The 119,120-nt window shown below is 39.4% G+C and overlaps 1 protein-coding gene across 8 annotated transcripts; it reads right to left on the bottom strand.

Annotated features, from left to right (window-relative positions):
• Positions 1-3,127: 3,127 nt before the first annotated feature.
• On the bottom strand, positions 3,128-114,423 carry ARMC8 (armadillo repeat containing 8). 8 transcript variants are annotated; one of them, XM_024244091.3, is made up of 23 exons: positions 113,449-114,423; positions 112,528-112,603; positions 91,229-91,305; positions 79,108-79,179; positions 77,574-77,716; positions 77,372-77,469; positions 72,091-72,183; positions 66,096-66,176; positions 63,818-63,893; positions 63,630-63,720; positions 61,671-61,731; positions 59,202-59,402; positions 56,007-56,102; positions 37,359-37,441; positions 36,968-37,049; positions 32,179-32,265; positions 29,275-29,367; positions 26,539-26,688; positions 25,116-25,211; positions 15,147-15,242; positions 10,569-10,641; positions 9,051-9,144; positions 3,163-3,819 (listed from the first exon to the last, which is right to left on the bottom strand). In XM_024244091.3, exons 2-23 carry the CDS (start codon positions 112,528-112,530, stop codon positions 3,786-3,788), a joined length of 1,980 nt encoding a protein of 659 aa, XP_024099859.1. In that variant the 5' UTR covers positions 112,531-112,603; positions 113,449-114,423; the 3' UTR covers positions 3,163-3,785.
• Positions 114,424-119,120: the final 4,697 nt, after the last annotated feature.

Below are 119,120 nucleotides of genomic sequence, written 5' to 3'. Positions count from 1 at the left end.
GGGAGGAATGGTGACATGCCCCTTCCTCCCATTACTGGTGACTCAGGGATGCTGTGGGTTCAGCATTGCAGGACATCTCTAAGAGTCCACAAGTTTCATGGCATAAGAACAGGGGAATGGGGTGTAAGGGGGTCCCCGAGAGTGGCTCAAATATCAGCCCACTCCCAGAGGATGGAACTCACTGGCGGAGACCCTAGGCCTGGTTTCCCACAACACAAGCAAATACGCAAGTAAAGGATGGGTGCTGTTTTTGGCTTTAAGACCCCTCGGCTCCTGGGTGTGAGTGCCTGACAAGGAGGAGGGCAAGCTGGGCTCCATGAAGTCAAGGAGGGTGGTTTTATTTGAGGACTGGCTCTGGACCTCCACTCAGCCTGAGGGGAGGTTGCTTGCCAAAGCCAGGAGCCAGGGGCTGCAGAGATAGAGAAAAGGTGGCTTAGTAGTCCACTCAGTGGCCTTTGGGGGGGTTCCCTCAGCCTTCCCTAAAGCCAGATCCTGGACCTTCTCTCATGCTGGAAATAAACATGTGCCTCTCTGCCCAGTAAACAGGGAAGGGGCAGGATGGGGACAGCACCAGTCCCCTATCCCAGGTGGCAAGAAATTGGAACCGTTCTGTCAGCCCTCCGTCAAGAACTGGGGTGGGAGTCCCCCTTCCCTCCTTTCTTAGGCCTCACTTCCAAGTTTTCCCTGTGGCAGTTATGGGAAACAGGGGCCTGCTTGGCCCTGCTCCTACTCTCTTCGCCTTACCTTGGGTCCTCTCAGAGGTTCCCACCACGATTATTCCCTCTCTTGCTAGCCACCTCATCATCCTCCCGCCACACTCTGGCGCAGGTGTCCTTGGCTTTGTTTCCAGTGAGGCCTTGAGATAGGAGGTGTGCCTACAATTCAGAGATGGGAAAAGGTGGCAGTGCATAGTAGACGAAGAGCACCTGTGTGTCTTTGCAGAGGGATAGAAAGCTCTTGCATACTGTGCAGCTGGTGGCAGTGGAGATGGGGCACACCCAAAGAGAAGAGGATGGAGGGGGTGGACATGACATTCAGGACGGGATATCTTGTGGCTGGGAGTCGCCACCTGTGAAGGGTCTGCTGGCCTTCAGAAGGAGGCCAAAAGAGAGGGGTCCCCACACTGCTGCAGATGCCTCTGGGAGCCACACTTACCTTAAGGCACTGGGTCCCACTCTGAAATGCAAAGCCACTTCCCAGCCCTTCATTTACCAAGAATCACAGGTTCCAAAAGCATGTACACATTATCTTCTGATGTTTCCTAATGTTCTAGACATTTGGAAAACAGACTCCTTTTTAGAAATTGCCATGATTTTTCTTGGCTTTTATTAGCATGTGTTAAAATCATATTATCCAAACACTACCAGAAGAACATGTATTGTTCTGAATAAAGTGCTTAAAGAAAAAAAAATGCAACTTATTAAATTGGACATTCTTTTCTAGTTCATAAATTTTGGATTACAATCAGGGCACAAAAGGGGAAACAGAATGCAGTATTAGAGCGAGAGGCTTAGTTAAGAACTTGGGTGTAGACACAAGACCATGTCCACTCTTCCCACTTCCTTGCTGACTGAACACTGCACCTGCATAAAGCAGCAAACAGCTTTGTTTCAATAAATACATTTCCCTTCATTCAAATCAGAAAAGTTAATTATAGTAAAGCATTTTTAATTTGACCATCTGTTTATACCCACAGGCAAAATTTATCCACAGAGTTTTAAGTGTGAAAGTGTTATTTCATTGGGCCTTCAGCTTTCTAATGCTATTTGGGTTCAAGATTGTCTCAGCAATTCATTATTGGTTTCTTTATATTTACCTGGTACTATTTAATACCAACACTATAGTGTTTTGTGTTAAAAATGCCAACCAAGGATATTTTCACAGTTCTAGAAACGAGTGGGCCTAAGGCTTTCTTCCCAATAAACTAAGTTTTCTTTTAACTGGGTTTCTCACATTAGCACTCTGGTATCTGCACAAAACCAAGTCCTGTTGTGATAGATTTTAAAATCAGTGATGTTCTGAAAAAATAATAACTTGGAAGTCTCTGTGTTTGAATCTTGGGTGGTCATGTTGAGAGCAGGAAAAATTGCATTAAATACATTTTTAAAACATTCATTTGCAACCAAATATTTAAATCTTCCAAGGAACGTGCAGGGTGGTGACAGGGCAGCTGCAGTGTGAGCAACCCCATCAGGAGTGGCTGGTGGGTGGGCTTGGGGCTCCATCAGTGGCACACACTCACCGCAAGCTTCTGGACCGCAGACCTTGCGTCCTGGTTGCGAAGCCTTTGACCTTCTTTTAGCAAAGAGAAAAGGCAGGCTGCTTCTACCTTCAGTCAAGAGCAACTTCTGTTGAGTTCACCTTGCTGCTGACCCAGAAGTTGGAGCAGGGGCCAAGCTAAGGGGTGCAGAAAGGCTAACAGTACTTGCTGTAAAAAGAAGTCATCTTCAGTCATCCTGGGGAGATTCCCTTACCCCTCTCAACTTGAGTGCTTTTAGCTTCATGCAGGAAAACATTTTAGTTGCATCTTTTATTAAATTTCAATCTCGTTTTACAAAAGCATACCAACTAGCAATCCTGAGCAACTAGTATGAAATTTGCTGAATACAGCTAAGAGAAAGCTTTCTAAAGTATCCTGTTCTTTGTTTCTTTCTACAGGGGTGTCTGTAGAACATTCTTTATTTCACAGTGATATATGCTGTTTCAGGAAGCACAAGGTGTTCTGTTTCTGGGAAGTGATGACCTACTTTTAGTTTGAGCACAAGTTTCCATGACTGGTTCTCAATCTGGCCAGATATTGCTAATACCAATGACAGGAATTAGGGCAATTGGGGGGCTCTTGGTCCCCAGTTCCTGTCAAGGGTAAGGCCATCTGGGTCATGGCTGGGCTTTCACTATCAGTAGTTATATTTCCCTTTGATGCTTCAAAAAGCCTATGGTGAATCTGTTGCCTCACTTTACTCCTCCATTTGACTTGGAAGCCTGAGAACTTACTGAATTAGGATGAAAAAAGGCTCTGTACCTGCTAATATTGACGGCAGTAAGATGCTAGCTTACTATTTTGCACAGCACCATGTATAGTGCCTGTTAATCAGGCCAACTATAGCCAACTTTTTCTTTTTTTTTCTTTTTTTTTTTTTATATAAAGAAAATCTATGTAAGTTGAGGTTCAGAAATGCATATATTTTTTACTTACAAATATTCATCTGACCAAAATTCAACATAACCTTTATGGAACACTTAACAATTGTTTTGTTTTTAAAATAACATTTCATTCAAACTGTATATAATTCAGTAAAGTTTTTTATACAGCAAGCAATGCTTAAACCCTGGAAAATCTGTAGAAAAGAGATTTTCACACAAAATAAGAAAAGAAAAATCTGAGGTATCCCTCACACACACACATCCATTCATTCTGGCCCATGTACGTGCACATACACACGCATGCCTGTGTGTTCACACAGACATATTCATTCTCACTCACAAAGTGGCTGCAGCATAGGCAAAAAATTGTAGGTCCAAAGGAAAATGATTGATTGTTCTAATAAAGAGTCCGAGTAGCTCAGGAAAAAAAACCAAAACACAAGAGTCTTCTGAGGAAATTACTACCTCAAAAAAATGTTCTCAAGATGAATTTGAGATCTAAGCCTACTAAACTGCTTTTGCAAAACAGCTCCCTGCAGTCCAAGGTGACTTGTGCAAATAGAAGGAATCAAATGAGGCTGGTTCCTTTACTTCCTTAAACAAGGAGGTGGGATGCTCGCAGGTGCCCAGGGGCACTCCCATCATGCCAGGTACTGCTGCAGTGCCATCTTTGCCCTGAAATCACAAAATTCCTGTTAGCCATCATCTCAGAATTGTAATTGGGGTAAAAAACCCTATGGCTCAATGATGATAGCTGGGGAAGTCTAAGAAAGTAAATGTCCAGAGGGAATTGGGGTGAGCCCAAGTGGGCACCTACCTTAAGGGGAAGAGATCTGCAGTGGGCAGACACCAGAAATCTACTCTGGCTATATTCTTCTTCCTGTGGTTCTCTCAGAGGGCTGTTCCTGCACTTAAACCTGCTGCAGCTCAGTGACATTCCACAGTCCCTGGTATGTGCTGACATTCTATGTTTTCTTTTGTCACTGGCATATAGTTGTGATAGGTCTTAAATTCTTTACTTTTTCTTACTGCCATGTAGGTTTTATGCAGTGAGGCACTAGGGGAGAACACTTAGGGTTCTGGGAAGCAAATAAGAAAACTGACCAAGGAAATGGTGTTGAGGTGATTAGAAGGTGCATGGAAGGGGCCAAGAGCCCATGGGATGAGGCTGTCTTATGTTTCACATGCCTCAGAACTGTGGAAGAAGACTACAATTTCATCTTGTTCTTCTCATCACACCATAACTGATCAATGTGAGATGTGTGTTGTTATGGTGATGGGGGAAGAAGGTGGCCAGGGGGAAAGGAAAAGGTAGAATGTAGGCTGGGTGCTGTGACTCACGCCTGTAATTCCAGCACTTTAGGGGGCTGAGGAGGGCAGATCACCTGAGGTCAAGAATTCAAGACCAGCCTGGCCAACATGGTGAAACCCTGTTTCTACCAAAAATACAAAAATTAGCCGAGTGTGGTAGCGGGCACCTGTAATCCCAACCACTTCGGAGGCTGAGCCAGGAGAATGGCCTGAACCTGGGGGGTGGAAGCTGCAGTGAGCTGAGATCGTGCCATTGCACTCCAGCCTGTGCGACAAGAGTGAAACTCCATCTCAAAAAAAAAAAAAAAAAAAAAAGAACAAAAAACAAACAAACAAAAAAACCCAAAAACAAACCAAAAAATAATGTGAACAGTGACAATCTATCCTGATCCTTGCAAAAGTGGCCTCCTTTGAGGTGGGCCCAAGGAGGCGTCCTTTACTATTCCTATCACAAACATGGTAAAGTTTCTAAAGAGGCTGCAATTGTGGGAGTTAGGAAGTCAGGTTTCAGCAATGGTCTCTTCTAAGCTATGGAAAGAAAGTCTACAATGTTCAGGTACAATAGCTGATCAAACTAATACCAAGTAGACTATGCATACAATAAGCTGGATTCAAGTGCAGTTTCTGCAGTAATGGACACAACAGTTTTTTAAGTGGTATACTAAGGTGTATTCTTGCAATTATGTAAGACTCTAAAGATGATATTGTGAATAGTCCAATCCATCAGAACAGAAAGCTCTAGAAAGATTATCTCCAAGTTATGAGCAAGTTGGGTTCTACAAGGACATTTTCAGAAACAAGTTTATGAATGATGCCACAGACCATCCACCTGACTCCCCAAATACTTAAAGAGGCTGAGAAGAGCAGTTCTGATGGAGGCGGGAGCTCTGGGACCCTACAAACCTGAAGCCCTCCAAGCCTGGATGGAGAGGGCTGGTTAGCAATAGCTTCTCATCTGTAAGCATCTGAAAGTCAAAGGATCAAAGTCTTAACAACAAAAGGAACCTGAGAGATATATTCTTCAGGTGATAGACTTTACTGTACCATGATGCGAATACCACATGAGGGTCTTGATCGAAATTTTGTATTGCTCTTTAAATCTGCCAAATTCAAACTCCTTCTGGATCTTATTCAGAGGTTGGCTAGGTTTTATTATTTTGGGTCTCAGACACTGTACCTTTATTGTCTTTCTACTGTCATTATCTAAGGAGTCTTTTTAGAAGAATGGTTTTGGAGGCAAGATCACCCTTTCTTAGATGGACTCAGGTTGGGTAGCTCAGACCTTGATTCTATTATTTTATGGTTTAAGTTTAAGAAGAGCTAAAAACTTATGTGAAAACAGCACCAGAGTGGTCTAAGCAAGCAGGCTAAACCTATCCCACTTGATGCCGGTAAGGCCTGTCTTACCATCCTATGTCATCCCTGAGATGATTTTAAGTAAAATCTGTTTTTACTTCTGAATAAATATGAGATAAAACCCCCAGTGAACAACCTGGCTCTCAGGCAGAAAAGATGGGCTGACAGAGCCCACCGTTTATGCCAGCAGCTGTGGAGGTGGAGGTTCCAGTCCTCAAGGTACAAGCTCAAATCCAGCCTTCAGCATGTGGATGGACTTGACTTTGATGGTACACTCATCTGACCAGCAGCCTTGGGCTGCAGTTATTTAGTTGTTCTTCTTCCTCTTTTTTTTTTGAGACAGTCTTGCTCTGTTGCCCAGGCTGGAGTGCACTGGTGCAATCTCGGCTGACCACAACCTCCACCTCCTGGGTTCAAGTGATCCTCCTGCCTCAGCCTCCCGAGTAGCTGGGACTACATGCATGCACTACCATGCCCTGCTAATTTTTGGAGTTTAGTAGAGACGGGGTTTCACTATGTTGGCCAGGCTGGTCTTGAACTCCTGACCTCATAATCCACTTGCCTCGGCCTCCCAACGTGCTGGGATTACAGGCGTGAGCCACTGCACCCAGCCTAGTTATTCTTCTTTAGCCTACAGGATGGTAAGCTTCGGGGAAGCAGAGGACCGGCCTGTCCCGTGTGCTTCACAATCTGGAAGAGCTATTTACTTCAGAGGAGTTAGTTAAGTTCCTCTCCCCTTCAGTGGAGCAGACAACCTGACAGCCAAGACACAGTGTGATGTGTTCTACAGATGCTACGGGAGCACAAAAGGCATCCCTGGCAAAGCCTGGAGGGGAGGGTGGAGAGTGGGTCAGGCAAGGCTTTTTGGAGGACATGGCAACCTGATATGAGTTTTGAAGGATAAACGGCCACCGTCCAGGCATCTTTTTCCTTTGTTTTCTGGACACCTTATGCGCCTGAGTCTCTGCCTGCCTTACTAGCTGTTCCTTCTGCTCCTTTGCTGCATCTTTCTTGTCACTGCCTAAATGCTGGGGGGACTCTAGATCTCGGTCCTTAGTTCTCCTTTCTCTCTTTTTTACTTGCTCTAGGAGACTTCATCCAGCTCCATGGCTTTAAATACCATTCAGATTTACAGCCCTGCTCTTCCAAGTCCCTTGGATATCTAATATGCATCCTAACGTTGGCATACCCAAACAAGAACTATTGATGTTCCCTACTACAACCCACTTCTATATTCCTCACCATCTTGGTATATGGCAACACCCTCTGTCCAGTTGCTCAGGCTAAAACCCTAGACATTTTCCTTTCCTCTCTTTAACATCCTATACTGAATCTGTGAGTAAGTCCCATTGGTGCTTATCTTCAGATTAAATCCTGAATCCAACCACTTCTCAATACCTCCAATACTAATCTCCCCCTCCCTTACTGACATTATTACAATAGCCTTTAACTGGTCTCTGTGCCTCCATTCTTGCCCTCCTACAGATGGTTCTCTGTACAGTCACCAGAGTGATCTTTTAAAAATTGAAATCAGGGCCCAGTGTGGTGGCTCACGCCTGTAATCCCAGCACTTTGGGAAGCCGAGGTGGGTGGATGATCTGAGGTCTGGAGTTTGAGACCAGCCTGGCCAACATGGTAAAACCCTGTCTCTACTAAAAATACAAAAAAATTAGCTGGGCGTGGTGGCAGGCGCCTGTAATCCCAGCTACCTGGGAGGCTGAGGCAGGAGAATCACTTGAACTCAGGAGGCAGAGGTTTCAGTGAGCCAAGATCATGCCATTGCACTCCAGCCTGGGCAACAAGAGTGAAACTCCATCTCGAAAGAAAAGAAAAGAAAGAAAAAGAAAAATGAAAAGGAAAAGGAAAAAAGGAATAATTCAAATCAGATAATGTCTCCTCTCCTTAACAGTCTCCAATGATTTCCTATTAAACTCTGAATAAAAGCCAAAGTCCTTACCTTACCTACAAGGCTCTTCATGGTCTGGCTTCTTCCACCTATTAGCATTCTCCCTCTCATTATTTTTCATTAGCCCTCTGTTCTTCTTGCTGTTCCTTGAACATACCAAGTTCACTCCTGCTTCAGGGCCGTTGAACCCACTATCACCCCTGTCTGTAATACTCTTCCTCTAAGCATTTGCCCAGATGAAATCTTCCTTATTTCATTCAGGTCTCTGATCATGTTATCCTCAGAGAGATCTTTACTGGCTAACCTAAAATAAATTTTCTTGATTCTCCATTCCTTCACCTTGCTTTATTTTTCTTCATGGTACCTCTCATCACCTGATACTGTGTTACGTATTCATTTGCTTATCATCTATCTTCTATACTAGAATGTAAGTTACATGAGGGCAAAGACTTCATCAATTTTATTCACCATTATATCTCCAGTGCCTAAAACAATGCCTGGCAGAAGGCAGGTATTCAAAAGAGATATCTGATGAATGAATGGGGACTCAGAGGAGAGGAGACTGGGATAGCAAAGTAGATGGAACAGAATGTGTAAATGCATGAAGGTGTGCTACTGTAAGCGGACAGGTATGGCTGCAGTATGGGGTGTACATGGTGGGTGCAGGGAAGATGAGAAAGGCAGAGCCAGACCATTAAGGGCTGAAGGGCTTCTAAGCCATGCTCAAGAGTCTAGAGACTCAGAGTACTGATGTTCCCTGATTTGTTATTATACAAAGGTGAAATGGAAAGTGAAGGCTGTTACAAGGGAGAACACACAGCTAGGAAGAGCATTTATGGCTATTTTGAGGTTAGCTGAGTATCTGATTATAACTCTTGACTCTACCAGGAAATGATGAGCTCTTTGAGGACAGTGATTCCTTAGTGGTCGCTTTTGTATCCCCAGCAGCTGGGCCAGCCTGGCACAAAACGGGTGTTCAGTGAGGTTTTGAGCTAATGAATGTTTGCATTACTGGTTTTTCTGCTTTCCAAAATGCAACATGCATGTCTATTCTAATGATCAGGCGAATGTACGCAAATGGCCTCTGGATCCGATCCACTAAGATGGCCCAGACTCATGTTAATTCACAATAAGATAAGAGTCTTTAATAATTTGGTAATCATTAGTTTACAGCTCACTCAAATGTCGTACAGTGCCTCATAGAAAACTATAAAGAAAATCTAAGAATCTAAAAGTTTTAAAAAGTATGGCCATTAATTACCAAGCAATTCAAACCCTTTCATGAAAGAATTCAACACAGCCCAAAGCAAGGCCTTTTCACATTCATACTCACTTGTCACAAAGGTTTGAATCTGGTGACTGACTCAGTTTGTGTAGAATATCTACGATGCCCATGTCTCGTAATTTATCCTGGCGTTCTTGTGAACCTAAATGATTAAAGCCAGGTTATTGGGAACATGACCCAGGCAAATGCTCTCTTTGATGTACAATTAACAATCTAGAGCCTTACCAGTGTCCTTCATTCCCTACTCCTCCTGCAACCCCTGTCCTCTACCCTCTCCCAATGTAGTTGGACCCGCTCATGCTTGGACTCTCTGACAGTCTTCTAACTCGTCTCTCTGCCTCTTGACCATCCTGCCTACAGTCTATCCTGGGTTCTGCAGTTGGACTGATTTCTCCATGGACTACAGGGTCCAGGTGAGATTCTTCAGCCTGGTACAAGGCCCTCTGCCACTGACTCCCAGCTTCATCACTTCTTTCAGGACATACCCATGGCGCTGGCCAGACCAGGCCAGGCTCTTACTACTCTAAACTGGTCTTATCTTCCCCTTTCTATTGTCTTCTACCCTCCTCTGTCCTCCCAGCACTTTTTGTTGCCTCTCAGCACAACTGGCACTTCCAATTTCATATCACTCTGTTCTATCTTCCAACTAGACTAACATCTCCTTGAGGGTGGCTTTGTCTCCTCAGTACACAAGTGGTACTTGGTATCTAGGTCTGTGGGTGGAATCCAGTTTCCCTTCTTGCACTTTGTTTTGGGCGCTGCTGCTGAGTAATCCCCTGGAGTCTTTCCCACTGAAGAGCCCACAGTGACCACTCATACACTGGCTCTCTCTAGACTCAGTGAATCAGAATTTCTAGGGATGGGGCCCAGAAATATGCACTTAAAAAAGTTTCCCAGGTGATTCTAATGCAGCCAACCCAGCCTTGAGACCCACTGCTCTCCTGTATTTGCTACCTTGGCTATATATTGGAATCATCTGGGGAGCTTTAAGAACCACTTATGCCTGGAGCCCACCCCGAGAGATTCTGATTTAATTGGCCTGGTGTAAAAATTCCCAGGTGATTCTAATATGCAGCCAAAGTAAAGAACCTCTGATCTATACAGGCCTCCTTACAGACTAGCTGCTTCACTGGTCACATTGCACTTCTCATTTCTCACAAATGCACCTTCTTCTCCATCATGCTTATCTGCCTGTAGTCCTCAATGTGCTTCCTCTGCTCATAACGAAAGGCTCATCCTCCCACCCACTCTTTCCTCTCACCTTCTTCAAGTGCATCTCACCATCCTCCTCATCAGCTCTCTCATGGTGGGGACTATCACTTACTTCTCACTCTCCCTCCTTGAATCTGGTATAGAGTTGGCTCCAACGGGGCACTCAGTGTTGACTGTCCAGCTGACTTGGGCTAGTTCCACTGATTCTCATACTAGGGCAACTCTGGAGGGTGCTTGGGCCAGATGGTCCAAGAACAGAGCCTCTGCCCAGGATCTCAGGGGCACCTGCTAGCTTCCCTGCGCAAGACACTCTTCCCATAACTTTTTTCAAAACAAATCTCACCAATCTCTTACCTTCCTCTTCATTCCATATGAGGTTTGATATACAAAACATGGCTGCAAGCTGCAGTTTAACATGTGAATGGCCCTATTAATACAGAAAAAGAAAAAAAATCAAAATGGTGGTAATCTCATTTTAGATCTTTTTTTGGGGGGACCTACCATAGGCAATTCCTATAACCTAAAAGTCTGAAGTAGGGCCAGGTGAGGTGGCTCATGCCTGTAATCCCAGCACTTTGGGAGACCAAGGCGGGTGGATCACGAGGTCAGGTGTTCGAGACCAGGATGATTAACACAGTGAAACCCCGTGTCTACTAAAAATACAAAAATTTGCCGGGTGTAGTGGAAGGCGCCTGTAATCTCAGCTACTAGGGAGGCTGAGGCAGGAGAATCGCTTGAACCTGGGAGGCGGAGGTTGCAGTAAGCCAAGATCGTGCCATTGCACTCAGCCTGGGTGACAGAGCGAGACCCCGTCTCAAAAAAAAAAAAAAAAAAAAAAAAAAAATCTGAAGAAGAGGCCTCAAACTCAAATGTCTTGAGGGGCCATGAAGTTAACACTAATGAGTAAAAGGGTTGGGCTAAAGATAACAAGGGACAGTGGACAATCTGGCAAATTGAGGAGTACAAGCCTTGCCAAAAGACATTCAAATTCAAATTTAAAAAACCATCTGGCCGGACAAACAAAACACCTCTAGGGCTATGGGTACAGTTTGCAATTTATGATTCAATCCATGCACGAGGAAACACTGTCATATGACAATTCTATGCTTTCAACTTAGGCTATGTTTCCAGGTCACCAACAGCCAACATACGCTGGGTGGATGTGCATCTGGTATTTATCTCTTAAGCTACTGGTTATCTTATTCAAATGGCCCAATAATTCCTTTGGGGAAGAAAGTGAATATATGGTCAGGAAGTTCTATAACACCTAGACTTTCACACACACACAATCTATAAACGGTTTACTCCTCTGACACAACTTGCTGAAAACAAGAAGCATTATATAATACATTCAGCTTCTGGAATAATTAAATTACTCCTATTTCTATAGGAATATCCACCAAAACTTGATGAAATCTCTAGTTGATTTCTCAAATGTCTTTACTATCACTAATGAGCCTCCTATTTCTCTAAATACAATTCTTATTTATTTTGCTTTATGTACTGAAAGTACAAGCATTTCTGGTTGCTTTGGATTGGGTGCTTTCGCCTGAATGAAAAAGGACCCAATAATAAAATAAACTTTATAGATGATTGTCCTATTGGTCAATAAAAAAAATTTCTAGTATGTTTAAATAATTTATGCACATCTGAGGGAGTATCAATGGCAAAATATGCTCAATGGTTTTTTCAAGGCTAAGACAGACTTATCTTCTCATGTAGGACTATATTTCAACTAAGCAGAGACAAAGAAATGGATGTGGCTTCCTCCAGTAGAATTCTATGGCTAGTGATTCTTTCTTCTTCTAACTGCCAACACTTTTAAGGAGATGTCCAGTTTGGGCTCCCTTAAGACAAAACAGAATAAAACTTATCTGCTCCCAGCCTCAGACAATCAATCAATATTTGTTGAATAAATGAGCTTGTATATACTATAACAAATATGCATTTACTATGCATAAGTTTATTCATCATTCATTCAATTTTTTTGAGGACACAAATTACTATGAGGATAGAGAAAATTGGAGGGTGGAGGGGTGGGAACTTAATTTAGGTAGAATGCACAAAACAGATCTCTTTGAAGGAGGCAATACTTAAACAGAGACTTGAAGAATAGGAAGGTGCCAGATGTGCAAAGAGCAAGGGGCTTGAAATTCCTAGCAGGAGAAAAAGTTCCTGAAAAGGTCTGAAGTAAGAAGGAGCTGTCTGTTCAGAGAAGTAGGTGTAGCCAAATTGTGCGAAACTGTAGGCCACAGTAAGGACTCTGGATTTCATTCTGTGTTGAGAGGAAGCCCCTGAAAGATTTAAACAGTGGAGGGACAAGATCTGATTTACATTTTTAGAAGACCACTTGGGTTGAAGGGATTGGAGTGACAGTGAGGAAGTGTCAAGGAGGATACTGTTATTATAGTTAATCAGGCATAAGGTGCTGTGACTTGGACTGACTAGGGTGGGGGCAGTGGTGATGAAAAGGAGTAATTGGATTCAAGATCAGTTTTGGAAGAAGGGCAGATAGGACTTGTTGATAAACTGAGTGAATGAGGGGAAAGAGCTGGAGAAATCAAGATAGACTCCAAGATGCTATCAGACAGCCACATGGAGATGCTGAAAGGGCAGGAGGATATATAAGTCCAGAGTTTGGAAGAGAGGTCTAGGCTGGGAAACACATTTGGAAATTACAGTGTATTGTCAGCACAGTGATGACAGTACAAGCTATGGGGGTGGATGAGATTCTCCTAAGGCAATGGTTCTCAACTCTGTAAGTAAGAACCACCCAGTAATCTTAAAAAAAAAAATCCTGATGCCCAGGCTATAACCCTAGACCTATTAAATAAGAATCTTGGGAGGGAGGAGGCAAAGCAGTAATCTTTGAAAGCTCCCTATGAGGTCCTATTGTACAATGAAGGTTGTGATCTGCTGATCTCAGGAGAGCATGTGTAGGAGAGAAGAGAAAAGGGTCCAGAGATAAGTAGGGAGGTATGGTGTCACACAAGCCAAGAAAAAAGGATATTTCCAGGAGGAGGAAATAGTCAGCTGGGTTGAAGTCTGCTCTAAGTGGGGTAAGATGAAAAGAGAAAAGGATACTTTGGATTTGGCATCATGGAAGTCATGGGTGACCCTAAGTTTCAGTTGAATGAGGGGGTAGAGGTGAAATAGAGCAGGTTAAAGAATGACTTTAGAGGTAAAGAAGGAGGCAGTATGTGCAGAAAAGATGCTTTTAAGAAGTTTGGCTTTGAAGGCTGGGCACAGTGGCTCATGCCTGTAATCCCAGCACTTTGGGAGGCCGAGGCAGGTGGATCCCTTGAGGTCAGGAGTTTGAGACCAGCCTGGCCAACATGGTGAAACCCCATCTCTTCTAAAAATACAAAAATTAGCCGGGCAATAGTGCCGTGCCTGTAATCCCAGCTACTCAGGAGGCTGAGGCAGGAAAATCGCTTGAACCTAGGAGGGGGAAGTTGTAGTGAGCCAAGATCGCGTCACTGCACTCCAGTCTGGGTGACAGAGTGAGACCCTGTCTCAAAATAAAAAGAAGTTTGGCTTTGTCTTTGAATAACAGAGAAATGGGTATGTCTCGATGGGTATGAGAAGTTAAGGAAAACTTTTTAAGTGATTATGGATACAGTGTGGATTAGTATTGGAAAGATAAGGGTTGAAGTGGTAAGGTTTTCATTCAATAAATATTTACCAAGCATATGCTAAGGGCCAGATACCATGGTGGATATACAATTGTGCACAAAGCCGACATGGTCCCTGCCCTCATGGAACTTACACTGTGGTAGAGACACCCAGTAGGCACACAAACATATCACTAAAACTGAGCTAAGTGCTCTGAAGGAAGTGAACAAAATGCAGTAATGAGGAATAATCTATAAGGGCAAGAGTCCAGTAAGAAAGTGTAAGTTCAGCTGAGATTTGAAGGGTGAAACAAAGAGAAGAAAAGTGTTCCAGGCAGAGAAGCCAGTATGTGTGAAGGTCCCAAGGAAGGAAAGAACGTGGCCTTTTTGAGAAACTTCAAGTGGCCAGTGTAATGAACAAAGGAAGAGAGGAATGAGATAAGCTGGGGATATAAATGGGTTAGGTCACGTAGGACTTGACAGGCCATCATAAGGGCATATGAACTTTATTCAAGGTATAACAAGGAGCCACTGAAGGATTTTAGTTTCTCTTAATAAGAACAAAAAGCTGAGGTCATCACTAACTGTAATGGGGGAGGGAAGAGGTGAGGTCTAAAGAATGAGGGGCAGGTAAGAATCTATTCTCATGGAGAATGAGGGTGCCAGCTTCCTAGAGAATCACTGAAGGACACCAGGAGGAGCTATGCCCATGTGGGGTTCTATGCCTTTCTCTGCAGTTAACTCTGACATGGCAGGGATAGAGAAGACAGATTCATGTGACAACGGGAGGCTTCCTCCATGATTAGAATTTTGTCAGATGTTGACAGAATGAGAAGTGGAGGGCCTTTTGATACCCACATTTTGGCAATGAGCAGTCTCTGGTGATGATCAGATGCAGGGTATGGCCATGGCAGTAGGTAGCAGATTGTTTAGAAGCAAACAGGTAAAGGAACTATGGTGCCAGGGGGCTAGAGGGTTCATCCACCATGGGACTGAAGCCTTGAGAGGGAAGACAGGGACTGGAGGCCACTGAGAGAAAGCCAAGAGCCCGGGTCTTCACTCAGTAAGAGGGAGGCAACCAGTAGATGACAAGGGCAGGGAGTGGACTGGCAGGTAATAATAATACCAAGTGGTACAAGCTTCAAGGAGTTGGTGTTTTTTCTTTTTCTTCAGGATGGAAGAGAGTTCTTTGAATCTGAGGAGTCACAGAGTAATCTATTCTTTTCCTCTTTTTAAAATCTCTGCACAATTTATTTTGAGTTAAAAATGCAACAGTCCCTGCATTCTAATCCTACGGTGAAAAGGGACAAGGGCTCACCATGTAATACTTGATTTTCTGTAGGATATCATCATTGGTCATAATAAGATCTTTTGCTGTTGTCCCATCCGCTATGTTGGCTAAGATGCACAGTGTCTGGAAAAGAACAAAGGGCCAACAGTCAGGAAAGCTCTGAAGTCCCAGAGTCAAGCTGTCTCAAGAGCTTGGGCAATTTTTCACTTGAAGGTACATGGATTCTCACAGGTTCCACTCTCAATGCCCTGATTTCTCATCTGCTGACATCATTACTAGTAACAGTAACCACACCCAAACAAAATCTACCTTAGGGAAAAGAGAACCCCAACACTTTGGTGGTTTCTTCCTGGGCTATGGGAAGCCATAGCTGGGTAAAGGCAGCTATATTGTATAGGTCATACTATCAAATCAAAGAGAAAATGTAACTTATTATTTTTCTTGAAAATCTTATTTCTAAGAGAAGCTCTTGTGACAAACCACAGTGTTCCTTCAACAATGTAGTCTCTTTGGTGGAAGCTCTGTAGGTGTTGCAACTCCCCTCCCAGGGAAGCCTCCCTTTCCTAGGCCTCCACCTGCTGCTTGCTCCTAAGCTCATGACCTTCTGGGTGAAGGCCTAGACCCTGTTCACCAGCTACACCAGCCATGTGCACTTGGGACCTTTTAACTTTTTTGAACCCTGTTAGGGGAAGAGAAAAGGAAGTAAAATGTATGAAGGAACTTAGTCCAGGCTGGCCTAATGTGAAGACTGGAGGAAGCCTGTGCCAGCTGGCAGGACAGTACACCTTGAGGACAACCACTGCACTGGTGACTGCAGTCTTCTCAAAGGAAAAACTGTTCTTGTCAGCTGTTCCATTCTCGAAGCCAGACCAGCAGGAGGCAAAAATTAAGATAATGGTGAAAGGACTATGATAGGGATACCAACAGTGCCAAGCTTAGCAATTCAACAAACCATTTACTAAGTAACTATCATGGGTACGCCCTCTGCAGGGCATCAGGATGAGGCAGGAAAAAAAAACACACTCCCTGACTTTGAAGCTATCACACAAACAATTACATTTCACTGTGATTGAAGTAAACAGAGAACACAGAAGGCATGAAGAAAGAGCATTTGTTGGATACTGCAAGGGTTAGGGAAAACTTCCCGGAGGAAGTGACACAGTCCTGGAACTCAGTCAGGAATAACTCAAAGGAATGAGAGGTGAGGCTGGGATACAGATTCACATAATTTTCTCCAATTTTAAACTTTTTCTTTGCAAGACAAGCTAATTAAGCTAATTGAGGAGACTGTTTTCTTGTAGTGGCCCAAGCCCCAAAATATCCTAAAGGGTGCGTGGTTTTATTTCTCCTAGATTAACACACTGCTGTAACTAGATTATTAGGGAGTAAGTCCTGAGGTGTGAAACCAGAAAAGGCTGCCTCTGAGACACAGTAGACATGAAACATAAATTGTATAGTCCAATAGCTAAGCAAACACTGGGGAACTATTTATTCCAGGGCAGTTAGATCATGTTGAGGAGGCCTTTATGTGCCCAAGAAGTGGGACAGACGTGATCTGATCTGGAGAAGGTGTCAGATTTCTGGTGATCTGGTATATAAGCACTGGTACATGGTGAACCTGTCTTAAATTTCTTGGTAGGAACAATACCCTAAGGAAATCAATAATAATGAATCTGCACTCTTTTTGGTTAGTTGCTTGTGGAGAAGATCTTATGAAGGGGCAGACATGAGCATGCCCAGTGTAATTAACAGGAGTGATTAGTTTGGGGAAGAATTGACAGTCAATGTTTTAGGAGTCCAAGTTCAAGACGACATCAGAACCAAGTGAATTATAGTTGCTTTCCCCACATTCTAGCCCCACCTGAGCCTATAGGATAGCATAAGGTAATTAAATACAATGAGTGTTCTTTTTTTTTTTTTTTTTTTTTTTTTTTGAGATGGAGTCTCACTCTGTCACCAGGCTAGAGTGCATCTGGGCTTACTGCAACCTCTGCCTCCTGGGTTCACGCAATTCTCCCTGCCTTAGTCTCCCAAGTAGCTGGGATTACAGGTGTGTGCCACACGCCCAGCTAATTTTTGTATTTTTAGTAGAGACGGGGTTTCACCATGTTGGCCAGGCTGGTCTCGAACTCCTGATCTCATGATCCACCCGCCCTGGCCTCCCAAAGTGCTGGGATTACAGGCATGAGCCACCGTGCCCAGCCTACAAGTATTCTTTCTCTCTCCCTCTCCATCACTTGTCTTGACATGCAATCCAAATGTGGCAACACCAGACTCATAATACCACATTCCTTCTAGTTCTGCTCGAATTCCTTAAAGTGATTACAGAAAGCCTTAGCAAGCTTTACAATAACCCCACCTTCCAAGAGCAAGCCAGCAAAATGATATTCATCAGTGGTAGTGATCCAATCCTCACCAACCAGCCTCTGCCAGGCTTTACTAAGACAAAATCAAAATGCAGAGGGTGAAGCCAATCTAGGGAACACAGGTAAAACCTGGCTGAGAAGTAGGACGGGGGGCAGCACATGGAAGAATCATAGCTTATTACCCTCTTGTTCTCCATCTCCCCACCATTTCTCACCAAGAAGACTCAATCCTATGGGTTGGCCAGAGCAGCTTAAGAGAAAATAATGGAAATGATCCTTATTATGAATAAGAATTTTAATAAGGCTTCATAACCAAGGTATCCATGGAGAGAAGAGAAATGGTAAACACCTTTAGACTCTCCTAGAAAAGAGCTATCCCCTCTTACCCACTAAAACAGAATATAAAGGGGAATTCCAGGGAAGATCCCTCAGAATAGACCAGGTCAGCAAGACAGGTAAGTAATTCCCCTTTGTGTAGTGTTAGAATACGCCCATGCATCCCCAACCTTGAACAGCATGAAAGAGTGAGGTACAGTTCTGTTTTGAAGCTCATAAAACCCCTCTGTAAATATTCCTATGGAGACAAGCAATCAAATCTTAAAGAAATCAATTAGGCCGAGGGCGGTGGCTCACGCCTGTAACCCCAGCACTCTGGGAGACCAAAGCGGGTGGATTACGAGGTCAAGAGATTGAGAACATCCTGGACAATATGGTGAAACCCCATCTCTACTAAAAGTACAAAAATTAGCTGGGTGTGGTGGCGCATGCCTGTAGTCCCAGCTACTCAGGAGGCTGAGGCAGGAGAATCTATTGAACCTGGGAGCCAAAGGTTGCAGTGAGCTGATATCGTGTCACTGCACTCCAGCCTGGCAACAGAGTGAGACTCTGTATCAAAAAAAAAAAAAAAAAAGAAATCAATTATTGGGCCAACTCATTGAATATGTGAGCTAAGGAACAGATAAAAAAAAAACTACACACACACACACACCATTAATGTATGCATATTAGTGTATATACTAATATGAACAATTGGAAATCAAGGAAATAGAGCAGAGACTGGTAAATTATGGTTTGGGCCAAATCCAGCCTGCTGTCTCTTTTGGTAATTTTTATTGGAAGACAGCCATATCTACTTGCTTATGTATTGTCTATAGCTGCTTCCAGGCTAGAACAGCATAGAGGAGTAGTTGCTAGAGACCAGAGCCTGCAAAAATTAAAATATACACCTTGCCTCTTACAGAAACAGTTGGCTAAACTCTGAATAGAGAACAGGCTGAGTGCAGTGGCTGATGCCTGTAATCCCAGCACTTTGGGAGGCCGAGGCAGGTGGATCCCTTGAGATCAGGAGTTTGAGGTCAACCTGGCCAACATGGCGAAACCCTATCTCTATTAAAAATACAAAAAGTTGGCCAGGCATGGTGGCTCATGCCTGTAATCCCAGCACTGTGGGAGGCCGAGGTGGGTGGATGACTAGGTTCGGAGTTCAAGACCAGCCTGGCCAACATGGTGAAACCCCGTCTCTACTAAAAATACAAAAATTAGCCCGGCATGGTGGCAGGCGCCTATAATCCCAGCTACTCGGGAGGCTGAGGCAGGAGAATGGCATGAACCTGGAAGGCGGAGCTTGCAGTGAGCCGAGATCACGCCACTGCACTCGAGCCTGGGCGACAGAGCGAGACTCCATCTCAAAAAAAAAAAGAAAATAACCGGGTGTGGTGGTGGGCACCTGCAATTCCAGCTACTCAGGAGGCTGAGGCATGAGAATAGCCTGAACCCAGGAGGTAGAGGCTGCAGTGAGCCAAGATCACACCACTGCACTCCAGCCTGGGCAACAGAGTGAGACTCTGTCTTAAAAAATATATATCACAATAATAATAATAAGTGGGAAAAATCAATGAAACCAAAAACTGATTCTTTGCTAAACCTCTAGTCAGACTGAACAGGAAAAAAGGAATTATCAGCCAGGCACAGTGGCTCGTGTCTGTAATCCCAGCACTTTGGGAGGCCGAGGTGGGCAGATCAGCTGATGTCAGGAGTTTGAGCCCAGCCTGGCCAACATGGTGAAACCCCATACCTACTAAAAATACAAAAATTAGCTGGGTGTGGCGACATGTGCCTGTAATCCCAGCTACTTGGGAGGTGGAGGCAGGAGAAAGGCTTGAACTCGGGAGGCAGAGGTTGCAGTGAGCTGAGATCGGCCACTGCACTCCAGCCTGGGTGACAGAGCGAGACTCTGTCTCCAAGAAAAAAAAAAAAAAAAAAGAATTACCAATATAAAGAACAAGGGAGGGGATACTGCAAAGGATACTACAGACTTGAAAAAGGAATAAGAAATTATGAACCATTTTATGTTAATAAATTTGAAAACTTAGATGAAATGAGCAAATTCCTTGAAAGACACATAATACCAAAGCTCACACAAGAAACAGATAACCTGAGTAGTCCTATTTCTATTAAAAAATCTGAATTTGTAGTTAAACACCTTTCCACAAAACAGTCATCGTATCCAGATGATTCCAACTGGTAGCATTCCATCAAAATTGAAGAAAAAAATAATTAATTCTTCACAAATTTTTGCAGAAAATTGAAGAAGGAATACCTCCACCTCATTCCCCAAGGCCAGCATTATCCCAATACCAAAACCAGAAAAAGACATTATAAAAAAACTATTCATCAATACCCCTCATGAATATAGATGTGAAACACTCCTTACCAAATTTCAGTAAATTGAATCTAACAATATATCTAAAGGATAATACATAATGACTAAATTAGGTTTACCTCAAATATATTAGTTTAACATTTGAAACTGAATCAAATGAATTCACCATATAAATCAGAGTTTAAAAAAAAACGATTTCAACAGATGCAAAAAAAGTAATTGATTGAAAAAAAAATCTATGGCTCATGTTTGGCGTTTAAAAATAAAAAAGTAAAAATAATCCAATATCTATTTATGGTAAAAACTCAACAAACTAGAAGATAATTTCTTTTCCTTTCTTTAATAAAGGGAATCTATGAAAAACCTACACCCTACATATTTAATAGTGAAAGACTGAGTGCTTTCCTCTAATATTGGGAACAAAACAAATATGTTCATCCTCATCTCATTACACTGGAAGTTCTAGCTAGACAATGAAACAAGAAAAACAAAATAGCATATAGATTGGAAAGTAAGAAATAAAGCTATTTTTATTTACAGATGTGATCATTTGTTGAAAATTTTAAGTAATCCACACAAAATAACTTAAAGTGACTTTGGCAAGAATGCAGGATACAAGACTGACATACGAAAATTGTATTACCATATACTAACAACGAACAACTGGAAATCAAAATTTTAAAAATAACATTTACAAAAACATCAAACATATGAAATAGGAATAAATCCGACCAGGAGTGCAAGACCTATATATAAAAAACTACAAAACACTGCTATAAGAAGAATTAAAGAGGACCTAAATAATTGGGAAGATATATTCATGAATTGGAAGACTCAATATTGTTAAGATGTCACTTCCTCCCAAATTTATTTATAAATACAATACGATCAAAATCCCAATTGGCATTTCATTTGTAGAAATGAGAACAGAATTATGAAATACAGTAAAATTCACTCTTTTGGTAGTAATTTTATTTACCAAATGTATAGAATCTTTTTTTTTTTTTTTTTTTGAGATGGAGTCTTGCTGTGTCACCCAGGCTGGAGTGCAGTGGTGTGATCTCGGCTTACTGCAACCTCTGCTTCCCAGGCTCAAGCGATTCTCCTGCCTCAGCCTCCCAAGTAGCTGGGACTACAGGTGCGTGACCACACCTGGCTAATTTTTGTATTTTTAGTAAAGACAGGGCTTCACCATGTTGCTAGGCTGGTCCTGAACTCCTGACCTCAAGTGATCCGCCTGCCTCAGCCTCCCAAAGTGCTGGGATCACGGTGTGAGCCACCATGCCTGGCCTACCAAATGTATAGAATCTTAAAACCACCAGTACAATCAGCATTTACAGAGCAGTTCTATCACTGCCTCCCTCCCTAAATTGTCCTGTGCTATCCCTTTATAGTCAAATCCTGCCCCCAACCTTTAAGCCTTGGATACCTTTGATTTGTTCTCTGTCTCTACTGTTTTGTCTTTTACAGATGGTCATATAGATGGGATCATATAGTATCTTGCCTTTTGTATTGTATCTGGCATCTTTCACATAGCATAATGCATTTGAGATCCATCCATGTTGTTACATATAGCAACAGTTTGTCCCTCTTTATTGTGACTGTGATATCCTATTATATTAATGCACCATAGTTTGTTGAGGGATGTTAATTTCTAATTTTTGGTGATACAAATAAAGTTGTTACGAACGTGTGTGAACTTAGGTTTTCATTTTATGTGAGTAAATGGCTAGGAATGGGATTGCTGGGTGGTATAGCAAGTATATGTTCAACTTTGTAAGAAACTGTCAAACCATTTCCAAAATGACTGTATTATTTTGCATTTCCACTAGATGCTCTGCATCCTTGCTAGCAACTGTACTGTTTTAAAAACAGTTTAGCTATTCTAAAAGATGCATAGTGATATTTTATTGTGCAGTGTCTGTTCATATTGTTTGTTCAGTTTTATATTTGGTTGTTTTCTTGTTGTTTTGAGAATTCTTCAAATATTCTGGACACAAGTCATGTGTCAGATATCTGATCCACAAATATTCCTTCCAGTGGATGGCTTGTCGCTTCAGTGTCTTAACAGTGCATTTCACGACGCAGAAGTTTTACAGTTTGATGAAGACCAATTTACCTTCTTTTCTGAATGATGTTTTAAATTTCATAGCTAACAACTCTTCTCCTAATCTAAGATCTCAAAGATTTTCTCCTGCATTTTCTAAGTTTTATACTTTTACCTTTTATGTTATGTCTATCAGTAAATTTTTATCTCAAGTGTGTGGTATAGTTCAAAGTTAATTTTTTTGGCACTTGTACAGCATCTTTTCTTGAAAAGACCATTCTTTCTCCACCGAGTTGCCTTTGTACCTTTGTCAATAATCTACTGGCCATATATGTGTGGGTCTATTTCTGGACTCTCTAATCTGTTCCATTGATCGATAAGTGCTATCTTTTTTTGCTAAAAGCATACTGTCTTCATTACTACTGTACTTTTATAATTAAGTCTTGAAATAAGGTACTGTGAATCCTCCAATTGTTCCTGTTTTTTCTTCCAAACTGTTTTGGCTTTTTAGTTCCTTTGCCTTTTCATACGGATTTTAAAATCTATATGTAAAGGCACAGATTTTAGATATTTACATCTATGGTAATATTTATAAACAAATATGCTGTGATTGTGCTTGGGACTGTGCTTAATCTATAAACCAACTTGGGGAGAACCAACATTTTAGCATGGTATATCTCTCCATTTATTTGGGTCCTGGATTTCTCTCATTATCAGTGTTTTTATAGTTTTCAGTATACAAATCCTTGTGAGATGTATACATAGAATTTCATTTTTTTCTAAGCTACTGCAAATGGTACTGTTTAATATCTCAATATCCAATTGTTCACTGCTAGTATATAAAAATACAACTGACTTTTCTATCTTGTGACCTTGCTTAACTCATTTATTAGTTCTAGATTTTTTGGTGAGTCCATGGCATTTTCTATTATAGGCATTCATACTGTCCTTTCCAATCTGTATACCTCTTATTTCTTTTTCTTGCCTTCTTTTGCTTGGTAGGAATTCCAGCACAGTGTTGAACAGGAGTGGTACAAATGGACATACTTGTCTTGTTCCCAATTTAAGGGCAGTGATACATATGTTTTACTATCTTGTCTGTGGTGACAGTTTCATAGGTGGATGCACGTGTCAAAACTGAAACACTGTATACTTTAAATATGTGCAGCTTATTGTATGTCAATTGTATGTCAGTCAAAAAAATAATTTATCAGGTGCTTTTGAGAAGCATTAAACTTCTAGCTAGTCAGCTGACTGTTTAGCCTCCCATACTCGCCTACTTCCAGATCATTTCCAAAATCTGTATGAGAAAGTTCCTTTGTGTCCTGCAAAAACAATATTATTGTTGGTCTTTCATTTTGCCCTCATTCAAATCTTGCCTCACCTTTCTGTCTTGCTTCACTTTTCAAGTTACTGAAATTCTATCCAGGTAAGTTGTCTTTATAGACAAAATTCATTTCTATCCTCTCAAAGTACAATGGTTTATTTTGAACAATTTATTTTCTTCATTGTTGTGTTTCAGTAATGGATTTCATTTCAGCTAATTTTAGTGATGCTTATGAGATTATACTTTCTCTGTGTTAAATTTTTTTCATCAAAACAGTTTTTTAAAAAATTTTAAGAGACATCACGTAAAATATCTGTCTTAAAATCACTTTATCAAACCTACCATCTTTTTGCTCACAAATTCAATTGCAGCTCCTAAGACCTACAATGCTTACTTCCTGGATTGTTCTTCCAAGGCTGGCTGAATTACTTTAACTCAAGAATACAGAAGATGAGAAGCACAGCCCCTGAAGTTAGACTCTCTGGGTCCAGCTCTCTACTGATGACCTTGGGCGAGTTTCTTTCAGATAGACATACATATATGTCTACAGCTTAATGAATTTTTTTTTTTTTTTGAGACGGAGTCTCGCTCTTCCACCCAGGTCGGAGTGCAGTGGCGCTATCTCGGCTCACTGCAAGCTCCGCCTCCCAGGTTTACGCCATTCTCCTGCCTCAGCTTCCCGAGTAGTTGGGACTACAGGCGCCCGCCACCGCGCCCGGCTAATTTTTTGTATTTTTTTAGTAGAGATGGGGTTTCACCGTGTTAGCCAGGATGGTCTCGATCTCCTGACCTCGTGATCTGCCTGCCTCGGCCTCCCAAAGTGCTGGGATTACAGGCATGAGCCACCGCACCCAGCCAGCTTTATGAATTTTGAAAGGGAACATAACCATGTAGCCAAAACCTATGTCAAAAAACTGAAGATCACCAGTACCTCTGGTCCTGTGTTAAAATCTTAAGTTTGCAGGTGACCTTTGTTTTTAGAGCAAAATAAAATATATACATTAAAACTCCCATGATAAATCCCAGAAAATAAAGAAAAATAATTCCCAACTGTCCTGATAAATAATGCACAGCTTCGTATTTTAATACCTACCCTTTACTTGCCCTCCTGAAACTTAATGGAAGTAGGGTTATGGGATGAGGAATAAGATGCCTAAGAGAAAAGAAATGAAAACTATCTCCAGGATGAGGAATTATTTTATCAGCAAGTTGCAGGAATTTTGAGTTGAGAGCATGGTGGTAGAGAGGGCTAGAAATCACTATTTATTTATCCTGGAAATCACTTGTTTATCCTGGAAAAAGGATTCATTCCAGGATGATGAAAGGTGGCTGCTCCTGTAGAGACAGGGACAGTGTGCACAGTGCATGACACAGAGAGCAAAACTGTAGACGCTGGTCATGTTTTCCTCTATTTCAGGAAGAAGAAGTCTTAAAGAGAGTTTAAGGGATGGTGGAAGATATTTCTTCCTATCTCTAGAACATCTCCCATCTCAGCACTCTGTCTTCTGCAGATTTGAATATTTCAGGAGACTCTTAAGAACTTCCTTTGTGCTCACATTCAGAAAATATTCTCCAAGAAAAAGGAACAACGTACCTGCTCTTTGACCTCAATGTTATGTTCCCCTTCTAGAATAAGAGTGACGGCTTGCATAATTTGCTTTCCATGAGTACTCATTATTTTATCTATATGCTGTAAAACAATGGGAAATCCATAATTATCAAAGAAACAAAGACCACAGGACAAATAGAAGGCTTCTAAAAGTTAAAACAATATGATTCACAACTGCTTCATGCAAAACACTATAGCATATAGAACTAGATGCCAAAGAACAGTGTTTATTATATTTTGAAGCTGCAGTTTGCCTTCAAATATGTCATACACACACACACACACACACACACACACATATGTATATACACATTACACATACATACATACATAAAGTTGACCTGACAGAATATGAAAGCACAATCATTGGGGGTCCTCAAACTCAAATATATTAAAGAAAAAGGAAGCAAAGGCCAGGTGCAGTGGGCTCACACCTGTAATTCCAGCACTTTGGGGGGCCGAGGCGGGCCAATCACCTGAGGTCAGGAGTTCGAGATCAGCCTGGCCAACACGGCAAAACCCCGTCTCTACTAAAAATACAAAAAATAAGCTGGGCATGGTGGTACACGCCTGTAATCCCAGCTACTTGGGAGACTGAGAAAGAAGAATCACTTGAACCCAGGAAGTAGAGGTTGCAATGACCTGAGACTACACCACTGCACTCCAGCCTGGGGGAAAGAGCAAGACTCTGTCTCAAAAAAAAAAAAAGGAAGCACAAAAAATGGACTGGGGTAATGGACAAAGCCAGAGACATGGAAAACACAGTGTAGATTTCCTAATACTATCTTGGAGAATAAATGCATAATGACAACTTGTGGGGCACAGAGAAGGGAACCACTCATATTTCCTCATCTACCTGAAGGCCACTTGCATTGTTTCTTGGGGAGCATTAGAGAACATCGAGAGGGACCCCACCAGCAAGGCTCAGCCTCTCCTACTCTGACACGTATCCACTGCTTTCTACACTGGCATCTTCAGAGGTCAATCCCGTAAATGTGGGTAGGGAGATGGTCTATGGAATGGCTCTGAGAATTCTCTAAAGGGAAAGAAGCAGAGGCCCCAGAGATAAGTGATTTAGGCAGATGAGAAAATCCATCCTGGACAGCATACCAGGTAAGAAAAAAGTAACAAATCAAGGTAGGCACTGGTCATGTTTTCCTCTGTTCCAGGGATTAGAGGGAGACAGGATAAGCAGTGTAGGAGTGGAGAATAGGGGGTGATATGGTGAAGCAGCTCCCAGAACACCTATGAAGGTGACAGGTTTAGACATCAACTCCTTGTTTCTTTGGAAGGGGGCAGCATTTGAATCACACTCATGGGCAGATATTAATGAGAGCATAGAGAGAGCAATGTCTTGCAATGCATATGCAGAGCTAGCTAATTTGGAAGCCTGGGTGATTTTACTTACAGGACGAGTGGAGAGGAGATTTCTAAGAAGTCCCAATGTCTTCATCAGCACATTCAAATCTGAATCTGATAATAACCGGAATAGCTGTTCAGTACTCAAGCTTCGTAAAATATCTGCTTTTATTTTTTGTTCAGCCTGAAATGCCATATTCTGAAAGGATTAAAGAAGTTGCAAGAATCATGTCTACATTTACTTTATTAAATTATATTTTAATAGTAACTCTGGTAATTTTCTTTTTTTTTATTTTTTTGAGACAGAGTCTTGCTCTGTCGCCCAGGCTGGAGTGCAGTGGCACAATACTGGCTCACTGCAACCTCTACCCTCCCGGGTTCAAGCAATTCTGCCTCAGGCTCCTGAGTAGCTGGGAGTACAGGCGTGAGCCACCACGCCCGGCTAATTTTTGTATCTTTAGTAGAGATGGGGTTTCACCATGTTGGCCAGGCTGGTCTTGAACTGACATCGTGATCCACTTGCCTTGGCCTTCCAAAGTGCTGAGATTATAGGTGTGAGCCACCAGGCTTGGCCAACTCTGATAATTTTCAAAGTACAAACAGAATCTGCAGAAAATCTTTAAGGATAAATCAATCTGTTTTCCTGATTCTTGTTAATCACCTATATTTCTGTCTGTCAAGAGAAAGGTAACTGTTACTCTTAGATATACTTCTACATGAGGAATGTGACCACTTTTAGGTACAGACATTTGAATGTCTTAAGACTTCTCAAATAAATACAAAACTCATTTATCACTTTTGAGAATATCTTTATGGTTATCAAGTTGCCTGCTGTACACGAAATGACTATTAATGATTATACTGTGCCATGCCTTTTAAGAATGATTTCAAAGTACTCACAGAAGAAAATAAGCAGTGGGTTTTCTTAACTTTACTGGCATGAAAACATCTATTGTGTTCACAATACTATGGTAGGTGTTGGCATGGCTGGGCTGTATCACACAGGAAGCTCTCCAGAGGGTAGGAGGTGTGTCTGAGCTACCAGTAATCCCAGGTGGCTAGTAGCTATTTTGCTCCTTTTTCTCTAATTTGTATCATGGGTTAGCCCAGCTTAATCCCAAGCTATACATGTCTGAAGAAAACAAAAACCATGGTAAATTCCAAGTAACAACTTACAAATCAACTTTTGATACAAAAATCTCTTGTATAGCCAGGTGTGGTGGCACACACCTGTAATCCCAGCTACTCAGGAGGCTGAGGCACAAGAATCACTTGAATCCAGGAGGCAGAGGTTGCAGTGAGCTGAGATCATGCCACTACACTCCAGCCTGGGCAACTAAGAGAGACTCTGTATCCAAAAAAAAAAAAAAAAAGAAAGAAAAAAAAATCTTGTAAACTAGAGACATAATATGTGGTTGTTGCCCTCCAGGATTCTGAAATGAAGTCCCATATGCCATTTAAGTGATAGATCTGGGAAACAGGTAACAGTTACATCTGGATATGTAGATTTCAAAGTAACCTATTAGGGGAAGTTGAAACCATGTTATGAGATGAAGTCCCTGAAACTGATGTAATGAGAATTGGAAACCAGAAACTGAAATTTGGGGGAATGTTCTCAGAGAAGCAGTTGAAAAGGAAGCTAGGTAGAAAGTGAGTTTAAAAAAAATAAGTCCTGGGAAGGAGTTTCAAGAAAGAGAAGTGCTAAAAGCTGTGCAAAGTTCAGGAGAAAAATATCTGTGAAACTACAGATTTGTTGCTTTCTTAGAAGATAATTATTTCTATCCTAAAGTCTGCATAAAAACACAGCAGATATAGCATGGAACAGGGAGAATACAGGCTTGGAAAAGGTTCTGAACCCATTTCCATTATTAGCTGTGAGGCCTTCACCTTCACAATTCACTTACCCTCCCTGAGTCCTAGTTTCCCATTTGTAAAGTGAATATATACCAATATATCTTAAAATAAGAATTAGGGATAAATATAAAACGCCCAGCTTAGTGTCTGGTACAGAGCAATTAAATTGTAAATAGTATAAATATGTTTTAAAAATCAATTTAGGATTACTCTATTTACAATTTCAAGAAAATTTTAATAATCTTAAGGAGAAATGGTTCTCTAACCTCATAAAGTTTTAGAATATATTACAAATTATTTACTAGAAACTGTTAAAAAATTATTAAGTATTTATGCACCAATTTTATTACCTTCGACAAGTTAATCATTCTGCAAAAAATGGTTAAATATGTGAGGTAATACATGTTAATTAATTAGCTCAAATTAGCCATCCCACAATCTATCTATCTTTCAAAACATCATGTTGTACATTATAAACACACATAATTTTTATTTGCCAATAAAAAAAATAATCATTCTGTGCCTTAGTTTACTTCATCTATAAAGTATGGTAAGAACTCTCTGGCTGGTATCATAAAGTTGTTCTGAAGAGCAAAGGAGATATGAAAGTGCTTTGTAAAGTAGGTGGCGCTACAAAAAATATAATATGTTCATGATAAGGAAAATTTATTTTCCCAGAATTAGCTAAGTTTCAACATCTGTTCACTTTTCTTAATAAGAAATAAGAGAATGGAGGCATAACTTGCTTACAGTTAAATCTGTTAGTTTAATACTAAGCCTTCTAGGTCCTAGTCATTAGAAAACTAGAAAAAAATAGCAAGATTTTTGAAAAAGAAAATTCCAGACATTTCAAATAACACATTATAGTTCTAACTTAGACAATAGCTGTATTCCTTTTGTAAGTTATGATATATATAAAAGTGAAACGTACCATTAAAGCCCAAATTCCATTCACTCGTAAAGCAGGATTTTCACTCTGAGTTAATCCACAAAGTAGCTCTACGGCTCCTGATTCCAAAATTGGCTGCCATTGGACAGGGAAAAAAAAAGAATCACAGCTTTAAAGTCCAGTTTGCAAACTAAACATGCATATACCTTGACACTTTGTCTGTGATTTCTTCCCCACTCTTACTCAATTCCAGGCAACTTTTGCAAAGCATGAGTGATGTAGCCATAAAAATCACCTTGAGAAGGGCAAAGACAATTATTTTCTCATAAATCCAAAAAGCCAAAAAAAAAAAAAAAGAAAAAAGAAAAAAGAAAACAAAACCAAACCACTCTGTCATTTCCTTTTATCCTTGTAGTCCTGGAGGATTCAGGAGACATTCTAGTTATCTGTACATTTCACACAGACCCTTATGACTCCATTACCTAGCTCCCCACTCTCATCTTTTGCTGAGACTGTCACTTTCTGCTTTATGTGTATATCTTGTGCATTGCTTACAAACTCTATGAAGTAATATGGTTGGTAAAGGAAAGAAATATAAAGGAACTTAGACAACCAAATCACCCTCCTTCCAAGCTGTCAGTCTTATTCCAAACATGCTGCAGAATTTATCTTTTAGGATATTTTCAGGACTACTTATCAATTATACAAGCAAAACAGTCCTGTACTTTTACAGTCATGCCACATTTTACACCTAAAATACCATGCTTTAGTCTAACTACTTAAATTTATGATACTTGACTGAACATGAATTTTTGCTAATTTCTAAAAAATATTCAAACCTTAGAGGATTAAGATTTACCATCATCAATGAATGCTTAAAGGTCACTTGTCAAGAGGATTACAGAAACGTCAGAAGCAATCCAGATCTATATACCCAGAAAAAGGGGTATATATTTCTCAACTGTACAAATTATATTTTAAAAACTTATTTTGAAATAAATTCAAACTTATAAAGTAGCAAAAAATACAAGGAACGCTCAGATATTCTTTTCCCAGATCTGCCAGTTTTTAACATTTGCCATTGTTAATTTATCATCTCTCTCGTACTATCTACCTAATCCACATTATCTATCTTTTCGGAACCATGTGAAAGTAGGATGCATACATCATGCCCCTTTTACGCTTAATATTTCAATGTATATTTCCTAAAAACAAAGATATTATCTTAGATAACCATAGTACAGTTACCAAATTCAGGAAAGGTAATAATAAATTAAAATAATACTTTAATCAAATCTATAGCCCATACTCTAATTTTGTCAGTTGGCACAAAAAAATGCTCTTATAGCATTTCCCTCCCCCACTTTGGTTCAGAATCTATTTTTTTTTTTTTTTCATTTTAATTTTTTCAGACAGGGTCTCGCTCTGAAGCCCAGCCTGGAGTGTACTGGCATGATCATAGCTCATTGCAACATCAAATTCCCAGGCTCAAACAATTCTCCTGCCTCGGCCTCTCAAGTAGCTAGAACTACAGGTGTGTGTGTGCCATGCCTGGTTGATTTTTCAATTTTTAGTAGAGACAAGGTCTTGCTATGTTGCCCAAGTTGGGAATTAATTTTTCAATATAAAAAAATCGTTATTAGTGATCCTTTGCCTGAGCTCATCTACCTATTTCCTAACCAGACCCTAAATATCCTGAAGGTAGATCTGGAGCAATATAAGAGCAGTTAAGGATGAATAACGGTGGTACACAAGCTGTGACTGGATTATCATCAGGCCAAGACCCCATCTACAGGGTAGAGAACTGATGGAAGCTCTGGTGTACTGTTCTGCCTTTCTCTTCCATCAGAGTAACTACCAGTTTTGCCCTGTTTGTTCCAAGATTCCTGCTTGTTGAATAACTATTTCTGAACCTCCATCTTGTTTTTTTGTTTTGTTTTATTTTTTCGATGGAGTCTCCCTCTTTCGCCCAGGCTGCAGTGCAGTGGCGCGATCTCAGCTCACTGCAACCTTTGCCTCCCGGGTTCAAGTGATTCTCCTGCCTCAGCCTCCGGAGTAGCTGGGATTACAAGCATGCACCACCACCCCCGGCTAATTTTTGTACTTTTAGCAGAGATGGGGTTTCACCATGTTGGCCAGGCTGGTCTCAAACTCCTGACCTCAAGTGTTCTGCCCGCTTTGGCCTCCCAAAGTGCTGGGTTTACACGCGTGAACCACCGTGCCTGGCCAGAACCTCCATCTTATTAATACTACCTTTCTTAATTATAGTCAACACCTACAAGTGTTATACTGCAGCAAATAAATTCAACACAAATGGGACAACTAAATGCACAATAAACCTGAGTTCATGATTGGGCAGATCAGGGATATTATGACATAATAAAACTAACTTTATAAGGTTTTCCCCTTCTTCATTAAGGTATATTTTAGTTTTTCCTATTAAAAAAAGAATACATACTCAAATATTTTATAAAATGCAGAAGGGAACCCCCATCCAACCCCTCCCCAAACAACTACCATTAACATTAAACATCAAAAGATGATTTTCCAATGACAGCAGTTATCTCCTTGAAATGACTTATAATCCTGGTTTACAAAATTTAGTCTTAATTTATTCTTTAGTAAAGATAGCCTGAGAATAGTTTACTATTTGTAAGAAACATTATCTCTTACATTCACAGCTTCAGGCAGTTTAGATTGACTTTAAGATGTAATATCTTTTAAATAAGCTGAATATGTCAGATAGAATAAAAAGAATAATGGGAAATGATAACCGTATTTTAAAATGAATGATTTATTTGCACACCCCCACCCCTATGCAATCAAACAATTCCGAAGGAGTTTTTAAACCCGACCTACAAATTTCAATGTCAACTACTATAAAAAGTATTTGAGTAAGCTCTAGCTGTATTGGGCAAAGTCTAGGAAAAGAAAATCAATACTAACCTCTTTGCTTGGAGAAAATTCAAGAAGAAGATTACATAGCATGGAAGATGCTACCACTAGGATTTCATCTGGTGCATTTTGTAAAACCTATGGAATTAAAAAAGGATACTATTAATGATTTGGAATGATGAAGATGAGATATAAAATATAAATAAAAACAAGAACAATTATCTTTCAACCTGATTCTTCATATTGGAGAGATAGGAAGAATCCACTTGATACTGTGTCAAACTTTTCCTAGTGCTATAATTATGACTGACTAAGGCCCTCAAATCTGTCTTGCTTGGAGAAGCTGCAGCCTCACTGGGGGCTCTTGCAGGGAGGAGACAGATATGTCAGGGAAAGATACTCTACGTGAAATGCTTGAAGGCCAAGGGACTGCTCTGGGGTAAGTGAGCTCATTCTACTCCATCAGTCAAGCCCCTTATGAGTCTACAGAATGGTCCTACAGCCTGACTTTCTGACGTGTCCTTAGAAGGGCTTGTTTGACCAGGAGCACTGAAGAATCAAGCAAGCTACTACTGCACAGGCAGGACAGTGTGGAAGACTGGTTCTCAGAAATGGAATCACACAGACCTAGTTCCAACTGGACACTTCCACTAACTAGCCTGAGCCTGTATTTCTTCATCTATAAATTGAGGAAAATAAGACCTCCTTGATAGAACTATTTAGGATTAAATGTGATATAGTGAATAATAAGGGAAGTACTGTAGCAGGGAAATGAAAAACATAGACTGCTTGGATACAAATTTGGGCTCAACAACTAAATAGGTACATGAATTCCTCAACTATAAAATGGTATCTGCTTCACAGGATTGTGATGAGAATAAATATATAAAAAGGTTTTAGAAGAGTAAATGGCACATAGTAACGGCTATATAAGTAAGGCTTTGAAAATGGTAATTTAGTACCATAATTGCTGATGCTATCAGGCACATAATAGGTATACAGTAAACTAACTACCATGGACTTTCACTGAACTAGAAGGCAACACAGCATGATGATAAATGTTAGTTGCTATTATTAGAACCTGTTCTTTCTAGATTCTAAGAGACAAGGTCTTCATAAATACCACCATTTATATGCAATAATCACTTCAACTAAATCCTCTGCATCTGGGATCAGATCAGGCTCAGGCTTAGGATCCCAAAAGGAGTATTAGGAGCTCTAGTTATACAAACCAGAAATGGGTAATCACAAAAAATTTCAGACAGTTAAATATATTATCTGCTTTCCTTGGCTAAACAAAATCTGAAGTTCTCAAGTTAAGAATAAGCGTGAATTATAAAGTAGAAGCAGCTCTCCTAAGATATTGTGTTTTAACTCTCCTATGGACTGTTCATTGATAAAGATCAAATCAAATCTCATATACTATGCATGCTGTGCTCTGTGTCTGTCACAACTTCCCTAAGGCCCTATTCACCCTTTCCTTTCCTTGCCCTTCCTATATCTCTCAAGTACACCCCCATCCAAGCTTTAAAGTCATCCCAGCCCTTTCAGTCAGAAGTCATTCTGTCCTCCTCTGCGGTCCCATTGCCATGATTTGTGACCTCTCTTAGGATCCTCATGACCATCAACCTATTCAAATTCTTTGTGCAGTTATGCCAATCTCCCCTTTAATTAATAGAGTTAAGCTTCCTGAAGAAATAATCTATGTATCTATGGTTTACTTTATACTGGCCTGTAGCAACTCAGTAGCACTGCACAAAATGGGTGCTCGATAATTGTTTTTAGATTAAGAGAAATAATCATTTTCCAAAACTATACTACTTAGAAACACTGGTTGAAATAAGTCAATGCCTATCAAGTCTTTAAAAAGTTGCTTTGGTTGACATAATTCATTTTTTAAATGTTTATAGAAATTAATTTGTTTTTATCAAGTTTTATTAGATAACATTAAAATTAGATAACATCTAATGATAAACTAAAGCAGAAGAGATCCTACAAACTTAAAAACCACTTACCTGGCACAGTGTAAGGTATGACATGTGAAATTCAGAAGCTGACATCTAACACTGACCAAACAATTTCACCAAAATAGGAACAAAAAATAGTCACAAATAATTTTTTAAATTAAAACCAAATGTCTACCTTCTTGCAGTTTGTTAACCAACTGTTAAAAACATGGAAAAGCAAATGGGAAAAATCAACAGTTATGCCTCTCGACTAGAGACCAAAAAGTATCGGAAGTAAATCATTTGTTTACCTCCAAGCTTTTAATACTATAGTTTAAACATACAGCAAAATTGTAATTTGAGAGTGATTATATCCACATATACCCAAGTATATAAAACCCTTCTAGAATGCTCACCAGACCTTTTCACAGAAAGAACTAAAGAGAAACCATGTTACTCCATTTCTGATTTGTATGATAAGGGCTACTGAGCTGAGTGAGCAGGGAAAATGGCTCTGGATGAAAAGGGAATTATTTGGGGAAGCAGAAGAGCATTTAAAAATTCCTGAATGGATAATCAATAAATCAAGATCAAGCTGCTATGAAAAAGGTGCAATCTAAGAATAATAAAGAGAGGGAATAGTAAAAGAAAACACCACTTAACTGAGGAGAGCCTTAAAAAATCCAGAAATGTCAAATCTGGCCCCAACAGTTTTGGATAAGGGATGGTGGACCTGAAATAAACTTTTGCTGGTGGGAGCTGGCACACTCCATAAGCAAGTGTGTTCCAAGCGTAGAAAGGCACTGATATTGTAGCTGGAGAGTAGAGTGTAGGTAAATAACCATTCTGAGATTTGGGGCTCTTAATGAGGTTCAGGAAGCAAAAGAATATCAGAGAATGAGGAGTATTCAGAAGAGATGACATATGTCTAATAGGGTGAAAAAGAGTGACACTCAGGAAGATGTGCCAATGGATGAAAATGGGTCAAGTTCAATGTTACATACTGCTTAGGCAGGCCCACTGAAAATAAGTTGTTAAAGAAACATACTGTTCTGATAGGCCTCATAAGACCATATTGTGACACTTTTTTAGACTAGAAAATAGAAAACTCTTGGTGTCCCCCTGACAGCTCCTGAGTAGTGAATCATACACTCAATCTATCATTCCTTCCACTGAAGTAGCTCCAGGGTTCATATGGTCTTTCCTAAGCCACTCCTACTGCTTTATTCCAGGACCTCAACACATAAATCATATACTCTGTCACTAGATGAACCTCCTCAATGGAAGAACCACTCAGCATGTCAATTCCCAAGGCCAGTGGCATTGGTCTAACTCTTCCACTTCGTCCTTACCTGTCCACTGGTATGTCTCATTATATCCCACTGCTCCACTAGAGTCATAAAGGTATGCTTGCTGTTCCCTACATATACCATGCATAATGTTTCTCCTCATGCTATTCTGCTCCCCAGAAAATCCTCCTGTTTTCCTCTTGCTTTCAAAGCCCACTTTATATTCTTCCTGCCTGAATGGTCTCTTGCCTATTTCTGTCACACTGATACCCCTGCCCCCTAAACCTAAAGCTTTAAGCCAAGAGTAAGAGTTCTGTGATAAAATGTTTTTGGTAGCTCACTGTACTTGAAGGCTTTGCTTAGTACACAGCAGGTATGCAAAAACAAAACAAAACTCTAAAAAATTAAGTTGACTAAATGCAAGGTATATGATCACTTAAGAAAAAAAATGATAGACCAAAGACCAAGTTTTGTAATGTATCGGGGGATAACATTATTAGCAGCCACTTGATGCATGCTCTAAGTCTTGATTCAGATTCATTTGCCCTGAACCTTTTTTGAGGGGGACAAAAGGGGCCTGAAGAGAAGACCTAACACCGAAAATGTTATGTTAAAAAATATGCAGGGGCCACGCATGGTGGCTCATACCTGTAATCCTAGCCAACACTTTGGGAGGCCAAGGCAGGATCACTTGAGCTCACGAGTTCAAAACCAGCCTGGGCAACTTAGCAAGACCTTGTCTCAAAAAAAATCAAAAAAATTAGCCGGGCATAGTGGCACATGCCTGTAGTCCCAGTTACTTGGGAGGCCAAGGTGGGAGAATCACTTGGGCCGGGGGGCACAAGGCTGCAGTGAGCCATGATTGAGCCACTGCACTCTAGCCTGTGTGACAGTGAGACCTTGTGTCTATTAAAAAAAAAAAAAAAAATCCAGGGATTGCCGAGACTAAGAACGACACATTATCTCTGTAAATGGCAGATTCCTTTGCTTTTCAGAACCAAAAATTACAAGGATAATTCTGGATATAAGGTTAAGGTGTAATATTAAACAAATAGGGAGATCAGATGAGTAACTAAAGCTTAGTTAATAAAAGAAAATCAGGCCTGGCTGGGCGCAGTGGCTCATGTCTGTAATCCCAGCACTTTGGGAGGCCGAGGCGGGCAGATCACGTGGTCAGGAGTTCAAGACCAGCCTGACCAATATGGTGAAACCCTGTCTCTACTAAAAATACAAAAATTAGCCAGGCGTGGTGGTGCGCACCTGTAGTCCTAGCTACTCGAGAGGCTGAGGCAGAAGAATCGCTTGAACTGGGGAGGTGCAGGTTGCAGTGAGCCAAGATCGTGCCATTGCACTCCAGCCTGGGTGACAGAGCTAGAAGACTACATCTCAAAAAAAAAGAAAAAAAAAAAGAAAATCAGGCCTGTAGTTCCCCCTCACACATGAAGCATTCGCAGATGCTCAGAATATCAGATTTGAGGAGATAAGTGTTCATAATGCTCTACACAAAAATCAGACATACTCCTAGACCAGGGAGTAGTGTTAGCTAGCTCAGCTCACTCTAGGGTCTGTGAGTACGGCTGTTACTGGCTGACCCTTTCTTCTTACCTTCATTAAAGGTTTCCACACAGCATGATCCTGGAAACTGGTTCGAAGCTGCTGCACAGATCTGGATAAACTGTGCAAACATCTACAAAGAATAATCAAAATTAGCTTCACAAGAAACCAAAACTTTTACTTTTCAAACAAACTGGCTGGCATTTTACAATGACTAATGTACACTTCAAGCACATCTACATTGTTAAGTGAACTACATCAGACCACTTCACGGGGTTTGGAGGCCGGGCTCTCTGTTAGACAATGTTACACACTCTATGAATTCACCTGAGCAGATTTTTGAGGAACATTTGTAGTCTGTGTTTACTCAGTGAAGGACCAGAAAGGAAACAGGTTAAATACATGGCAAAAGGTTTTTATTCAGACCATTTAAAGCTCATACCTGACGGCAGCTAACCGCACCTTGACACTAGACTCAGACAAGCCAGTCACAATTCGGTCCATCATATTTTCAGTCTCAATGATCTGGAGAAAAAGGTTAATGCTGCATAAATAACAACATGAAGGTGACAAACTTCACTGCTTGTAAATGCAAGTATGTTAACATCCATTAAAAGTTTAACGTTGTTTTTGGCAAGAGTTTTTACCTCTCAAACAATCATCTTGCGGTGGGGGCAGGCAGCTCATCAGAAAGGTAGGTCTAGCCCACTAAGGACCGGCCAGGCTGAATGACAGGCGTAAGGGGCAGGTTATGTTGTTTATTTTAAAAGACATTTAAAACAAAAATTAAATGGTATAAGTACTGCAGAGGTGTTACATAAAGAATCTGGAGAAAAAGGAAACGAAATAAATGAACTCTCATTGGGCAGGTTCCTTCCAGAGTGAGGTTCTAAAGAAATCACAGTCCATGCTCAGCCCTCATGAAATGAAATCTGGGATTCTGACAGAGCCACCTTGTGGCTATTTCTTACCAACCAACTGAAACTTTTAGAAAAGTAACCCTTGCCATCTTTCACTATAGCACTAAGTGCTGCTACATATAATCACTATAATCATGAAGCTTTATTGTTTCAACTTAAAAATAAGATAACCTGCAATTTTCCGTCATCAAACAATGTCTAGATACAAAATAAATAGTGTGTGAAAGAAACTGAATTTGACTTGTGTGGGCCTACTGAAAAACAGCCTTTTCATATTAGAATAAAGTACTCATAACATCACAACACAAATATTAACAAACACATTTGTTGAGTTCTTCCATGTGCCAAGCACTGTGCTAAGCATGTTATATTACTCAATTTAACCTTCACTCTTCTGTAGGCATTATTCTGGATAATACAGAGCTTTCCTGTAATCACAGAGCTGAGATATGTACCCAGGCATGTGACTCCAGAGTCCATATGCTCAGCCACACTTGTAATATAGCCCTGGTTAAAGTAGTCCTCTTGTACTCACCAGCTAGTTCCCAATATGGGCAACTCATTAATGGGAGTTGTTACTCTCACCTGGGAGAATACCTAGACCAATAGATCTTAACTTTGGTTGGCCTTGCAGAAGAATTACTGGGGAGATTTTTTTTTTTTTAATCCTATGTCCAGGCCATACAGCGGACCAATTAAATTAGATTCTTCAGGGTCAGGGCTAGGCACTTAAATTTTTTTTTTTTTTTTAATCTCCTCAGGTGAGTCCAGTACACAGCCGAGGTTGAAGATCACTGACCTAGACTAAAATGAGAGGATTCAGAAGTCTGACCTTAGAACATGAGAGAGTGGGAAACCTCAGGATGTTTCAGCCAAACAGGAAGAGAAGAAAATATTGTTGAAATTAACAATGATCAGGGAAAACATCATCTATTAAGAATAGGGAACCACATTTTAGCTGTAGGTTAGGAATGGTAATTTTTATCTGGTGTTTTAGTTTCCAAAACATTTACATATTGATCTACTCCTCGCCCTAGACCAAACCTAATTCCATTCTTACTGATATGCACAACCACTCTCTGTCCTCATTGTCACCTCTAGCCCCTAAACTCCTCCCTTTCTCAGTCTACCTACTCTTTGTGACTCTCTTATACCTTTTCCCCCAGCATGGATGTCCTGCTCAGACACTCCACTTAGAAGACAGTTTCCCTTTTTCACTGTCCTCCCACCACTCATTACTCCTCCTCCAGATACCAACTGCTGATGTTGCTCTAGTAAAACCACCAAACATGTCTGTTCTTTCCGTGTAAGCTATCCCACCTCAGCGGCACCCTCACTGCTGGTGACCAGCCTTGTAACCCCCTGGAGATGCCCATATTCCTTATGGTAGCTACCTCTTACCTCAAATTCTTCCTGCCTCCCTCATGCTCGCAGCCACTCTGTGCCCACCTCATCTTCGTAGGGACCTTGTTTTATTTTGGGGACACACATTGCAACTTCCCACTTCTGATGAAAGGTCTCCATGCTTTTGCTGTTTTCTTTACTCTTGTCAAGGTTGGGTACTTCAAGCTCAAAGCCTATCTACCTTGATCCAAAAACTACCTTTCCATAATGTTCTCACATCTTTATTCTGCCCTCTCATTTTCAATCCTGTTTAAAAGACGTTTAAGTGTCCAAACTTTAACCTCTTGAAGCTAGTCCTCTCCCCACTTTCCATCTTTAAATAGGCATATATCCAATAAAGGCTCTGTCCATCTCCATCTCTTATATATAACAATGCTGTGACTTCAAAACCAACTCAGTATGGGAAATTTTCTAAAGTTCTGTCCTAGAGTTCTTTCCTGACCTCTAGCTCCATACATCTGATTGCCTAATAAATATGACATGGATGTTCAGTGGAACTTCTAATCTATTACGTCTCATACTGAATTTGTCCTCCCACCTCCTAGCCTTGGCTAAACCTGCTTGTTCTCTGTGTCTTTCTGTTTTTGCTAACGGTATTTTAACATTCTCCCAGCCACCCAGGCCCTACATTTGTGCTAATTTTGACCCCAACTCTTCCTCCCTTACCACACAAAACCAAAACAATTTACTTAGCACTATACCTTATATTCATTCCTTTTGCATTCCATTAAACTAGTTGGGACCTTATTACTATTTCCTTGGGGGTCATAGTAGTGTGTTTTCCAAATTACTTAATCTTCTGTGCTACAGCAACCATCAAAGACTGGCTGGGTTACTTCAATCATGCACTAGTCACTGTTCTTCAAACAGACAAGGCCAAATCAGTACCTTCAGTATGGGAAGGAAACAAAAGCCTAAGGCAAAAGTTTCAGGCAGTGGAAGACTAGATGCTTATGCCTGAAAGATCCTTCTGGCTTGGGAAATTATTTTTACTTAAGAATGAGAAGTGATAACTTGGGAGAAACAACTGCCTATACTGGATATAGTAACATCATCAGAGAATGTGGTGGTGGTAGAAGTATGGATGGATTGAACACATGGTTACTCTCCAGAAAGAACTGAGAAATACTATTAGCATTGGCTCCAGATGCTTGCCCTCGGTGTGGCCAAGACTTGAAAGAGGTTTCTAGATAAGGTTTCCTGGCTACATTCAACCAAAGATGTAAATCTACCAAAGAACCAGAATGATGTAGCAATCGTAGGCATTTAATAAAGTATATCTCAGTATAGCCATAGGTCACAAATCCCTGAAGTTGCTTAGCACCAAGAAAAAGCCTAATTCCACACAAGAGATGTGACAGAAAATTCTACAAGCTTAGTATGGGCTAAAGTCCAGACTGTAGCCTCTTCCCAAAGTTTGGAAGGCTGATGTGTGGAAAGGGAATAGAGTGATGATCAGAAATAAAATGAGTAGGTAGCCAGCCTAGTGGGTGAAGCAGGGGAAATGGAATGTTATGGAGTGGATTTGCTGTATAATCTTGGGCAATTTACCTCTCTGGGCCTTCAGTAAAATGAGGAGATACAGTAATGATTATTTTATCTCCAATCTTTTGTAATCAGCAGATGAATAAGGATCATGTTAGTCAGTCTGGACAAAACTACCATGTTGTTTAGAAGGAACATGGGAAGAAGGCGGGTGAGGAGAGCCTGGAGAACGGTTCAGGTCTACTTAGAGTGCTAAAGGAGAAGGCAAGGAAAGGCAAATGGCACAACTCCTACTTGCATTTCTATAATTATGTATTCAGCAAATATCTGAGTGCCCAGAGAGTGACAGGCATGGTTTTGAAACTCAAAAACAAAATAGTGAGGAAGAGAAAGCCCTTGCTCCTACCAAACTCACAGTATTGAATAAGCAAGCGCAATTAAGTGTTTCAGTGCTATGGTGCTTGATTTCATGGTAGAAAGAACACCTTGGGAATGACAGGGACCACGGGGCCACACACTGAAACAAGCATCTACAAAGGGAAGGTAGGAAGACATCTTTTCTCAAGAACAGGAATTTTACGATCTTGGACAGTGGAAAAACATTAGGGCTCAATCACTGTAACATTAAGAGTGTAGCTTTGTTGCTTTCTTTTAAAGTTTCTAGGGGTGTATGGTCCCTGATACTTTGGAGACAGAGTATAGCTATAAGGTGGCTGGTAAATGCTTTCCAAGTCAGGTCATAAAACTATCTGGAGGTGTCTTCCCCTCAGGCACAAGTTGACCCTTCTTAGATCATAGTCTATCAGAATGTCTATAGCAGAAGGCCTGAATCTGTAACTGAACTTGTAATGAAGAGAATTCAGTAACCCTGCTAGGGTTCTAGAAAGCATGCTTGAATCTCTGGTCCACCTTCTCCAACAACACATCAGTCTGGGAGTGAGAATGAAAAACAATACAAATTAGAATGTAAACTTTGAATTCCAAAAGGGTATGGACAATATGATCTAACTAGGGTTTTGCAAGCTTGAGGGCATGGAGACCATCTGTGTATGGATACAAAGGGCATTATCGTGAATACACTGACAAAAATGAGGACAAAAATGTGATCACAAGACAGGAAAAGGTTTGGAATCCAGTCCAGAGAAAAAATTTTCAGGTCAGCAGGGAAGGAGCTGGTAGTGGCTGCTGCCACAGCCCTCTGACCCATATGAAGGTTTAACAGTGCACCAGACAGCTTTTCAAACATGGGATTGGAAAGCCAAGAGCAATAAAACATGTCCTCCATGGTGCCTTTTAACAACCCCAGTACCGTGCTCCACAGCCTTGATATGATGGAGGGTGCCAAGTCCTAGCAACCTGCAAAGGCATCTTAGGTCCTTCCAGGATGTAAGAGCAATGCCAAGTAAAGCTGAAAGTTGTTCTCCCTCATGGTTCTTGTTGGAGACTCCTCGGCCATAGCTCAGCAAATATGCCCTGTGGCATAGCTGGTTGGATCTGCTAAAAAAGAAAAAGAGACAGTGCCCTCTGTTACACAGACACTGTGCCCAGCCAGAAGGGGTATTTGTAGTAGATTGAATCCTCAGAGTGGAGGAGGCCATCTTTCTTCCTAGGCTTTTCTAGGGGCCTGGGCTGTAACCCACAGAATAAAGTAACACAAAAAATGTTGTATCCTCAACTGACCGTTTTAGGTCAATGGACCAGGTACTGTATACCTCTCTGCTGGTGTCTTTAGCTTTTACGACATGCTTTTGCAAAACTGTCTCTTGCATTGCTGCTCTTGCAGGAGTAGATAAGGATCTATTAGAACAGGATCTGAGCCCCCTGTAATCGGGACAAGACTTTTATGACCAGTGGGAAAGAGGGGCACTCAGTCCAGAGGATCATGGGGAAAATGCAGAATCCAGATAATACTAAGGTGGTGGTTTATGGTATACACAGGAACTCCAACAACTTGAAAATGGGCCTTTGGCTACAAGGGAACTTCCCAGCTCTCCATGAGCTTTAGTAGATCCAAAATTTAGTTGTGGCCAGGACATAAGCCATCTTCTCCTCTGGGCACATGAAGAACTAACAGTCAGAGATATGGTCTTTGAAAAAACAAGACAAACTATTCTTCCAGCTTTATCCAGGATGAAACATTCTTCAGACACTAGAAAAACTTTAGCTTGGACTTTAGCTTCAACTGTGTTGAAACCAGGTCAAGCAAAATATGTGGAAACTGCAACCAGGTAGATTCTTAGTGGTGTCAGCAAACTTCTCAGACAATTCAAAGTGGGTGGGTTGGGGGGTGTCAAGGCAGTGGGTGGCAAAGTGGGCTCTCTCTTAACATCAGTCACTTATGTGAATGTGCATAATAGCCAGGCAAATATAACTTAATTCCAAATAGCCTTTTGTGAAAGTTTCCAGATAAAGTTTTAATGGATTATGAGTAATAACAAGACAGAACTGGCCAGAAAGAATAAGGACCTGGAATTAAACTCTGAAAATCACAAGCCGCAGCCATTTAAGATCTAAGTGGATAAGGTATCAAATCCAGACTCTAGTTAAAGCAGGACGGATTAAGCAGTCAAGCAGGGTACAGCACAGGGAGGTCAGGGAGAGAGAGTAGGTCTGGCAAGGAAAAAGGATGTATAACAGAGACTGAACCTGCTGGGTGTGGATGGCAATTTAGTCTCTTAAGTGTCAATAAAGACAAGTCCCAGGACACGCACTTGAGTCTTTCCTAGCAGGACCATTTATTTAAGGTCTAGAGTTCCTCACTTACTTTTTTTTTTTTTTTTTTTTTTAGGAAACGAGCACTATAAACCCAAGATCTCATGTCAGCGCCATCAAGACACTAGTTTTGGAAATGGGGTAGAGACTAGGGAGGAAAGAGAAGGGCCATGAGGTAAGAAGGCAGATACTAGAATGAAATAGGCATATACAACCAGCTTATCTGGATAGACTGGGTAGAACCAGCAAGAGTCAGGGGAGAGATCCATTCTCCCAAATGGAAAACCGATCTTTCACTAGGTTTTAGGAAGTGACCATGTGATTTTATAAGATGACCACAGAATACTTAAAGACATCATGCCATATACATCATGGAAATGCTTGAGCACCTAATGTGTATTATTCCTGAGTATATCCTCATACCATTTCTCCTTTATTAAAACAAAGTAAAGCAAAACAAAAACAAACCAAAGACCAAAAAACCCAAATCCAAAATCTCCAACAGTACATGGTCTTCCACGAATCAAGTAAGGGCAGTTGCAGTGCTTGCTCCTAAATCAGTTCAACTGGAAAACCAATTCTCTTACTGCATTCTCTTAATGGAGTGGACTTAACTATCTGACAGAACTAAACACATTTGTGCCTGTTCATTTTTAGGCTGAATAGTGTTAATATCTGAAGAGGTCTTAGAAATAGTCTTATCTGAGGTCTCTGAAGTTCAGAAAGATTAAGTCACTGGTCCAGGTTCTTCAGGCAAACTGCAGCAAAGCAGCCAGAGCACCCTTCCCCATTCCCCAGGTTTTGTTACTTCCAGTATGAGGTCCTTTCTACTCACTCTGTTTTAAGGATGAGATTTTTCACTTAGCCTTAACTAAATTGAGATCTGACTTCGAAAACAAGGAAAGAGGAAAAGAACTATAAAAAATTATCATTGCTGTAGAAACCACAGACTATATATTGATATCTTGGGCCAATAAAGATTAGTATACTATACTTGGCAAGAAGGGGCATCATTAATAAACTGAACAAGAAGAAAAAAAAGCCGGGCGCGGTGGCTCACGCCTGTAATCCCAGCACTTTGGGAGGCCGAGGCGGGCGGATCACGAGGTCGGGAGATCGAGACCATCCTGGCTAACACGGTGAAACCCCGTCTCTACTAACAATACAAAGAATGAGCCAGGCGCCGTGGCGGGCGCCTATAGTCCCAGCTACTCGGGAGGCTGAGGCGGGAGAATGGCGTGAACCCAGGAGGCGGAGCTTGCAGTGAGCTGAGATAGCACCACTGCACTCCGGCCTGGGCGAAAGAGCGAGACTCTGTCTCAAAAAAAAAAAAAAAAAAAAAAAAAGGAAAAAAAGATATACTTTACAGGACCTCCCAGAGAGAAAATGACAAATCAATGATTCAGCTTTGGTTGGGGGTACAAATGGCAAAGGTCAGAGAGGATGCCAGCCAGTGAAAAGATAAGCCAAGAAAAACCGGGAAGAAACCACAGAGTTCCACTGACATTTCAACTCATCTGACCTCCATTTTAGAATCAGGACGTAGCTTTAGCAGATAGTAACCAAATGGAACTAACATTCTACTGTCCTTAGCCACAAGTTCAATTCATCTGTTGCGAATAAAAACTGTAGGGTTTCCCATGCATACGCTGTTATGTAATACCTGTGCCACTGCTCCAATGTAAGATGTTCGGACATTTTCCTCTAGCAAAGAATTTTACAGTAAAAGGCAGTTTTGTTGTTTCTTTCTTCTTCTTCTTCTTCTTTTTTTTTTTTTTTTTTTTTTGAGATGGAGTCTCACTCTGTCGCCCAGGCGAAATCTAGGCTCACTGCAACCTCCGCCTCCCAGGTTCGAGCGATTCTCCCACCTCAGCCTCCTGAGTAGCCGAGATTATAAGCGCATGCCACCAAGCCCAGCTCATTTTTGTATTTTTAGTAGAGATGGGGTTTCACCATGTTGGCCAGGCTGGTCTTGAGCTCCTGACCTCAAGGGATCTATCCACCTCGGCCTCCCAAAGTGCTGGGATTATAGGTGTGAGTCACCGCTCCCGGCCTTTGTTTTTTTCTAAATGAGAAAAAGCTGTTCAGCTTCTCTTAGAACAGATCACTGATGAATATATTATATTCTGGGGTCTCAGTAAACACTTGACAAAATATTTCTTCCCTCTTCTCACTCTTTCACTGCTATCCACTCCCACATTCATACCAAATTCTTCTAACTCCATGATCTTGAGTCAACAGAAAAACGTTGGCCCGGCGCGGTGGCTCATGCTTGTAATCCCAGCACTTTGGGAGGCCAAGGCGGGCGGATCACGAGGTCAGGACATTGAGACTGTCCTGGCTAACACAGTGAAACCCCATCTCTACTAAAAATACAAAAAATTAGCTGGGTGTGGTTGCAGGCGCCTGTAGTCCCAGCTACTTGGGAGGCTGAGGCAGGAGAATGGCCTGAACCCGGGAGGTGGAGCTTGCAGTGAGCCGAGATCGCGCCACTGCACTCCAGCCTGGGCAACAGAACGAGACTCCATCTAAAAAAAAAACCAAAAAAACAAAAAAAAACAGAACAATGTTTGGGAGGCATGGGGTGGGAGGAAATAGTCTATCTTCTCTCAGCTGGAGACCTAAAAAACCCACCATCTAAGAGATGGTCTGTAGGGCCTCTTTTTGATCCTTTCTCTTGAAGGTACTGAATTAAATCAGCATCTAGCCTCTCCTGTAGGTCTGTCTGCCTGCCTGCCTGCCTGCCTGGGAGCTGGAGCTGTATCACTTCACTTTAGGGGTAGAAGATAAAGAAGAGGGGTACATATTGTGGGCCCATTCTTAAGTTTCTGTATTTCATTTTTGCTTTTAAGCCTCATGATATTTTGTCATTTACACCTGAGGTCATTTATATCTTTTTATTTTCTTACTAGCTGGGAAAGTCGTTTATGTTAAATGTTTAGAAGAAACATTAGAAGAAAGTTCTAAACTTCTCTACACTTTGTGGAAAAGTGGGAGTTTTCTCTTGAGTCGACTTTTCCTTTCCCCAAAACCAAAGGTATAAACATATTGCATCAGAAATACTTATACTGCAGAAAAACAGATCAATACTTCTATCAAAAAATATTTCTCTATGAGTTCAATTTCATAAAGTTTAATCATTAGCTTAATGGCAGAATACAGCCTTAACAGCCACTGAATTACACTCTTTTAACACATAAATAAAACCATTATAAATTATGATACAAATAACTGAGACTTCCATCTGTCTCCTCCTGTTTGCCATCCTGGGCACATGAACAATTCACTGCCCAGGAATTGCACAGCACAATGCCTGTTCAGCCCCTATTCCTCTATATACACAGTCATGCACCCTCACAGTTTTTATTACCCCACAGGTTAGCTGGCTAAATTTTCAGGTCCAGACATATAAAAATTACTCAATAGATAAAGTATAACACCTACAATATGCTGGGTACTGCTTTTACATAGCTTACATTCCAGTGAACAACCACTGACAAAGAAGTAACCTATTAACAGATTCAAGGATTTCAAAATGTTGCCTGAAGTTTAATTCTATTCCCATAAAGAAGCTTGTCTACAGAATAAAATGCTAAAATAGCACCTTGATACATAATTCTGGATACTTCCTCTCTACAATAAAACAAAATCATATTTAGATAGTGTCCTTAGAAAAACATTTAAAATTAATGCAGAAGGAACCCAGATATGGAGGTCCCTCATTTTCTATGGGTCAAAACTTCTGAAGAAATGATTTTAGTATTTTAGAAGGTGAGAAATCTTCCAAATAAACTTCTTTATAAGAGAGGGACTTTTCCAGACTCATTCATAATAGGTTATTTCAATTACAGTCATATCTTAATCATATCTGGGTGCACTGTTCATGGCAAAAATGGTTTTCAGTGTGGACAGACTTTTTATACACATGAGGCTCTGGAATTACTACATAGCAATTTAGTGTCTCATCTCCCTAACTACATTAAACTGTAAGCATTCACAAAGTACATGCCAGTCTTCTGCTTCATTCTGAGCATACAGGAAGTACATCATCAATGTTACATGATGAGTGGACAGATGGATTAAAGCATCTTATTACCCACTTAGTACCAAAAGCTATGTGAGAGAAACGGCGTTTTCTGAATCTAATGCTTTGTAAACAGCTAGGACAAACTATTAAGCTATATACCAAGTTCTCTCAGTTTGTAGTATTTTCTTTTTTAGGCTAATCGTATACTCTTCTGTAAAATTTCTTGCCATTCTATGCCATAATTTGGATCTATAATGGTATTTAACTTAGCATGTGTAAAGTGATGTTAATAGTTATAAACATAGGCTTTGGAGTCAGAGAGACTGGGATAAGACAGAGACTCTACTACTTACTAGCTGGGGGGCCTTAGTCAAATTGCTGATTTCCTGATCTGCAAAAACTATCTCATAGGGTGGTATGACGATTAAGGGAGAGAATGTGCTAATGCTTAGCACAGGGTCCAGCACATAGTGAGTGCTCAACAAATGGTAGTAGTTATATTTCTGTTGTATATGGTTTCCCAAACAGATTCTGTTGACTTAAGTATATGAGTTATATGATTTCTGCTTGCCCCATACCACCTAACACTTTATATTTAGCAAAGGCTTAATAGATATTTGCTTAATAAAGTGAACTAGATTTTTTTTTCTCTCAAGCATAGTGAAAAATCTTATTCAGACAACTTTGCTAACCAATACACAGAACCCAGTTAAGATTTCCAATCATAACCCAAAGCCATAGTTTTAATCTAATTTTTCTAGGGTCTGTCACATGCCAAAATCATTCAAACAAGGGACTCAGTATGTAGGAAAGTATCCAGTGACAACGTCTACTGGCTTTCTTCAGAATTGATTGATAATTGATAATGCCTTTCTTCAGAAAGTCAGACAACTAGCTTCTCCCTCTTCTGGTCAGGGCCCTGTTTCTTTCTATATGCCAGTACACACAGGCATATGCGAAGTTTGGTATTTCACCAAACTGGTTTATGAGAGTTTCTATTTAGGCCGGTGGGGGGTGGCTCACACCTGTAATCCCAGCACTTTGGGAGGCCCAGGCGGGTGGATCACAAAGTCAGGAGTTCAAGACCTTCCTGGCCAACATAGTGAAAACCCCGTCTCTACTTAAAATACAAAAAATTAGCCGGGCATGGTGGCGGGCACCTGTAATCTCAGCTACTTGGGAGGCTGAGGCAGGAGATTCGCTTGAACCCAGGAGACGGAGGCTGCAGTGAGCCAAGATCGTGCCACAGCACTCCAGCCTGGGCGACAGTGCGAGACCCTGTCTCAAAAAAAAAAAAAAAAAAGTGTTTATAGTTAGCTATGCAGTATTAGCACAGGGTGGGCAAACTTTTTCTGTAAGGGCCAAGCAGTAAATATTTTAGACTTTGTGGGACATACAATTCTGTCACAACTACTCAACTTGCCTTGGTAGTGCAAAACAGTCAAAAGTCAACACATAAACCAACAAGGTCGTACGGCAATATAACTTTACGGACATAAACTTGAATTTAATTTCCTTCTCATATGTCAGAAAATATTCTTCTTTTAATTCCCCCAACCATCAAAAAATGCAAAAAAAATTTTATCTTGCAAGCTACAAAATTATAATGTAGGTAACAGTACCCACAGGTTGTAGTTTACCAACCCCTATGCTAGCACTTTAATCATAGGAAAGAGCACAACAACAATCCCTGATTCTTATTACAATCCTAATCTTTTCAAGTTCTACTATTCCATACATATTTAATTATTCCAAACATTTCATTCATTTCCAGAAAGAATGTTCTTGAAAATCCAACTAAGTCACAACATTTAGATTTACAGATCGAATAAAGATATTTTAGCCCATTTCTTGGTGTATATAACCTCTGTCTTTTAACTAGATAATAAACAATAAACCAACTTCTCCATCATACTTTCAATGGCTTAAGCAAAGGACATACCACAAATAGTATAACACTCAATTTTATATCTCCATTTAATGAAACTATGAAATAAAAATTCGTCATTTTATAAATACCTCTATATATACACAGCATTATCACTCCCAGGTTTGCTTCTTTCAGTATGTTGAAGGCCAAAGGTCTCAATACTGTGGGCAAGTGGCAAAACCTGGTCTTGTCATGGTTATTTCTTTAAAAATACTTACCATTGTGAATGAATGTTGCAAAATTCTTTGGTGGATTTAAGAAGGTAACTAACAACTTAACCACAGTTTGAGGCAAGGAATTATGAATTCCGAATGAATTTGTTGCTATTCAGTAGCAGAGCCAAGTCCTGAAGGGTGCTACTTCTGTGGTACCATGGAAAACCTTCAAAATGTACAAGGTATTTGTTTCAACATGCAGGCTAAGGCTTAGAAATAATCCCTTGCATCTGCCTGATTTCATGGTAGAGAAAAATACAAAATTTTGATGCTGTGCCTTTTAAATGCCCATTTAGAATCATTAAACTTTGCAAAACATTTAACAATATAAATTCACGGTACATTTATACTGTTACCCAGAAGATCAACTAGTAATAAATAAAAATGTTCAAAGTGAATGCATGCTCAGCAATCTTTTTTTTTGTGACAGGGTTTCGCTCTGTCACCTAGGCTGTAGTGCAGTAGTACAGTGGTGTGACAGTGTGATCACGGCTCACTGCAGCCTCGACCTTCTGGGCTCAAGTGAACCTCCCACTTCAGCCTCCCAAATAGCTGGGACCACAGGTGCATGCCACCAGGCCTGGATAATTTTTGTATTTTTTTTTGTAGAGACGGAGTTTCGCTATGTTGCCCAAGCTGGTATCGAACTCCTAAGCTAAAGCAATCCTCCCACCTAAGCCTCCCAAAGTGCTAGAATTACAGGCGTGAGCCACCATGCCCAGCCAGCAATCTTTAGAGATAGCAGAAAGATATTAAGATTGACCTAAATTTACAAATATGCTTTAAAATCTTACAGCATTGAAAATACAGAAAAAATTACATTGGTTCAAAATGTGAACATATATTTTGGGGATATGGTTTTGTATGAATGACTCTGAAGAAATGACATCCATGACAACCATAAGCAGTGATACTTAGGTGATGAAAGTTAGGTAGATTTTGGCCTCCTTACTTTTCTTAAGACATCTATTATCTAAGATTTTAACCAATAATTAATACACTTTGGAGGGCATGCTATGACAATAGTTTTAAAAATTAGTATTTTAAATTTTAGAATAAAATTATAAACAAGACAATTTGTTATCAAGAAATACTCTACAGAAAGAGCCTATGTTTCTAAAACATAACTTCTTTTACTGGAATAAAGTTTTAGAAACTTATAGCATAAAATAACTTTCTTCATTGCAAACCTCTTATTTACACCTTCAATGTTGGTCATCTTTTAATATACTTAAAAATATATATTTTTAATCTCCCAATGAATTACTTAGATATTCTAATAAATGCTTCCATTTATTGAGCACCTATTATATGGCAGACACTGTGCTAAATATTTTAAGTACATTATATCACGTATTTACAATGATCTGCAGTTGTAACTTCCTTTGCTAGGAAAAAGAGGATAGAAGACAAATTCTTGTTCTTTGCTTTCCTTTTTTCTTCTGCCTACACTTCTCAAAAAAATTTTTTTTTTAATCTCATTCTTGGCTTTCTTCACATGTCATATAAAGCCACTGTGATCGGACAACTTTTTTTCCTTCAAGGAACAAAAACTTAAGAGTTCATGTTTTCAATTCTTGAAAATGTAACATGAAAAGCATTTAGAAAGTATTTAAAGTAACCAAAAATTAAGCTATTAAATTCCAAATTGAGTCAAGGATAGCTCCATAGATAAACATGTCCATTTTAATGGGTTCTAAATACTCCTCTGAGACCTCAGCAAATTCTTACTGGTCATTCCTTACTTTTCTCTGACTTATTGAGGTTTTATTATAAATGCTGAGGTTTAAGGCTATGCCTTGTTGATCTTTATCTCCCCTCCCTGCCTCTCCTTCCCTCCACCCAGTGGGCAATATTATACAATGCAGGTAGTTCAATCAGTCTATGCAGAATTGAGTAACTGATCTTAAAAATCAGACACTAATTGGAAAAATACTTTATATCAGTATATATAACCTTGCAAATAGGTTGATTTCCTGAAAGGTTAATTTCTATAAACCAAATCATACTTTTATCCTTAGAAAACTTGGTCCAGATTCACACGTGTGAATGACATAAACTTTTAAAAAGTCATACATTTAGAAAGATAAAAACTCTATATGTTCTAATTAAGAAATAATGGTCAAAATTATTTTGAAATGAAGCAAGTACAATACCATAAAACATGTTTTCTTTGATCTATAGCCAAGGAAGCAGAAGACAAGCCCTCAGGATTGCCTGTCTCTTCAAAAAATGGGAATTTCCTGCATTTTTCTCTATGCTAAGTATAATAGTGAAACCCCTGACTATATGACCAGATGTATATTTTCTCCATTTCAAATTTCCTGTCTTTACACACAAGACAGAATTGCTAGTGAGGTTAGGAAAGTTCCTAATGCAGACAGGAGCATATAAGATAATGGGTGCTTAATAATGCAATATTGCTCATTCATCCATTTGTCTGTGTGTTCATTTTTTTCATTCACTGATCCATCAATTATTTATTAAGTGTCAACTATGCACAGACAGTGTTGTAGATGCTGGGAATACATTAATGAACAAAACACAAATAAATCCCTGCCCTCATGGAGCTTACATTCTAGTTCCTCAAAAGAAATCTCCAGCTAAAATATAAGTATTCAAATTTAAGCAGAAAACTTTCCCCAAGGCTCCATTAGTCAGGTGCCCCAGGGGAATGAAGGTTACAATACGTACTTAACATTTGCAATGTGTTTACTTTCATCAAAAATAAAACCAACATCCTGGTTAGTATACCAATTTCCTTCAATTTAATTTACACTTTACTTCTAACTTCCCTTAATTTTCACTAACATTTCTAACAAGTTCTACTAGTTACTTGAAGAGTAAGAGAGAGATAATCCTTTTTCAACTTCCAACTCAATTGGTGATCGATAGGTCCTAATCAAGTGATGGTCTTCATAACAGCAATTATTTGTCATAGAAGAATCTATCTCAAAATTACAGGATTGTTTGCCACTGCTGCCTCTTGTGACTTAACCATTGACTGGGGATGCCAGTACCTGAAATAGTTTGTTGATCTATTTTGCTTTGTATCTTAACTTCTTCCATTTTTAATATCCCATTAACTGGACTTCTGCTTCCTAATCAGCATTAATATATGGTAAAGGCTATCATTAGAAACTAGATTTTCCCTTTGGCACAGACGAGAGCTAATTTTTACTTGGCATTGCTGTCATTGCAGTTACTGCTAATGTGTTCTGGACCCTTCTTCCACTGAGCTCTCAATTCCTGCCTATGCTCTTACTCTCTCTAACCAAAATCCATTCAGAGTCAGGATCAATTATTACAGGTAACGTGAATTCTTCTAAGTTTAACATGGCCAGGCCACAACTGTTGCCAGGCTCAGTGATCCTCCATCTTTTCTGGGGCTTCTTCTCCCTCTTCATGTCACAGTCAATGGTAGTATTTTTCACTCTCACCTGCACAACTCTTTCCACCGGCACCACCCTCCTTCACTCTAGCTGACAGGACACCACAATAAATTAAGAAATTTTCAAGTATGCCATAGAGTAATAAAGGATGCAACACTCGGAATTAGAATACCAATTTTGCTCCATGCAGGATAAAGGTCCAAACAAATTAAAGAAAAAGTCACTCTGTGTATGATTTCTGCATTTTCATTTCTATATTTATTCAACAAATATTTATTGAGTGCTTATTAAGTTCCAGGGAATGTTATACAGTTGGTTTATTTTAGTGGGAATACACCAACACTGCTTCAAAGCAGGGGTGGTAAATCTCTGATCTACAGGTCACATTCCATCTTCAGCTTAATATTCTCTGGCCCAAAGAGAAGGTATCAAGAAATGAAAACACAGCAGACCTTTAGAAGTCTTTAGAAGCAGTAAAAGAGACACATTTATATGAAGAGAGGCCAGTGTCCTTCTCCTTTACTACTGTATATACCTCTCATTGTCTCTACTTTGCTCTTATTTTTTCTTCTTCACTCTGCCTCCTTCCTTAACTGGCCATAATAGGGCACTAGGATACATATTATTTACCGAATGTATTGAATTATGTTCCCATTTTTAATTTAAATGGCAGACCAACTGAACATTTCACGTTTTTCTCCTGAAACAAACAAACTTTTTGTTGGTTTTTGAGGGGGAGAAGTAGGGATTGGGGGAAGTAGATCTACAGTCCTTTAAATTTCTTTCGGAGATTCTCCACTCATTAACTCAGTCTCTCTACTTATTGACTCAGTTAACTGAAATTCCATCTTGGCAAGCATAAACATTGCATTTAAAAAAAATCAAACAATAAACATTGTACTTTAAGGATCTACACAAAAAATACAGTCAAGTTCGTAAGACATAAGTGTAAACAAGAAATAGATATTTCATGGAGAAAGTAAATAAAACTCTACCCAAATAATTATTTCAACAACAAAAAAGGAAATAATGCACTCAAAAGAAAAGTGCTACTATTTATCATTTTTTATACACTGAAAATAAAATTTTTCCACGCCTATGGCCAGTCTTCAAGTAGATTTTATCACAAAATTACTTTATAGTTTCCATTTTACAATTTATCTCTTTAGTAGTTACTATGAACTGTAAATTATTCAAACACTTAATTTCCCAGAAATTAAATATCTTCCTTAAAATGCTATATAAGCCCCATTACATAATATCACAGTATCTTTGCTTTACCACACAAAAAACTATAATTAATAATTATAACTTTTTATTTGTCATCTTTCTACAGAAACGATCAGGAGTTAGCCTTACCAGGAAATTATACACATTATGAATACAAGTTTTAATAGACTACTGATTAGACTGTCATGTTGCAAGTATTTCTAAAACATGATATCACAAATTAAGCCATTAATTCCAAAACAATAGTTTATTAACAAAAAAGTACAAAGAAGTACAAATGGACATCCTATTTCCCATTGTGGTCCATCTGTCTATCTACCTTTCAGTCCATGAGATGGGTTTTTAGAGCTTTAAGAATGGGTAAAATACTTCTCCTGTTTCTAATGGGCCCTAATAACCATCCCAAACCAAATAATTGTGTATTTAAGTTATACAGTCGAATTTTAAAAAAATGTTCAAATCTATTGTTATAAAAGCCTCTCCCCTTGCAATACACCAACGTACCCAAACTGAACATCGGCGTCAACGTCCATAAATCATATATATATCATATCACTAGTATGTTTGCTTTGAAATAACAGTTTATAAATGAAAACTTAGATGTACCGAAAATGATTTTCATAGGGATACACTAAAAATACTTCAAGTCAAAATATCTTGTTAACTGAAATAAAGTGAGGTACATGGAAACATTCAATTTATTAGTTGTGCTTTTTGCATTGATTTTAAATCAAAGCTACTCACACATCGAATCTTATTGCTATTACTTCAGTTTCTTCAAGAAATGGTTCCTTTTCAAGTTATTTCAACAAATGTAAGGTTGGTCCATACTCCTCTTTCTACAGGTCTGAAGAACTTCTCTGAATCATGGTAAACTCTAATACTTTGTGATTTCTCTCACAGTGCTCCTTAAAATACTAATGCAGATGGGGAGATTTAGTAAATCATCATGTTCAGTAAATAATGACTAATTTGCTCTTTCTGCTATGGCTCCTCAAGACAGAACATGTGGTTTTGCTCTCTGATGGTCTTGAAAGCCTTGTGTAGAATTTATCAGGTTATACATGTTTTTGAGTGGTAAGTTCCAGCTTTTTGGTTTGTGGAAGGAGCCAAGTCAGAGCTTGCTTACCACCATACTCCTCACCTAGAAGTATTCTCATCAAGAACATGAGTTCAGTGTTAGACTAGGCTTTAGTAACATAAGGGTGCTATACCAGTGCATACATTTTCTGGGGAGCTGGAAAATTCAGATGACCACTCACTAAACATAAAATCATCATTCCACAAAGATTTTATTCACATTAAACTTGCACAGTAGCAAAAAAAAAATCAAAACATAAAACTAAGCCACATATCAAAGAACAATATACAATAGAGATTTGAATTTCTCAATAGCATTGGAAGGTATTTCCATAAATAACATTTACAATTCTAATGTTAGGACTTTCAAGGTGCCTGAAGCTTCACAGTGCTAGAATTGATTTTTATCAGAACACATGCAAAAATGTGCAACATAATAATTCATATTAATGACACACAAAAAAAGCACGCCAGTTATTTGTCATTCCAGCACGGCCATGCCACTCTATGTTCTAAAAACAAACAAACAACCCCCCAAATCCGGGTCCCATTCATTCTTCAATTATGCCTTTAGTCACTCTGCTTTATTATATTCAAACAGTCACTGTTAGTGCTCTTCACCACGACTTTCAGGTTGACGTCACTCCCTGCCTGCTGGCTGTCAGGACTGGGGGACGCCCCTCTCCCAGACTCACCTTCTTCCGGATGTCTTCATCATTTGCTCCAAGAGAGGCATAGAGCTTGAATGCAGCCTGGCGGAGTTCGTGAGCATGTTTTAAATCATGATCAAGCTATGGGGGAAAAAAGGATATGTTCCAACTCAGTCCATAAATTAAACTTTCAATAACATTAACTGAGTTGAAGAAAAAAAAAGTTAACAACTTTTAGATTTTAGTGAATTTCCCAGTCATTAACTACATTTCCCAGTTATTTTTGGATTCTGTTCACATAGCACTGAGCCCTTGCAGTGTTCGTATCAATGTGACCTAAAATGCACACAGTATGCTTCTATCTAAAAGTGAACACTACATTTGACACTGATATATGAAAAACCATTGTGAATCTCTGACTCCGAAAAATTCAGTGTTCCTAAATGGTAGCTTTAGTGGCACTAATACTTGCTTGCAGCAGCTCTTTGAAATGTTCTCCTTCAAAAGAAGGCACACCTAAGACTTCTCTAGCCCCAGACTACAGCTGATAACCTGAATGATATCACAACAATGTCTTTAGAAGGGTTCCCTTAATTTTCTGAAACATTAAGAGTAGTGCTGGCCTAATTTTGGCATTTAAAAAGCTTTTAGAGGCCGGGCGCGGTGGCTCACGCCTGTAATCCCAGCACTTTGGGAGGCTGAGGCGGACGGATCACGAGGTCAGGAGATCGAGACCATCCTGGCTAACACGGTAAAACACTGTCTCTACTAAAAATACAAAAAAATGAGCTGGGCGTGGTGGCAGGCGCCTGTAGTCCCAGCTAACTTGGGAGGCTGAAGCGGGAGAATGGTGTGAACCCGGGAGGCAGAGGTTGTAGTGAGTCAAGATCGCGCCACTGCACTCCAGCCTGGGCAACAGAGCGAGACTCTGTCTCAAAAATAAATAAATAAATAAATAAAAATAAGCGTTTAGAAACAGAGAAACCACTGTGAAAATGCTTAACAAACTGTATACTATGGTAACCATTATTATCTATTACAGTTATCTGAGATTTATGTTGGGTATGGGTTTTTTCAAGAACATTATCAAAATTATCAGCATGAAGCAATTAATGGTATCTTTAAACATGCATAACTAATTATCAACTCTTCTATAAACTTGATCACCAAACTACTGTAAAAATAAAACAGAAGCATATTTTTAGGATACTTTCAATGACTGACTACGACCAAGTAACTACACTAAGTCTACCAACAATATAAATAACCTCGTAACTAAAAGCCTTAATGTAATCATCCAAATGAATATCACTTTTCCCAAAGAAGTTACTTTGGAAAGGTTCACTCATCCAATGATGTAGGTGTTGTTCATAACATTCTGAGACCCTCTTTTGAAACTTCCTAAAGAGCTAAGTGGTATTATTAGCTAGAAAACACTGACAGTGGTATAGCTTGATCAATGATGAGAATTTTAGTTGTCACTGACTGTGTGTGAAGATGGAGAAATTCAGTTGGGTAATATAACGTAGGTAACAAAAAATTCCACAGAAAGCAAAAGACAATATATATATTTTACATATATATATATATAATTTGGGGTGGCTCTGAAGGCAATTCTTAATAGTTCCAAAACTTCTGTTCAAAGCAGACACTGATGGATTATAGGAAGAACTTCCCAACAGAGAATACTCACTTTGATAAGTTCTGAAAGTATCTACTCTTAAAGTCTTAACTACGTTCTAGTCATAAATTAAGATATAATACTGACTTGAACTAATATATCATGAAAATCACAAATTTATTAACATGTGAAGATTTCTCTTTATGGGTCTAGTGTCTATACTTTTCGGGTCAGAAACCTTTGGATAATCCATCATCAAAAATAAAGATGACAAAACAAACTATTACTCAAGTTTGGTATTAGGATGTCATTTTTAAGGATTATTGTTGCCACAGTTTTACTCTGATGGAAATGTTAGTTTTAACAGAAGGGATAATCTACATACTAGTTAAATGATTTGCATATGCACAGGCTACATGTTCTTAAAATTGTTTCCTTACTCTCATGGCCATCAAAACATTTTATCTGCCTTCCTGGGGTGGTCAACTCAGGGCGTTCATGAGGCAGTAGCTAAGGGTTGCTCATGTATCTTTGTATTGGTAAGATACAGTGTCAGTGTGAAAAAATGACCAGAAGGAAAACAGACAAGGCAACTGGTTAAATGTATGTAACCCATCACTTCTACTGGAAGAACACCACTACTGAAAGAAGAGCAGACACATAAGTTTAATATCCAGAGGGTAGAGTACATTACTAATACAAATACCAGTGAAGGTTATTTTAGGCCTCTTCTTAAGACAGAGTAAAGATATACCCTTAATAGTTTGCTTTATTTTCAAAGTTAATGCCAAATGAACAACTGCCAGCCAAATGAGGTTTTTTGAAACTCAAAAGCATGAGGGAGAGGTCAAAAGGAGAATAGTTACCATTGGAACCACTGGCATGAAAAATACAGTTACATTCATGAAACAGTACTGGCTACTAATTAAGAGGCAATGTTCTCTCTACCATGACCTCCTTGAATAAACTTTCTCTTACAGAACATTCATCTCCTATGCTTAAAAAAACGGATAGGGCAAACAGGCTGATGCAACAAGTCAAAATAAATACCGATCTATTCTAAGGAACTTAGGTTTTCAGAAAAAGCACAATTTGGCCTTTTTGGTCCCAAATTCGAGATTAAATGATGCTTTAGCCGTCACTAGCAGGCCCAAAGCACAGTATGAAACTGGAAAAAAGAGAAGATAGGGAAAGGTAACAAAATAGAAAGACTGTGGTGGAAAGTAACATGGGACAACTTAGTCTCCTGTAACAAAAAGATTACTCCTGACCTAAAGAATGAGAATATAACAACAGAGATGATTCCATGACCAAGAATAAGATTTTACAGTTACATCAATACCCAGCTTGGAGAATCCACTACTTTTGAGGTTTAGTTGGGGAGTTAGGATGCAATTTTCTTTATTGCTTATTTCCTCAGTAAAAACTTTCTGACAATAAACATTAAATAACTTGGATTCAAAAACTCACAAAGCAATATTATCTGTGTTACCAAAGATAAAAGATCCTTTATTTAAAAGGGCTTTAAGCTGTAGTTATCAATTCATTCAAAACTCTGAACAATAAGAAAAACTTTATAAAAATCTCCCTTGAGCTGCTAAAAAAGGAAAATAACATACCCTTTTAATATCAGTGATGGCACTCACTGAGCTGGGATACTTGAAATAATCAGCAAGCATGGCAATGAGGTGATCAGTTATACTAGCGATTCTCTGTAGCTCAACATCTGGTTCAATCAGATAGGCAAGTGTCTCAGCTCCTTCAACTCTCTCCTCTAGTAATCTCTCCTTACTGCACATTCGAACCAAACAAGGTAATGTCTGAAAGGTAGTGAGATTAATTATTTGCTTTTTGGTAAAGGTAAAAGCTTAAGCATATAGTGACTGAATCAACTCAATAGCTTTTATCAGGAGTAATGTTTATGATCAAATATTTCCTTTACTGACTTCCAGAGAATAAAAGATTTTTTTAAAATGCAAAAACAAGCAAAATTCAGTGCAGATTAATAATTTGTACTGGCACACTAAACTCTATTCATACGTCAAAGTATATTAATACAAATTCTAATTAGGCTTTTGGGACCAATAAGACAAGTTTTATTGTACAACTCTGTAAATGACACTTAAGAATCCCTAACAAATCATGTCTGATGGTTCTGCCCCATCTATCTATTTATTTACCTAAAAGAGACCCAGCAGTTTAATCAGGAATGATTGTGCCTTAGGAAAAGTATGCTATCTCTTCATTAGTGAGTAATATCGTTTATTTTTTGGTTTGGGGAGTCATACCTACAGTTGCCAAAACAAAACACAGCTTTAAAACTGCAGTGATCTTACCATTACTCAGATTCCACCAGTTCTACTATAATGCAAGTGAAATATATCACAGTTGCTAGGTTTTCCCAATAACTTGCTGGAATTAGCAGTGGTATCCACGAGTCCAATTTTACTTCTGAGGTCCCTCAAAAATCTTGGCACTGGTTTGGTAACTTATCTACATTAGGTTCTCAATAAAAATATTACAGACATTTACTATTTCTTTTTCTTTTTTTTTTTTTTTTTTTTTTGGAGACAGAGTCTCGCTCTGTTGCCCAGGCTGGAGTGCAATGGCGCAATCTCGGCTCACTGCAACCTCTGCCTCCTGGATTCAAGCAATTCTCCTGCCTCAGCCTTCTGAGTAGCTGGGATTACAGACGCCCACCACCACTCCTGGCTAATTTTTGTATTTTTAGTAGAGACAGGGATTCACCAGGTTGGCCAGGCTGGTCTTGAATGACATTTACTATTTCTAAGCCTGACGGATCCACTTGAAAGGACAATGTGGAAGTACAAATTGAAATGTTATCATTATAGAAAGTCTTCCTCAAATACTGCAGGCAATTGTGCTTTGCTCTTTTATATATAATAAGTTCCCATTATATCTTTTACCACAGAGCTTGGCACTTCATCGTTCACTACTAATTTCCTATTAGGCCAGTAGAAGCTTTAAAATTCAATCCTAGGTTTCCAAGGGGAAGGCCCTATTCTTTCTTCTCTAACATTACTAGTTACTAATATTTATTGATACCATAAATTCATGAATTATTTAATCTAATGCTCATGACTACTACATGAAGAATATACTACTAACATTTTACCAATGCAGAAGAAGAGGAAGGTTAGAGAAGTAAATAAATCAGATAATTGCTATGGAAGTCCGTGGCACTCTATGCAGAGTTGTTTACTTAGGGAGTGTTCAGATCTCATTAAATTAATTCTCTTCCCCAAAGACTAAAGCAAATATTAGTCTTCTTTGTGCTCTTTTATCCTTGGGATCACCTTTTGAACAATGATAATGTGAGATCTCATATTTATAAAATGATACATCATCAATTTATTTATACTTAATTTTTTATAGCTAATAAGACATTTTAATGTATTTAATATATTGTTATCCTCACAATAACCCTGTGCATAGATGAGCAGGAATTATTGCTTCAATTTTCATAATCTGGAGTCCGAGGCATCAAAAGAATAAAGGATGTACAGTCACAGGTGGGAGTGCTAAAACCAGAATCCAGGTTTTAGGACTTTTAGGGCTGGTCTTTTCTCCAGGTTTTTTTAAATTCAAGTTGTATATGACATATCACAATGACAGTGCTTGTTTTCATGTGTTATCTACTTATTCTCTTTCATTATGCCTTTTGATTATCAGCTATGAGAATGATATAAAGTCTTTTTCTGCAAAAGTGGCAAATCGTCTGCCTCTAAAACTGTAATACAAATTTAATGACAATCAAGAACGAAATATATTTTCTATTTCACCTGAACTGTACACTTTTACAATTTCCACATCCTCCTAATTACCATAAAATGACAGGCTGTGACAATGAAATAATTATTTCACGCTAACTTTCGAAACACATCTAAAATCAATTTTTAAAAACTATATGACATCCACTGAAAAGAAAGCATGGTCTTTCAATATTATTCTACGCTATGCACATACATCATAATGATAAATGTGTAAAATGAAATATGAATATCAATACTGATATTTAACACATAACTGGATAATTTTCACATTTTAAAGATAATTAATTAGCTTACCTTTAATACAATACAGTTATCATCTGTCCGAATTGCTCCAGCTCTACACATGTAAGTTAAACTGGAATAAGACAGCAGAAAGTAAGTTTTTGCTTGGAGTTTAAAGTTTTAAATGAAAAATTATTTGCCTTTAAGATTTTTATTAAAAAATCGAAAACCAAATAATATCACTTATCTTGAGGGTGAAGATATTTTGACAATTCGCTTTTCGGAGGTTCAGTCAATTTAACAGTCAAAGAAAACTAACTGACAAATACAGATGGTAAGCCAGATATTTAAAAAAAACAAAACGAAACAAAAACCTACCAAATAGTTTTAAAAATAAATAACCTAATGATGGACACATTTTAAGGCTAGGTGCTGGGCACATGTTGTATTCTTTATACTTCAGAATTTTCCATAATAAAAAGGGAAAAATGTTCAAAATGAAACATAAGATTAACACATTATCTCAGTTTAAATGAAGTTAAGTTGGAATATTCTAACTCCAAATGCCGTAGAAGTATCACAGAAGAGGCATTTAACTTGTAACACAGCTATCCATCAGAAATGAACTATTCAGAGGTTAACAGCAGTGGCTTTGGGAACGAGTCAATAATTTGGTTCTACTGAAAAACAATTATAAGCTGCCTTTGAATAAGAATATAATTAATTTGTATTCCCTAGGCAGGCGCTGAACATTAAGCGCTTCAGAAATTTAAATTAATGAATTTCCTTTTTGATTACATTCCTTTAGCAAGATGAGGGAAAAAATTAAAACATCTCATGTTGGCTTCTACCGAAACTTATAAACAAATAGGTAAAATTATTTTACTTATATTGTAGATGGCCGAAATATTTGTAGTTGTTATTATCTTGAGGCTTGTTACCATATTGTTTTTCTGAAACCATTTACTTGAGAACATTACCTTACTGACAGGCAAATGCTCAGTTTTAAAGACAAAAAGCAAAAAACAATACAAACAAACGAAAACCAAACAATTCATGATACATGAGTAATTCATTGAAAATGCCAAATTCTCACCAAAATGTTAGAACCACAGCTTAAATACTAAGATTAAACTTAGCACAGAACGCTACACAACAAGTGCTCAACACATCCATTCATGTATTGATAATTACAGAACATGCACTGAATGCTTACATGAGCCAGAAATTGTGCTAATAAAAACTCTGCAGCTGGGCGCGGTAGCTCACGCCTGTAATCCCAGCACTTTGGGAGGCTGAGGCAGGTGGATCACGAGGTCAGGAGTTTGAGACCAGCCTGACCAACATGGTGAAACCCGTCTCTACTAAAAATACAAAAATTAGCCAGGCGTGGTGGCATGTGCCTGTAATGCCAGTTACTCAGGAGGCTGAGTCAGGAGAATTGCTTGAACCTGGGAGGCGGAGGTCGCAGTGAGCCGAGATAGTGCCACTGCACTCCAGCCTGGGTGACAGAGTGAGACTACGTCTCAAAAAAAAAAACCCTTTGCATAAATATCTTCTAAACCATCACAACTTTTGAAGATTTTGTGTTTTTTTTTTTTTTTTCTTTGAAAGATGAGGAAACCACGTTCTCTGAAATCATCCCTTGGTTATCAACTTCAACTAATTCTCATTCCATATCTTTATATTTCCCTGGCTAATACTTAGCATAGTATATGTTGGTTAAATCTAATCTAATTCAGTATTATTTCAACTGAGGTACAAGGACAGTAGTTTGACGATGTAATAAAGTAATTTTCTGAAGACAGTCTCAGATGTTATACGAGAGTTCCTGTTCTGCATATTACTAGTAATAAGCTGAGTATAAAAAACTCACATCCATTTAAGAAAATGTGGGATGGACCCCTGACTTTCAAATTTCAAAATCTCAAAATAAAATGGGGATTGGAAGCAAGTAAATTTGGTTGTCCAAAAATACTCTAAGATATTGATAAAGCACTGTATTTCTTCCCACATTGTCCTGACTTTTACCATTTTGCTGATGTGAGCTGCATCTCAATAGGCTTATCCCTCTGTAACATCTTCACAAAAATCTGTGGTAACAATTCTCCATCAACCAAAACTAGAAATAAAACAAACAACAATGATTAAGGAAATTCTTTAAATCTACCAAGTTCATCAATTAAATCATGTAGGTGCCACTGAAAGCTCCAGCCTACCATTTACCAGGGTCATCGATACCTGGGGGTTTTCAAAAGCTAAAACTGAGAAACATTTCAGTGCTTGCATTCGAACCTGTAAAAATAAATGAACAAACAAAAAATGCATTTATTTTAATTTTGCAAATGCAAATTTTAATGTCTCAGAATCTAAACGCTTCTAAAAAATTATGTAAATCTGCTTAAAATACTAACAGGCCTCAAAGAAATAACAATAACACCTGTACAGCTGAAGAGTACAGTAAGTTAAAATTAACTATAAAAGTTAAAACTAATTTTGAATAGAAAAAAAATGAGGAAGTAGCAATTTAAATTTAACTAGATAAATCCCTAATCAAAGTTAAAAGAACACTATACAAAATACAGTTGGTAAGACAAAGAGAACTTAGTAACAATTAATTACCAAGTGGCTTTCAAGGCAAATAAAAAAATAGAATACTTTTATGTATGGATTGGAGACAGGGAACAGAAGGAGAGGAAAAAATGTTACAATAAAATTTAAGAAGCACTAACTTTTAAAACACCCATGAATTGTGCTACTATTCCTGAAAACTAGGTTACTGGTTTGAGATAATACCAAGGGCCCAATCTCTTAACCATGTATAATATGCTTTACAATTTCCAGAAGCTCCTAAGAGATGTTTTTTTTTTTTTTTAAATTCTTTCCATTCTAATCCAATCTAATCCTCACTTCTAAGTCTGAGTCTACATATGATGTTTTAATGTGGAACCTGAGGTTGACAAGCACTCATAGGATAGGTAGCTGGGGTATGAAGAAGCCCTGCCCCTCACTTGGGCAATGCTCTGCAGCACTAGCATGTGCCCACAGGAGGAACCTAGAATATATTAATGGCACTTTGGTAATACAGCAAACCCTGGCAGAAGAGTAATGTTATCAGACTAGTCCCCTTTCCACAACCTGTAGGTTTTTCAAATCATTATAGTAAATAAGGAAGTCTAGTGCAGAAAAGATACGAGAAATGGAGGAAGAGCTGGGGGAATTAATGAAGCTAGAGGAGATGAAGTAAAGGAACAATAAACAGCCACCCAAACAACTGTTTCTTGATGTGCAAGTGCTGACTGGTTTAGCCTCTGTATGGCACAGGAAAGAGGAGGTACCTCTCAGTATATATTTATTTCCCCTGCCTCTGGCTAGTTTGAAGTTAGTTCCACTCTCCATTCCTATCCTTATGAGCTCTTTACCAAGACTAAACTAGATAGCTGAGGTAGGGAAAACATACACATTAGTAGGCCCTACCTGAAATAAATTTAAAGACTAAAAGGACAGGCCGGACGTGGTGGCTCATGCCTGTAATCCCAGCACTTTGGGAGGCCAAGGCAGGTGGATCACAAGGTCAGGAGATCGAGACCATTCTGGCTAACACGGTGAAACCCTGTCTCTACTAAAATATAGAAAAAATCAGCCAGGTGTGGTGGCAGGTGCCTGTAGTCCCAGCTACTCGGGAGGCTGAGGCATGAGAATGGCGTGAACATGGGAGGCGGAGCTTGCAGTGAGCCAAGATCGTGCAACTGCACTCCAGCCTGGGCAACAGAGTGAGACTCTGTTGCAAAAAAAAAAAAAAAGACTAAAAGGAGAGAATGGAGTCACTGCAAGAGGACAGAAGACAAAAATGACTGCTTCCCTGTTCTGCAAGTAACTCCTGCAATACCCAACTCTAATGTTACACAATTAAAGACTACATGTCAATATTTGCTACAACTTGTAGATGGACAACGATGAACGGCCAAGGTTTTAACTCAACACCTGGTAATATGACACTGCTTGCTTTCATATATAAAAGAAAATTTAATTAGTTAAGTCTGAAAACTCTTTACTTTTCAACTCAAAATACAAAACATAACACATTTTAAATGTTGATGTGTATGCAGGAATATGCTAAGTCTGAGACACTGTGGTTAAATAAAGGTCTCAAATATGAAATTCAATTCTTTCTTGATATAGAAAGCCACTGCTTCTATACTTCAAGGCATCATGGCACTGGTAGCTATCCAAAAGAGATTTTAAATTTAATGGGTGCAAATCAATAAGAACTCATGGTACAACTGCATCCTAAAAAAAACAGAGATACAAGGGCAGCTTTTTTTTTAAAGAGCATTCTATAGCTAAAATGATGCCCTATAACATTTTACTGATAAAATACTACTTTTGATCACAATTAAAAATTTTGATCACAAAGAAACAATAAAAATATGTGGGTCTCTTTCTAGAAATTACAAACAAGGTATACAAATCTGGCCACGATTTTTAACTTCTTACTTTGTAGGACAGTGAGGTTAGTAGGTGAGCAATATTCTGAACTGCACCGTGGTTAAATAAAATTGTTTGATGATCTGGCCCCTGTAAGAAAAGAGAATACAACAATATATTTAGAAGAATAATGACTCATTCCAATAAAAGCACATTTACTTAAATGTAGAAAACCACATTCACTACAGTATAGAATCCTGTTACTCTTTGCTTAAATAAACTCAAACCTCAAAAAGCAGCACAAACACTGTGTTTAGTCCTGCAAAGGGCTACCATATCTTAACTCATTCCAGTTCTAGAAATGCTGCCTCTTTACCTCCTAGAAATATAGAAGTGGGTCCAGAAGCTATATTGCCACAAGTCCTCTGCAATTACTAAATAGAACACCCAAGTCCTCTGCAATTATTAAATAGAACGCCACCACAGCAATAGAGCCACGATGAATTCTGCATTTCATGTGCACATTATTGCCCTATGCCCACAGAAAACAGTGGCAGAGTCATTCTTACAACTTAGAACTGATGAGCTAGTCAGGGGAACTCTAAAAATGAATTGTAAAAGGAATCGGACCACAGACTAACCTACCTTAACACATCAGGGAGGTCTGAATAATGCTATAGTGGGAAACACAACACTCCATAACTGGGAAATGAACAACAATGTGTTTTGGTTTCCATATTTCTATCTCATTTTTCTTTTTAAAAGTATCAGTTCAGCCAGTGGCTCACACCTGTAATCCCAGCACTCTGGGAGGCTGCTGGGGGTGAATCAGGAGGTTGGGAGATCAAGACCATCCTGGTCAACATGGTGAAATCCCGTCTCTAGTGAAAATACAAAAATTAGCTAGGTGTGGTGGCGCACACCTGTAGCCCCAGCTACTCCAGAGGCTGAGGCAGGAGAATTGCTTGAACCTGGGAGGCAGAGGCTGCAGTAAGCCAAGATCGTGCCACCGCACTCTAGCCTGGGCAACAGAGCGAGACTCCGTCTCAAAAAAAAAAAACAAAAACAAAGACAAAAAAGTATTGGTTCTTAAAAGAGTAGGAAGGTAAAGAGATAGGAAAATGAAGGTTTTTTTCCATCAATTCTGTTTTCTACTAATCAATGTACTAAAGAGCTTCAAAGTGACAGAAGCTAAAATTAATGCAAAGTTTCAAATTTGCCATAATTCTTATTCATTCATTTTATGTCCAACCTTACCCAATCAATTAATGAAAAATCAGCTAAAGCCAACACAGGAATGATATTTCATGCTTGTCATCATTCAGAAGAGAAAAATATCACAAAGGTAGGCTATCGGTCTGGGCTCACCAAAAGAAACCAGTCATTGGTCCAGCAAGTGCTCTCAAACCAATTTTTCCAACCCATTATTTAAGCAAGTAACAACTGTCGTGAAGATGCTCGTTCTTTCTTGAGCCAAAACACCCATCATTTGAAGTGGGGAAATTAGCATTCATACTTCTGAACAGCACAATCATCATATTCTACTTTGTAGGTAACAATCCCCAAATATTTTATGTATTATTAAAAGAATCTGTAAAAAACTCAGCAATTTCTCTCTTTTTCCATATGTTTTCTAACTTTGAGTTTCTTATTTTTAATCACAATACAGTATTCCGCAGTTTGCTCATGCAAACCCCCACTGTATATTTTAGGTAGTTTCTAATGTTTTACTGCTATAAGCAGTGTTTTGTTGAACATTATTTGAAGCTGCATCTCAGTACAGATCCAGAGGTTATGAGGATAAATACCCAGAGTAAAATGGTATGATATAGTTATTGTTACATATCCATCCAGAATGGTGCAAACCTATTTTTGTAATAACTGAAAATACTGACATTCTCAGGGCATTGGTTTTAAGTGTGCGCCCTTTCCTCCCACCTCATCCATGCATCGTCTGCAGTTATAAGTATAGGTACTACTTACTGGATACTGGACACCAGTGCCAGGCACTGCTTTAAACACTTCGCATGCATTTGTCTCATTTGCAACAAAGGAGTCCTTGGCTTATAAACACAGTGGTGAAGACTGAAGTAGGGGAGCCAAAGAAAACGGGTCTCGTAAGGATTCGACCCTTTTTTTCTTACCTAGTTACTAAATCATGAAGATAAGCCAAAATTAGCCTCAGCTTATGTCATCACACTAAGGCTTTTTAAGTTCCTTATCAATTTTGACAAGCCAGTTTAGACACTGGCAGAGCTTAGCAAAAGCTAAGTAGGCAGGGTGCTGCCTCAGCCTCTTGCACCTCATTGTTTTTCCACCTCTATCTGCAGCCAATCTGTTCTCCTGCCTTAAGGTGACCTAATACATTATATTTTTCAAGACATTTTATACAGCAAATACGTAAATATATTCTTCCCCCGAATACTATATACACTGCTCTAAACCTTTTCTTCCTTTACAATTTATCACAGAGATCATTCATATCAGTACAAAAAGAGTTTTCTCATTTATCTGTTGGCCTTACTCTATTATATGAATGTTCTAAACTTTAACTAGTACCCTATAGTCAGACACTTAGATTGTCTTCCATCTTTTACTAACATCATTTCAGCATATACCCATGTACTCGTAACTTTTTTCTAAGATCTGAATAATTTATGGCATATCCTTTCTAAGTTATATTTACAATGGATGGGGAAAAGATCAAGCACACTGCAATTCTCTCTATATATAATTGTTTCCTGGTGCTGACAAGACACCTTACTTTTTTCCGTCAAATTCTTTGCCTCAAAGATGACAGCAAATACTTGTTACAAAAGAAGTTCTTCCTCCTCTCTGAGGTTGTAAACACAATTGTGTAAAAGCAGTTGTAAGGGGCCAGACGCAGTGGCTCATGTCTGTAATCCCAGCACTTTGAGAAGCCGGGGCAGGCAGATGGCTTGAGGTCAGGAGTTCGAGACCAGCCTGGCCAACATGGTGAAACCCCGTATCTACTTAAAAAAAAAAAATATGAAAAGAAGCCAGGTATTGTGGTGCACACCTGTAATCCCAGCTACTCGGGAGGCTGTGGCAGGAGAATCGTTTGGACCCAGGAGATGGAGGTTGCAGTGAGCCAAGATCACGCCACTGCACTCTAGCCTGGAAGACAGAGCAAGACTCCATCTCAAAAAAAAAAAAAAAAAAAAAAAGCAATTGCAAGGAAGGAATTAGTGGCTGAACCAACTAGCGAGGAGGATCTGTCATTTGAGACTTATCGGTCTCTCGTTCAGCTTTCTCCAAATCAACCTGCAGGAACCTGGTGGTTAGTGAGGCAGCATGCATTGGGTGGGAAGCATCTAAGTCCCCATGGTCTTTTTTTTTTTTTTTTTCCTCCCCAGAGATGGGGGTCTCACTACGTTGCCCAGGCTGGTCTTGAACTTCTGAGCTCAAGGGATCCTCTCGCTTAGGCCTCCCGAAGTGCTGAGATTATGGGCATGAGCCACCACACCTGGCCTAGCTCTCATGGTCTTAAACTCCAAAAAATAGGCTCAGAAATCTGAGTAAATACTTTAGAAATAGCAACAATTTGGAAGTTAGAATTTCAACAAATACTATTTCTAGTGGGTGTTTTCTGCTCAATAAATCAGAAAATTTCAAAAATATAATTATGATTATATTACAACACTAATGCTTTAGTGATCTCTCCCTTTTTCCCTCCCCCAAAGTATGTAAATTTATTTAATATTGACACCAGTCAAAGCAAATTAGTAATTTTAAGTTTTGTCATTTAATCTTAGCTTAACGTGAGTCCCTACAAATGAGTCTTAAAATTCTATTATAAATCTTATTTTTAGCTTATATGCAAAAAAAGATCAACATGAAAATAAAAGGGTTTTATATTTAATGACAATACATGGACCATTGGATCAGTTGTTCTCAAAGATACATGTTGTCAGTATATTGGTAAAGTTGTTAATATTGTATTTTAGGCTTTTACTATCGTCACTGGATTTATAAATGCTATACTGCTTCTTGAAGCCTAGCTATGTCTCAGAATATTTAAATGTGGTTATTTAATTATAGTGGCAAATGCTAATTTCTCCAATTAAAAGGTGAGTAAAGGTGACTTTCTCTGATAACATCTTCCATTCTGTCAGTGGTATGAGGCTGGCTGTTAAATCATTATCCTCAGTTTAAGTTTCTCTCCAGCAAAAAAATAGTGATTTAATGGTACTCTATAATTTCAGCTAAAACAGCATTGAGAAGTTTCAGATGAGCAATCCCTATGTTGAAGAGTTTCTGATGAGTAATCCCGAAAGCTATTTAGGTAACTTCAGGAATGGAATTATTCAAACTTCTCACAGCTTAAAATAATTTAACATGTAGTTATTCCTCCAGGTCCAATTTTCAGTAGCCTTTTGGGATTACTGTGGTTATGATTAGTAGATGCTGTGCTCTGTTGAACACTCAGTGATAGAATTTTATTTTATTTTATTTTTTGAGACAGGGTCTCGTTCTGTGACTCAGGCTGAAGTGCAGTGGTGCAATGACTGGTTCACTGCAGCCTCAACCACCTGGGCTCAATCGATCCTCCCACCTCAGTCTCTGGGGTAGCTGGGACTACAGGCACATGCCACCATGCCTGGCTAATTCTTTTGTATTTTTTGTAGAGATGAGGTTTCGCCATGTTGCCCAGACTGGTCTCAAACTTCTGGGCTCAAGAGAACCACCTGCCTTGGCCTCTCAAAGTGCTGAGATTACAGGTGTGAGCCACTGCACCCAGCCCCTGAAAAATTTTTAATGAGGCATACAGTTCTGGAGCATCTTCCTCAACTTGCCAGGTTGGCTATAAAGCGTCATTTTGTTGTTGGAAAATTCTAGGCCTTGATGGATTGAGCTCATTTTAAGCAAGTGAGTTGCAACAAAACTGTCATTTTCTTAAAGCCTTTCTTTCCCCACCTCAAGAGATTATAAGGCATTGTTTGATATCTCTGCTCCTATGAGTTGGCCCACACTTTGTCAAAGTAATCCAAGAACAGAAACTTCAAAACTTTTTCACAAAAATCTTAAATAGTACTGAATAGATTGTGATAATCAGCTAGGGTTTGTTTGGAAGGGGGTTTAGATGTCTAAATTACAATGTAGAAACTTTTCCTAGAACCGGGTGATTTAGGTTTCATTTATTTGGAAGGCTGTTCTAAAACAGCAGAGACCTGTGTCTTCCAGGTGTTCTCTTATCCCTTCTTTCCTATAGTTCCCAAAGCTCCTTACTTGCGACTTGTATTATAAATGATAGGATCTATTATAAATGATACAATATCATCAGAAGATAATTATTTGGTTAGAAGGTAGAAAATGTGTAGAAATTAAGAAAGATCTCAAGTAATCACCCATGGTTATCAAAAATGATACATTCAACATATAATCTATAAGGCAAACTAAATGGCACTTCATAGAGAAGAAAGAGAAACTTCACTCAACAATGAGAAGAATCTCTCTCATTTCTCCTTATACGAGATCACTTAAACCAGTTTCCAGTAATAGGGAACAAGGGTGAGGGGAAACAGTCATGATCACACATTGCTGGTAGTATAAAGTGGTATAATCTTTATAAAAAAAAAGTGGTAAAATTATAAATACATATATTCTTTGACCCCAAAATTTTATTTCTTATAAAATGCCTTATACACAAGGTATTTTTTTGCAGCATTGTTTTGTAATAGCATAAGACTGGAAACAAACTAAATGCTCAACAATAGAGGACTGGATAAATAAATCTATACACTAAAATACTATGCACTGTTAAAAAAAAAAAAAAAAAGAATGAGGGAGAGGTCCTTATGTACTGATATGGAATAGCCTTAGAGATATGTCAAGTGAAAAATGTTAAGGTGCAGAACAGTATGTATGGTATGCTGTCATTTGTGTTTAAATATATATGTATTTTATAAATAAATATATATATACACACACACGTCTACTTATATATGTACAGATTACCTCTGGGACGGTACACAAAGAAGGTACATCTCTTAAAGGCATAGTAAGATTTTACATTATAGATAACATTTATTCTGGTTCTTACTTTACAGCAGTGGGAGAAGATCTGACAGATGTACTCCTGGGTATAGCGGGACCTGCTAAGCAGTGCCATGAGATGCGGTATCACTGTGGCATCCTAGGGAAGGAGAACACAGCAACAAGAAACTCAGGCACCATGAGTACATTTGATAAAATATAAAATATTTCCACAAGAAGGTAGTCAAATCTCTTATCTTAATGACAGCAAATCAAGTCTCCTTAAGGCACAGTGCAAAACAAAAGCAATGTGGCCATGAAAACTGTCTAGGCCAACGACAAAGAAAGAGGCTTCAATATTCACCCCTGGTAGCAAAATATGAGAACAGGAAATTCTCAATAACTCTCTCAAAAATTGCCTACATCCTCATGATAAAATCATTTCAATAAGAAGTGACAGAAATCAGTTCTGAAACCAAAATGTGAGGTAACTAGTACGTTATGCACTAGTAAATAGTTTATAAGGAAGAATTATTGTATAAAAATAAAATTTGAAAATTTTGATCTCCGAGATGTTAAGCACCAGTAAATACTAACAACGTCTTATAAAGACTGTAGTTAGCTATTTTCAATCTGTATAAGACGAGACAATTTATATGACTGGCAGCTTCTCAGGTACAGCCCCACTCTCTGCCTACTGCTGACACTGAACAACCTATGTAGTAGCACAGAAAAAGAGAAAATAATCAACCAACTCTGCTGCAAGTCTCTCCAAGAATTTCCTTTTATTTAGAACGCAGGCCAGGAGCGGTGGCTCATGCTTGTAATCCCAGCACTTTGGGAGGCCGAAGCGGGCAGATCTCCTGAGGTCAGGAGTTTGGGACCAGCCTGGCCAACACGGCGAAACCCCGTCTCTACTAAAAATACAAAAATTAGCCGGCCATCATGGCGCATGCCTGTAATCCCAGCTACTTGGGAGACTGAGACACAAGAATCACTTGAACCGGAGAGGCGGAGGTTGCAGTGAGATTACGCCACTGCACTCCAGCCTGGATAACAGACAGAGCAAGACTCTGTCTCAAAAAACAAAAACAAAAACAAACAACAAAAGAAAGCAGAAGGAATTAAAAGTTGAAAGGTATTTGGCTGGAACCACAGATAAAAAAGGAGACTTAGCTCAAGCTTCTCAGTCAATGACATCACAAGAGCTATGCTTCTCAAGAAGGAATGTGCATGCAAATTCCCAGGAGATGTCCTTAATGTACAGACTCTGATACTGTAGGTTTGGGGTAGGATCCTGAGTCAGCTTCCAAATGAGGCTGATGCCACTGGTCCACAGACCATACTTTGAGGATCCTCACCAGAGACAACAGAGGACAAAGAAAAAAACAAGAATACCCTTGTTGGGAGGAACAAGATTTGGGATTTTCCTTGGGAATAAAAAGAATGCCCAAGATATGTAAAAGCCAAGTAGGAAAACAGAAGGCTGCTGATTCCCTACAAGTAGAATCTCTTCCCCCTGTTTGTTAGTATAACCCTCTGTGTTTACACAAGTAGTTTAAAAACAAAATGGAAAACTTAGAAAACTTCAAAGAAAGTCAGATACTAAGTGCACAGAAAGAAAAGGACAATGTCAAGTGGGGGAGGGGGAAGGGGAATTGGGGTTTCACTGACAAAGGATAGTGAAGCAGGTAGCAGCTAAGATAGAAAAGGCAAATAGGTAGATTAAAAAGCCTCTATTGGGCTCCTAAAGCTATTTCCACCTCCTTCCTTTTCTCTAATGTTCTCACATTCTTCACTTTCCCTCAGTTACAACAGCCCCCATCCCATTTCTTCACATCTGCCCCTTTCTGTCAATTGTGTCTATATATCTGCAGTTTACAGATGATTAAGGCAAATAATTATTAAATACAAAATTTGCCCGAAATCACCCATCTGATAAACACGATTTCAAACTAGAAATCCTGCTTTTTACTGGACTACCTACCCCATCTCTATTCTACTGCCTGAGTTGCTCAAACAGCTTTTTAAACAGCTGGCCTCTACACACTCCAACTCATGGAAATCAGTTAATTACACCGAAACACTGTGCTAGTTCTTCCCCAATTCAACTCTTCACAAATTCTCCACTGTCTCTGAGACATAAAATATCTGAGGCATAAAATATCTGAGGCACAAAATTGAAATGTTTCATAATTTAGATACTCTAAATTTAACCTCCAGGGGTCTCAATTTTCTCATGTAAAACAGCTGGCATAGATTAGAATTTTCCAAATGGTGCACCAGGATCCATTAGTAGGTCATGAATCAGTTGAGAGAGTAAGGTGGAAGGAGTTTAAATAGTTGGCCAGGATCAACTTCTCCCCTTATTATGGGATTGAGGGTAGGTGAGAAACTTCCAAGGTAAAAAAGACAGGTGACTGGCTTACTCTCTTTGCAAACATTACAATATGAACTACAGGAAAATAAACTGATATTAACTAAGTCCTCTATGGGATCCTTTGAGCAGGATGTTTATAGTAAACCAGCAGTTCTCAAAGAAAGTACTTTGAGACCAGCAGCATCTGAGTTGCTTGCAAATTTGTTAGAAATGCAAAACCCAAGACTCACTGGATCATAAACTGGAGGTGGGGTCTAGCAAACCCTGTTTAACAAGCCCTCCACGTAATTCTAGTACAACCTCAAGTCTGAGAACGACTGTAGTAAACACTCTATAGATTTATGAGGCATGACTCCCTGAAGAATGTCACAGAAAACCATGAGGTATAAAATAAAGATGTTAGGCTGGGCGCAGTGGCTCACGCCTGTAATCCCAACACTTTGGGAGGCCGAGGCGGGCGGATCACGAGGTCAGGAGTTCGAGACCAGCCTGGCCAATATGGTGAAACCTCGTCTCTACTAAAAATACAAAAACAATTAGCCGGTCATGGTGGTGCACACCTGTAATCCCAGCTACTTGGGAGGCTAAGGCAGGAGAATTGCTTAAACCTGGGAGGTGGAGGTTGCAGTGAGTCAAGATCAAGCCACTGCACTCCAGCCTGGGCAACAGAGCAAGACTCCATCTCAAAAATAAATAAAAGAAAATAAAATGTTTCATAATTTAGGTGCTTCCTACTGTGTGAGGTGACCCATAAATCTCACCTACTGACCACCTTATGTATCATTAAGTGCCAGAGGAGTATGTGTCTGATGTAGGAAGGACAGACTAGGGAGCCATGTGACATGTCTCCTCTCCATGCTTGCTTTGTGTATTCCTCTTGATTACTTATAGTCTTGAAATATTTATAAAGCCTGATTCTGGATAAGATCTCTGACTCCTATGTGTACAATCTGACAATATGATTCGTTGTGTTAGCTCAGATAATCACAACCACCATTTTTTTAAAGAATGAAAAATGATAGCATAGAAACCAGAGGGCATTACATCTGTGGAACTATGTCATGAAACTTGTCTCAGGATTCTTTCACATACACATACATACATACACATATACACATATATACACACACATACACAAATTGACATGTATAGTGAGGCAATGGAAAATATGCTTCTTGCTGTGAACTGTGAATAAGAGTGTTTAAAAATATTGGCCCAATTGTCAGTAAGAAAGCCCCATGTAAAGTGACTATAATTTACAATAATCTATTGTATATTGAAAAATAGCTAGAAGAGGCCGGGCGCGGTGGCTCACACGCCTGTAATCCTAGCACTTTGGGAGGCCGAGGTGGGTGGATCACCTGAGGTCAGGAGTTCAAGACCAGCCTGGACAACATGGTGAAACCCCGTCTCTACTAAAACCACAAAAATTAGCCGGGCATGGTGGCACATGCCTGTAGGCCCAGCTGAGTAGCTCGGGAGGCTGAGGCAGGAGAATTGCTTGAACTCAGGAGGCGGAGGTTGCAGGGCTGAGATTCCTCCACTGCACTCCAGCCTGGGTGAGAGAGACGCTGTCTCCAAAAAAAAAAAAAAAAAGCCAGAAGAAATGAATTTGGGCTGAGCATGGCACCTCATGCCTCCCTCTCCACTTCTCTAAGTCTTATCCATTATTCAAAACCCAGATTAAATTCTAGCTTCTCTGCAAAGCCTACTCTGCTGGATTTCAACCGAAAGTCAGCTGAACTCCCTATCATTCATCTAGCGTAAAATAAACTTCTCTTAAGTTCTACATATAGAGAGATAAAAATGGGTCTTTTTAAAAATAGCTTGTAAATTCCTCAAAGTCTGAGACTATCTTTCACTTTCTTACAAAGCTGAGAGCATCTGATATTTGGAAATAAGCAAGAACTCAAATACTTTTTGAGACTTTATTTATGTACTTACTTAGAGACAGAGTCTGCCCTGTCGCCCAGGCTGGAGTAGGGTGGTGTGATCTCCGATCACTGCAACGTCTCCTCCTGGGTTCAAGTGATTTTCATGGCTCAGCCTCCCCAGTAGCTGGCGTTGCAGGCATGTGCCACCATGCCCAGTTAATTTTTGTAGTTTTAATAGAAATGGGAGTTTCACCATGTTGGCCAGGCTGGTCTTGAACTCCTGGCCCCAGGTGATATATCCACCTTGAACTCCCAAACTGCTAGGATTACAGGCGTGAGCCACTATACCCAGCTGAGACTTTTATCATTTTTTATTTTTAGTGAGAGGATCTCACTCTGTCACCTAGGCTGAAGTGCAGGGGCACCATCATAGCTTACTATAACCTCAAACTCCTAGGCTCAAGCAATCCTTCCACCGCAGTCTCATGAGTAGCTAGGACTATAGGCACGCGCCATTGCACCAGGCTAATTTATTTTTATTTTTTTCTTGTAGAGATGGAGTCTTGTTGCCGGGTGCAGTGGTTCACGCCTGTAATCCCAGCACTTTGGGAGGCCGAGGCGGGTGGATTACGAGGTCAGGAGTTCAAGACCAGCCTGGCCAAGATGGTGAAACTCTGCCTCTACTAAAAATACAAAAAATTAGCCGGGTGTGGTGGCACGCACCTGTAATCCAAGCTACTCCAGAGGCTGAGGCAGAGAAATGCTTAAACCTGGCGGGGTGAAGGTTGCAGTGAGCCGAGATCATGCCACTGCACTCTAGCCTGGGTGACAGAGCAAGACTCCAACTCAAAAAAAAAAAAAAAAAAAAAAGAGATGGAGTCTTGTTATGTCACCCTGATTGATCTTGAACTCCTGGCCTCAAGCAATCCTCCCACCTCAGCCTCCCAAAGCACTGGGATTACAGGTGTTAGCCACCATGACCAACTGAGACTTTTTTACCTAACACAGTTATGATGAGTCTGAAGATGCTAAGCAAATTAGGAGTAGGCTGTTAGTGAAATGTAACTAATGTCTCAAATACATCTAAAACTCACTGTATACAGTAGCTCCTCTGGAGTGACAGGACTGGTGAAGATGGTACGCAGGCATCGGAGGCAAGCTTCAATAAACTTCAGGTCTGGGGACAGTAGTCCTATTAACAGAAACGAGATTTAGGACTAATCCTTTCAACCAGTATTTAAAGCACTGCAAACTGATTCTTAACCTTACTTGAGCAAAAATGGCTTCCCTACCTACCTTGCAATAAGGCAGGGATAATATGGCAGTCCAGTAGAGACTTGACATTGTTTTCAGTACCCATAGCAAGACTTCCCAACACCACTGCACATTCAGTTTTCAGCTCTGTGCTTGAGGTTTCTTGCTGAAGCAAGTACAACAATCTAAAAAGAAGGAACTTAATAAACAAAGAGACTAAAAAATTTAAACAAGACTCAATGTGACCAAAAAAGGCTGTGCAGTACGCATACTAAAAATATGGTTGGTTGAGTTTATATGAATCCAATGGTCATTTGTTTATCTCATCTGCTAATTAAAGAAACATCTGGAAAAAAAATCTAGAAGAGGTTTTGAAAAAAAGAACTATCGTATTCTCAGGGTTTATAAAAAGTGTAAATCAGAGAGTTGTCCACAGGTGGTCTCTGCAGAAACAGCATCATCAGAGTCCACGTCATCTACCACTTCCTCCTGGGTCTCCAAAATATGAAGACTCTCAAATGCCATGTGCTGCCAGATCTTAAATTCAAACTAGAAATGCTACTGCTCTGAATCCAGAGCAGTGGTGCAGTTTGTAGATATCGAGCCTAGAGGGAATATTCAGAGCCCTTGTGCAGCTCCTCAAGCAAGGGTAGTTTCTTCTTTCTCCAGCTCTCTCATTTGGAAAATGAAGAGATCCTCTCATTTCCACTCCAGTCCAGCTTGCCAAACAAATACTCCCCAAATCCTAACTTTCCTCCACTTATAACCATTTACCTTATGTTCTAAGACAGGACCCTCATGCTCCATAAAGCACTATTTATATATACCAAACATAAATCCCCTAAGAAAGGCTGCTGACAGCTTTATAGTTACTAAAGTATACATTTGAGGTTGGTGAGTTAAAATACTTAAACCATTAATTCTGTATCAAAACCAGAAAATAAGGAGAAAAAAACAAAATAATAAATAATTCTGAATGAAAAGCTAATAGCAATTGCACAGAAAACTTAGCTTTGAGGAGCAAAAGTAAAAAGGAAGTTATATAACTGTCATTGCCTGCCTAAAGGAAGCTTATTAGGTCATCAAAAGAAGAAATTAAATTTCCTAAACTTCCTACATTAACTTAAAAAACAGCAAATTGTAAAAATCAGAAGTTAAAATGAAACTGGATTAAAAATCAAGCAGGGTTTTTTTCCTTTAAATTCAAAAAGGTCTTAAGGCTCCTAATAAATTACCCACTCACATAAAAAACTGCCAAGGCTCTAAGGAAATGGAGAAGAAAGTATCAGGCTGTTGTACATTGCTTATGTACCTAACGAACCCTTTTGTCATCAGGTCAAAGGTCTTCCTGAATTTCCAAAATGTATTAACACATTCACTTCTTATCACATTCTCTGTTACTTTATAATTTTTTTTCCTTGAAGATGGTTTAAATACTTACACTTATTTTTAAAAATAGGATTTATTTTAAGCATTAGATAGACAATACAAGAAAAAATGGGTTCTATAATTGAGAGTAAGAAATACATTAGAAACTAGTATGAATGGCAAAAAAGGGGTGAGACAGCAAACATACCTTGGAACAGCTCCTAAAACAATGAGATTGGCTTTCTGCTTGTTGTTTCCAATTACAGCATTTTTCATGTCTCTGAATTAAGGGGAAGAAAAAATAAAGTATGTTGAGACAGCACTGAAGAAAAATCAAAGATCATTCTACTTCATTATGCAATATCTTAGATTTGACAAAGTAAAAGCACTACATTTTTTCACCTAAAGTACTAATGAAGGGATAGAGATAGGTGCAGAGTGAACGTGGGGGCTGTAAAACAGGCAAGCATTGTAGAAAGTGAGAGATATCCTGAGTACTGGTGAAAGACTTCCAGTACAGAATTGAGTTCTTCTAGAAAGGGTACCTACCAATCCTTTGGATATAAAGGAATACGGGCCACCCTCACGCTCAGCTCTGGGAGTAGGGAGTGAGTTAAACAAACAACAACAACAACAACAACAACAACAAAAATAACAGCCCACAGAACATTATCTCCTTGTTTCAATGATCACACTTTGTTCACTTTTTTTTTTTTACTTCTTTACATATTACTTCTTACAATTCCATTTTATCTGCTTTATTGTCTTACTAACTGTACTCCTTTGTTATTTTCCAATGCATCTTTTAATTTATCACAGTCAGTCTTCAAGTGATATTAGCCCACTGCACATGTATTTTAAGAGCCTTGCATATGTATTTCCATTTTCCCATCCATTTTTTGGGCTGCTGTTATACAATATTTTTAAATTGCTTAGAAACAACATAATACATTGTTACTATTTTTGCTTAAGCAGCCAGTTATCTCTTAAGGAGATTTAAAAAATAAAAAAGAATCTTTTACATTTCTCAGATATTCACAGTATTTTTTATTCTGCCTACACAGAGCTCTATACTTCACCAGGAGCAAAACTCTATTCCACAATAAGAGAACCTCTACCACTGATCACTTGGCTCACAAATTTGTGGCTGGTTCAAAAGGAAATGTAGAGAAAAAATAAATAGCTCAAAATAAACCCAGTACTACTAATAAAATGTTTAAAAAATACTTCCCCAGCCGGGCGTGGTGACTCACACCTGTAATCCCAGCTCTTTGGGAGGTCTAGGCAGGCAGATTGCTTGAACTCAGGAGTTCGAGACCAGACTGAACAACATGGCAAAACTCCATCTCTACAAATAATACAAAAATTAGCCAGGTGTGGTGGCACGCACTTGTAGTCCCAGCTACCTGGGGGGGCTAAGGTGGGAGGATCACTTCAGCCGGGGAGGTGGAGGTTGCAGTGAGCAGAGATCGCGCCACTGCACCCCAGTCAGGGCGACAGAGCGAGACTCCATCTCAAAAAAAAAAAAAAAAAATCAACAAATAAATGTTATAGTCAGCATACATTTCTAACACCAATCATATTTACTGGCATTAAAGAACCTGGTAACAATTAACCCTTGTCTTCAATTGCCTTTTTTGATTATTGCAGAAAAATACTGCAACAACTAGTGATGTGCTAAAAGCAGATTTTCCCCACAAGTTTCTGAATGGCATTTTTACAAGTCAAGCCAAATACTGAGAATGCCTGGTCTTTCTTCCATTAGCTCAGTGCCTAAGGGTAGGGCTTTTTTTTCCAGGCCTGACCTATCCCTCTGTAAAGTATCCCTCAGATCTTCTATATGGTTTACAAGAAATAAGTAGCAATTTTTTTGTTGTTGTTTATGGGACTGAACTGAATGAAGTTTACTGAGGTTGTTAGCAAGTTCTGATACATGAATATAAAACTATATGATATCAAAGGATCAATTAGCAAAGTTAAAGTTAGTAAGAGATTTCTAAGCTCCCACATCCTCATGGATGCCTGTTTTCTTTAGAGGCTTTAGTTCCTAATCATCAGCATATGGACCTTAACCTACCAGCTTGTCGTTTACTCTCATTGTCTTCCTTTCTCTTAATGTGTTCTGCCTATACTAATGTAGTACATTCATTTGTCCAGCCCCTACCTACTTAGAGTCTGTGTAGGCTAAGTGCCATTCTGAATGCTTTCTATTCCAGAACTCCCAACCCTAATATTTCCCCAGTTTTTCCTCTCCATTCTTCTTAAGCAGAAATGAGCAGTCCCTAACATTACCAAATGAACCCATTCCAAACATCTGAAACCATGCCATGTTTTTACAGACAAGAGCAAACAAAAACCCGTCCAACACCAATTTTCTAATTCTCTCAATAGTTTACAAAAAGGACATGAAGGAGGTAACTGATGGCAACAGAGGAAATGCCAACTAAAGAGAACACAATACAATGGAACAATGTCTAAAGAAAAAGATTCTCGCTCTGGCTTTAGTAAGTAAATATACCTGTGCTAGATAAGGAAAAAAAGATGTTAATAAATTCTATTCAATTGTTGCTATAAAGGAATGTTAATAGATCACTTCTATGAAGAATTAAAATCAAAAGGATTAATTAACAGGATTAAGGAATCAATTTCAGATGACAACATTCAGCCATCTAGATGAAGCTTCTTTCAGTTCCCAGAGTGTAGTTATTCTTTCTTTGTCATCTCCTTATCCCCTCCCTCACACTTTCCCCTGACTAGCTTTACTCATCCTTCAGGTCTGAATGTTACTTCCTCCAGGAAGCATGCCCTGAAACCCCCAGGTCATCACTTTGTTAGAGTAAAAGTCTATCTCCTCTTGAGAGGCAAGAAAGCCAATCTGACCTGGAAATATCAAAGCAGTTACTGTCAGTAGGTCATTATTTATAGTGATTCTAGATATTATTTTTGTAAAATGCAAACTCACAGCTATCATCCAAGATAGGAACACAACAACACTATTCAAGATTTCTATATTACCTTCAAATTTACAAAGCATTCCATATCCACTACTTAATTTCATCTTCATCATAACCTTGAGTAATATTAACTCCATTTTACAGAGGAGAAAGCTACAACTCAGGATTGGGCTTTTCTCAGAACCGAATATTAAATGACAGAGCCAGTCTCAACCCATGTCTTTTATGCCAACTGTTTTTTCCATTACCACCAGGACATCAGGCATTGACAATGAACCAATGGAAAAGACAGATGAATTCAGTAAATTCATTTTATTTTTCCTTCTGTGTTTTAATGTTACATTTTTATGCAAAATAAAAGTGTTTCTAACTTTTAGTCAGACACCCTTTTCCCAGTAGACCAAAAGAATGTCATCTCATGCCCACTAACTTTTAATGTTGGGAAAAATGCTCTACTTACTTTTACCGAAATTCAACAACTAGTTTTTGAGCTCAGCATTGTGCTAGCCTCTACAAAGTATACGAAAGTATCACACAATGGGATGCCTGGTCTGAGGAGTTCACAATATCCTTGGAGTGGCAAAAATAACACTATCAATGTAACGCAGTACTAAAATAAAAACTGAATGTTTATAAGGTAAAGAAAAGTAGATGCTCAATAAGCTTAAAAGGTTTTGAGGCAATGGTTAAGAACTAAGATAAACCTTAGAAAATAGGACTTGGATAAGCAGATGGGAGGACAAAAGGAGAAATCGTTCATACAAGACCATATTGGAAATGAAAATGGCATGTTCCTGGGGCACTACAAGGAGCCTGAACTGAAAAACAAGTTCACTTTAGGGTGGCATGGAACATAAAGTTAGAAAAGTGATAGGGAGATGAGACAAACTAAAGGGAGATGGATTAAGGAGCAATCACATTTTTGATCACAGAAGGGGCATGAAGGAAGCAGTGACTAAGGAAAATAAACTGAATGTGAAATAGAATGCTTATAATATTAGTTAAGAGGGACAACTAAGTGGCTGATGCCCCCCTTGTGATCTCCAGACCCCTAGGCTTATCTTTAACATAACATTCATTAGGTAAACTATCATGGATGGTCTCTTTAGTTATTTGACTATTAGACTTTTGGACCCTCCAGAGCACTGACTACATTATTCACCCTTACATACCCCCATACTAGCACAATGCTTGGTACTAGGCAGGCACTCAATAAATATTTGTTGAAGGAATTAATCAATCCATCTAGGTATCTGGTTATCCAAAACTGATTAGTAGAGCAGCCAAAGGAATCATTAATACAAAGGTCATTTTGAGGAAGCAGTTAACATGATGATTTAATAGGTACAAAAATGTGATATGTGACATGTCGAGTGACTACTTCATGTCTGGGCACATGGGTGCAGGAAACAACAGAAAGCTTAGAGAGAAGACAAGGATTGATTTTTGACTTTGTACACACTGAATTATCTTTGGGGTGAGATAAGAATAAGTAAGCCTTGGGGATATCCCACTTTTGGGGAGTGGGAGAAAAGTAGTCAATATTAAGATGTTACAAACATGCATTTGTTGAGAAAGATTTTCAGCTAAAATCTGGCTAGAATCTTAAATTTGCATGCTAATAAATGGACTTTATAAGCTCCCACATTTATACAGAGATTAAACTTTCTACTTTACTTTCTTAGCTCTGAAAGAGATTTTTAGTGTGGCAGAGAAAAAGGGCTTGAATATTAAAATGTACAGTGCCTATCACAGCATATGTCTAAATTAGAGCATTATAAGGGTGATGAAAACCAAGAGAAAAAGCACTATATGTTGCTATTAAAATAACAGAAAAAGAAAAAGAAAAAAAGGATCTAGACCTGCTGGAGAAACCATTTCAGTCAATCAAGTATGAATATATTTATTTCTAAACGGTCAAAAATAGCATGCATTTTAACTGAAAGCCTAATATCACCTAAAAACAAAATTATCTTTAAAAGTATTGAAGACTGGAGACCCAAGCTAAAAAATCAATTACAGTCATGCTTTGCTTAACGATGAGGGCACGTTATTTGACGACGGGGATATGTTCTGAGAAATGCATCACTAGGCAACTTTGTCCTTGTGTGAACATCATAGAGTGTACTTACACCAACTAGACGATATAGCCTACTACACACTTAGACTATATGGTATAGTTTATTGCTTGTTGGCTGCAAACATGTACAGCATGTTACTGTACTGAATAATGTAGGCAACTGTAACACAATGGTAGGTAATGTGTATCTAAACATATTTAAATACAAAAACACAGTATTATATTCTTACAGGGTCACTGACTTTAACTGTCTTTAACTAAAACATCATTGCGCAGAGCATGACTATACATCTATTTATTTTGAACCAGGATTTCACGTACCTGAAGCAGCTCTTTTCTGCTTCATATTTGGAATACTGTATATGTATTTCTGGTCTAATTAGTATGAAGTAGCCAAAAACTACACTGGATACTGAAAACTACAATCTGAGTATAAAGTTTGATCTACTTATGAAAACTCACTGTTTATAAAACATTCATTTGTAAAATAAGAAAAAAACACATATCTGTGGGTAACTAGAATAAGGGCAACATGGTAAACAACTTACATTATTTGGACTGTGAGAATCACAAACATACACAATGCTCTGTCCCTGTAATTGTAATTATCATTTTTTGGAGAATGTAATATCCAGACATCCAAGTATGATAACCTTTCTGTTATCATGCATGGTTAAGGAATGAGGTATATTCATATTCCAACTAAAGTTATATGACAATGAATTCCATTGTCATTATTGAATTGCCAATTTTAAGAATTAGCTAATGATGATCTATTATTCAAACTAAAGTTATTTTTAACATAAGGCTTTCATTCAAGAGGCACTTGGAAAACTTACAGCAAAATTCAGCTCAAATCAACTTGGGCATTTACTGAATATCAACTACATGTATAAACTGAAAAAACAATTGACTTTAATTTAGTTCATTCTTATAAACAAATTACTCTGTGATGTAGATTTTTGGAATATATGTAGTTTCAGATACAGTTCTGATTTAAAACCATGAAAAGCAGCACTTTGGAAGGCCAAGGCGGGCGGATCACAAGGTCAGGAGTTCAAGACCAGCCTGGCCAACATAATGAAAGCCCACCTCTACTTAAAAAAAAAAAAAAAAAATTAGCCGGGCATGCTGGCATGCAGTAGCTGGAATTATAGTAGCTGTAATCCCAGCTACTCGGGAGGCTGAGGCAGGAGAATTGCTTGAACCTGGGAGGCGGAGGTTGCTATGAGCCAAGATTGCGTCACTGCACTCCAGCCTGGATGACAGAGCAAGACTCTCTCAAAAAATAAATAAATAAATAAATAAATAAATAAATAAGTAACACCATGAAAAGTTTACTGTAAATATTTAATCTTCTTTCCATAGCATTTTATGGTTCCTTAATGACAAGTGAATACATAATTTTGAAAATTAAATACTGGCTCCGAAATTAGGATATTTAATGTATTTAACTCTGTTTTATCAATGTATGATTACAAATCACCTTACATTCTCTAAAAACGAAGAGTAGAATCTACCAAAATATTTTGGTAGATATTAACACTTTAAATATATTTAATCATTCCAAGGAACATAAAAAATGTGTTAGAACAGTATGGAACAATATGGCAGCATACAGTTAAGTGCTTTATACATTTGAAAAGATATTTATACCGGGCACGGTGGCTTATGCTTGTAATCCCAGCACTTTGGGAGGCCGAGGCAGGTGGATCACAAGATCAGGAGATCAAGACCATCCTGGTTAACATGGTGAAACCCCGTCTCTACTAAAAATACAAAAAATTAGCCGGGCATCATGGCATGTGCCTTCAGTCACAGCTACTTGGGAGGCTGAGGCAGGAGAATCACTTGAACCCGGGAGGCAGAGGTTGCAGTGAGCCCAGACCACGCCATTGCACTCCAGCCTGGGCGACAGAGTGAGACTCCGCCTCAAAAAAAGAAAAAAAGAAAAGAAAAGATATATACACATATGCATGCAAATATATAGTCTTCATGTTCAAAGTTAGTATCACATACACACGTATACAAACAGCTTATCTGTCTGCAAGTAAAGACCATGTCAATTTGATTTAATCATTCCTGGATAATCCTGCCTATCGAATTCTCTGACCAAATTCTCTCAGAATATATAGTTTTAAACAAGTAAGATGCACATCACTCTATCACATTTGGTATTAAGGTCACCTTTGTGTATGTTTACCCACAACCCTCAAAAATAACTGATTAAGACGCGGCACAGTAATCCCAACACTTTGAGAGGCCAAGGTGGGAGGATCACTTGAGATCAGGAGTTTGAGAATAGCCCAGCCTGGCTAACAGGACAAAACCCTGTCTCTACTAAAAATACAAAAATCAGCTATGCATGGTGGCAGGCACCTATAATCCCAGGTACTCAGGAAGCTGAGGCAGAATTGCTTGAACCCAGGAGGCAGAGGTTGCAGTGAGTTAAAATCACGCTGCTGCACTCCAGCCTGGGTGACAGAGCCAGACTCCATCTCAAAACAAAACAAAAAAACTGATTAAATGTATTAGGAGCAGAAATTATTTTAATGATCTTTTTGGAATACTTATTTTCAATTATTCTAAAACTTAACGCTTTGACTTAAAAGTTCTCAAAACCCAAAGGCTTCATTTTATGGGAACTCTTATCTTTAGCTCATGCAAGAAAATGGAACCTGTCTACATTCTACTGAAACCAGAGATACAAAATTTCCTGGAGCTAAGAGAATTAAATAATCATTACCAAAATAAACCCATATCATCAGTACATTAAAATGCTTCAGAAGACACTTTAGAAGTGGATTCTTGGTGGGGGGGAAAAAAAAAATCACATGATTCTGCAGCATCCACAAGTGCCTGACTGAATTCACCAGAGGTCTAGTCAAGCTTTCTAATTCTATTAAACTCTGAAACTACAAAGCTAGCTACGTTGGCTTATATCATCTTTTGCTTTTCAACATAGCAATATCAACAAAGGGCCATGTAGGGATATCTGCTAACCTTTTTTTTTTTTTTTTTTTTTAAACAAAACAAAACAAAAACAACTCTATCACGCAGGCTGGAGTGCAGTGGCATAATCTCGGCTCACTGCAACCTCCACCTCCTGGGCTCAAGCGATCCTTCTACCTCAGCCTCCCAAGTAGTGGGGACTACAGGCATGTACCACCACGCCTGGCTAATTTCTTAATTTTTATTTTTGTAGAGATGGGTTTCACCATGTTGTCCAAGCTGGAACTCCTGGGTTCAAGGGGTCCGCCCACCTTGGTCTCTCCACAGTACTGGGATTACAGGCATGAGTCACCACGCCTGGCCTCTGTTAATCTTTTCATTGAAATTCACTAACATGAAAACCAGATCAAGTGCTCTAATTTTGTTATGTTAAGAAAACAAAACAAAACAGTGTTTAAGCAGCTTTCACTCATGATTTACAAAATCATATGAAGAGTTCTTCTTCAAGTATGAGATTTAACATGGTTAAACCAATACTATAAGAACTTCACCAAAAAAGGTCCTGCAATGTTTTAAGTCACATGCAGATCTCCATATTACAGGAAGCTCAGAATTTGCAATGCAGGGTAGTTTAACTGACATACCTACTTTCTGTTGCAGTTGCGAAGGCTACACTTTATGACCTACACAGTGACTTCCCTCTTCTTTCGGCTCATATCTTACTCCCTACTTAATGATCATCTATTCAGTTATGCACACGAAATTTTGCTCTTTTAGAGAAAAGGACCTGATTTTGTATTCAAACTTTTTACACAACAGGACCATTCAAGTTTATGCTAACTATTGTGCTACTAACAAATTTATCTCTAGATAACTCCGCATTCTTCAACAATTGAAAATTAAGCAGTTCTGATGCTTAATGTTAACAAGGCATACTCACTGACTAGGTAAAATGGTTCACTGTGATGTGAGCTATCTACAAAGTTCCCCATATTTATGGGTAGATCTATAGCTCTAACTCAGCTAGTAGATTAGTTGTAGACTATGATGAAGAATCATTATTCATCTTTAATTTGATTTTGCTTTTCCTGCTAGTATGTTATACATGTTCACAATCTTATTTGTCTTCAAGATAGGGTCTCACTGTGTTGCCCAGGCAGGATTTGAACTCCTAGGCTCCAGCAATCTTCCTGCCTCAGCCTCCCAAGCAACTGTTAACTACACGTGCCTTCCCACCATGCCTCGTATATGTTCACAACATCTACTGAGAAAAATCAAACTTAATAGAGCCAGAAAAATGATAAAACTCTGGGTGGCTTGTAGTCAAAGCTACAATTTTTGTCAATTATTTTATGTCCTTTCAATTAAATATTTTGCATTTAATGCTATTTCAGCCTCTACCTTTTCCTTCCCTAAAATTAATAGGCTACCTTTGGTTGTTTATACTCTGTGGCCATCTTTCTACCTACCTATTTTGATCTAGTAATGGTCTCTTAATGATGACTTAATGGTGACTTAATGATGACTGTGAGGTGTATAAAAATAAAAAAATTGGTCAACTCTCTTTTCCTAAATACTATTTTCATTCCCTTTTTCTATACATATTGTATTAAACAAGATTACTTAGGCCAGGCGTGGTGGCTCACGCCTGTAATCCCAGCACTTTGGGAGGCCGAGGCAGGTGGATCTCCTGAGGTCGGGAGTTTGAGATCAGCCTGACCAACATGGAGAAAGCTCGTCTCTACTAAAAATACAAAATTAGCCAAGCGTGGTGGTGGGCTCCTGTAATCCCTGCTACTCGGGAGGCTGAGGCAGGAGAATCACTTGAACTCGGGAGGTGGAGGTTGCAGTGAGCCGAGATCGCGCCATTGCACTGCAGCCTGGGCAACAAGAGTGAAACTCTGTCTCAAAAAAAAAAAAAAAAAAAAAGATTACTTAAAAACAGATAATGTTGAAAATAATCCACTTTTCATTCTCTTGACCATGTACAATTAATTTTCAGACAGTGACAAAGTTCAAGAAAGAAGTCAGAAAGAATAAATATTTCTATCTGGAGAAAAGGAAGCTTTATCAAATCACACTACACTATCTCCATAAGATCAGTACTACCCTGAGATAAAGAAAAAAAAAATGTTGGGTGATCTGTCCCCTTTAAACTATAAACAGATTTTAGTATTTTAAGTAGCAATCACGTTTACTAGAAGGTTATCACTCACATTCTCTTGTCTGAGTCAGGAATTTTAGTCCCTCTCTCTCTTCTACTTTAGTTTGAACTGTCTCCTCTGTTTTTTTCCCCCTTTCTCTTCTTTGAGGAGAATTATCTTTTTTTTTAAGTTGTTTTAAACTGGGGCTAATAACAACTAACCACTTAAGTGCCAATTGATCCACAATGTATCAGACATTGAATTTTATAATTCTGATTTAATTCTCACATCAACCTGGCAATATGGGCAGTGTTATCTTTACAGATGATGAAATTGAGGCTCAATGAAATTACAAAACTTGTCCAAGCACACCGCTAGAAAGGGACCATAACAGAAAATGTCAGAATCAGGAATTCAACCCACTATTGTCCAACTCCAAAGCCCATGCTCTTTCTACTCTACCATTCCTTCACACAAACATTTCTTTATGTCCAGCTGACAGCTAATTAGGTCTCAAACTGGTAGTTTTTCAAAAGACACTAAGGCTATCAAACTACATTTTAGCTGCTTTGTCATAATTCCATCTTTCCCACTTTTATCGTTTGGTATTTTATCAATTTTTGAGAAACTACAGTGTTCTTTGGTAAGTAAAAAATGTCTCAAAGTGACAACATTCGAATCAGCTACTCGTATCAGATAGAACTCTACAAGCCTATCACACAGAATTCTGATTACTAAACAGCTTTCTCCTAAACATGGTAGCAGTGATATTATCTTTTAATACCATTTATTGAACACTTAATAAGTCTAACATTCTCAACCATTTATTGAGCAATTTTAAGTAATACTTAGAATTATCTATATACAGAGTTATCTGGTTGTATGTGGAGAGTATCCGTCTAAGGAAGAGTGTTAAGTAAAACCTGCCCCCTTGACAAACTTGTGTGTGTAGGTACAACCCAAACTGATTTATTTAACAGATGGATTTAATAAACCATTTTTCCTGGTAATAATTAAACTAGTCTAAAAAGGAGTGATTAAATAATTATAAATTCTCCTACTTAAGGGGACAAAGGCAAAGTTAACATAATGAGAACACCAGAAATACCACCGTTTTTTATAAATTGAGAAGCTGTGAAAGTAAGTGTCAAGTATCTGGGTGGATCCTAACCAGCTTCCCACCTTCCCTTCCAGCTCAATTTGAATAGCCAAGCAGTTTTACAGCACTTTTATTTTACCTCCCTTTATAAATTCACAACTCCAAAGCCTACAATGCCTTTGAGGAGAGAGGCTTTAAGAACTGCGGTCTGAAGAAACTTGTATAAACAAAGCATCCTAGCCTTGCCATGGCTAAGCACAAGTTAAAGGACTATTTGGCTGACAACGCTTATGGGATTAGAGAAAAAGAAAGAGGCCTCCCTCATTGGTGCCCTCATCATTACCCAAATATATCTTGACCCTTTTTTGTGTCTTTCTTCCCATAGACACAGTTCAGGCCTGTGGATCCTTCACATTTCCCAACCCCATGAGCCTTAGTCTAGACCTTCCTGCTTAGAACTAAATGCACTAAGAGTATGATAATCTGAAACTCAAAGGAAAGGGAATAAATCTGAAATCTTATCCTACTTGCTTCTCTTAATTTTTTAAGAGCATAATTACCTCTGGTATGTTGCTTAAAAATGTTTCCTCTCATTAAACATGAAATTTTGGAGAAAAAAAGGCATTATGGTTATTAAGAGTTTAAATTTTCTGACAGCTTTCTAAATTCTAAATTTAAAACATCAACAGGAGACTCAATCTTGGTGACAGTTAATGAGTTAACCAAAAACAAAACAAAACAAAACAAAAAACCCTACTGGTCTATTCTTTCACTGCATTCCAATTATGAAAGACCATCAATCTTATTCTCCTGCTTTTGTGGATATTAAAGAAGCAAAAGCATTCTCCAAAGAAAACATTTTTTTAATGTGAAACAAGTATTCTACAAAAAATGAAGCTAACCATGTCAGTTAACAACTATTCAAAAGACAATTCTTTGTAGTAAAATATTAAACGTCATGAATGTCAAGCAGTCCTTCTAGAAAGAAGCCAAATGAAAGAAAAAAGGTATAACCCTGTATATTCAAAATTAAAATATTGGCAGATTAAAACATGAAAACAAACAACTTTTTGATAGACTCTTAAATACATACTACTTACATGACACCTTGTAGAACTTTCTGGGGATCAGGGTCAAATAGCCTGTCAACATAGTGGCGACTGCTAGCTGTTACTTCCTAGAAAGTGGGGGGAAAAATTATGACATCTGAAGCCATGCAAATCACAAATTCACAGCATCACCCACAATATCAAGTGACTAGATAATTTAATTTAAGGTAGATGCATTAAAATTTATATTAAATACTTAGTTTTGCCTCCTCATGATATGGGATACTTAAGCAGGTGACTTTTCTCTCTCAGGTATCAAAATAATGGGAAACTGTAGTGTTCAGTTCAAGATGTCAAAGATCAATATTTTTCTTCTAAGAATGCCCAATTTCAAAGGTAAGAATGTCCATGGTATACATTTTACTATGTCTTAAAACTAGCAGGAGAGTTTGGAAAATCAACATAATTACAAAGCACACAACTTTGTTCATTCAGAAGAATCATCAGGAAGATATTAAGTATATGTTTGTAAATACTTTATTACATTAGTCTGAAAAAAAGCTCACGACAAAGATAAACAGTAAGACAGAAAAGAAAGAAGACTCCTAGTTCTCACTAAACACATAGCTAGATAGTGGGACCTTTGTGGCGAGCCCTAGAAGTTTGTCAACAGAAGACCTAGGCATATATGTTAGCATATATACTTAGCAGCAAGCTAAGTTTCTTCACTAACTGCTGGGTGTCACGTACATATAATTAATAGACAGGAATATTACTTCTGTAATTTAGTATACACGAAAGGACAAAATCTGGCTCTCAGCCAGGGAAGAGTGAGGACTTCATGAAATAGTCTGTAAGGGGTAGTCTAGGTACAAGAGGAAATCCTTAGACTAATGTAGAGAAGCTTCACTGCTGGAGGCAGAAGTAAAAATAAATAAAGGAGTTGTCACACCTTCTGTGAAGGAAAACAATTAAGAATTAGAGTGATCTGTAGGCCACCCAAGCTGTCTCAACTGAACTGGATAAGGGTGGGTAGAATTAGAAAGAGTACAAAGGGAAGACACTTACCTCCTTTTCATTTGTATTGTGGAGTTTTTCTATTGTGTTACTTCTTGTAATACTTATTTTGGAGGGTAACTCTTTTTTAATATTTAATTTTTGATGCTTAATATTATTTAAAACAAAGAATCCATATTTAAGAACCAGAGAAAAAGTTTTGTCCCCTGCTTGTTTTTTTCTGATGCCTGCTGAAATATCTTTATATACTCCCCCGCTGTTAGCAATAAGTTCTTATAGGGAGGAAGAAATAACTTTTCCAATTTACTCAGAACTCCAAATCAGTAAAAGAGTTAATTACCAAGATACAGTGCCAGCTTAAAACTTTTGAGCCACCAAAAATAACTCTGGAGAACTACACAAACTCTAGTTTTCTGATAATATAGTTAACTAAGTCAGCACATATTTTCTTCCCCCCTCCACTGAGACGAAGTCTTGCTCTGTTGCCCAGGCTAGAGTCTAGCAGCATGATCTTGGCTCACTTGCAACTTCCGCTTCTCAGGTTCAAGCAATTCTCCTGCCTCAGCCTCCTGAGTAGCTGGGATTACAGGCGTGCACCACCACACATGGCTAATTTTTGTATTTTTAGAGATGGGGTTTCACCATGTTGGCCAGGCTGGTCTCGAAGCCCTGACCTCGTGATCTGCCCGCCTTGGCCTCGCAAATGCTGGGATTACAGGCATGAGCCACTGTGCCCAGCCAACACATATTTTCACCTTCTGATTTTGCTACCAAAATATCCTCAAAGGCAACTCAAATACCTGCTTTAAAAAAAAAAAAAAAAAATTCAGAGATGCGGTCTTGCCCAGGCTGATCTCAAACTCCTGGGCTCAAGGAATACTCTCATCTCACTCAGCCTCCCCAGTAACTTAACTACAGGTATGTGCCACTATATCCAGCTCAAATGCTTGCTTTTAGCATGTACTTCATTTATAAAGAACAAACAGTGCAAGCAAAGAGGCAAAAGTGGTGAAAATTCTTGCGCCCACCAGCGTACCATTAAAGCACCTGCTAACAGATGTTTTCCTCAAAATAACAGAATCACAGAGTTAGAAGGACTCTCAACAATAATCTGCCCAATCCTTTGGTTTACAAATGGGGCTTCTCATGATCTTTACCCATTTGTCAGATCATCAAATGTACAGTTAGGACACAAATAACTGTACGAACATATCAAGAAACAATATATGACAACCAAAAGCTACAGAAGAACTGAAAAAAGCACTACTATAATACAAACAGGTAAGTTTTGCCACTCCATTTGAGTACATGTTTTCCTGGTTTTCTGGCATAGTAAGTTCTAAGTACCTCAGACCCTCCTATCCAGAGATTGATTTTGATGTTACTGTTCTCTCTACCTTTACTCTCTATAGCTCCACATCTCTTACCTCTCAATGATGTGTATCTTAACACAAGTTTCCCCCGTTAATAGCAATTCTTTTGCTGCTCTGTGCCTGGTTCATTCAATATAACATGCACTGAGGAAAGCATTAAAAATAAATTTATCTTTAATAAAGAAGATAAGTAAGGCACAGTCCCTGTTCTCAAGAATTCATATTCTCTTGTTACTATGTTTACATGATTATTTCCCTATTAGAATATAAGAATTATAGTATACACAACATAAAGGAGGCACTGAGGAGGACATTTGTAAACCAGGGGAATCAGGGAAGGCTTCTTTCAGGAATTGGCTTTGGAAAATGAGTAAGAGTGTACCAGGATGGACAAGGAAAGAAAGAATCAATGTCACAATCATTGTCATAGGGCATGCAAAGCCAATACAAGTAAACAATCAGCAAGTGTACTAGTTGCTGGCACTGAAAAGAACAGAGGATAGAGAGGCACCGCAGGATGTAAAACACAAAAGGCTAACCAATAGGTAGCCCACAGTTGGAGATTTCACATTGCCTTTTGGTCAAAGTTACATGCTAGATGCCAAAGAAGGTATAAGAGGACATTAAGGCAGAGACTTGCATTTAAGAAGCTTAATATCTGAAAGTGTTGTCATGTATACACAAAAATAATCATATAAGTTGCTCAGAGAGCAAGCAAGCTGAAGGGGTATGATCACTTATTCAACCTTATCTTACTCTACGCTTATGTCTAATGTATTCATTTATCTGTACAGGACAATTCTGATATTTCACTGCTCCTTGTAGATCAGGTTACCTCTCCCCTCCCAGTCCTCTTCTCTCTTCTTTCAGAAGGCAGCCTAGAAATGTAAGAGGTAGGGAGAGAAGGCAATTTGTACAGATATTAAATGGGTTGATAAGAGAAAGAACCTCTAAAAAGGTGACATTTGAGTGAAGTCCTGAAGAAGGTGAAGGAGCAGATTGTGCACCTATCTAGGGGTAGAGCTTTTTTTAGGCAAAAAGAACAGCAAATTCAAACGCCCTAAAATGAGAAGTATCTGCCATAATCAAAGAATAGGAGGCCATTATAGCTGGAGCAGAATGAGCAAATGAGAAAGCAGCAGGAGATGAGGCAGAGAACAGGGGCCAGATGGTAAAGAGCTGCACTGTCCAGTAAGCCAGCCTCTAGCCTCATATGGCATTTGAAATTTGAAATGTGGCTAGGAAGTGAATTTTGTTTATATTTTAAACTTTAATTAAAATTAAGAAACCAATACTGGATTCAGTTATCTTAAAACTTTTAAGAATGATTTGGAACTACTTGGGTATATGAGTTTACATTTTCAACTATAAACTTTATGACACCTAAATATGAATCAAGTTATTTCCAATAAAAATTTAGCATCCAAATTGTATAAACTATACATCAGATATTGAAGACTTGCTATTTTTGAAAGAAATTTCAGTAATAACTTATTACACAGATATATTAATATTTTGCTTGTTTAAATAACATTAAAATCAACTTCACTTGTTTCCTTTTTACTTTAGATAGCATGGCTGCTAGAAAATTTTAAATCACACATGTGGCTTGTCTTTTTCCATTGGATAGCACTGGTATAGAACTTTGTTGGTCATTGTTAGGATTTTTATTTTTATGGTCCAAGTTGGGAAGCCATTAGAGGGTTTAGGGAAATAGACACATGATCTGACTTATGTGTGTACTTATCATATTTTTGTTTGTTTTATTTTTAGTAGAGACAAGGTCTCAACCTCATTGCCCAGGCTGATATCAAATTCCTGACCTCAAGCGATCCTCCCACCTCAGCCTCCCAGAGTGCTGGGATTACAGGCGTGAGCCACAATGCCTGGCCCTGACTTAGGTTTTTAAAGCATCACTCTGCTTGCAATTTAGGAACAGACACATGTGGAGAAAGGAAACGGATACAAGACAAAAGTAGGGAGACTAGGAAGGAGGTTATTTCCATCACCAGAAATGCTATTATTTCATAGATGATGGTAGCACGGACTAGACCAAACACTGTGGAAGACGTATTCAGATTCCAGGTAAGTGCTGAAGTTATAAAATGAATAAGCTGTTAGACTTGATGTAGGGTGTGAGAGAAGAAAGGAGGCAAGAGTAACACTTATTTCCCCAAGCACATAAAAAGACTGAATTGCCGCCGGGCGTGGTGGCTCACGCCTGTAATCCCAGCACTTTAGGAGGCTGAGGCGGGCAGATCACGAAATCAGGAGATCGAGACCAGCCTGGCCAAGATGGTGAAACCCTGTCTCTATCTGGGAATGGTGGCGCGCGCCTTTAGTCCTGGCTACTCAGAAGGCTGAGGCAGGAGAATCACTTGAACCAGGGAGGTGGAGGTTGCAGTGGGCCAAGATCACCTCACTGCACTCCAGCCTGGGTGACAGAGTGAGACTTCACCTCAAAAAAAAAAAAAAGAAAAAAGAAAAAAGACTGAGTTGCTAGTTAATGAGATGAGGAAGACTGTAGGAGGTCTGAATTTGACTGGGAAGATCAAAAGTTCAGTTGTGGACATGTTAGGATTGAGAATCATATTAGACATCCAAGTGAGGATGTCAAGTTGGTAGTGGATATGTAAGCCTAGAGTTTAGGAAAAAGTTGTGGGCTAGATGTGTAAATCAGATGTTGTTGGCATATAATGAAATTAATTAACTAAGGGAGTGATCCTGGATACTGCAAGACCGGAAGACTCTGCTCTGGAGTAGTCAAACAAGCGCCAGTGTAGAGTGAAGAAATCTAGGATGTCAAATCAAGAGGATATTTCAAAAGGGGACTAATCAACTATGTCAAATCCTAGTGCTGTGTAGCTAAGATGATAATTAAGATCTAACCTTTGGATTTAGGAACATGGAGATGTTCCCTGATCTTGACAACAGCAGTAAAGTGGGGCCAAAGCCTGCTTGGAGAGGGTTTAAGAGAGAATGGGAAAAGAAGAACCAGAAGAAGAACCTTGAAAGAAGGCTTTTCACTGTAAAGGGGACTAAAGAAATATAGTAGCTAGAGGGAGAAGTAGACTCAGGAGAGATTCTATTTTTTAAGACAGAATAAATTGGAGCATGCTTATTCATTGATGGAAATGTTTTAATAGAGAAGAAAATTTGATGCTGCATGAGAAGGGGGAGAACTGTAACAATGTTCGTGAATAACTGAGGGAGATTGGGATTTACTAGTCAAGTAGAGCATGTGTAAGTACAATAACAAGAGGGAATTATAGCCAGGTGTAGTGGCAGGTGACTGTAATCCCAGCTACTCAGGAGGCTGAGGCACAAGAATCGCTTGAACCACAGAGGCGGAGGTTGCAATGAGCCAAGATCACTCCACAAGATCCAAGCCACTGCACTCCAGCCTGGGTGGATATGGTGGTGAGACCCTGCGAAAGTTCTCTTCAGATTACTTCTATTTTTGGAAAGTAAAAATAGAGGAAGAAATGTGAGTGGTTTGAAGAAAGAGGAGAAGGAATAAGACACTGAATGGGCCAGGAAAATGTACCAGGACTGCCAGAGAGCAATAAGGGGCTTACTGAGGCTTGTGATTATAAATTTGACATGAAATCCATCAGCATGGCTGTGTTTTTCTCCAGCTACAATTAAATGCACAGAAGCAGCCATGAATAAGAGAGCTGGGGAGAAGTTTGAAGTAAATTTATTCAGGAAAACAAAAACAGCAACAGGTAGTGAGTTGTATTCCACTGTGGAAAAGTATTACGTGGAAGCAGTTTTCCTTTTATTAAGGTGACTATCTGTGATAGGCCCCAATGATCCCCACCTCCTGATATTCATGCCCTCGAGCAATCCCTCACGCAATCCCTCACCTTGAGTGAGGACTGGATCTAGTAAGTAGGTTCTAGCAAATGGAATGCAGCAGAGGTAATAAGATGCCATTTCAGAAACTTCCAAGTTCTCCCCGCCCCCTCCCTTTTTCTCTAACAGAAACTAGTTGTCAGGCTGTGGAGTTGCCCCATGGAGAGGCCCACATGGCATGGAACTAAAACCTGCCAACAACCACATGAGTGAGCTTAGAACTGAATTCTCCCTGAACTGAGCTTTCAGATGACACTGTGACTCCTGCTGACACCCTGACTGCAACCACATAAGAGATCTTGGGCCAGAGGCACCAACTAGGCCACACTTGTATTACTAACCTACGGAAACTGAGATAATAAATGATTTAAGCAGCTAAGTTTTGGGGCAATTTGTTACACAGCAATAGATAACTTACAGGCCTTTGAATTTATCATCCAAATCAGGATAATTTTAAGAGTGAAAGAGGGTATCATTAATAACTGTCACAGAATAATATGCATAAAATAAGATTGTTGGAAATAAGCTGTATAATCAATCCCACCTTTTGTTTGTGTTTAATAGTGCAAAAGAAAAGCGGAAAAACTTATAGATAGCTCAGGAAACTAGTCAGATGTCCTAAAAAGGCAAACTAGAACAGGCTCTGATTGTCCCTCTGATTGAATAAACTACCCATGACTATGGTGAATTTAAACCACTGCCTTTTGAAAAAAATTTATTCAGGTAGGGTTTAAACCCCAGGCTTGTCATGAATAGGATTTAACTCAAAAAGTAGGAAAAATAAGTGTTCAACTCAAGTTTTAGGGTAAAACCATTAGTTTATTAGACAAGAATAAAAATTTGAAGGCTAATAGGAAAATACCAAACTTATTTCAATAAAGTCTTGCTCTGTGTATATTTTATTAAAATATAGTGTTCTTTATTTCTAACATACTCAGACATCATGTAGTAGAAAGAACGAATAATTTGGCATTTGAAGACGTAGGTATGAATTTTAGTTTTACCACTTACTAGCTATGCAACTTCGGAAAAAGGTAAAATTTGAGACTGTTTCTTCAATTATAAAATGGTGATGTTACCACATGTCTCAGAGTGTGCCTCAAATCACACAGAAAATCCCTTGTAAACTGTAAAAGTATCCTGAAATACCGATTTTCAGAGTAATTCTATTTCTGTGCAAAGAGGGTAATTTGCTTTGACAAGTGTACTAATAGTCCTCTTAGTTATTCACATTCATGGTTAAAGCTAAATTATTCAAAAATACCCATCCTCAACTAATAGCAGCTTACTCTCAAACTAAGCTAAATACTCAGCAAAAACCAAATATACTTGTTTAGTATGTTCTAGTTCATTTTCATATCTACTTATTCATTTAATTCATTTGCTCTTTGGAAATTAAAATAGCATTACAATTCCCAATGAGGTATTCTGACCTGAGACGAAATGAATGTTTAAACCAGTGGTTGCTAATCAAAATTTAACATGTCAATTAGTCCACAAACTACTAGGAACTTCAAGATAATCCTGTTCATAATTCAGCATTGTGAGAGAAAATCCTGGTTTGGGGAGAGATAAAAGAAATAAACACAAAAATAGGAAGTTTGAACTCTACAAAAATTCGATTTTAAATGAAATTCAAATTGTATCATTAATTTACCAGGAATTATGCCAGGTTCTGGATGTAAACAGAGTTTCTTACCCTCAGGGTTTCATAGCACAGAAAGGAAACACCATGTAAACAAGCAAGTTACAAGTGTAACCATACTAAAGTGATTTAGTGTAATCATAAAAGTGAACACAATGTAAAAAGAAAATTGAAGATATCATTGAAGTTAGGGACAAGATGGAAAATAATATCTGAGAAGTAAGGATGAGTAATCTGAAAGACTAATATTAATCTGCCAGGTGAAAAAGGGAGGGGTAAGGTTGGGCGCAGTGGCTCATGCCTGTAATCCCAGCACTTTGGGAGACCGAAGCGGGCAGATAGTGAGGTCAGGAGTTTAAGACCAACCTGACCAATGTGGCGAAACACCGTCTCTACTAAAAATACAAAAATTAGCTGGGTGTGGTGGCATGTGCCTGTAATGCTAGCTACTTGGGCGGCTGAGGCAGGAGAATCGCTTGAACCCGGGAGGCGGAGGTTGCTGTGAGCCAAGAGTGCACCACTGCACTCCAGCCTGGCGACGGAGCAAGACTCTGTCTCAGAAAAAAAAAAAGGGAGGGGGAGAAGACAAGGACTCTAGGTAGAGAGCACAACATATGCAAGAGCTCTAAAGCAAAAAGGTGTTTGAGAAAGAAAATGTAATTTAGTATTATGATGATATAGTATACAGTTGAGAACACAAAACAATGCTGGTGTACTTTTTAACTGAGTTGGTCAAAAGATATTTAAACAGCTATGCAGACACTATTCTAGGCAACTAACATTAAAAAAAAAAAAAAAAAAAAAAAAGGCCAGGCATGGCTCACGCCTGTAATCTCAGAACTTTGGGAGGCCAAGGTGGGTGGATTACCTGAGGTCAGGAGTTCAAGACCAGCCTGGCCAAGATGGTGAAACCCAGTCTCTACTAAAAATACAAAATTAGTCGGGCATGGTGGCATGCACCTATAATCCCAGCTACTGGGGAGGCTGAGGGAGGAGAATCGTTTGAACCCAGGAGGCAGAGGCTACAATGAGCCAAGATCACGCCACTGCATTTCAGCCTGGGTAACAGAGGGAGACTCCATCTCAAAAAAAAAAAAAAAAAAAAAGCCCACTGAAGGGTGTACATTTCAACAAAGGGAGAAAGAGAAAAAGCAATAAACATAATAAATAAGTGATATCATATATTAAGGAAAAAATGTTTAATAGCACATTTTGTTTCCAAGTGCTTATACTATACACTGTCACACACTGGAGGGGAGATGGAAATGGAGGTGAGAAGAGGGAAGGGTGTATGCTAAGACACACACATCACTCAGAAAGCCCCATGCTCTCAGCAGTTCTAATCAGGATCCATTTTGTAAGTCTGAAACATGATTTTGGCTGTCACAATGACAGCAAATGCTACTGATATCTAGTGGGCAAGGACTAAAGATGCTAGATGTCCTGGGACAATAGGCACACATCCACCAACTTTCCACTATCCAGTCATGTAGGCAAAAAACCTAGAGTCTAATTCCATTTTACATAGAAACACAAAATATGTTTTGTACCATTTTAATGTACCATCGATTTTCCAAGAATGTAACTCATGTGAATAAAGAAAAGGTGGTATTTTGTCCTGGTAGGAACTTTACCAAAAGTCATTCATTTCAGAAAGTCACATAAAAATATCATTTATTGTATTTAAGTAAACATTACAACATATCTATATCAGTCTGCAGTGTAACTGTCACATTCACAGCAAAACTATGTATATTTACAAATATACCGTTACTTAATTACTTCTGGTATAGCAGGATCTGAGTATTTACAGGTTTAAATGTTATAAATTAGCTTCACGTCTTTCTCCTTTATTACAGCTGGGGCATTATATCAACTTTTTAAAAGTTACATGTGAGGACAGTTAACTTATCTATGAATGCCACTTCAAGATAGCCAAAAAAGTGCCACAAAATATCTATTATAAGCAGAGTGTGTGAGTCTGATAGGGTTGGGAAACCACAAACTGAAACAACTCAACCTTCCAGTCAACTGGGAGCCCCAGAACCTCTTTCTATCCCTAAAACAATGTGAAACCAAAATTTGATTTTCTGATACCTCCAAAACCCTCAGTTCAAAAAATACTTCCTTTTGTCACTGTGACAATTTACTAAAATGCCAAACAAGTACACTGCTCAGATCAATCACAAATTCTCAATTATTCATTTTAAAGCCCAGTGACAATGTATTTGTACTTGTCCCTAGAGAGATTAGGACTACCACAATCCAGAATATCAGACACCAATACTTTAAAAGCAGCATTTTACTAAATTGTGCTTTAATTTCAAATCACTTCTTCCCCTTCGTTCTGGTTGCATTCTCATGAAATCATGAAAGACAAAAAACATTAAATACAACTGCCTAACTGCTGCCTGAAGAGTTCTGGTGATGTGTACTATTTCACTGCCAGAGTTAATTTCACTATTAGACAAAACTAATTGTTAGGCAATTCTTTCCTAATTTTGAGGGAAAAAAATCTGCCTCTACTTGGAACAAAAAAGGATAACACTATCCACAAAGACAGACCTTTTACTTGCAGGCAGCTATCATGTCCTTCTTAGGTATTCCAAAATTCCTACATTCCAATTTTCTCCAAAAGGAGAAAAAAATTAGAAGAAAATTCCCAAATACTATCCAAAACCCAAGATTTTGATGTAGGCTTTTTTGGTTTTATTTTGTTTTGCTCTTTGTATTCTGGTAAACTTCTAGCCCCATTAGGACTTGATGAGATTTAAAACATTTGATTCCTTTCATACCCCTTGTGTACTATTTTTGCAACCAATTTTATCCTTATTCACTTTTTGGTATGTCAAGTTTCACTGCATCCTCCCTCCCAAGATTAATCAAAGCTCTGTACTTCTGTAGCCTCTAGTAACTTCGGAAAGTTTCTAAAATGTTACTTCACAATGCATCTGGGCCTCATCAGTGCAGAATGTAACATACTATGGCAACTGAGATTCCTAGAATGGAATCTACTTTAATTTCACAAACACAATCACAAAAACACTAAAATATATAATTTTTAAATTTAATATACTTGTATAGCATAAGAGGTAAGCCTGACTTCTCAGTAAAGACCAAAAACCAGACTTCACGTTATTAAAAATAAATAGTAAATTAATCAGTGCTTATCAAATTTGAAAATAAAACTCTAAAATATAAGGCTATATGGCCGGGCGCAATGGCTCATGCCTGTAATCCCAGCACTTTGGGAGGCCTGTATCACAAGGTCAGGAGACACAGACCATCCTGGCTAACACAGTGAAACCCCGTCTCTACTAAAAATACAAAAAATTAGCTGTGTGTGGTGGCACGCGCCTGTAGTCCCAGCTACTCAGGAGGCTGAGGCAGGAGAATCACTTGAACCCGGGAGGCGGAGGTTGCAGTGAGCCAAGATGGTGCCACTGCACTCTAGCCTGGGTGACAAGAGTGAGAATCTGTCTCAAAAAAAAAAAAAAATAATAATAATAATAAAGAATATACAATATAAGGCTATACACACAATTTTGTTTTTAAAAAGTGGGAGTCTGGAGATCTGACTCTGAACTTTATATTACAGTGGGCAAGCCAGCCTCTCCAGTTTTCAGTTTTCCTCAATAAAAAATGACAAGAATGAACTAAAGATTATCTGCAGGTTTCTTCCAAGAAAAGATTCCATGATTTTATACTCGAACAAAGAGGGATCTTCTTTTTTCATAAAAGAAAAGCCAGGGCACAGTTAGATTAAAAGGGATATGAAGGGCAGCCTTTACTTTTTCTGGAGTTTTTTTTGTTTGTTTGGCTTTTGCCCCCGAGACAGGGTTTTGCAATGCTGCGTAGGCTGGTCTCAAATCTCAAACTCACAGACTCAAGTGATCCTCCAGCCTCAGCCTCCTGAGGAGCTGGGACTACAAGTGTACGGCACCACATCTGGCTCTGTAGTGAGTTTTTAATGTGATAATGCATTCTTACTGCCCTTGTAAACTATTAAATATTGCCATAAAGTGCTTGGTGGTCACAAGACTGAAAGTAATTTTGCATTCATGCTTCTAATCAAGTACTATGATGTTTTCCCTTTTAAAATATGGTACAAATCATAAAGAGCTATCTGGCTCTAGAAGATCTTTAAGGTTTCTTCTCACTATTAAATTCAATTCCTTTACTCTTCACTGTACATGAGAACGCTTAAACTGAGGGTCAATAAAAGATACTTCTGGATAGAGTAAATGAGATAAGAACCCACGGTGTGAGACAGCATAATCTGAAAGTCCAAGGGAGCAAGAACTATCTCTGGAAAGCACATGCAAAGTTACAAAAATGATCAGGAGTTTTACAAAGACTGAGATATCCTCTGGATTGGCTGAGGTTCATTTATATGCCTCCCAAGGTGATAAGATGACCCAAGAAGTCCACTAGGATGTATTTAAATGCCAACTTCTCAATCCTGACATAACAACAAAGTGAGGCTATTCAGATATGGGTGAGGTGTTGTCCTGGCCCATAAGAATAGTTGAAATTATTATTCAAAATTGCTGTCATGTAATTACTTAGAGATCCTGGGTACCATCTTTCATGGCACACCTTCGAAGCAGTATTGTTCAGACAGGCCAGGTGCCTTCCTGATAAAAAGGGCTTTATTTGCTTCAGATTCTTAGAGGCAGTAATACCCTTGCCTTGGAGCTATCCATGGTGCTTGCCTCAGACTCAGCCCATCACTTGCAGCAGCTGGTGCATTCACTTTCCTATTACAGTACCACTCAAGATCTGTCAGACCTGACCTGTCACCCACATTGTGGCCTGTGTGACAATCACGGCAATATCACAGGCCACTTCGAATCTGTCTATTCCACTTTGCCTGTGTCCAGACCTACAATCACCTTACTTTGTAGTTTGTTTGGATCTCCAGATAACCTAGCTTTGCATCCCAGGCCTGCTACACAAAGCCCTTTCTGTGGACAAAGTACACCTTCTGGGAGATTACTGGCATACTCTAGGTAAAAAATTGTAGCTCTTCAGAAACAATTCTCACACATAATAGCTCACATGATTTTTAATACCTTATTGCTACAATCTTTACCATTCCAAAATGATTTTAAATGACTTAATTTTTTTTTTTTTTTTTTTTGAGACGGAGTTTCACTCTTGTTGCCCAAGCTGGAGTGCAATGGTGCGATCTCAGCTCACTGCAACCTCCGCCTCCCGGGTTCAAGCAATTCTCCTGCCTCAACCTCCCAAGTAGCTGGGATTACAGGTGTGCGCCACCAAACCTGGCTAATTTTTTGTATTTTTAGTAGAAAAGGGGTTTCACCATGTTAGGCTGGTCTCGAACTCCTGACCTCAGGTGATCCACCTGCCTCAGTCTCCCAAAGTGCTGGGATTACAGGCGTGAATCACCGTGCCTGGCTTTTGCTACATTTTCTTGACTCACACTGGGACAAGTAAAGAAGTTAATTCTGGAGTGACTTCTGGGTTTCAGGGAATCCAGCAACCTCTAGAAATTATGCAACTATTTGGGCATATGCATGTTCTCCTGGGAAAGCAGGTATTGAGATTCTCATCCTTAAACAGCTAAGAACCAGAAATCAATACACTGATGATGCCAAAATAATGATCATTACCCCAGATTTAGGCACTCAACCTTTATATCCAACTGACTACAAATTTGGCATGTCCAAAATGAAACTCATTTTCCTACTTACTCCCCTAACATATTCCTAATTCTCACCATCTCAGAAGATGATACCACCTGGCCAAAAAGGCATAAATCCTGTGAATCATGCTTTATCATAATGATCATCATGACTCTTTCCTTTTCCTTAGTCTCCCTTATCCCATCAATCACCATTAGCTTTCTGAAAGCCTCAGAAATTCTTAAAAACACCCCTAAGGCAAAGAAGCATGTGTTCAATAATCACTTTCCAGGTGGTAAAGACCTCCCAATATTAATAGATCTTATAGGCTGAAAACTTCCCATTGGACCACAACTTTTTATTTTTAATATAAAGCCTTACACTGTTTCATCATTCCTCCTTCCTCTAATACCTACATTATGAATATGCTAGAAAATCTAACTCTTCATTCCTCTGAAATTAGGGAATGTGGTCAAAACAGTTTTTTTTCTTTTTTTTCAACAAAACGACAAGTGGTGGGGCAGGGGGCTATTTCTGTAAAACTGCTCTTATTTGGAATACCTTTAATTTCTATCTCAGCAGTCCCAGGGATCATAGCACTACTGTTCAGTGAAGGCAGCTGCTCTCCAATTTCTAGAGGATAATAGGAGCTTTGTTTTTTTTCATGTAATACCGTCTCTTTACCCAGAAGTCAACAGGACAGATGGTACTGCAAAAACAAATGCCAAATCAGAATTGAAAAACATACAAGTCAGAATCACTGACATTCCTGTCTGCTGACAGTAAGTATTTTAAAATTTAGCGAAAATAGGAGGTGATAAGAAGGCTAGGTCTCAAAAGTAAAATCTGAAGACCCTACATAAATGTGTTTCTGATTCTTTACAGAGTTTAAAAGACTTCCTGAACATGTGCTTAGTCTTTCCTTAAATACACAGCAAGATGTCCAGAAACATACAATGAGCACCTCTCATTTTTCACACACTGCCACTAAAGATTAGAAAGTTTACATTGATTCATTGATGAATTTATTTTTATTTTTTTGAGATCGTTTCGCTCTTGTCACCCAGACTGGAGTGCAATGGCACAATCTCGACTCACTGCAACCTCCACCTCCCAGTTGGTTTCAAGTGATTATCCTGCCTCAGCCTCCCGAGTAGCTGGATTACAGGCGCCTGCAACCATGCCTGGCTAATTTTTTTGTATTTTTTAGTAGAGACGGGGTTTCACCATGTTGGTCAGGCTGATCTCGAACTCCTGATCTCGGGTGATCCGCCTGCCCAAGCCTCTCAAAGTGCTGGGATTACAGGTGTGAGCCACTGCACCTGGCAATTTACTGATGAATTTCTTTTAGGACCACCTACTGACATACCCTTTATGTCAGTGCTTAGTGCTTTGTAAACTAATGGCAAACTTTAAAATGTGCTGTACAGATTTTACTTTGCATTTATTACTAAAAACCTAGGGAGGCCAAATTTATGTTTACAGGATAGTGGGTTCAACTTCACAGCAATTTTTTTCCTAATTATTGCCAGTTATGGATGTAAGAGAATAAATCATTAAGTAGCTATAGGCAAGGCCAACAATATGCTTATAACTGTAGAGAACAGAACAAAATGAAGGAATATCCAGATTTGGAATACCCTATACAGTTCTAACAGCTGCTTGTCAAAAAAACAAAAAAAAAAAAAAAAAATAATGGCAGCCGGGCGCAGTGGCTCACGGCTGTAATCCCAGCACTTTGGGAGGCCAAGGTGGGCAGATCATGAGGTCAGGAGATCGAGACCATCCTGGCTAACACAGTGAAACCCCTTCTCTACCAAAAATACAAAAAAATTAGCTGGGTGTGGTGGCGGGTGCCTGTAGTCCCAGCTACTCAGGAGGCTGAGGCAGGAGAATGGCGTGAACCTGGGAGGCGGAGGTTGCAGTGACCCGAGATCGCGCCACTCCACCTTAGCCTGGGCGACAGAGCGAGACTCTGTCTCAAAAAAAAAAAAAAAGCCAGGCGCGGTGGCTCACGCCTGTAATCCAGTATTTTGGGAGGCCGAGGCAGGCGGATCACGAGGTCAGGAGATCGAGACCATCCTGGCTAACACGGTGAAACCCCGTCTCTACTAAAAAATACAAAAAATTAGCCGGGCATGGCGGTGGGCGCCTGTAGTCCCAGCTACTCAGGAGGCTGAGGCAGGAGAATGGTGTGAACCCAGGAGGCGGAGGTTGCAGTGAGCTGAGATCGCACCACTGCACTCCAGTCTGGGAGACAGAGCGAGACTCCATCTCAAAAAAAAAAAAAAAAGACATAATGGCACTGGGAAAGGACTGTAAAGAAGACAATTAAAAATCAACAAGTGCCTCAGCTGTTTATAATAGCCTACAAAGTGATTCAAAGACATTTTGTTACCTTACCTCTCTACCATTACAAAGTGACCAAAATTAAATGCAACCATCCTTTTAACAGGGTCTTTCACAGAGCATAAGTTTTCATTTTGGTAAAGTCCAATTTATCAATTTTTTAATAAGTAATGCATTTGGTGTTATGTCTAAAAGTTCTTCACCAAGCCTAAGGTTCTGCAGATTTTCTCGTTTTATTCTAAAAGTTTTATTTTATGATAAAATCTATGATCCGTTTTGAGTTACTTTTTGTATAAGGTATGAGATCAAGGTTCATCTTAAACTGCGGTTAAGAGGATGAAAAGGCAAGTTACAGATTAGGAGAAAATATTTGCAAATACCTATCTTACAAAGGGTTCAGATTTAAAACATATAAAGAGCTTTTGGCTGGGCACGGTGGCTCACGCCTATAATCTCAACACTTTGGGAGGCCAAGGTGGGCAGATCACCTGAGGCCAGGAGATTGAGACCAGCCTGGCCAACATGGCGAAACCCCATCTTTACTAAAAATACACACAAAAAATTAGTTGGGCATGGTGGCGCACACCTGTAATCTCAGCTACTTGGGAGGCAGAGGCCTGAGAATCTCTTGAGCCTGGGAGGCAGAAGTTGCAGTGAGCTGAGATCACACCACTGCACTCCAGCCCGGATGACAGAGCAAAACTCTGTCTCAAAAAATAAAATAAGCCAGCGCAGTGGCTCACACCTGTAATCCCAGCACTTTGGGAGGCGGAGATGGGCAGACTGCCTGAGGTCAGGAGTTTGAGACCAGCCTGACTAACATGGTGAAACCCCATCTCTACTAAAAATACAAAAATTAGCCAGGTGTGACGGCGGGCATCTGTAATCCCAGCTACCTGGGAGGCTGAGACAGGAGAATCGCTTGAACCTGGGAGGCAGAGGCTGCAGTAAGTTGAGACCAGGCCATTGCACTCCAGCCTTGCCAACAAGAGCGAAACACATCTCGAAAATAAAATAAAATAAAAATAAAACCTATAAAGAGCTTTTAAAGCACCACAGTAAAGAAGCAAACACTCCAATTAGAAAGTGGGCAAAAGGACATGAAGAAATATTTCACTAAAGAGAAAACATGGATGGCAAATAAGCAAAGATTTTCAGGCCAGGTGCAGTGGCTCACACCTGTAATCCCAATACTTTGAAAGGCTGAGGTGGGAGTATGGCTTACACTTAGGAGTTCGAGACCAGCCTGAGAAACATGGTGAAACCCCGTCTCTACATGGCCAGGCATGGTGGCACACACCTGTAGTCCCAGCTACTTGGAAGGCTGAGGCAGAAGGATTGCTTGAGCCCAGGAGACAGAGGTTGCAGTGAACTGAGATCACGCCACAGCACTCCGGCCTAGGTGACAGTGCAAGACTGTCTCAAAAGGATAAATAAACCTGTAATCCCAGCACTCTGGGAGGCCAAGATGGGTGAATCACGAGGTCAGGAGATCGAGACTATCCTGGCTAACACAGTGAAACCCCGTCTCTACTAAAAATCCAAAAAATTAGCCGGGTGTGGTGGCGGGCGCCTGTAGTCCCAGCTACTCAGGAAGCTGAGACAGGAGAATGGCGTGAACCCGGGAGGCGGAGCTTGCAGTGAGCTGAGATCACACCATTGCACTCCTGCCTGGGCAACAGAGCGAGACTCCGTCTTGGGAAAAAAAAAAAAAAAAAAAAGAATAATAAAAATATTCTCAATATTATTAATCATTAGGGAAATGCAAATTAAGACCATGATGAGATATTACTACACATCTACTAAAACAGCTAAAATAAAAAAAAACAGTATCAAACGGCAGTGAGCATACAGAGAAACAATGTCTCATATATTACCAGTAGAAATGTAAAATAGTACAGCCACTCTGGAAAAGTTTGTCAGTTTATTTTAAAATTAAACATGCATTTACCATATGATCCTGCAATTGCACTCCTGGGCATTTAGCTCAGAGATATGAAAAGTTATGTCCTTACAAACCTGTACATGATTGTTCATACTATGTTATAATAGCCAAAAACTAGAAGCAACCAAAACGCCCAACAGGTGAATGGTTAAACAAGCTGTGGTACATCCACACCATGAAATACTACTTAGCAATAAAAAGGAACTGCTGCTACATGCAACAACATGGATAGATCTCAAACATATTATGCTGAGTGATAAAAAACAACCTCAAAAAGTCACATACTGTATGATTCCACTCATACGACATTATAGAAAATTACAACATTATAGAGATGGAGAACAGATTAGTGGTTGCCAGGGGTTAGGGATACCTGTTGGGGGGAGAGGCTGGGTAGGTGGGACTATAAAGAGGGAATATGAAGGAGATCTTTGTGGTGATGGAATAGTTCTGTATCTTGACAGTGGTGGTAATGGTTACACAAATATACATGTGATAAAATGATACAGAAATAGATACATACTTATACTAAGATCAATTTCCTTGTTTTGATACTGTAATGTAACTACATGAGATGTAACCTATGAGGGAAACTGGGTGAAGTGTACACAGGGACCTGTCTGTACTATCTTGGCAACTTCCTGTGAATCTATAATTATTTCAAAATAAATGTTTTTAAAAATGCAATCAACATAATTCAAAAGTATAGAAAACATGGGAGAAATTTATGAATTTGTTGAAAAGGGTGATGTTGTAATGTTAAATGCAAACCAAAGAGGGATGGGGTGGTCATAGTGCAGTCTAGAAAGAGGGCTGAAGAGTTTGTCCAATCCTCCAAAATAGATAGTTCAATCAAACATTTACTGAGTACCTAGGATTTGCAAGACAAAGTGTTACTTCTGAATTAATTTACTCTATAATACGACAAGACAGAGTATTATTAAAGACCTCTGCAAAAGCAGTTCCCTTTGCATTGTATGCTCTTCTGTCACTTTTTCTAGTTAGTTGTCACTTATCCTTGAACTTTCAGCTCAGCATCACTTCTTCAGGGAAACCTTCCCTAGTTCTTCCTATTGCCCTCCATATTAGATCAGTCTCCTCTATGACATGTTTTGAACAGCACCCTATATACTTCATTCATAATACTAATCACCATTCACAAACTGTGTGATTATTTGATATCTATTTTTCCCACTAGGCTAACATTTCCAAAAGGACAGAGGTCTGTGTAGCTTACGGCTGTATTCCCAAACTCAACACCATGCTTGCCTAGCAAATGGCAGAAGCTCAAAGTAGATGTACAGAATATATATATACAAAGCTAAAATTCCTATGTACAAATGAGTAAGAAGAGTAAGATTTACTGGAGTTTGGAAGAATCCTGTATCACTCTAACCTGAGAAAGCCAGTTTATACAGGATAGAAGGCTCATGTAGAAAATAATCTCGGCCAGGTGCGATGGCTCACGCCTGTAATCCCAGCACTTTGGGAGGCCAAGGTGGGTGGATCACTTGAGGTCAGGAGTTCGAGACCAGCCTGGCCAACATGGTGAGACTCCGTCTCTAATAAAAATACAAAAAAATTAGCCGGGCATGGTGGCGGATGCCTGTAATCCCAGCTACTCAGGAGACTGAGGCAGGAGAATCGCTTGAACCCAGGAGGCGGTGGTTGCAGTGAACCGAGATCGTGCCACTGCACTCCAGTCTGGGCAACAAGAGCAAAACTCTATCTCAAAAAAAAAAAAAAAAGATAAAGAAGAAAATAAAGAATCTCAACTCTGAAGCTGAATATAAACTTGGGCCTTTGGGCAAAACAAACTCAATCAAGAAAAGAAACCAAGCAGCAGCTGTACGAAGAGTTCTTTAGGAAAATTAAAGTAGACATGGACTTGCACTGAGAGTGTAAGACATTAGAGACAGTAAAAATAATTAAAAGGACGCTGTGGTAGTGCAGGCACAAAACAACAAAGTCCTGAATGAGGGTGGTTATGGGAAGAGAAAGATATGAGAAACACTAAGAATAAAGAAGCAACAGAGCTTAACAACTGGTAGATACAGGGGGATGAAAGGAGGAAGAATCAGAGATTATTCAGGAGGTTTAACAGTGAGTTATCAGTGAAAGATAATACCATTAACAGAAATTGGGAACTCATAACTAATTCCCCTTAGGAGAAGGAATGTGCTGCTTTACTGGAAGCGATGGGTGTCATCCACACAATTTAAGATATAAGACTAGATGTAGAAGAAAGTCAAGGTTGGCAATGCAGATGTGTGAACTCATCAGTTAAGGTTATAGGAAAATCAACGAGATCTCCCAAGGAGAAGGTATAAAGAGACTCAAATGGAAATCCTTTAAAACAACTTGAATGCCTCCTTGCTGAAATTATGTTTATCAAATTATAGCGTCACCCAGACTATGAGCTCCTGAAACGCATTTCTGATCTCATCCTTGCATTCTTGCATTCTCTAACGTATACAATACAGAGCTTGTACATAACTGGTACATTGTAGCTTATTAAAGGAATCAACCATTCAAGATAATTTCTGATGAATGTTTCCTGTTCTAGTTTGCATTTCAAAATATGGTGCTCTGGGTAGTACTTTGAAGGTACAGGGTTCACTTTAAATTAATAAAATCAGTGAATTGAAACATTTTAAATCATTTATCCAAAAGCTCCTACTTCCCAAGGCTCTAGGAGTGAAGATCTGATAGACCAGACTTTGGGACTATGGAAATCTTTTTTTTTTAATTAAAGAAAAAAAAAAAGCCCCTAATGAGACTAGGGCTAAAGGCAAATCCTAAATAGAAGTATTAATAGAAAATACTCTTCAAGAAGTTTTTGAATAAAATAAGCAGAAAATATTATTTACCAAGGAAGTGAAACAAATGAAAACTTTCAATCACATGCATTATACAAGTTGACAAAATCCAAAAAGTAAGCTTCAGGTGAACTGAAGGATAAATGAAATCTAAATGAATAATTAAAGGGGAACTGAGAACAGCCAAGACACATACTATTTTTTTTTTTAACATAATGAGGTAAAAGTCATTGGCTTGCACTCCCACAGAATATTCCTGGGTATTACAGTCAGTGATGGAGTAACAGGCTAATCTGATCTAATACTTAGGTAAACAGTATTTCCTTAGTTGCAGTTTAAAAATAAGAAAAAATGACTGCTAAAATGGATCAGGAGAAAAATCTGTTGACAGCCTCACAAAATTATTATTGTAATGACAACTTAAGCCTTTTCAAGGTTGAGGCCTGCCACACTGCTCTAACCCTGAATCATAAGCAAATGTCCTAGGTGCTTTCAGATAGGTGAGTCTGTTTGTGGGACAAGTCAGATAAGAGAAAAGAAACCGGTTGTAGTTACAAGACTCTAAGAACCCGACAAGTCATTTATAATCCAACTACCCTCTCAGTATCAGACTGGCTTCCACAAGTCTAAAAGATGGTCAATCAGTATTTGCCTGCTTGTTTCCAACAATAGCAAATGAACCATTGGTAAACTGACCATTCTCAGAGTCGGACAGCTCGAATTTGTTGCAAAATCCTTCGAAGTTATCTCCCAGTAACTTTCATTCCTGGTCCTGGTTCAAGAGCAACATAGTGAAAGGTGAAAGTCGTCTTTTTCTTTAAAAAAACTTTTTTTAAAAAAAACAGGTTTTACTTCCTGGCATGTCAATACGTTCCCTTCTTTCAACAATGGGGAAATCTCACCCCCTTTTCCCCCCTTCAATGTTTGACTCCCCTTAAAGAAAAACGGAATACCAGGCACAGGGAACATAGAGTTCCTCTGACTCAGAGCCGCGACCTCTGAGCAGAGCGGAGGAAAGGGGCTTAAATAACCACACACACTAGGAAGAGTTGCAGCTGATACCAATCACCATTGCCAAAAAGCAAACAGCTTCAGCCGGTGCCCAGGTGCTGGGACGCGATAGAAGCCGCACAGACTTGGCCTGGCAGCTCTGAGGAAATGGGGGCCAAGGAGCCTGCACCTCTTCTTGCCAAAGCCGGGGAGAGCTGAGTGGGCGCTCGTTCCCAGGCCGGCTGCAAGCCCGGCGCCTCACAAGGCAGAAAGCTCGGCCCCCGGGAAGCGGCATCGCTAAAAGGAAGGCTCAGTGAAACGCTTGGCAAAGTCCAAGCCGCGCCGCCCAGCCAGTTGTCTGTAAGCCCAGCCACCCCGCCTGCCAGACGCCATCCTGGGAACCCGCACCGGCGGGAGCTCCCGGAGTTGGAAACGTCTTTGGCTCGGCCGGGGTCCCCTCTGCCCGTCTATCCCGCCTGTCCACCCTCGCTCACTCCCTGGCCCAAGACTGAGCCGGGGGCCACCCCAGGGGGTGGTGCCCAGGAGGCACACCACGCTTGGGGGAATGGTGGAGACCGGGATGGGGCTTCCTGGAGGGCGGGCGGGCGGCCGCGGCAGGTCACTCACCGAAAGGACGCTCATGCGGATTGGGGTCTCCAACAGGCACGCCATCTTGAGCCTTCCCACCCGGCTGCTGCACGCGCCGGCGCGGGGGCCGGCACTTTCGACAGCCAACTATTGGCTAACGCTAGGCACCTCTCCCTAAAGGCAGCCAGATAGACGAGAACTGGCCATGCTCTGGACACCGCTCAAGTACCGGAAAGGCACGCAGAAAGAAGGGCAAAAGGGAATCGCGTCAGGGGCTGTCCTACGAATCGTTCCCTCAGAAACAGCAGCTACTCTGAGCCTGGGTTAGAGGTGGGCGCGGGCAGCGGTTTCCGCATGCGCAAAGAAGATCTGCCGGCCCCACCTGCCGCTCGCGGTGGGCGGGGCCCCAGAGGCGGAGTCTCGCCCTGACGCTACAAGCTTTACTGACTGATAAATTGCAGTTTTTGGTTCCCGTATTCATACTTGGAAAAAGTAGTACGTGGAGCCACATACATAGTTTGAAGTTCACTTTCATGTTCATTCTCTCTCTCTGCACCAAACTCCCGGCGTCGTTATCTCCATTTTATAGGTGGGGAAATTGCGATCCCAGAACCTTTGCCAACCGTAATGAGTGATTGTTTCACGATCCAATACAGATATGTGACTTGCCTTAGCGTTGTGTGTCGGCCCTATTTATTCTGGTGTAGTGTTAAGAATAGCCAGAATGCTTGGGTTTCTTCCTAGCTACTTGACTTACCAGCTGCTTTACCCTGGCGAGTTATCTAACCTTCTGTTTGAGTTTCCTCATCTGTAAAATAAAGGTTAATGAGGATGGAGGAGTCAACAAACGTGAAGCGCTCAGAAAAAACCTAGAACGTAAAAAGCGTTATACAATATGTATTAACATTTCTCCAGCTTCTGAGTCAAGTGGGGAAAATGGGGGCAAATATCTAAATATTTCACACTAAAACACTCTCATAACCGAAGCCAAATAAAAGTATGCTTTTGATTATACTTGATTAATTCAGCTGTCCTACTACTTTGTGTGTGTATGTGTGTGTGCAACACTGCCCTTGACTTGGTTGGATAAGTTTCACCTTCGTACTGCTTGCAACCAGTAAGGTTTTCACAGTATGGTTGCAATTGGCCTGTTAACATTACTTGTATTCCTTCCATTTCTATAGCCACACCCTAATTCAGGCTCTTGCAACCTCTACCCTGGACCACAGCAATAGCCTTCCAACTGGTCTTGTAGCTGGTAGCCTCTCCCGCACTCTGCTCCTCACTGTTTTCCTGTCTTCCTCCTGTACTTGGTTTCCAAATTTAGTGTAGCATTTACCACCCCTGCTTATGGGTCTGTGTTCCTTAACAAACTGTTGAATTCCTGGAAGGCAAGAATTTTATTTTAGTTAGTCCTTCTGCTATAATACTATTTCCGAAACTTGGGTAATCTGTACACCACCTACACAATCTTTGCCAATCTGCACCTAGGTATTATTATTCATTCAATATTTTTATTTAAAGCCAATTTCAACTCATTAAAAATTTTTGGCTTTATCCTAAACCATAATACTCTGTGAAATCAAGTTTGTTGTGCTCCTTATTTTTATTCTAGTACACATTAACTACAAAAAGTTTAAATGTCCATCCATGAACCACCTAAAATCACATCATGTACTGCATACTGCAATGGGGCAGAGCATAACCCTAATACATAGCATATAGAGTCATTATAACTGTATTTGATCCACACTCCATCCATTAGCTCAAGCAATACATCCTCCAGGAATCGCCTCCCCCAGGCATGAGTTAGATACCCTTTCCCCCATGCCTTCATACTTCACTTTAATTGTAGGGTGGTTTTGTTGTTGTTAATTGTTTCCGTGTTTGTCTCACTATACACTTCAAGACAGGCACTGGGAGTTTTATCTTCTAGGTTGTCTATCTCAGTGCCTAGGACAGTCACTTAGTAAATGTTTGTTGAACGAATTTTTGGCTTAGTTTGAGCCTGGGACAAAGATTTGGGTGCACGTAGTTTATTTAGGAAGTGCTTTCAGGGAACAAAATTGATAGGTCAGGGAGAGTGAAAAAAGAAAGAATAAATATTCAAGATAATTGTCCATTATTGATGCCACTGTTTATTCCTCAATCACCTCTGAAAAACATACAGAATACCTCTCTGGATTGTCCATCTTGAAGCTACAGCATTCATCCACCAATACCATCTGTATTGGTTGAGGATTTCCCTAGGGCTATTAACTCCCTGCCCTCCTGGATTATATTTGTGCCCCGAACAGAACGGGCTTCTTTAACCTGATACAAAAAAGCAGAGTCTGCAGGTTTCATCTTAGGGTGGGATATAGGCAGCATAAATCTGAGCTTGCACAGAACTGTCACTGCTGCTGTGGCTGAAATCAGAGCAGGGAGGAGCTAGAAATGTGACTCAAGACATCTCACACCTACGTCTGTTACCCAGGCTTTCCTGTTTTATATCCAGAAGACTGACATAGACATTTTACAGGAAGAAAGCATTGAATAGTCAACTCTTAAGCTTGGAGATCAGGAATCTTGCTCCCAGTTCAAATTTTACTGATAAATAACTTTAGGTACACTCTTAAGTAATAAGTAGAAATTGGAAGATAAAAGGAATTTTTGATTCAGCCCGCATGTGATGATAACAAAACAGTTAAGGGGGGGCGTCGTGGCTCACACCTGTAATCACAACACTTTGGGAGGCTGAGGCGGATGGATCACCTGAGGTCAGGAGTTCAAGACCAGCCTGCCCAATATGGTGAAACCCCATCTCTACTAAAGATACAAAAATTAGCCTTCCATAGTGGCATGCACTTGTAGTTCCAGCTACTCAGGAGGCTGAGACGGGAGAATTGCTTGAACCCGGGAAGAGGAGGTTGCAGAAAAAAACAAAAACAGTTAGATTTGGCACTGTGGTGAGGAGAGGGAAATATCCATGCTGACTACTCTGCAAACAGAAATGAAACCTCTCCCTGTCGTTCCATGGCTCTTAGAGCAGTATTAATTTCTGGAAAAAAAAAAAAAAGACAACAAAGTGTGAGTTTAATGAAGAAAAAAAATGAAATGCAAAACAAGAAGTAGCCAGAAAAAAATCTGAAAAATCTTTATAAATATCTATGTGGAACTGCCTAAGATGAGAAACAAAGCCAGAGAGAAATGTATCTATACAAAAATAGGAAAGTTTAAAGTGTAGGGAGATAGGTATAATCCAAAACCTGAATGGTCCCAAAAGGAATTCAGAAGAATCTTTAAAAAGACTTGAAAACGGGTCGGGCACGGTGGCTCACACCTGTAATCCCAGCACTTTGGGAGGCCAAGGCGGGTGGATCACCTGAGGCCGGGAGTTCGAGACCAGCCTGACCAACATGGAGAAACCCCATCTCTACTAAAAATACAAAAAAATTAGCTGGGCGTGGTGGCGGATGCCTGTAATCCCAGCTACTCCAGAGGCTGAGGCAGGAGAATCGCTTGAACCCGGGAGGTGGAGGTTGTGGTGAGCCAAGATCGCGCCATTGCACTCCAGCCTGGGCAACAAGAGCGAAACTCGGTCTCAAAAAAAAAAAAAAAAAAAAAAAAAGAAAAAACAGATGAAATACTTTAAATAAAAAAGAAAATGGGACTGACAGTAGTATAGAGGAGATACAATGCAGTTCAACAGACACTAACTACAGGTTTTCTTGTGAATGCACTGAACTAGACTTTTGAAGTGGAACAAAGACATGGTACTTGCCCTCAGCAGACAGGAATAAAAGTGAGACTGTGAGGCTGGGCGCAGTGGCTCACGCCTGTAATCCCAGCACTTTGGGAGGCCGAGGTGGGTGGATCACCTGAGGTCAGGCATTTGAGACAAGCCTGACCAATATGGTGAAACCCCGTCGATACTAAAAATACAAAAATTAACTAAGCGTGGTGGCGCGTTCCTGCAATCCCAGCTACTTGGGAGGCTGAAACAGGAGAATTGCTTGAACCTGGCAGCGGAAGTTGCAGTGAGCTGAGATGGCGCCACTGCACTCCAGCCTGGGTGACAGAGCAAGACTCTGTCTCAAAAAAAAAAAAAAAAGCCGTGAGACTGTGAGAGGTTCAATAATTTGCTTAAGGTTGCTTGGGGAGTAAGAGGCTGAATCAATTTGGGTACAGGTTTCTCTGGTTCCAAAGTTCTTTCCAGAGTTCCTACAGTCCTCTGGGACTTAATAGGACTTTCCCAGATGAGACTACTGAATGTTCATCTAAGCAACCAGCCTATAAAGGAAAGTCTGCAAGGGCTTTTGTGGTGGGAAATAATGCATCAATAATTCATCAGGTCCACAGAAGGTGTGAAATGTATACGCCTGGCCAGGCGCAGTGGCTCATGTCTGTAGTCCCAGCACTTTGGGAGGCGGAGATGGGCTCACTTGAGCTGAGCTCAGGAGTTCGAGACCAGCCTGGGCAACGTGGCAAAATCCCATTGCTACCAAAAAACAAAAACAAAAACAAAAAAAACCAAAGCAAAAATTAGCCAGTCATGGTGCCTTGAGCTTGTGGTCCCAGCTACCTGGGAGGCCAAGGTGGGAGGATGGCTTGAGCCCAGAAGGCAGGGGTTGCAGTGAGCTGAAATGGTGGCACTGCACTCCAGCCTAGGTGACACAGTGAAACCATGTCTCAGAATAAAAAATAAAAAGAAAATAAAAGAAATATTTGTATGCCTAAAATAGAAGTAGTGAGATGTTTACAAAGTTTTAAAATTAGAAACCACAGTAAAAAAGAAAATGCTCATTTAAAAATTGAATTACTGCTATGGTAGAATTCCAACTTACAAATGTAGAAGAAATGATAGAATTAGAAAATCAGGCTGGGTGCAGTAGCTCACACCTGTAATCCCAGCACTTTGGGACACCAAGGCGGGTGCACTTGAGACCAGGAGTTCGAGACCAGCCTGGTCAACATGGCAAAAACCTGCCTCTACTAAAAATACAAAAATTAGCTGGGCATGGTGGCACATGGCTGTAATCCCAGCTACGTGGGGGCTGAGGCACCAGAATCACTTGAACCCGGGAGGTGGAGTTTGCAGTGAGCTGAGATCGTGCCATTGCACTTCAGCCTGGGTGACAGAGCAAGACTCTCTCTCAAAAAAAAAAAGAAAAGAAAATCACTGCTTGACAACTGTGTGAGTTATAATTGTTTCAAGCAAGAATCATCAATGCATGCCACAACTAAGCGGTGAAAATATTAAGAGAAACAGGATATTTACACAGTCTTAAAGTATTACTCTACAAGATACTAAGGATAGTAGAGTACCTGCCATTAGATACCTACTAATGGTAGGTAACATTTTATTTAAGTGATTATAATTAGTATCACCAGTAAATGCAATAAACACCATGATATCATGTGCTGAGAAGAACACAAAATTACTTCTGTGGTATTCTTGCCAAAACTATATGAATATAATCATGAGGAAACATCAGATAAACCCTAGTTAAGAAATATTCTACAAAATAACATACCTATACCCTTCAAAAATATCATGAAAGAAAAACTGAGGAATTGTTTCAGATTAAAGGACACCAAAGTGATATGACAACTAAATGCAAACTGTGATCTATAATTGGATCTCAGACAAGGGAAAACTCTTTTTTCTTCTGCTATAAAGGACATCAATGGGAAAATTGGCAAAATTTGAATAAAGTCTGTAGATAAGG

The sequence above is a fragment of the Pongo abelii genome, chromosome 2 (assembly GCF_028885655.2).
Source record: "Pongo abelii isolate AG06213 chromosome 2, NHGRI_mPonAbe1-v2.0_pri, whole genome shotgun sequence".
In the NCBI taxonomy this organism is placed as follows: Eukaryota; Metazoa; Chordata; class Mammalia; order Primates; family Hominidae; genus Pongo; species Pongo abelii.
This window is presented reverse-complemented; position numbering and strand designations above follow the sequence as displayed.

What these genes read in the sequence shown, in the direction of transcription:
- ARMC8 (XM_024244091.3), bottom strand. An exon ending in GTGCGGTTAGCTGCCGTCAG is followed by an intron (nt 37,050 to 37,358) that starts GTATGAGCTTTA and finishes TATTCTTTGTAG; the next exon opens with ATGTTTGCACAGTTTATCCA. An exon ending in TGTGGAAACCTTTAATGAAG is followed by an intron (nt 32,266 to 36,967) that starts GTAAGAAGAAAG and finishes TTAATTCCATAG; the next exon opens with GTTTTACAAAATGCACCAGA.